This window comes from Myotis yumanensis, unplaced genomic scaffold, assembly GCF_028538775.1.
Source record: "Myotis yumanensis isolate MYYU_CA2020_CCGP unplaced genomic scaffold, mMyoYum1.0.hap1 SCAF_2, whole genome shotgun sequence".
In the NCBI taxonomy this organism is placed as follows: domain Eukaryota; kingdom Metazoa; phylum Chordata; class Mammalia; order Chiroptera; family Vespertilionidae; genus Myotis; species Myotis yumanensis.
The window spans coordinates 8,874,694-9,015,018 of NW_027223753.1; the positions used below are offsets into that span (position 1 = coordinate 8,874,694).

At 47.9% G+C, this 140,325-nt stretch overlaps 7 protein-coding genes and 1 non-coding gene across 14 annotated transcripts in view; 6 read left to right on the forward strand and 2 right to left on the reverse strand.

Moving 5' to 3' along the window:
- Positions 1-1,048, forward strand: part of EFHD2 (EF-hand domain family member D2) — a 16,175-nt gene extending 15,127 nt beyond the window's left edge. The window contains exon 4 of the mRNA XM_070404145.1: positions 1-1,048. This exon is cut by the window's left edge and continues 517 nt beyond it. The gene's annotated coding sequence lies outside the window, so the exon portion shown is untranslated.
- A 3,091-nt stretch (positions 1,049-4,139) lies between these two features.
- On the forward strand, positions 4,140-10,761 carry CTRC (chymotrypsin C). The gene is made up of 8 exons (XM_070404146.1): positions 4,140-4,204; positions 5,923-6,014; positions 6,115-6,212; positions 7,397-7,522; positions 8,315-8,451; positions 9,175-9,320; positions 9,927-10,079; positions 10,675-10,761. The coding sequence occupies exons 1-8, from the start codon at positions 4,165-4,167 to the stop codon at positions 10,687-10,689; spliced, it is 807 nt and encodes a 268-aa protein (XP_070260247.1). The 5' UTR covers positions 4,140-4,164; the 3' UTR covers positions 10,690-10,761.
- Positions 10,762-17,399: 6,638 nt separating this feature from the next.
- Positions 17,400-28,640, forward strand: LOC139002901 (chymotrypsin-like elastase family member 2A). The gene is made up of 8 exons (XM_070404149.1): positions 17,400-17,448; positions 17,714-17,802; positions 18,806-18,903; positions 20,046-20,174; positions 22,079-22,215; positions 24,166-24,311; positions 25,299-25,451; positions 28,548-28,640. The coding sequence occupies exons 1-8, from the start codon at positions 17,409-17,411 to the stop codon at positions 28,563-28,565; spliced, it is 810 nt and encodes a 269-aa protein (XP_070260250.1). The 5' UTR covers positions 17,400-17,408; the 3' UTR covers positions 28,566-28,640.
- On the reverse strand, positions 27,747-40,251 carry CASP9 (caspase 9). Of its 2 annotated transcripts, none has more exons than XM_070404147.1 (9): positions 40,084-40,251; positions 37,804-38,170; positions 37,406-37,440; positions 36,359-36,535; positions 35,863-35,952; positions 35,633-35,780; positions 31,433-31,612; positions 30,717-30,826; positions 27,747-29,600 (listed from the first exon to the last, which is right to left on the reverse strand). In XM_070404147.1, the coding sequence occupies exons 1-9, from the start codon at positions 40,213-40,215 to the stop codon at positions 29,460-29,462; spliced, it is 1,380 nt and encodes a 459-aa protein (XP_070260248.1). In that variant the 5' UTR covers positions 40,216-40,251; the 3' UTR covers positions 27,747-29,459. The 2 variants fall into 2 exon arrangements, with proteins under 2 accessions (XP_070260248.1, XP_070260249.1); XM_070404148.1 differs by having other exon boundaries at positions 29,515-29,839.
- A 2,044-nt stretch (positions 40,252-42,295) lies between these two features.
- On the forward strand, positions 42,296-71,807 carry DNAJC16 (DnaJ heat shock protein family (Hsp40) member C16). Of its 3 annotated transcripts, none has more exons than XM_070404151.1 (15): positions 42,296-42,382; positions 44,251-44,435; positions 48,523-48,589; positions 49,814-50,144; positions 51,975-52,159; positions 54,666-54,770; positions 55,476-55,634; positions 62,705-62,835; positions 63,660-63,843; positions 64,590-64,772; positions 64,924-65,000; positions 65,789-65,869; positions 65,973-66,071; positions 67,868-68,038; positions 68,496-71,807. In XM_070404151.1, the coding sequence occupies exons 2-15, from the start codon at positions 44,269-44,271 to the stop codon at positions 68,887-68,889; spliced, it is 2,334 nt and encodes a 777-aa protein (XP_070260252.1). In that variant the 5' UTR covers positions 42,296-42,382; positions 44,251-44,268; the 3' UTR covers positions 68,890-71,807. The 3 variants fall into 3 exon arrangements, with proteins under 3 accessions (XP_070260252.1, XP_070260253.1, XP_070260254.1); XM_070404152.1 differs by having other exon boundaries at positions 42,307-42,365; XM_070404153.1 differs by lacking the exon at positions 42,296-42,382 and adding an exon at positions 42,836-42,854.
- AGMAT (agmatinase (putative)) lies at positions 71,147-80,611 on the reverse strand. Its single transcript, XM_070404154.1, has 7 exons — positions 80,306-80,611; positions 78,923-79,125; positions 77,252-77,300; positions 76,035-76,230; positions 75,146-75,325; positions 73,396-73,480; positions 71,147-72,725 (listed from the first exon to the last, which is right to left on the reverse strand). Exons 1-7 carry the CDS (start codon positions 80,575-80,577, stop codon positions 72,652-72,654), a joined length of 1,059 nt encoding a protein of 352 aa, XP_070260255.1. The 5' UTR covers positions 80,578-80,611; the 3' UTR covers positions 71,147-72,651.
- Positions 80,612-107,160: 26,549 nt separating this feature from the next.
- The window catches only part of DDI2 (DNA damage inducible 1 homolog 2), a 44,470-nt gene continuing 11,305 nt past the window's right edge, over positions 107,161-140,325 (forward strand). Inside the window, exons 1-8 of one of the 4 annotated variants that reach the window (XM_070404158.1) lie at positions 107,161-107,460; positions 118,842-118,968; positions 121,754-121,990; positions 123,684-123,810; positions 126,524-126,651; positions 130,357-130,485; positions 137,238-137,341; positions 139,121-139,313. In XM_070404158.1, coding sequence (XP_070260259.1) covers positions 107,323-107,460; positions 118,842-118,968; positions 121,754-121,990; positions 123,684-123,810; positions 126,524-126,651; positions 130,357-130,485; positions 137,238-137,341; positions 139,121-139,313 — 1,183 coding nt within the window. In that variant the 5' untranslated portion in view covers positions 107,161-107,322. Of the gene's footprint in view, positions 107,461-118,841; positions 118,969-121,753; positions 121,991-123,683; positions 123,811-126,523; positions 126,652-130,356; positions 130,486-137,237; positions 137,342-139,120; positions 139,314-140,325 lie in introns of those variants that run through there. The other 3 variants (XM_070404155.1, XM_070404159.1, XM_070404157.1) reach the window with 3 other exon arrangements.
- LOC139004475 (U4 spliceosomal RNA) lies at positions 132,919-133,063 on the forward strand. Its single transcript, XR_011470362.1, has one exon. It is a non-coding gene; the product is annotated as a U4 spliceosomal RNA (small nuclear RNA).

Here is a 140,325-nt window from a genome sequence, read left to right on the forward strand (position 1 = left end):
CTCCTAGACTGGGGGAGCGACAGATGGCAAGAATTTTGGCTGGCTCGTAGAGGGGGACCTCCCTGCACCTGTTCCTCCAGCCCCGCCTCCTCCCTGCTGGCATAGCCATGGGGGGGGCGGGGGGGCGGGGGGAGGCAGGGGAAAGGCTTCTATTTTTGTGATGGGACCCAGGCCCTGGCACCCCACGCAACCCCAGTGCTCGGGCCCAGCCAGGCAGGGTGAGGGCACAGCTGTGTCAATCTACCTCACTCTCACAGCCATGGCAGGGAAGGCCCTGGGGGCAGAACACCACCCTAGTCCCCCGGGGTCCACCGGAGGGTCCCAGGGGGCTCTGGAGAGAGCAGGGGGGCCCCTCATAGGAAGGAAAAACAGTGACGTCTCCACTCTCCAGGAGGCGCCCAAGAAGTGCTTTAAGAGGTTTGCCCGGACCAGGCAGTGGGGAGCAGGGGACCTCCCTGGGCCTTTCACACCCTCCTTCCCCAGAGTGACGTTCACAGCCTTGTCACCAGCGACGGGACTATCCTGTCACCCCCACCCCGAGGAAGCATGGGGACCCCAGCCTCCCTGTGCCCCCGGCCCGGTCCCACGCAGCCCCCATGTGCTTGCTCACGTGTGTGCGTGTCTGTGTGTGTCTCTTGCTGTGTCGTGAAGCTGTGCCCGTCACCCAGTCCCAACCAGTGAATGGCCACCAAGGCCACAGTTTATGCAACTTTCGGTGTGTGTCCCTGCTGTTCGGGCTCGATAACTTTATTTTAGTAAAAATGCCCCCCAAGAGTCTAAGAAGCTCCTGTCGGACATGCAGAGGTTTTATTTTTTTGGCCTTAGAATCTACAGACACTAGGGGGCGCTGGCCCCTGCGGCAGCCCTGGCCCCGGATTGCGTTTGCCTTAGTGGATCTGTTTACACAGATGAATATAAGAAGTTCTTTTTCTTTGGCTTATTGCTTTTTTTTGTCTCCCTTCTCACTTCTCCCCACCCCCCCAAAGAGCTACTTCTTCATTCGGTGGTACAATTATTTTTTTTTAACTAAAATAAGATAAAAATTCTATATTCTTATGTGCTTGTGGTTCTTGTCGGTTGGTGGGGAGGGAGCGGGTGGGAAGGGGGAGCGGCTGAGGTCACCTGGGTGCCAGGGGGCTCCTGTGTCACGTCAGAAGCCAGGGATAAGGGGCCCTGCCTAGTGGGAGGGGTGGAGTTTGATGGCCACCTGCTGTCACATGAGTTGATGTAGATTAACTCGTGTAATCCTCACAGCCAGCCCATGGCGGGAATGCTGTTTCTTTCCCAGACAAGAACAGGGAGACCCAGAAGGTGTCCCAGAGGCACACAGGCAAGAAGAGTGCAGGCCAGGGCAACGGAGCCCCCAGCCGGTGCCCCCAGCCAGTTCGGGGGGGCATACATGTCCATGGGGCCGTGGTGCACATCACTGTGGCTGGAAGTAGCATCAAAGCCATCGAGATTATAAATTGATGTACTCTCAAGCCCCCTTCCCCCCCCCCCCACACACACAGATACCCCAAACCTCCCCAACCTCGCACACAGGCGGGGGTAGACTGGGCAGATCACCGACACACTGGGTCTCAGCCTCCCCATCTGTGCGATGCAAGGGTGGGCTAGGGTCCCAAGGCCTTCCCAGCCCTCTGGTTTCCAGGTAGAGCACCCCCCTCCCAGGCCCAACCTAGGGTCCCTGGGCTTTGGGTTTAGGCTGGGCATTACTGCCCCCGGGTGGACATGGGTGGTACTACAGAAGCCAGGATGCCCTGAGCCTGGGCGGTCCCATGCCAGGGCCCTCCCCCAATAGGTCTCATTGGGAGGTGGCCCTGCACAAGACCCCCCTGACTCCCAGCCTGGGCAGAGGGCACAGGCTGAGGAGTGAAGAGGCCCGAAGTGATTTGGGGATCAAGGGTGAGAAGGGAGCCCTAGCCGGTTGTGCTCAGTGGATAGAGCATCGGCCTGGGGACTGAAGGTTCCCAGGTTCGATTCCGATCAAGGGCACATGCCTGGGTTCCCGGCTCGATCCCTAGTAGGAAGTAGCCAATCGATGATTCTCTCTCATCATTGATGTTTCTATCTCTCCTCCCTCTCCGAAATCAATAAAAATATGTATATTTTTAAAAGAGTGAGAAAGGAGACAGCTCCTTAAAACCCTCCCCCGGTCCCATTTCTCAGTAAGCCTTCTCCTCCCCGCCCCCCCCCCCCCCGAGTCCTGGCCACAAACCCCTCAGCCCCCAAACCATCTCTGAACTCCCAATATTCCATCCTGGGTTTGTCGGGAGGGGGAGTTGTTGGTTTTTTTAAATCCTTACCCGAGGATACTTTTCCATTGATTCTTAGGGAGAGTGGAAGAGAAAGGGAAAGACAGAGAGAAATATCGATGTGAGAGAAACACATGGATTGGTTGCCTCCTGCATGAGCCCTGACCAGGGCCCAGGCCGGGGAGAACCCTGCAACCAAGGTACATGCCCTTGACTAGAATCGAACCCGGGACCCTTCAGTCTGCAGGCCGACACTCTATCCACTGAGCCCAACCGGCTGGGGCCATCCTGTTTTAAGGAGAAACCCTGCCAGCCCCAAGGCCCGCCCCTTAGGGACCTCACCTGGGATGTAACAGCTGTCACGGGCATGCCCTGTCCCAGCAGCAAGGAGATAAGGGCCCCAATCAGTGGCACCTGCTGTTTTTCAGACTCACCGCTGCCTCCCTGACCTTGGCCTGCTTCTCCTCAGGTCCCCTCTTCGGAGCCCAGCCTCCCCCGAGTCATGCTGGGTATTTTTCCATCGCAGCCTGACCCTGAGTGGCTGCGGGTCATTGAGGCCCCAGATCCTCCGAGGCCCCGCTCCACCCTGGAAAACAAGGCTCAGCGGGATGGGGCCTGGCACGGGGCAGCAGCCTCCCACTCTCAAGTCCTCAAGGGCGTTTTGGAATCTGTAGAGAAGGAGTCCTTTCCAACCCGCACCCCATCAAGCTCCCACCCAGAACTAACTTCTGGTTCAGGGACACCCCAAGGAACACTTACCACCCTGCCCAGCAGGGGGCTCCAGTGATGCTGAACTGGTCTTAGTATCCCTGAGGTCCCAGCCCTAGCACAGGGCCTCCACATAGGAGGTGCTCTGCGAATGGGGGATGAATGAATGAATGAATGAATGGCCCCTATGTGCATGGTATATCAGTGCCTCACCGTGTGGGCATACAAGAGCAGAAGCTAAGCCCCCAGGCTGAGGCCGTGCCTTAGGAAAAATGGATTAAACCAGATGCTCTAAGGGACAGACTAACCCCAAACTGCTGGGGCTCCGGATGGAACCGCTGGGCACACCATAGTGATACCCACACCAAGGGCCATAGACCCAGATCTGCCACTCAACCTTGACGTTCCAGTCATGGAAGCTTAGGACTGATAGGAACCTAAGAGTGTGTCTGGTTCTAGTTGCCCATTTTAGAGATGGGGAGACTGAGGGCCTTGCAGGGAGACAACCGAGCTGGCTCCGGGTCCGAATTTGGCCAGGGGACGCCCACGCCTCAGCCTCTGTTCGCAGCCCGGGAGGAGGGCTGGAGAGCAGGGATGCCCTAAGCCCAGACAATACTAGTTGAATGAGGGGGGGGGGAAGAAAAAGAGAAAACAACAGGAAGAGAAGAAAGAAAACGAGAGGAAGCTGTGAAGACAGAAGGGATGGGGTGTCAGCAGTGTGAAGCCAGGGACCGGTTCTGTTGTTGCCCAGCTGTGAGGCCCTGGATGGCCCCAGGCCCTCAAGTCTCAGCTGCCTCAACTTTAATGAGCGGGTTAGAGTGTCTATGTGGTGTTGTCGGGAGAATTCAGTGCGTGCGAGAAGCATTGAGCACGATGCCTGGCACCTAGTAGGTGCTCAGTAAATAACAGCTAAAAGAGTGAGTTAGGGAGAGAGAACACACTCCCAGCAGAGTGGTTGGGGCCCCCCAAACCTGCCCACCTCAGGATTTGCTCTTTCCCGTTACTTGGGGAAATCATGCCTCGAGCCAGCCCTATCTCCTGCCCAAATTAAACAGTAACCAGCCAAGGTCAGGGAAAGGGCCTTGTAGGAGCAGGTTTCCTTCCAAGAGGTGGCTCAGCCTGGACGGGTGGGCTCACCCACTGCTGCTTATAAATGTGCCCTTCCCGCCTGGACCGGCCACTCACTCCTGAGCACGCAAACATGCTGGGCTTCACCGTCCTCGCCGCGCTCCTGGCCTACGGTAAGCTGTGGGTCGGGACCAGCTGCAGCCCACGGGCTGTGAGCTCGGGCAGGCCTCCCAGGAACAAGGACGGGAACAGGAGGCCCTCTGCTCTCAGGTGGGGGGTCGGGGTCCAGGAAGGGAGCTTTGGGGTCCTATGAGAGTTCAGATACTGCTGGCTGCTGTGTGTCAGATGAGCCACTGCCCGCTTGGCAACTTGGCTTCCATATCTGCAAAACAGAGCTGATGATCTGACCTCCCAGGGCGAGGATAGAGCTGAGATGTGGAGAGCCCCAGGCCCGCGCTCGCCCTGGTCTCTCCAGCGACCACCGGGGCTTGCCTTTGCCAGCGGGGGCATCTCTCCCTTGGGGATTCTTTCCTTCCCCGTGTTGGTGGCCTTCTGCCCAATTAGTAATCAGCAAACGTGGCTTGTATGTCCCTCACTCTCAGCAGGACCTAGACAAGCCACTCACCTCTTTAAATCTCACGGGCTCTTTTGGCAAATGACAGCACTTGATGAAGAGTCCTGCCCTGGCTGGTGTGGCTCCCCTGCACCTAAAAGCTGCTGGTTCTCTTCCCGGTCAGAGCACATGCCGGGGCTGCGGGCTCAATCCCCGGTGAGGGTCATGCAGGACAAAGCTGATCAATGTTTTGCTCTCTGCTCTCACATCAATGTTTCTCTCTCTCTCTCTCTCTCAAAATCAATTTTTAAAAAATCTTTAAAAAATTATTTGTAAAAGAGTCCTTCCAGCTAACAACCACGGCAGTAATAATAACAGCAGCTCCCGATTACTGCGTGTTTACTGCATGTTCACAGGCCTACGCTGAGCCCTTCACGTGCGGGAGCTAACTTGACCCTGGGAGGCAGGGTCTGTTCGTACGTCCACTTTGCAGATGAGACTGAGGCTCAGTGAGGCTCCACATCTCGCCCCAGATCACGTGGCTGCTCGGTGGTAGAGCAGGATTTGAGTCTGGGTCTGTCTCCCTGTGGAGCGCAGGCTCTTGGCCACTCCACACAGCTCCCAGCTACGACAGTCTGGGCCTGTATGGACTCAATGCTCTCACACACGCACACACACACACGCACACCCTGTATGGACTCAATGCTCTCACACACACACACACACACACACACACACACACGCACACCCTGTATGGACTCAATGCTCACACACACGCACCCTGTAGCCCCCGTGGTCGGCAAAATGCGGCTCACGAGCCACATGCGGCTCTTTGGACCCTTGAGTGTGGCTCTTCCTAAGCCTTAGGAGTACCCTAATCAAGTTAATAACAATGTACCTACCTATATAGTTTAAGTTTAAAAAATTTGGCTCTCAAAAGAAATTTCAATCATTGTACTGTTGATATTTGGCTCTGTTGACTAATGAGTTTGCCGACCACTGCTGTAGCCTAAAACCAACAGCAGGGTAAGGATGAAGGACCCTGGTGGTCCCGGGCACTCGCACGCATGCCAGCCCCCTTTTAGTCCCTCTGTGCAGGCCTTTCACTGAACCCTTTGCAGGCATTGTCTAATTTGTTCCCAGGACAAGCACACCAGGTGGTGCTATTCTTCCCATTTCACAGAAAGGGAAGCTGAGGCCCCGAGAACTACATGGCTCCCCCAGAGTCATCCAGTAAAATCTGAATCCCTGTCTGCCCAGCCCCAAAGTTCCACCTGCCCCTTCCCCAGCGGGAATGCTAGCCCCTCACCTGTGTCCTTCCTCTCCTGTCTCCCCCAGCCTCCAGCTGCGGGGTCCCCACCTTCCAGCCCAACCTAGCAACCCGGGTGGTGGGAGGAGACAATGCCGTGCCCCACAGCTGGCCCTGGCAGGTAAGTACTGTTGCAGGGGTGGGAGGTGAGAGGTGGGAGGTGGGAGGAGATGGGCATGGGATGGGGGTCCCTGGGAACTGACACGTGGCCCCTCCTCCAGATCTCCCTCCAGTACCTGAAGGACAACACATGGAGGCACACGTGCGGTGGCACCTTGATCGCCAGCAACTTCGTCCTCACGGCTGCCCACTGCATCAGGTGAGCGGGGATGACGCCCAGAGCCAGGGGTGGGGGCCTGAGGAGCTGCATTTATTGAGCACCTATTACTCACTCAGGCACTGCGCTAAATAAGCTGCTTATCTCCAGTAACCGCCTTTTCATTTCTCCATCCAGCAGTATTTATTGCGCACCTACTATGTGCCAGGGCACACAGCAGTCAGGATGAAGTCTGTGCTCCCACCGAGCTTATAGTCCAGCAGAAGACAGAGCAACAGACCATTAAACAATCGAATATGTAACATATCCAATGTCAGTGAAGAGAAAAGGCTGGAAGAGAATAAAAGTATAAGGGGTTCTATTTTAAAGGAGGCGGCCAGGAAGCTCTTTCTGCAAAGGGGACATGCGGGCAAAGACCTGAAGGAAGTGAGGCGAGGACTCATGGTCTGGGAGGAGGAGGAGGAAGAGGAGGAGGAGGGAAGGGTGATACAGGTGGAGGGAACAGCCAGTGCAAAGGCCTGGAGGAGGGAACTTAGTATGTTTGAGGAATGATGAGGAAGCTGGGGTTGCAGAAGCAGTAGCCGGGGGGCAGGGAGGGGTTGGGAAGGAGGGGAGTCAGAGAGAAACGCAGGTGAGATGATGCAGGCAAGAAGCAACCGATCCTCACAGCAGACCTGCAAGGGAGTTCCACTGTTATCTCCACTTTACAGATGAGAAAACTGAGGCCCAGGGCTACGCACCTAGGAGCCAGAGTGGACTTGACCGGGGCCCTTCTCTGCCCCCGGGGAAGGGTCAACGGGGATGGACACTCCCTCCCCCCAAATGATTGCCATGTGGCCACAGAGCTGAGTCACCGAAGCTCCGAGTTCCCTCTCCTTTTTTTATTTGTTTTAGTTTTATTTTGTTTTTATTTACGTTTTTTTGTTACTCCCCACCTGAGTGTATTTTTCCACTGATTTTAGAGTGCGTAAGGGAGGGGAGAGACAGAGAGAAACGTCGATGTGAGAGAGACACCTTTATTGGTTGCCTCCCACACAAGCCCGACCAGGGCTGGGGATCAAGCCTGCAACCGAGGCGCATGCCCTTTTGATCAAACCCAGGACCCTTCAGTCTGAGGGCCGACGCTCTATCCACTGAGCCAAACCGGCTGGAGGGAGTTCCCTCTCTACCCCACCAGCTAGCGGGGACGGGAGGCCACCCTGACCCAGTCCCCTTCCTCTGTTTAGCAAATCCAAGACCTACCGTGTGGGCCTGGGGAAGAACAACCTGGCGGTGGACGACGAGCCGGGCTCCCTGTTCGTGGATGTGGACACCATCTTCGTCCATGAGAAGTGGAACTCCTTCCTGGTGCGGTGAGTGCCCCCCTGACACCTCACGCCCCCGGGGGGGCAGCGCAGAAGGAGGAGGGGATCCCAAGACAGAGCTGCAGAGCCTGCCCCCACCCTGTCCCTGGGCCCCATCCTTACCCTGCGCGGCCAGCAGATGACTCCTTTAAGCAAAATACTAAGTGGAGACGGACACCCTTCCCGTCTCCGTCACGGGCCAGGGTGCCCCAGAGGTACGCAGGGAATCACCCCAAGCCCCCCATAGGTCTTGCCTGAAGCCCCTCAGCCAGGGCTGAGCTAGCACTCGCCTTAACTGAGTGCCGACGCCTTGCAATAAGCACTTTATGTGCCATCTCTTACTTAATCCTCACAACAGCCCTGCACAAGGAGCTCAGAGAGGTTAAGGAGTATGTCCCAGATCACACAGCCCGTACCTGTCAGAACTAGACATCAACCCAGGTCTGCTAAGGTTGCCAGCTCTCATCCTGGTGACATGAACACGTTTAAAAAATTGCATCCACAAGGGTCCCTCTTCTATCATTGTAATTCCCTACTTCCCTTTGCTTAATTGCTGGTGGGCACTTAACCTGCTGGTCCCAAAGGCGTCATCTCCATCTACAGGGGCGGGCAATGGCCGTGTTAGAAGGCAGATCATCTGTCCTCTGACATCTCTGTCAGCCAGTAAGCAGCTGGCAGTCAGGATGTTCCGGGAGGACCCCAGTCACGCTGGGCCTGACTCTCAGCTCACAGCTGGGCCTCTTAGCCTGGGCGGGGGAGCCAAAACCTCCTGCTCAGTCAGTCCTCCGCTCTGCATTCCAGCAATGACATCGCCCTCATCAAGCTGGCGGAACCCGTGGAGCTGAGTGACACCATCCAGGTGGCGTGCCTGCCAACTGAGGGCGCCATGCTGTCTCGGGACTATCCCTGCTACGTCACCGGCTGGGGCCGCCTCTGGAGTGAGTCCCGCCCCTGGCAAACCACAGGAGCCTCCCTGGAGGAAGTGGCTCTCCCAACAAGCACAGCACCCACTTGGCCCATCACTTCTCCTCTTCAGAGTCTCTTAACGTTGTAATAACAACAGCTACTATTCATTAAGCACCTACCATGTAGCAGACACTCTACTGCGTAAGAAGGGGCCCCACAAGGATTGAATGGTTAGAATTGGTCAAGTGCTTGTACCAGGCTTGGCACATACTAAATGCCATATAAGTGACTATTCAATGAGCTCAACAACCTTTTGGGGGGGGTAGGAGGGTTAGATCTTATGGTACCATATGCCCTATAAGTTCCAGCCAAATTAAAAGGATAAATGCAAAGAGATGAAACTATGGAAGACTTAGAGAAAAATGCAGATTAATACTTGGAAAATCTCGGGGTGAGAAAGACCGTTTATTGTGCGACATTACGGCAGAATCTTACAAGGAAGCGAGTGACAGTGAAACCCCAGAGTCACCTCCAGGGGCTTTCTGTGGTTAGTCCTGCCTCCAGCCCACTCTCCCTTCCCCCTCCTCAGAGGGGCCTCCCACCACACAGCCTGAGACCTTGCCTCAGAGCCTCTCCTCTCCGCTAAGGACCTATGTGTGGGTCCCACACCCGCCCTGGGTCCTGTCCCAGCCGCACTCACCCTGAAGGCCTGGGCTGCCTGGACAGGTGCACGCTCACCACTGTTCTCTCCGCAGCCAATGGCCCCATCGCCGAGGAGCTGCAGCAGGGTCTGCAGCCCGTGGTGGATCACGCCACCTGCACCCAGAGCGACTGGTGGGGCGCCATGGTGAAGGACACCATGGTGTGCGCCGGCGGTGACGGCGTCACCTCAGCCTGCAACGTGAGTGTCCGGGCCCCGCACCCTGTCCCTAGCCAGGTGGCCAAGTGAGAATATGGACATAGAGTAAGGGCTTCACGGGGTTGCCGTGACGACCAACTGAGTCTAACAAGTGGAGAGGAACTTCATGGAAGTCTCTATACATGTTCCGTCGTGCCATCAGCTCCATCGTCCAGGGAGACAGGGGACTCGGGGGGCCTGACACAGACCCAGGCAGCACCTAGGACAATCAGGGACTGACCCCTCTCCCCACTCCCACCTGCCTCACGTTCCCAGCTCTCCACCATAGCTCCCAGCATCCTCATCCCTCCGGGCATCTCTCTGGACATGGTGACCTGAACAGCTAGGGAAACTGAGGCACAGAGAGGGTTACCATCATCCCAACATCACACAGCACATCAAGAGTTCATTTGACACCCCAGGGCCTCCTAGAATGAGGCCAAGATAGCCCCAAGCCACCTCTTCTCTGCCCCCTTCACCATGGACACGCTGAGGCCAAAAGAGGGGGTACCAAGGCTGCCAGGAGCCCACACCCCCCACCCCAACTCGCCCTGGCTTCCCAAGCCTGCCTGGGGGAGGCCTGGGGCTGATGCCGCCTGTCTGGTGCAGGGGGACTCCGGCGGCCCGCTGAACTGCCAGGCCGAGAACGGCGCCTGGGAGGTGCGGGGCATCGTGAGCTTCGGCTCCGGCCTGAGCTGCAACACCTACAAGAAGCCCGCCGTCTACACCCGCGTGTCCGCCTACATCGACTGGATCAACCAGGTGCGTGCCTGCCTCCCAGCCTCCTTCCCGCAGACGCCAGCCCCTCGCCCGCACGCGCCCTCACGCCCCCATTCGTTACCAACTCAGTCATTCATTCACTCCTTCCTTGGCTGAGTCCACCATTCATTCATTCGAGTGCTTGTTCCCATATGCACCCATTCATGCACTCACTCACTCAATCAAGAAGTACTGAGTGCGTGCTGTGCACAACCTCAAGTCAGGTGCGGTGGAGGACACGGTCATTGCCATTCTCCCTTTGCTTCAGCAAATACTCAGGTCCTGATCCCAGGCACCACCCCAGTCCCCCCAAAGAGAAACGTGGCCCCAGGAGAGCGGGCTCAGCAGAGGGGAGGGGCAGCATGGCCGGCCATATAGACCTTGAGGACAGGGAAGCAGAGGGTCACTCGGACTGCAGCTTTCATGTGGGGGGGCGGGCGGGGCAGATGTGTTCTGAGGCCCATTTGCACTGCGGCCTGAAGCGAGGCGAGGGCAGAGGCGAGGCTGGCTTGTGAAGTCCCGGGGCTCCCTACTCCCCCCGCAGCAGGGGACGAGGGCGCAGGAGCACACACACTCACCCTCTTCTCTGCTCTTGCAGAAAATGCAGCAGTGAGTCATCCTCGGGAGCCACGGCCGCAAATCCCCACAAATCCCCCCAACCACAATAAACCTCGTTTGCCCTTGAGCCAGCGCCTGCACTCTTGATTTGCGTCTCCGTCTCCACAGCAGTTCCCGGGCCCTGTAGGGGTGGCCCCTTTCCACACTGGGAATGCAAAGAGAGCCGCCCCCGCCCCCCAGCCAGGCTGGTCAGGCCTTGGAGATTGCTCCTGGTCCTGGAGGTGCTAGTGGAGGGGACCCCAGGAAGCCACCTGGTGCCTGAGGGGATATGAGTTAGGGACACACCAGACACTTGCCCCCAACTTCTCACAGCTGTGGCCCTGATCAAATCGCCATCTTCCTGATCCTGCCCCCACCCCCCAGAGGAGCCTGGTGGGTCAGCTGTAGGTGGAGGATGGGGTCTCCGCGGCTGGCATAGGGAGGGTGCAGGCGGAGGGGGGAGCACAGCCCAGCCCTCAGGGGTACAGGTTTGACGAAAGCAATGGTTGCCACACATGGTCACAGCAGTCAGAGCTGGAAAACTTTCACTGTATAAGACAGGCCGGGAAACTGAGGCCCCGAGAGAGGAAGGAGCTGGGCCAGGTCACAGGAACAGAGAGCCAGTAATGCACCTGCCACAGGGGCCCAGGGAAGGGAGAGCCCTCTTGAGGCCCACTGGGGGGCAAGTGTGGCCAAGAAAGAGAGGGACCCAGTGTCCAGTGAGGGAAAGACCAAGTGGGGACCCTGACCCCTGACCACAGCACTCCTGAGAATGTGCTGATCCAGAAAGGGAGGTGCCTGCCCCCTCCCCGCTCTGAACTCCCAGCTCCTCCTGGCGAGCCCTCGCTGCGCTGCCCTGTGGCTGGTCCGTGGGCTGTCCTGCTTTCCCACGGATGTTGGCCCCGGGAGGTGGGACGTGGCGGACCTCTCCTGCCTCAATATCCAGGCCATTCTCAGGAAAGACGGCTCATTCAGCAAGAGAGACAGCTCCAGGCAGCTGGTGCTGCCAGAGCCCGAGGCACAGGGCAGGAGGGGTGACCGGCAGTCCCGGTGCTGAGTCCTTTCCTAGGACATGAGGCTTTCCGCGCTAAAACCAGGGCCGTCCCAGGCACACTGGGGTGGTTGGTCACCCTAGCAGGGAGGGGTAGGAGATGTGACGGGAGCATGAGCAAAGAGAGAGCCATGGAGGGGGTGTTGGGACTGTATTTGCAGGGTAATAGGGAGCCGTAGAGGGTTTTAGATAGAGAGATGACCGCTGTGGTCCAATGCACACACTGGAGTGTTCATCTGACAGCTGGATGGAGGGTGACTTGGAGACAGGAAGGCCAGCTGCAAGTAGGCTAACATCACTGTGGCCCTGACCAAGGTGATGATAGAAAGAAGAGAGGGGGCTCAGGAATTCAGTAATAACGCCAGACTTATTTAAGAGGCACCTGTGCAGTGTTAAACAGCAGCCCCCAGTCCCAAATCTATATAACAGGGGTCCTCAAACTTTTTAAACAGGGGGCCAGTTCACTGTCCCTCAGGCCGTTGGAGGGCCGGACTATAGTTTAAAAAAAACTATGGACAAATTCCTATGCACACTGCACATGTCTTATTTTGAAGTAAATAAACAAAACGGGAACAAATACAATATTTGTATTTGCATGTGGCCCGCGGGCCGTAGTTTGAGGACCCCTGCTATATAACTTTTGGGAATGTGGTTGGATTAGCGCACCTGCTCGTATTAGCTAATAAATGTTGAAACATAAGCCACAGTTCTGTTTCCTCGACGAGAACAAAAATCTGAGATTCAGGGACAGGTCCCGCTGTTGTGTCCAAGAGTCAGTGTCTATGTGAGGTGGACAGACCAACAGCCTCCGAAGACGTCCACGTCCCAGTCCCAGAACCTGTGAGGGTTACCTGAGATGGCGAAAGGGTTTCGCAGGTGTGACTAATTTAAGGATCGTGGGATGGGGAGTGGCCTCAACTATCCAGGTGGGCCCGATGCAATCACAAGGCCCTTATAAGAGGGAGGCAGGCGGGTTAGAGTCAGCAGAGCTAAGAACGGAAGCAGGGGGTCTGAGTCCAGGTCCGGGAGATGCGAAGATGTTTCCCTAATGGCTTCGTGGATGTGGGAGGGGTCACAAGCCGAGCAAAGCAGGCGGCCTGTAGCTAGAAGCTGGGAAAGGCGGGGACAGGGGTTCCCCGCTAGGCCTCCGGAAGGATCCAGCCTGGTGTCGCCCAATGACACTGGTTGTGGCCCTCTGGCCTCCAGAACTGTGAGAGGACACAGGTCTGTGTTTTGAGCCACTGCAGTCATGGTAAGTTGTTGAAGCAGCAACGGGAAATAAATACACCGTCTCTCCTCTCTTCTGGCAAAATCTAGAGTCCGCGGTGGGGGTCAAGCCTGGAGGAAGGGCAGGGCAGGAAGGACTCCCTGGGATCTGGCTGCAGTGATGGCAAGGATTTGTGTCAAACCGGTGGTCGGAAGGGAGGGGAAGGGGGCACTGAGGCACTGACCCATGCCGGCAACCCACTAGAATGCCATCGTGTGTATGGCTGATGCAGTCGCCGTGGCTGGCGCATAGTGAGCCCCAGGGGATCTGTGTGCCAGGCACCATCCCATACACTGTCTCACCTAATAATCATGGCAGCCCTGATTATTATCCCTTTTACAGAGGAGGAAACTGAGGCTCAGAGAGGTTTAGAAACTTGCCCAAGATCACACCGCTAGTGATGGGTGCCAGGTCTTGAACCCAGGTTGTCTGACTGCAGAGCCTGTGTGGCGAGCAACCATATTATTCTGCCATTAATCCCCAAATCTTAAGGCGCCCCTTACACTGAAGCCCTCCGCTGGCCCTGTCGGAGGGGAGGGGGGTAGGCTGTGGGTGTGCTGACACGCCTGAGCAAAGCTGGCACCAAGCCCAGACAGACAGAAACCTGAGAGGAGAATTATTGCTCACAGATGTTCACGAAGGGCTCGCACCCACTGAACCAGCTACTGCTGGCACCATGAATAATGCTGGGTAACAGCCAACCTCAAAGCCTCCGTGGCATCCCATGGCAGGAGTTACTGCTCACGCGTGTGGGGGCAGCTGGGGGCCAGCTACGTGGCCCTGCTGATTGTGTCAAAGGGCCTGGGGGTTGGCTGGTCAAGTCTGGGCACTCACGGGGTTGGAGCGCTGAAATCTGCCACTGACAGGCAGCGACAGTGACCGAGTCACTTAACCTCTCAGAACCTCAGTTTCCTCATCTGTAAAATGGGCACCTGCCTTCCTCTCCGTTTCCCAATGAAGTCACAGCAGCTTGTGATTGGAGTAATTACGTTTACTGGCCCCGCACCTGGACTCCTATTAGCACATCTTCCCTCTCCCTTTGTTCTTAGGAGAGAGAACCTCATTCCCAGCAGGCCTTGGGGGCCGGTTCCCCCACACTCCCTCTTGTGTCTGCAAAACTTCTCGTGGTGGTGGGCCAGGGGGGGCATGTAAAGACAGAGAATAAACACGAGCATCTACCTGAAGCATCGATCTTCCGTGAAGATTGGGTTGGAAAAAAGAGAGTTGACATTGAACCAGCGATGCTAGGAAGTCAGCTACAAAATTCAGCCGAGGTTTTCCAGATGAAGACTGAGACTTCGGAGACTTCTTGCTGCTGTGGAGACTGCTTCGTGCTAGACCTGAGATCCGGAGCCCGCGAACCAAATCTGTTTTGTAAATAAAGTTTTATTGGAACCCGGCTATGCCCAGATGGCTGCTTTTGCAAGGTTGACTGTTTGCAACGGAGACCATATGGCCCACAAGCTAAAATATTTACTCTCTGGGCCTTTACAGGAAAAGTCTGCCAAGCCCCGATCTCCTAGGATTCTTTGATGGAAACGTTTGAAGCGTTCTGTGCTATTCATATCTGAGGCCCACCGTCTCAGGACTTAAGCGTGAACATTGTATTGCACATTTACTACTGTTTTAAGTGTATACGCTGTTGTTTAATTTTACCCACAAACCTAAGAGATGGGTGGGATGCTTGTTGTTCCTATTTGATAGGTAGGGAAAGTGAGGAAATAGATGCAACTTGCCCTAGCCCAGTTCTCCCCAACTCGCCACGGGCAGAAGAACCGCCTGGGTAGCTCGCTAACCTGCAGATGCGGAGCTGGCAGCCTGGGGTGGAGAGTCTGCACCTCTCACCAGCTCCTCAGCTGTGCGGATGCTGCAGGTCCACACCACTCTGCGTAGCAAGGACCCAAACCACAGAGTCAGCACACGCAAGCACCGGGTGTGAACCCAGCCCCTAACCACTGAGCCGCATGGCTTCCCAGAAGAATATTTTTGCACGAATGAGTCATAAACCCCATGAGAAGTTCACATCTACGTCTCCCTGCCCCCACTGAGACCTCCAGGACCGAGCCCAGTTCAGAACTTGACAAACTCGCTTGTTGTTCAACAACAGACAAATGGGGAACCGAGCACCGAGGGGGAAGTGGGCTGCGTGGCTGTTTTCTCTCTTCCTCCCTGGCCCCCATTCCCTCTCTAGAACCCTGGATTTTTGTGTCTGTGCCGCCCTTTCCCCACTCCTCCTACACATGGTCTGGGTGGAGCACCATGACTAGATTTGGGGGTAGGACTTATGAGGCCTGGCCAATCATTGTGTTGCATCTCCACCACCACAACAACAATTGGCTCAGGGATGGGCATGTGACCTAAGGCAGGTCCAATCAGAGAGAGTTGTGGGACTTCTGAACCCTAGAAGAAGGCTCTCAGTCCCTGCTGCAGGATGAGGAGGTGTGAGGGTACAACAGCAAGAGGGAGAGAAAGGGAAGAAGGGGTGATGTTGCTTCCCTGGGGAACAATTTGGCACTGTATGGAGACATTTCTGGTTGTCATGAGTTGGGGCTGGAGAGGAGGGTGGGAGCCAGGGAAGCTGCCAAGCCTCCTACAATGCAGAGGAGAGCACACATAACAACGGATCATCACCCCAGATGTCAGTAGGGCTGCAGTTGGGAAACCCTGGGTCAAAGATCCTATAGCCGTCCTGTCCCCATGAACGGGAGAACCTGCTGCTCCAGGCCACTCCGTGGAGCCGAGAAGGGGCCCTCAGAGCAGCTGAGCCCTGGGGACACCCTGGGAGCCCTGGACCCGCGTGGGCCTCGAGCCAGCCCTGCTCCGTGCTTTTCTATTTTGTGGCCCCATCAGTGGCCCGATGGCTTACGCCTGTTTGATGAAGTTTTCTGTCACTTTCAACTCCTCAAAGCAGCATGGTGGGCACATGTTCTTCTCTCTGCTTTATAGATGGGCAGTCCCAGCCCAGAGAGCCCATCTGACTGGCCCAAGGTCACACAGCAAGCTCGTGGCATGTGCCAACTGGTATTTGCTCAGTGACCTCATACAGGACAAACTGTGTTTTTATATTAAAACAAACACAGCTTCACGAAGCCGAGTGCCAAATTCACACTAACTTTCAAGATAGAAGAGGAGGCTTCAGAAATAGTTTGTTGTTGCAGTGACTGCTACAGACCACAAACAAGAGTCCAAACGCTCGCGGGGCGTCGGGGGATCTGTCTGGTGCTCCCCCTCTGTAGGCATGTCCCCCGTGCTTTTCCAATCCTCTCCACAATGTTGCGAAACAGCGGGCACATCTTTCTCTGCCTGTGTCACAGATGGGCCGGCCCCAGGCCCGGAGGTGTGCATGACTCATCTAAGGCCACACAGCAGCCACGGCCTAGAAGAGCATTCCTCAACCTTGGCACCATCGACATTGGCAAGGAGATCACGCCTGTGTGTGGTAGGATGTTTGGCAGCATCTAGTCCAGTGATGGCGAACCTTTTGAGCTCGGCGTGTCAGCATTTTGAAAAACCCTAACTTAACTCCGGTGCCGTGTCACATATAGAAATTTTTTGATATTTGCAACCATAGTAAAACAAAGACTTATATTTTTGATATTTATTTTATATATTTAAATGCCATTTAACAAAGAAAAATCAACCAAAAAAAATGAGTTCGCATTCACCTCTGACACGCATGTCATAGGTTTGCCATCACTGATCTAGTCTCTACCCACCGGATGCCCATAGTACCCCTCCCGAGCCACGACAATCAAAAATGTTTCCAGACATTGCCAAATGCCCCCTGGGGGGTGGGGGGCAGTACCAGCCCCATGGAGGACCACTGCCCAGAATGCTTTTCGTTCAGCATGCCAGCTTTGTCTTTGAAAACTCAACTCCGCCGAAACCGGTTTGGCTCAGTGGATAGAGCGTCGGCCTGCGGACTGAAAGGTCCCAGGTTCAATTCCGGTCAAGGGCATGTACCTGGGTTGCGGGCACATCCCCGGTGGGGGATGTGCAGAAGGCAGCTGAGCGATGTTTCTCTCTCATCGATGTTTCTAACTCTCTATCCCTCTCCCTTCCTCTCTGTAAAAAAATCAATAAAATATATTTTTAAAAAAAGATTCATTTCTAAAAAAAAAAGAAAACTCAACTCCAAGGACCAACAACCCATCTTTTTCTTCTTCCCCAGCCCATAACACAATCTCTTGGAAGCAGATTGAACCCGTATTTCAATATCCACCTTTGGCATCCTTTTCCAAGGTATTTCCAGGGTGGCAGATGGGAGAAAATGGAAAAACAATATTTGAACACAGGCCCTGTTTTCCACTGGGCTCTGAGAAAATCCCCACCTGTGCACGCTTAGTCTATCTCTGGCCGATAAGGCCGCTCATAAAGCCAGGGCCCCAGCCAGGTCCAGGATTCCTACGGACACACCATGATCAGGGCGCTGCTGCTGTCTGCACTGGTGGCTGGAGGTAAGCCCTGCCACCCAGAGGCACTGTCCCCGTCCCCTGGTGGGATTGGGGACGGGACTCCCCTGCCCACACTGGGCTCGGTCCTCCGGTTATAAGAAAGCTGGAGTGACATTCCAAGGACAGGCAGCAAAGGGCAGGACTCTATGGCCTCTCGGGACCCCTCTAGAACAGGATTTTCTCTTTGGAGTTGGGGGGAAGCAGCAAGTGTAGGTGAGATTACTTGGGTCACTGCTTCCTGGACTCACAACCCTTTCTCTTTGCACAGCTCTCAGCTGTGGGCTCCCCACTTACCTGCCCCATCTGCCCAGGGTGGTTGGCGGTGAAGATGTGAGGCCCAACAGCTGGCCCTGGCAGGTGAGTCGCCCGCACTCCACTTCTTCCCTCCCTGCTCCCACCACCTCGCACCACCCCTGTGCCTTCCACCATGGGGTCTATGGCACTGGCAATGATGAGAAAATTCACCAATAAAATACGTTTCTGTGGCCTTGGTCAACCTTGGAGGGTAGAGGAAGGGGCACCTTCTCCAGCTGCAATAAGGAGCCCCCCATCCAACTTCCCGTACATATGTGTGTCCGTATGCGCATGTAGTGTGGGGACATGAGTGTGCACATATGCGTGTGCAGGTGGTCATAGAGGTTTCCTGGAGAGGATAACTTTTTTAAAAATATATTTTTATTGATTTCAGAAAGGAGGGGAGAGGGAGAGAGAGAGATAGAAACATCAATGATGAGAGAGAATCACTGATCAGCTGCCTTCTGCACGCCCCACACTGGGGATCAAGCCCACAACCTGAACATGTGCCCTTGACTGGAATTGAACCCAGGACCCTCCAGTTTGCCGGTCGATGCTCTATCCATGGATCTAAACCAGCTAGGACTGGAGAGGATAACCTTGACCACAACCTGTAGGAAGTGAAGAAGAAAACTATGCTAATACCTGGGAGAAGAATATTCCAGACAGGAGGAATAGCAAGTGCAAAGGCCCTGGGGTAGAGTGGGCTCGGTGTACTTTTCCATGCCCTGGAGGTCGGTGTGGCTGGAGCAGAGGGGAGTGGGAGCCCATGAGGTGAGGGCGGTCATGTAGAGCTTTGTAGGCCTTTGTACAGATCTGGGTTTTATACTGGAGGGTCTGGGCAAGGAAGAAACATGGATATTTTGTGTTAATTTTTATTTTTTAATGTTGCATTAAAATCTTATTGATCCTGATTCCTGAGTTTCTTGGTGTCCCTTACATTTCACACCTGAGATGAGTGCCTGGCTCACCTAGCCCTGGCCCTGCTCTCAGGGGTGGGGGATGGGATGCTGATGAGCAGGAGGCCCAGCTCTTTTGGCTACCAGAGCACCATGCTTCTCCCCAGGTCTCCCTGCAGTTCAGCTACAATGGCCAGTGGCGCCACACCTGCGGAGGGACCCTGGTGGCCCAAAACTGGGTCCTGACCGCTGCCCACTGCATCAGGTAAGTGCTGTTCCCAGACACCCAGCAGCTCACCCCGCCAGCCAGCATTCATCTCCAGTGTCAGCCCCGGTGCCCTGAGCCACCCTGTATAAAGGAGCCTTGCAAATATCCACTTGCCTGGCCAAGAAACAAGCTTTCGTCGACCTTTAGTTTCGTCTGCTGGGCAACTGATGGATCAATAGGTGACATAGACTGAGTGCCCTATGCAGGACACTGAGCAGGAATGTTTGGGGGGGAAGGGGGGACTCATTTCCTGCCCTCCTGGGGTACTGGGTGTGGCCTCTGGATCTGGACTTGGGTTCCCTTGAGCAATTTGAATGACTTTTCCAAGCCTCAAAACCATCACCTACAAAAAAATGCAGATAACAGAATTTCATGTGGATTAAATGAAACGATGTGTTAAAGGCCTGGCACTTAGTAAGTGCTCAATGAACGCCAACTGTTTCCATTACAAAGGCCCACAGGAAAGACAGGTTCCCTGACATTCACTGTCCACCTGTCTTTTCCCCTCCTTAAGACCTCTGCTTATTGCGCCCCAGCAGGTGCCCAGTGGCATTGGCCTTGGGTTGGTATGACTCTCTCCTTGCCGGGAGGGGTCCCTTCTCCTCACCTAAATTATAAGCTTTAGGAGGTGGTAGGGGAAATAACAGAGGCCTGAGAGTCAGGAGTCCTGGCTTCAAGTCTGGACTCTCACTAATTAGCTGTCAAACTCTGGACCAGGCACTCCTCTCTGAGCCTCGGTTTCCCCATCTGAAAATGAGAGGTTTGGGAGATTAAACTGAAAAATGCCCTTGAGGGCAAATGACTCTGTGTTCTCTGTGCCCATCTCATTTCCTCCATAGTAACATAGAGTTTACATCACTATAACTTTTATTTTACATTGCAGTTTATCATTAGTATCATTTAGTTATAATGTTTATATAATTATAGTCATTACGTTACACGATAACTAATCAATTGCCTCAGGGAAGAATAATTCCCAAGTGCCAACTAGTGGCATACTTGGGCCCATCCCAGCGTTATCCGAAGCCAGGCTTCTGGAGACCGTGCATTGGGGTGTCCCTGCCCATGGGGGAGGGGGGCGCAGAGAGAGGACCAGACAGCCAGGAGCTGACCCTCTCCGCTCGCCTCCCTTCTCCCAGCTCCTCCAGGACCTACCGCGTGGTGGTGGGCCGCCACAGCCTCTCCGTGGACGAGCGTGGCTCTCTGGCCGTCAAGGTCTCCAAGATCGTGGTGCACAAGGACTGGAACTCCAGCCAGCTCTCCAAAGGGTACCTCCTGTCTGGGCGCACTTGGGGGCGGGGGCAGCAGGGGCACAGACAGGAGGGAGTCTCCCAGAAGGCACCCCTCCTTTGCTCCTTCTGTAGGGAGAGGGAAGGAGCTCTGACCTTTATATGACCTTTAGAAGTAGAGCCAGCCCCAAAGATGCCTGGGATGAGGGTGTGAGGGAGAGGCAAAGACTGTCAGGGCCCCCTGGGTCTCCTGCCAGTGAAGCTGCAGATGCCCTGTCCACCCCGGGCACTCACTGACCAGGTATCGATTCCAGGCCAATCCCTGGGGACACAGGAATGGGTCTGCAGGCTTCATGACTATTCAGTGAAGTAGGACACGGTGTCTCCTGCCTTCCCCCACCCTGTACCCCTCCCTCCAAGGCCTTTTACATTTTCAAAGAGACCCTGAGAGCCTGCGGGGACAGCTTGGGGATGATGGACACAGGCAGATGACCAGGGTCTCTGAGCTCTCCAAGGCCCACAGTCACTATCCCCCCTTTACTCTCAGATGGTCAGATGCTATCCTATGCCCACCCCAAGCCTTTACTGACCCCACATGTACCATGCCATGCTGGACACTGGACTCTGGGTGCGGCACACACAGAGGGGCACAGGTCACCGTGCCAGGCCGCAGGGAGCTCAGGGCATGCGGGTGGCAGTGGGGCAGTGCGGGGTGGTGGTTAGGAATTGAGCTTCTGGAGCCTGGTGGCTCTGGTATGAAAGATGACTGCTGACCCCGCCTGGGTTCCTCAGCTTTTCTGTGCCTCGGTTTCCTCTTCGTTAAAAGGCCTGCCTCTAGGGTTGTTGTGAGGATTAGATGAGATACTATATGTTAAGCACTTAGACAGCGGCCTGGGAGGAGGGTGGCCCAGACTTCCTGGGGAAGATGAGGAGGAGGAGGAAGCGAGGAAGGAAAAGGTCCCCTGCAGAATCCACCACTCGCTCCTGCCCGTACCTGCTCTCAAGGGGCAGGCCAGCAGAGACGCATAGTTCGCTGCTTTGGGATTAGCTGCATCATATGCAGAGCTTCCTCCCTCGCCCTTGGGGGTCGATGCCCCTGTTAGCTGGGACTGTCGTCCAGATCCTCCACACGTGGCCTCCCCGTATGGCCTCGCTTCTTCGTGGCGGAGGCTGGGTTCCAAGCACAGGGGCCCCGAGGACCAGGCGGAAGCTGCATCTCTTCTCACGTCTTAGTCTCAAAGGTCACCTGGTGTCACTTCCTCCACATTACAGGCCCCGGGCCCCCTCTCATTCCAGGGGGAAGAAACCCAGACCCCACCTCCTGATGGCCAGAGCGTCTACATCACCTCATAGCAAGTGCCTATGGGCTGGGAGATCCCACTGCAGCCACCATGGAAAAGGCACCTGCTCATCCCTAACCATCTCCTAGACAAGAGCGTGAGAGTAGGGAGGAACCCGGGAAGACTCAAGGTGGGAGGAGAGCAGGGAGTAAGGGCAGAAGGCCTTTGCATCTGAGCATCTCCTGCCGTTTTCTCACTGAACACAGGAAGTAGATGGTCAGGACAGACATCACCAGTCAGGACAAGTGTCCCTGCTGGTGCTGGACAGAAGCTCGGGATCCTTGTCAACACAGCCCAGCAGGCAGCCATGACTAAGCCATCAGAGTGGACATTGCAAGACAAAACCTCCCTGCCCTCCCTGTTCTAAATAATCCCCCGAAAGGCTCTCAGGGGTTTAGGGCTCCAAGCTCCACCAGAGACAAAATGCAACCTGGGGTTTAGAAGCAGCTGCTCCCCAGTCCCTCGGAGCCCTGGCAGAAGGAAGCCTCGCAGTCAGGCTGGCCAGGGAGGGGCTCCGAGGTTCCAGCGGGGGCCAGACCAGGAATGAAATTAGGACAGGCACAGTCAGCCCTCTCTTTACGCTCTCCCACTTCTCCGACCCAGGAACGACATTGCCATGCTCAAACTGGCCAGCCCTGTGCCCCTGAGTGACAAGATCCAGCTGGGCTGCCTCCCTCCTGCCGGCAAAATCCTTCCCAACAACTACACCTGCTATGTCACAGGCTGGGGAAGGCTACAGAGTAAGTGGGGGCCGGGAGCCCCAAGGGTTGGGAGGGAGGGAGGCAGTATCACCCTTGTCCAACCAGGGGCTCTCTCCACACTCTCATCCCAGGGTGTCTGGGAGAAATGCTGGCTGCCTCAGAGGGGCAGGATAGCATAGACTGATAAGCAGTCAGGCTGCCTGGGTTCAAACCCCAGCTCCTCCACTTGCTAGCTCTGTGACGTTGGGTACATGACTTAGCCTCTCCATACCACGGTTTCCTCATCTGTAAAATGGGAATAATAACAACACCTACACCACAGGGACCTGGGAAGTGGACTGAAGGAGGTATCCATGGGAAGCACTTAGGACAGTACATGGCACATAGTAGGTGCAGTGATAGTTGTCATGTCACTGTGACAGAATGAGGGTAATAGTGACCACATGACATCTGGCTAAGAAGTTTCTCTGTGTGGCCCAAGGCCGGAGTCCGGAACAGCATCCACTCTGTGACCTTAGGCCTCACAAATGTCCCTCCTCTCCACACATCAACCTTACCTGTCCCACGTGCCACCGGTTTTACTGCTCAGACCTGGCTTTGTGTGAGCCTCCTTTTGACATAAACTCCAAGGTCAGAAAGCCAGTGATGGTAGGCCCCAAGACACAGAGGACCTGCCTTCCCTTGTCATACCACCAGAGGTCTGGAAGGCTTGTGCAGGTGATTGTCCCTTTCACAATGACATAAACCCATTAGGATAAGTGAGGTATTTTCCCAGAGGTACGTCAACACACATGCACTCAAATAAGTTACTACCGCCCTCTGGACGGGCGTATGTGCAAAAACAAGGACACGCGGAAACTCAGCAGAAGTGAGAAGCAGGGGAGGCGTCACAAGCACAGCCTCTTGCTCATTTACCCAGAAAGCACCGGGGCAGAATGCATTTCGCTGGAGGCAGCGAGAGCCAGGGAAAGGTCCACATGCTTGGCTCTCGGTCCCAGCTCTGTGGATGAGCTCTGTAACCCTGGGCAAGCCACTTTGCAGCCTCAGTTTCCTCATCTGGCAAAACGGAAATACAGATGGCAAGATTAAAAGAGATGACAAAAGAGATATGACAATGCTTTATACATTGTAAAACATTATACGTGTTAATTATTTATTCAAGTGGTCTTGGGCAAGCTGCTTAACTTCTCTCAGCTTCAAGATCCCGTCTATCATACAGGAAAATACATTTACTGTGAGGTTTAGCATGTTTTGAAAAGCCTAATAAAGCACAGGTGTAGGCTTATAATACTATTAATCCTTGCCATAAGTAGCAGTGATAATAGTAACGGAGGTGATGGTGACAGTATCATTAGGGGCCATTAGGAAAGCCCTACCTTAACCACATTAGAATATTATTCCCAACTGGGACTGGAAATGCCAGGAGGTTCACTGTTATATTTAAGGTAAGTGATAGAAGCCCATGAAAATAGCCAGTCTCAACCAACGGCAGAAACACAGCCAGGCTTCAGGAACAGGAGAGAATCAGGGACTGGAAGACTAAAAAACTCCAGAAACCCTCTCTCAAAATATCCTTCTTGGTAGATCTACTTCATTCTTCTCTCCCTAGAGGAAAATGGCAGCCACTGCCAACCGCTCCCAGGTTTACAGCCTCTCTGCCTGGGATTTCTGAATTCTAATCCCAAATTCCCAGGGAAGGAGTTCATTGGCTGAGGTTGAGTCAGCTGTTCACCCCTGAACCAATCATCAGTGGCCAGAACACTAAGCAATCAACTGTGAGGACACAGGATAAACAAACATGGCTGCTCCCCTTGCAACCATGGATGGATGGGAAGTCAGAGTGACCAGAAAATAGGGCTGGGCAGGAAACCCAGCAGGCATCTACTACTTCCTTAATTCTCAGCAGTCCCTTTGTCCCTGTAATGCTCGCTCTCTCTCTCTCTCTCTCTCTCTCTCTCTCTCGCCTTCTCTCTTCTCTTGTCTCATCAGCCAACGGGGCCGCTCCTGACATCCTGCAGCAGGGAAAGCTGCTGGTTGTGGACTATGCCACGTGCTCCCGCTCTGACTGGTGGGGCAGCTCCGTGAAGACCAACATGATCTGTGCTGGGGGCGATGGCATCATCTCCAGCTGCAACGTGAGTGCAGAAAGTTGGGTGCGGCCCCTCCACAATGAAACGGGGCTGGGGGTGGGGAGAGGTTCTCAGGGGTCCTCAAATCTGCCCCCTGCCTGCCAGCAGAAGCACCGGAAACAGCTCCAGACGTTCCCGTCCCTGACCTGTGTCCTTGTCGTCTCCAGAAAAGATGTTTTGAGATGTTCCTTGTAGTATCCGCCCCCTCACTGCTGGGAAGTCCTTCCTTGGGTCTCACTGGGGTCTCTCATCACCGTCACCTCTCATATTCTCCCCTCTGTGTCGGAAGGGAGCCAAGGGGTGCATGCTCTGGGTTAGGGCCTTTCTAAGTGACTTCGGGCTTATCTGTTGAATTAATTGCACTTATGGCCCAGTGTGTCCCCTCATGGTAGCTGCCACAGAGCCTCCCTGGAGACCGTGTCCTAACCAGAAGGAACTGCGAGGGGGTGGACCTTGTATCAGAGTGAGGGCAGAGCAAGGAGCCTCACATGTCCTGCCAATCACACTGTGCCCTACACGCTGCCCCCATCAGACCAGCCCCCGGCAAGGTCCCTCATCATGAGTGGAAATGGCCGGTGGTGGTGGAGCGCCCGCCATTCTAACTGTGGGTCGCAGTCTCTGCTCCTTCACTTATTGCCTGTACAACCTCAGGCAAGTCACCACCTCTGGGGGCCTCAGTATTTCCTGTCAGTGAAATGGGAATACTAACACTTACCACATAGGTTTTGGTGAGGATCCGTGAGGTGAGGAGTAGGAAGTGCTTGGCTCAGGTCCAGGCACCCAGAAAGAATAAAGGTTCGTTCTTGTTGGTATTATGGTGCCACCTTGAGCTGTGAGGTGCCACAGGGGCTGGTCGGAGACCATGGCGACTTGTGGCGGAACAATATAAACATACTGCAAACATGGGAACCCGGGTCTCTAGGGGCAGCCCCTTCCCCTCCCAGCACCCACCCAAGCGGCCAGGCCCTCCTGACAGAGCCCCGCCTTCCCCAGGGGGACTCCGGAGGACCCCTGAACTGCCAGAAGGCCGACGGCCAGTGGGAGGTGCACGGCGTGGTCAGCTTCGGGTCCTCCCTCGGCTGCAACTACTACCACAAGCCCTCTGTCTTCACCCGCGTCTCCAACTACATCGACTGGATCCATTCGGTAAGAACCGGCTGCACCTCGGGCCCCAGGGGCCTGCCCTTCCTGACCTGGCTCCATCTCGGGTTTGAGAACCCCCTCCTTCCTCCTGAGAGCCAGGCCGGAGCCCCTAGAGGAGGCCGCAGACCTGGGCAACCCCTGCGCGGCCCCCTACGGGCCCCACAATTTCTGTGTGGATGGAGTGAAAATGCACGTAGAGATTGACAACAGAGAACAGTCCTCAGGCACTAAGAGTGGGTTCCTTAGGATTAGTGGGGTGTTCTGTGTTTGCTTATCTGCGTGTCAGCCCAGACCCCACCTTCCAATGCTATCAGAGTGTTTATCTGCAAAGGCCAAAGCCTGGTAGGCTGAGACCCGCCACAGTCTTAATCATGGGAAACCACCCCCCACCCCCACCCCCACCCCGGTGCAGACGGTAGGTGACAACCATCTCGCTCTGCACGGGACTGAGGTTTCCTGGAAGGAGGAACTTTCCATTTTAGATGGGAACAGGCCAGACGAATGGGACTCAGCTGGTCTCACTGTTATAGTGAATGTGTCCCCGAGAGCTGTCTCCTGGCAGCTCAAAACCAAGACCTCATAAGCTTCCACGCCAGCCCAATTCCTATTTTAACGAAGAGCACGCATTTATAATAATGACCATGAAAATTGTTCTTTAAAAGACTGGCACCAATCTTGGAAGAAGCGGGGTTACAATCAGCAGCAGGTCTGAGCAGCCCCAAAGGGAAGAGTCATCACAAGAAAGGCAGGCCTGGCCCTGGCCGGTTGCTCAGTGGTTAGAGCTTAGGCCCTCGGACTGAAGGGTCTTGGGTTGGATTCTGGTTAAGGGCACATGCCTCCGTTGCAGATTCAATCCCCGGCCCTGGTTGGTGTGAGTGCAGGAAGCAACCAATAGATGTGTCTCTCTCGCATCCATGTTTCTCTTTCTCTCTCTCTCCCCCTCCCTTCAACTCTCTCTAAAATCAATGGGAAAAATATCCTCAGGTGAGGATTACAAAACAAAAAAAGAAAAGAAAGCTGGGCCTGGGGAACATGGGGACATGGGAGGAGAAGGCATTGTGCCTAGTGATGGCTGCTGGGAGGGAGGACACTCCATGTTGATTAGGGGCACTTTTCCCCACCTCCTGGCATCACCCCCACCTCAGTTTGCTCTTCTGTGAAATGGGACTTGAACGTGACCAGGACTCCTCCGTGGGTAAAGGAGCAAGAGCAAGTGGGAGCTGGTGTTTGTGGCCAAGCCCCACAGAAGGGAAAGCTGGCATCCGATTTCATTATTTTAATTTTCCAAAACTATTCAACTGACTCAAAGTGACACTGTTATAAAACCAAATATGAAACCACAGCCATGAGCATGTGGTCACAGGGGGAAACACGCCATCAGACGGGCCCCGTCAAAATAAGCAGGTGGCTGCCTCCGAGATTCCCATTCCCGCTCGCCAGCTCCTTGCTCATCCGTCTGCCACTGGCACCGCTTTCCAACAAGTGTCACAGACACCAGAGATTCCAGGCAAGTTTGTTGGAGAGAAAAGAGTAAAATCAGGCACAGAGTGGCTATTCACTGGTAGGCTTTTGTCTTTGTGTTGTGTTGTGTTGTGTTGGGTAAATTGGAGGAAAGCCACGATTCCGTTTTGGCAGAGGAAAATTGGAGTCTGGCTTTTAAAGTGTCACCAGCATTTCAAAGGAGCCTGGCCCAAGACGGGCTGGACGGAAGGATGCTTAGAGGATTTTTCCCAGATACGTCCCAGGATCCTTTCCCAGCCCCGCTGCCATGTGAGTCACCGGGCAGCTGGTCCTGGCAGCACCTTCAGGGCCCAGAGCAGAGGCCAAAGGCAACTGTCCTGAGTTTTTGTCCCAGCATCAGCTGTTCCCAGGGACAGACACAAGCACCACAGAGGAGGCCGCAGCCGAAAGCATGGCCAGATGTCAGGGGGGATCAACGGGAAAGTAAGCCTTTGCAGGCAGCGAGGCAGAGGTCCTGGGTTCACGGGACAGCAGCCAGGCAGGCACCTGTGCCTGTGACGGGTCCCAGGAGTGGCAGAACCAAGCAACCAGCTGTCCCCTGGTGGAGGCTGCCCGGCAGCTGCAGAGGCTGGTGAAACCTTGCAGCGGTCACAGCCCAGCGGCACGCCCGGTGTCACCCACAGGCGCTTGGGAGCACCAGCCCAGACAAACGCAGACGGGTGTCAAGGTCAGGAGGTTGCCATGGAAAGGCAGGAGCAGGAAAGTGACAGGAGACAGGTGGCCGAGGGCAGTCAACTTTTCAACAAATGTTCACTGAACGACAGCAACACATGAGTCTTCAGCGTTCACCACTTTATTTTTATTTTTACTTTAGAAGGTAATACATACTCTTTACAAAAACATTAAAAGAATATAGGAGTATATCAAGTAAAAAAAATATGCCAGAAAAAGGAAGAAAAAAAATAGTACTAGTCCCCTTTGTCTCGCATCTCCAATTCCAGCCCCGCCCCAGAGATAATCATTGCTAACAGAGCCGTTTTCTGGATTTGTTTATGTCACCCATACACACTGTCTTCTAACCAAAAATAGGATTTTACTCTTTATACTGTTCTGCAACTTAGTTTTTTCACTTAACACCAAACCACATCTACACGTGAGCACATATATTTATGGCATCCTTTTGAACAGCTAAATAATATCCCCTGCTTCCTGGTTCCCACCCCCACACGGCCGCAGGGACATCCGGGACATGCATTCTTGCACACGGGTTGAGCATCTGCTACAGCCATCCAGCAGCATCTCCGGGTCATGGATGGCGTGTGAACATGTTTCAGAGAAAGCGGCTAAACCGCCTCGGAAAACAGGCTACAGCAGCGCTATGCAAACCGCGGTGCCTGTTAACAGGTTCAGGGCTCTCGAACCCTTTGCCAAACCCATGGAATCAAAAAGCTATCAGTTGTAGGAGTTCTCGAGCAGGTCGGTGGAAAGCTGTGATAACTAGAACTCCTCGGGCGAGCGCTGCTCCACCCCGGCCGCCTCTGGTTGACCAAGCAGCGCAGAGCCTGGAGGAGAAAGCCGGCCACTCGCAGCTCTCTGCTCTGCTGGGTTAACCTGCTTGTTTTCTGACGTGTCCTGCAGGTGATGGACAATAACTAACCACCAGAAGTTCCCAGCACTATTTCAAACTTGGACAGGCCCCAGAGGAAAATAATAAAGTGACAACAACATGAATCACACCTGGGTGAGAGTCTTATTAGCAAACCATCCTCACATCCAAGGCTCCAAAAGCAAGAAAGAGGCCAGATCAGGATCATTCAAAAGACCTCAGGGTTGGGGCCTTCTCTGGGGTGGCCAGCCGATCATGTCCCTGTCCCCAGTGCAGGCTCCTCCGGCCAGGAAGGCCCCTGGAGGCACAGGCTGGACTCAGAAGGCCCGGGTGCGGCCAGGTCTCTCCACGGGTTAACGGGGTTCCCCTGGACAAGCCACCTGAGCTCCCTGAGTCACCTCCTGGGATGGGGTAGGGGTGGGGATCAAATGAAATGTTCTGAAAAAAGCAAGTCTCCTTTATAAGGAAGAACAAACGGTTGAAGCAGAATGAGGGGGCAAATAGGCACAAGAGAGTCCATATTCACCTGAGGTTTATTTTGTTAAGGATATTGCAAAGCAGGAAAAATTAATAATTTTTAAGACTTCATTTAAGATTCACAGATGGCAGCTGTTCAGATCCCAGTAGTCCCAAACTCGCTGCTCTAAGAGATGCTGGTTTGTGTGTAGCTAAAACATCCCCACAGTTCAGTGGTTCTCAAGTGGGGGCCCACCAGGGGACATGTGGCGATGTCTGGAGGCATTTTTGGTTGTCACTGTCCAGAGGGAGATGCGACTGGCAGTCGGGGCAAATGTCACCGCAGGCACCTCCTGGGTAGACGCCAGGGATGCTGCTAAACATCCTACCACGCACAGGACAGCACCCACCCTCAGCAGAGGAGTGTCAGGCCCCAAATGGCAGAGGTGCTGAGGCTGAGACGCCCTGCTCTAGAGGAAATACAAGCATCAGACCCGGTCGCTAGCCAGGCAGCCAGCCACGGGGCGGGAGGAGCCACACGCCGTCCACGGCATTCTTCTGCTCTTCTCCCTCCATCGTCGGTTGCTTGTCTCCAACTTGGAAGCTGCTAAGAGCCTGTCTGCCACCAGCTGAGAAAGAGCAGACCCCCAATGGCTACAAAATCTTTCCAGAGGGGACAGCCGGAGTTGAAGGAAAGCCCAGGCCTCAGCAGACACCAGGCGAGGAGCAGGAAGGTTAGGGGGTAAAGGGTCAGGCAGGGTCGGGGGCCCTGGCGTCATGACGTTTTAAAGAAGAGTTTTTTCCGGAGGAAATTAAAACACCCAGGAATCTGTTTGTAAATGCCTTTCTCGGAAACAGCATCAGCGACCTGTGAAAACACGGCCACGGGGAGCTCTGTGAGTTCCCTCCATCCAACCACGAATTCCTTCCGTTTCTGGAATCCCAGAGGGGTGGGGCGTGTCTCCTAAGGAAGCACCTTTAAACGGCTCAACTGCAGCCTCCTTGGGCGGCTGGGGGTGGTTAAAGAACAAGCATCTCAACCAAAAATTCAAAAAAACCTTAGAATTCAAAATTTCCAAATTCAAACCTCACCAAGTTCACCTGCCCACGGCACGTGGGGCCCTGCGCCTGGCTTTTCTTCTCCTCTCTGCTCAGCAAAGCAGAGCCAGAGGCGACACAGAAGACAGGAGGTCCCTGCCCAGTCCCCCCTCTCGCGGCACAGACCCCTGAGCAGAGCGGGCCACGCGCGCTGGGACCCTGGGAGGGAGCCAGTGCTCTGAGTGGGACCTCACTCAGCGAGGCTGGGCCTATCAGGACATCCTCGCTGCTCTCTCGCTGGGGCCTCACCCTAAAGAGGAGCCATGATTCTGGAGGGTCAGGAGTATAGGACCATGCAGTGGGGCGAAGGGTGCAGGGACAGCCCGAGACCTGCCCTCGGGTGCCATGCTCTGTCCACTGAGCCAGCCCACCCCGGGGCTGAGGACGGGCTCGTCGGGGGAGAGGGGAGCAAAAGGTGTCAGCCTGGGGACCTCGGAGAAGCCGAGGAGGATGTGGCCCTGGCATAAGGGGCCAATGTCACCACAGGTAGTGACCTCTCGCGTTAGAGAAGTGAAAGCCCTGACGCGTGGCAAGCCAAGGTGTGGCCGCAGACGGGGTTTCGCATCTTTTACCTTATGTCTGCGTGCTCCCCCCACCACCCCGTCCTCCCAGCAGCCTCCCCTCTCCTTCCCAGGGGCGGGGCTCACCCGGAGCAGGAGGCTCTGCAGGTCTTCCGAGTGAGCCCACTGCTCCAAAACGCCAACCAGGGTCTCGATGTACCAGGAGCCGTTATTGGGATCCCTCCAGGAGACAAAACCTTGGGAAGGAGAAAGGCCGGCGTTGTTGGAGCTGCCCCGCCCCATGCATGCAGGCGCCCCCCACCCCCCACCCCCAACTCTGACCCATTCACACATCAGCAGGAGTGGCCCACCGCTCTGCATCCTGTCCCACTCCCCTGTCCCACGTGCCATCTTATTTCATCCTCACCACCACCTCGTGGCGTTGGCTAGGATTCCAGCTTTCCAACGAGGACACCAAGGCTCAGAGAAGTCAAGTGACTCCTCCGAGGGACCAGAAAGGAAGGACACTAACTCCTGCCCCACCTGCCACGTGCCGGGCACTGCGCTCAGCAACGTGCCAGTCACCTCGAGAAGCCCCGTGACAAGTAGGATCATTATTCCCACTTTAAAGATGAGAAAACTGAGGCGAGGCCAGGATGTGGAGGCACACAAGCCCCAGGGCGCATTCCTCCATAAATTTTGTATCCCCGGCGCCCCGCCTGCCTGGATCCGAGGCTCAGAGAGGTGAAGTAACTTGCTCAGGGCCACACAGGTGGCAGGAGGGGAACGGAGACTCGGGCCCAGGTGTTTGCTCTCACAGCTGCTGCTGGGACGGATGGGAGGCCCCTGGCGGATGCACTCACCTGGGAAGGTGGAGTAAGACACGAAGATGTCACTCGGTGTGGGCAAACTAGACACGGCGTCCGGCTGGTCGTAGCGGCCGGGGTGGTCCTGGAACGGGAAGGCGTCTGGCTCGGGGTTACCGTCAAGGGCCCTGTCCTCAGGGGAAGCGGAGACCACCTCAAACCCATGGTCTTTCTGCCCTGCAGGGAGCGAAACCAGACAGCACTCGTCACTGAAACACACAGACCACAGCTCGGGCCCCATGTCGCCTGTCCCAGCCCAAGACCGCCCGCTCCCTCTGAGCGGGGTTCCCGTGCTGGGCAAACACGTGTCGGAAACCGAAACAGAAGCTTTACTTTTGTCTACGACAAGCGTTTTACACATTCATTAAGTAAAATGTGGGGGCAGAGGGTGGAAAGATGCAGCTATAATGTAAGAACAGCTATAAAAAGTTACAAGGTGTGCAGCCAAAAGAATTCAAAGCAGGAGTCCAACAGAAAACGTGTACCCAAAGGGTCACTATTCCCAACAGGCACAGATGGGAACAGCGCAAGTGCCCATCCACAGTGACTGGATGAGACGTGGCAGAGACGTCGGACAGAACAGTGATCAGGCTCAGAAAGGAATGGAGCCTCCGCTGGTCCCCAGCACAAGTGGGTGAACCGTGGGAGCACGCGGAGTGAGAGAACCAGACACTAGAGGCCTCGGAATACGCCTCCACGTGCAGAGCAGGCAAATCCCCGGAGAGGACAGCAGGCTCGCTGTCACCAGTGCTGGGAGGAGGCGGGGACGGGTACGGAGCTTCCTTTTGGGGTGATGAGAAAGTTCTGGAATCAGATGGTGGTGATGCGAATGTACTCCATGCCACTGGGTTGTATACTTAATGGTTAAAATAGCAAGTTTTATGTCAGTAAGAAAACAAGTCACAGTATTTCAGCCTTACAAATGGGAAGGAGCCCTGACCGGTTTGGCTGAGTGGACAGAGCGTTGGCCTGCGGACTGAAGGGTCCCAGGTTCGATTCCGGTCAAGGGCATGGACCTTGGTTGCGGGCACATCCCCAGTAGGGAGTGTGCAGGAGGCAGCTGATCGATGTTTCTCTCTCATCAATGTTTCTAACTCTCTATCCCTCTCCCTTCCTCTCTATAAAAAAGCAATAAAAATATATATTTTTTTAAAATGGAAGGAAACTCTGATGCATGTTACAGCTTGGACGGGCCTTAAGGACATTCTGCAAAGTAAAGCATGCCGGTCACAGAAAGAAGGCAGCTGAAAGGGCTTCAGGAAAGAGAGGTGGAGGCGGAGTAGCCCAGAGGGTCCCTGAGGGCAGGGTGTCTGGAGCAGGGGCCTGGGACCCAGCCTCCAATGTGAGACGGGAGGACAGTCCTGGTGGGAAAAATGGCCGGCAGTTTGGGTGGCTCGACCTATGGTGGGAAATAGCAAGGAGGGAGGGAGGTCACAGCTCACCCAGGAAGCTGGGGTCCCGTCTGTAGAAACAAAGATGAGACAGCGATGGTTCTGGCAACCCCATAACGGCAACTCCAACATCTGCTGACCCCTCACCCCACACGGCTGAAGCTCAGAAACTTGATAGTTTGCGTTCTCACAGCTCATGGGCAGGGGCCAGGATTCTGCCTTATATCTTCCTGCCTCTCAGCCCCGCTGCTGTGCCCCAGGGAGGCCCCCACGCCTGCAAAGGGGGCTTGAGGGTGTGGAAGCTGGACTGCAGCTTACTCAGGTCGCTGCGTCTGGTTATTTACTTGGTTGAGATTCTAGAATCTGGGACTGACCTGAGTGGACCAGGGGAGGGGACCTGAGATGTGAACTCGGGACTGCGGCTGGGACCGCCTGGGGAGCCGGGTGTGGGGGTCGGGGGGCACTTCAGTGGACAGTGGGGGATGACTAAGAATGGCCTGAGGAGACAGAGGTGGGCAGAGGGACTGCCCGTGAAAAGCGGAGCAGAGACAATAGGGTCCGAAAGGGGACTCTGGGGAGAAGCGAGTGGGTCGGACAGGGGACGCCAGCAGTGCATATTCACGACTCATCCTCATTCTACAAATCTGATGCGAAAGCCTAGCTCCCGGGTTACGCACTGTATGCACAGCTTTGTTCTTAAGGAGGCTCGATCAGATTTCGCTCACAGATATTTTCATACGGTCCGATCTCAAATTCAGAACTCCCCGGGAGGTGGGACTAACTCCTTCCCCGTAAGCAAGAACATTCAGTGGGGAGAGGACCTGTTGGCTGAGCACCTGCAATCCACAAGCACTGCAGCATCCTGCGCCTCCGCCTGCCTTCTCGGCAGGAGCTCTAACAGGAGCTCTAACAGTACAGGCCGCTCAGCGTCCGCCACATGCATCACCATGCGGTGTCACCGTGCACCATGCTGCTTACTAACCCTCCACACCAAAGTCCCCCACTTGGACACGGGTTTCCGCCCTGGTGCCCGCACTGCCTCTCCGTGAAGAGCGTTAGAGGATTTTTAAATGGTTTTACAGTGTAACAACAGTGAACTCTAAACAGCAACCAGAATCCAGGACAGACTTTCTGCTGCATGTCAACAGGACACCCCGCCAGACACACTGAGAGATGGGGACATGTCTATTTCTGTTCTCAGCTGACAGGCCGCCCCCATGTGGCCACAGCGGTCATCACAAGCTCCTGTGGGGGCTCTGCAGGGACCAGAACACCAAAGGCAGCTGCCTTCCAGCTCGGGAACCTTGGTCTTCCCAGCGAGTTGTTTGGGTTTGTTTTTTCATGGCGGGAGTCTACATTATTTCAGATTTCACTCGCAGATATTTTTATATGCTTCTATTTCAAATTCAAATAATTAGAATCTACATAAGATGCAACCAAACTGAGCTTTGTGCCAGGCGAGGACCCGGCTGTAGGGCAGACAGCCTGCCCCTGCCCTGGGAGAGCTGACCAGGGCATGAGGCTGTCTCAACACAAGAAAGTGCTGTGAGCCCTAATCGGTTTGGATCAGTGGATAGAGCGTCGGCCTGCAGACCGAAGGGTCCCAGGTTCGATTCTGGTCAAGGGCATGTACCTTGGTTGCGGGCACATCCCCGGTGGGGGGTGTGCAGGAAGCAGCTAATCGATGTTTCTCTCTCATCGATGTTTCTAACTCTCTGTCCCTCTCCCTTCCTCTCTGTGAGAAATCAATAAAATATATTAAAAAAAAAAAAAAAAAAAAGAAGAAGGTGCTGTGACAGGGAAGGACAGGAGTGGCCCGAGCACAAGAGCCAGCTAACCCTGAGGTTGGAGGAAGCAGGTGTTTAGGGAAGACTTCCTGGAGGTGGTGACAGTTAAGTTTTAACCAGAAGGATGGATGGTCAAGAGTTGGCCAGGAGACAAGGCAGAGGATGGCACAAGGAAAGGCAGAGGCGCAGGCCAGAGCCTATGGCAGCCCGGGAAGGTTGAGCAGCGCTGGGCAGGCACAGCATGCCGGGCTTGGGGAGGCACTGTGGCCGGGGCCAGATCACCAAGGGCCTTGTGGGCCCCACTAAGGAGTCCGAAGACATGGCAAAGATTCTCCGTGATACTGAGAATGGGTATTGGGGCGGGCACGGAGCTGGAAGACTGGCTAACTAACTTTCCCAGAAAGCTGGCCTCCCTTTCTTGGGGGTAGTGGGAAGGAGATCTGGTTGAGGGAGCTCAGGAGAATGACAACAAGGAAAATGAAGGAGTTTTTTCTTTTTCTTTTGTTTTTAATCCTCCCTCGAGGACATGTTCAGAGAAAGGAGAAGGGAGAGATAGACAGAGAGAGAAACATCAATGTGAGAGAGAAACATCGATCAGTTGCCTCCCTTGCATGCCCCGACCAGGGATTGAATCCGAAACCTAGGTACATGCCCTGACAGGGAATCAAACCCGCAACCTTCCAGCGTACAGGATGACACTCCAACCCACTGAGCCACACCGGCCAGGGCTGAAGGGGTTGTTCTTTCTCCTCCACTTTGTTTATTTTTGTCAAGTCTCTAGCGTTGAAGGTGCCAGCGCTGCAGGAACCTCTGCGTTGAGACCTCGAAAGGCTGGACAGAGCTGACACCTACTCTAGCCAGATGTAGGTGCTGCCGCTCAAACAACAGCGACCATGTCTGGGCCCTCTGCCTGCCTGGAGAGACCCCTTGGATATCGTGGGGGGCTGGATGGAGCAGGAGGCAGGCAGCGGCTCCTTCCCCACCCGCTTCTCCCGCAGGGCGGCTGAGGACCTGCTTACCTCCCCCGCAGGCCTGGATGAAAAACAGCTTGGGCTTCCCTCCCAGGCTGGGGCAGCTGGTCCCGTTGAAGATGTTCACGATTCTCTCCACAGGCACAGAACACCCATCTGCGCCATAAACAGCCCCCGGGAACTGGAGGTGGCTGGCCTAGAAGACCAAGAACCCTGGTTACAAAACCAGGAAGCCGGGGAGGACTCCAACAGCCTGCCCGGGAAGCTGAGGCCCCTACCTGGCAGCCGTGAGAGAGGATGACCACCACGCAGCAGTCCAGGGCCCCGTGGTCCCGCCGCGCCAGCTCCATCAGAGCCTGGACCATTTGCTGCAGAGAGAAGGGTGCAGGTGAGCCTGGCGGATCGGGTCCCCATCCTGGGCACCTGGACAGAGCGCCCTCCCTGCTCCCAGGGCCAACCTGGGAGTAATGACACTCGTAGCAGTCACAGCAGCCACCATTCTTTTAATCCTCACAGCGACCCTAGGAGGCGAATCCTGTTCTCTCTGTGTAGACAATGAAACTGAGGCTTGGGAGTCACCTGCAAGGACCAGGAGGGCAAGTCCTCCACCCAGGGCTCTCTGAGTCTGAAGCTTAAACTGGAAACCACTGGGCAACACTGCTTCTCATGGTCCTACAGACCTAAGGGCTAGTCCTGGGGAGTCCCCTGCATGCAAGGTCCCTCGCAGGGAGTCCGCCCCGCCTCGCCCGCCTCTCTGCAAGGACAAGGCCTCACCTTGGCAGTCAGGTCGCTCTCCACCTCCACCGCGAAGTGCAGCAAGCGGAAGCATCTCTGCAGCTTCTCACAGTCCACGTGGGAGCCCTTGCGGGTGCTGAGCCCCGACTTAAGGCAGAAGTTCATGTTGTTGATAATGAGGCAGTGGCCACAGGGGTCCGCGTTCAGGGTGTACGCCTGCCAAGCACAGGGACCGACGTAAACCGGGGTCTCACTGCTCTCACCAGGTGGGAAGGTGGGAAGGTGGGAAGGCGGGAAGGCGGCCCCTGGGTTTCACTCGGGTGGTGGGCAACCAGGAGCGGTGAGACAGGAAAGGGGTCTGCCCTGCCTCTGAAGGAACAGCGGGGTCTACGCCCAGCATCGCAGAGCTCGGCAAACAGACTGCAAAGCAGACCGAGGGGAGCACTAGGTGTGATGTTCAAATTGCTCCAAGTGGGGAGATCAGTTCCCACGACCGTGCTCAGGGGTGGGAGCTGCTAGCTTAGAAATCCAACACCACAGACACGCACCCCCAAAGGACCTTACAGACCGCCCAGTCCAGGGGAGCACTGAGAATCATGTGGGTGACTCTGTGGGCAGACTCGTGCCCAGGCCCACCTCGGAGCATTGACACCACTTCCTCCCCAGGCTCAGCATTTCCCTTGTAATCCTCTCTCCCATCAGCCTGTTCATTTTGTCTGTGGTATGTAGCACTCTTTATACTCATATATTTCTTCCTAGAAACATATAAAGTATCCCAGCACAGAGGCCAGAGCAGTCACACAATAAACGCTATGAGTGAGCGAGTGAGTGGCTCGGCCTGGGTGGGTGCCACAGCCAATTCTGACCCCCTGACGCCACAGATGAGGAAAGGGCAGGGTGGGCCCACCTGCTCCAGAAAGAGCTGAGCCGGAGTCAGGAAGCTGTAGGGTCCTGGGACCGGGACCCTCTCCCCAGCTGGGCTGGGTTCCCTGAGCTCCCGACACAGCTGCAGGGAAGGGCCTGGGGAGTAAGGAGCAAGAGGGCCCAAAGCCAACGCAACTGGCCCCAAATCATATGAATGCTCACCAAATCAGCGCTTCCCCTCCGTCGCCCGTGAGCACCTGGAGAGAGAGACAAAGAGGGAAAACATGAATGTCAGGGTCCAACAGGGAGGGGCAAGGGACTCTGGAGCTGAAGAACACAATGAATAAAATAAAAAAATGCAACAGAGAACATCAATCTCAGACTTGGTCAAATAGAAGAAAGAATCTGTGACGCAGAAGACGAGTCATTTGAAAGTACCCGTTCAGAAAAGAATACATGCTTTTCAGAGGAGGGGCTCACAAAATTAAATCTTCTGTAGACTTGCCAGAATATTCCACCTATCTCATATGAGTATTCAGAAAGGCTAAACCAAAATTAAATTCGGAATTTCAGCCTGCCCGGCTGGACCAATGGCCACGCCCACCTCTCTCAGTACTCACGGATATCACTGAATCCTCCAGCACCAATGTCCACTGGCCGGGGCACCCCTGGTCTGGGAACCTGTGGATCGAGCTCCTCTGGCCCCAACACCACTGGAGTGAGTCTGCCTGGGGTCGCCTTCGACGGATCCTGCTTCACTACTCTTAGCTCCTCTGGTCTGACCACCACAGGCCTGAGGTCCAGGGGTCTGATGGCTTCCGGATTCCGCCTTGCTGCTTGGCTACTCGCTCTCAGCAGTGAAGCCAGGCTCTGCTGGCCTGTGTCCTCCAAGCAGGAGATGAACAGAGGAAGGGCCTGACTCCCTCGAGTCTCCAGATCTATGACCAGCTGCCTGGCCTGATCGCGCCGAGACCCAGAGCCGGCCCTCTGTTTGGAAAGAAACACATGGCACTATTTATTATTCACACACTTTCCTGTGACTCTCACCCTGTCCCCCTATTGCCCAGATAGCATAAATCTATAAACAATCAGCCATATGGGCAAAAACTGAGCCTGCCTTTGCTTATCTATTCATTCAGTATTTTGGAGGCATCTACTGTGTGCCCAGGGCTGTGCCAAGTACTGAAAATACAGCAGGGAACAATCTCAGTCCTCAAGGAGCAAACATCGTGCGGGGACCGCACACAGATAAATCAATAATGACACAGCGAAGAGAGAGGTGCCCCCGGGGAAGCACAAGGGACTGGGAGAGTACAGGGGCATCCAACTCAGTCCTCAATGGTCAGAAAGACTTCCAGCAGGGGACCTTAGCTGAGGCCCTAGAGCAGCGGTCGCCAACCTTTCGGACCACCCGGACCACTGGTTGGCGGCCGCTGCCCTAGAGAATATTAGGATGTGAATAGCAAGATGTAATGATGGAAGCAGAGGCTGGAGTGATGGAGCCACAAGCCAAGGAATGCTGGCAGCCTCTCGAAGAAATGGATTCTCCCCTAAGCCTCCAGAAGGAAGCAGCCCTGCTGACACCTTTATTTTAACCACTTAGGACTCACTTTGGATCCTTGACCGCCAGAAAGGCAAGAAAATAAGTATGTGTTGCCTTAACAAAAAGAAAAAAAAGGAAGTGTGAAATAGGAAATGTAAGTTGGGATGGGGAACAGTAGTGAGGGATGAGGCATTTGTGTGGTCATGTCAAGGAAGCTGTGAGAAGCCACGCAAGAGTTTTAAGAAGGGAGTGACAGAATCAGATCTGCCTTTTAGAAAATTCATCCTGGAGGCAGGGAGGACAAAGAAGGGAGTGAGCCACAGCCAGGTCGGGTGCTGGCAAAGATGGAAGAGAGAAGTGAGAGGGCAGACCACAGAAATAAGGAAGGAGAATGGACAGGATCTGGCCATTGATTGGGTGGACGGTGAAGATGGAGAAATGGTTAAGGTTGACAGGTGTGGGGATGGAGAGGCCGGTCACTGAGACAGAGAGTGGGGTGGGAGCAAGAAGATACTGGTTATCTGCTGGTTGTCCTCTGAGACCCAGCCCTGGGCAAGTTCCTCTGGATCCACAGGAATAAGACACGGCCCTATCCTCAAGTTCCTTCAGCAGCACTGCCCACGGGAACATTTTGAGACGATGGAAATGTTCTTTGTCTGAGCTGTCTAATACAGCAGCTAAACAAGTGCTTTTAAAGAGAACCTCCAATGTTCAACTTTATTATTCCCTCCACTACCTGCATAAGGCCGTTCATCTCCAAAACCTCTTACAAAACATAAACTTAACATATGAGGGGCTGGCCAAGGAGGACAGGGCACAGGCTACAACACATGAGCCCCTAGTCTGTGGCTGACACTCTGCTGTCTCACACCCATTATCTCATTTAGCCCGCAGGGCAGTACTAATGTTGTCCCCATTTCATAGCCCAGGAAACTGGCTCAAAGAGGGTGACCTGCCCAGGGACAGGGTGCCAGGCAATCTGTCCCCCAAGTGGATGCTGTGGACCTCCATGCTAGAGGAGGGGAAACAAACATGCCTCCTGGTGGCCAAAGCACAGCGCTGCAGCAGCAACAGTGCCCGCTGATGTGCAGGCGCGGGATGGCTTGACCAGCCCTCAGAGAAGCGTATGGCAATGGATGTAGTGGGCTCGCTGCCGGGAAGAAAAACGAGGTTCCCCACAACGGTTTCCTAAAGGGGGTGGGGTACTGGTTGGCACGGAGGGGGGATCTCGGCCATTAAGTTACGTTGTAGCTCCAGCAACCCTCTCCGCGTGACTGAAGTCTGCGCCCGGCAAGGGAACGGGGGTGGGGGGGGGGGGGCGGGGGGGGGGCGCTGGCTGGGAGGGGGCGGGGCGCACCTGGATGTCCTCGATCATGTCGGGCTTGAAGAGCTCGCAGGTCAGCAGAGCGTCCCAAAGATTGGCCACCTGCAGCTCGCGGACCAGCTGCACCCGGCACCGCCGCAGAACCTGCCGGTCAGCTTCGTCCATGGCGAGCAGACCGCTGGGACCCCAGCCGCCTCTATCAGCTTCCGGGCCCCGGCCACCGCGCCCCGCCCCCTCCCCGGGACCCGCCCCCGATTCTCCCTCAACCCCGGGGTCCCGCCCCCAGGCCCGGCCACCTCCAGGCTCCGCCTCCGAGCCCTGCCCCGCCCCCCGCGCCAAACCACGCCCCAAACACACCCGCGACGCGGCGGCTGGCTCCCGAGACCTCTCGCTTTTACAGAGCCCCGTGTGGGTCACACTGCTGTGCCTGGAGCCACGGTCTGTCCCTACAGGCCCCTCCTCTGCCCCCCGTAAAACCATAAACCTGCCACCCCGCTGCCCGTTTCTCATCGTTCACTGTTCCAACTCGCGTCTCATCCAACCAAGCCCACCTTACACGGTCTCCTCTTCCCTTCCCTGCCCTTCCCATCTTTCCTCCCGCCCACAACGGAAAAACACGGATGGAAATCTACTCTTTGGAACTCCCGGTTTGCACCGCTCATTTCCACATTTGAAAAGCAATTGCTCCGGTTTATGGAGTCCCAGCCACTTTACATCACATTACCTCATCTGTCCCTGACTGCAGTACTACCAGGGAAGTACTTTCCCCCCGTTACATATGTGGACGGTGGGGCTTGAGCAAGTGAAGTCACCGGTCACAATCACAGAGGTAGTGAGTGGCAGAGGCGGGAAAGATTTACACTGGAACCTGACTCCAAGTCCACACTCTTAGAATGTATTCTCTTAAGCAGCAAAACCTCAGCCCCTTTCATTCATTTATTCCACAAATATTTATTGCAATCCTGTCTGTGCCAAGGTCTGTGCAAGCTCTGAGAAAAAAAACACACGCACACAAACAAAAGCCCTGACATTAGGAGCTTATATTCCAGTGGGAGAAGAGAAATTTTATATAATAAAAGGCTAATATGCAAATAGACCAAACTGCGGAACAACCGGTCGCTATGATGTGCGCTGACCACCAGGGGGCACACACAGAACATGGCAAGCATCGGCCATCGGGGGATGGTGGAGCAAATGAGCAGGTGTGCCAGACCAAGGCAGGGCACCTGTTGCTGTCATTGGGGTGAGCCTCTAGTGGTTACTGAAAATTCTTTGCTCCTGCGCTCCATGGTCCTGCCCAGCACTCGCACCTGCTGCTCGCAGTCCCAATCACTCCACACTGCCGTCAGCAGGTGCAAATCAAGGCTGCAGCGGCAGGAGGGGCCAGGCTGGGGTGCGGCCAAGACCTGCCCCTGTGCCCCCTGCAGCCTTGCGGCCCACAGTTCTTTTCAAGGTGCACGAATTCGTGCACTGGGCCCCTAGTGATAAAATAAAAGCTGTAGTATGTTAGATGGTGATAAATGCAAAGGACATAAAAATAAATAAAAACAGTGCAGGGAGGATATGAAATCTCTTTATATCTCTAAAGAACCTATCTCATTGGCTCAATGAAAGTTTACCTCCTTCACCTGTGCCTCTCCCTTTCCCCAACACCACCACACATCCCTTTCCCGTGCTAAGGGCAGGAGCTGGCACTAAGGTGGAGCCGGCTTTTGGGTAAATGGGTTTAAGAGTCCTGGGTTCCAGGCCTTGGGAAGGTCCCTGCCTCTCTCTGGACCTCAGTCTTCCCATCAGCATATGGAGGAGTTGGACTAGAGAGAATCCCTAAGGTCCTTTCAACTCTGACGCTCTAGGATTCTATGAATAGGCTTAAAGAGAAGCGGGACCAGCGATTACTTCCCCACCCTAGCAACTGTTGCTAGAGCAGGCCATCTCCTGGTAGCACTGGAAACTCCTCCCTGGATCGGGGAGGTCTCCTTGGCATCCCATCTTGCACCGCGACTTAGCCTAGCTAGCAGGCACGTTTTGACCTCTTTGGTTACGATCATCCCTTTTGATCCAGGCAAAGAGCGCTCCTCGTCCCCATGGTAACCGCGTTAGGTCCAAGCGCAGACGGTGTGTGGCCAGGGTCAAAATACACTTGCGAACAAGCAGTCAGTCCTTGCCTTCGATGCGCTGGGCCTTTAAGTACCACGTGACTCCCTTCAGGCTGGTCCCTCTCCCTCCTCCCCTCCCCAGGCCTGGGCGAGCGCTGCTGTGGACCAGAGCCTCCTGGCCAGCGGACTCACTGGACCTTGGACTCTGCAGCCCTTGAGGCCAGTGCCCTTTCCCGGTAACTCCTTCCCGGCGTGACGCGCGGAGCGGCGGACGCGGCGGGGCCGGGCAGGCTCGGGAATTTCCCTTCAGTCTCCCTCTTCGTTGCGGGTCCCTGCTGGGCCTGGGGGGGCACCGGGAGCCGACCGGGCCCAGCCCAGGGCTCTCGGCGGGCAGCGGAGGAGGCGACCGTCTCCTGGAGGGTGGCGACCTCCGGCGGGAGCCCGAGGCGTTGCTCAGACTCCGAGCGCGTCTGCGGAGCGGATGCCTGGCTTAGGGGCTATGGCCCAAGGGCGGTAGCCTGCCTACCTGTTGGGCAGGTGGTTTCCTGCCCGGAGGCCGGCACCGGCCCGTTGTCTGCAAAAGAACCCCACGGGCCCCGCCACTTGGGCCTTCTGTCTGGAGGCGACCGACACAGTTGAATAAGGCCTGATTGCACAGCACGATAGCAAAAGAATGATAACGAGTACCGCTGATGGACCCTGAGCCCCGTAAATACGTCACATTCGTTTAACTCCCAGGTTGATCCTTTCAAGACTGTCTTCTTCGCCCCCATGTTTTGGATAAGGACACTGAGGCTTCACCAGTTTAAGGGACTTCCCCAAGGTCATAACGTGGTGGAGGTTGGGTCCCGGTCTGAGGCTGATCCCAGAGCCCATGCGCTTCCCCAGTAGCTACATCCCCATCCGGACTCTTGGCGGGCTGTGCGTGTCTTGAAGGACAGAATAGGTTACAGGTTGCCTGATCGAGGAAGACATTGTTTTCCTATTTTATTCAGCATGCATGCAGTCCTCAACGTCGGCCATCGGGTTAGTCAGTGTTGTGCGGGCTCTCAGGCAGCATTTAGACTTCTAGCTGTCAGAATCCACCGCTGTTAGAGCTTTCGCTCACCCTCTCAAGAAAGGTGCCACCATAGACACTTGAACCTTACAACTTAGTTTATGAGAAGTCGGGATAAATAAGGCCCCTGGGAAGCCTTTGTATGATATCACCAAGATCACAATCCTGGAGTGCAAGTGTCTGTGCAATACTGCACTACCGTGTTCATTAACCAGCCAGGATTATTCCAGAAACCCTCAATGAATTCAGTCACTACACTCACCAGAGATGGAGCTTTAATATTTGAGAACCATGTCTGGTCTACAGTCTTTGTTATTAATTTCCCTTCACGTGGAAAACGAATTTTTTTCTCCAATGGAAGTGAAAACGTTGAGCATTTCCTGAGGTTTCCATTTATTGCTAACGATCAAATTAAAGAGCAGCTTCGTTTTTTTGTTCTAATGGGCTTGGTGAGAAAGAATAGAATTGGGGCATATTTAAATCATAATTGCACCATTTTTTAAAGAGTATTTCACTTTTGTATTTGTACTTACTTAACTCCCAAGGATGCCACAACTATCTCATTTTGTGATTTTGCACATGGTATGTCTGATGATTTCATGAATTTATTTAGCATATACTAAGTGGGGTATTCTTAAGCCTTGTATTTTAAGCTTACACTGTTATCGTCAGAATAAGTGAAACAGTGTATTTGAGATGTAGTCACCTTGATTTTCATATACGTCTTCCCACATTTGCTTATCATTTCTTCATCTTACTCATTTTTAGTCATTTCTAAAGCTTTTTTAATCCAAGGATTCTGGAGAGTTGTTACTCTTATTGCTCATCTTTTCATCTATAAATGTTCTATAATAATTCTTATTTGTGATGTAAATAGTAGTGAGGTTGTTGACTTTTTTTAAATGTAAGTCAAACAGTGTGACACTTTTCCTGCAAAATATCTTTTCTTTGTTTTGTTTTTCATCTGTATGTCTTATACCTTGACCTGAAAAGGAAGACTGTCCAGGTTTCTACCACTGAAACTTGTTGCCTCTTCCATTATTTCAGCTCTGGAAAGGAAGAGAAATGGAAGTGAAAAAGTTGAGCATTTCCTGGCAGTTGTTGATAGTTCTGGTTCTGATCCTGCAAATTCTGTCTGCGTTGGCTTTTGACCCGTACAGAGTCCTAGGGGTCACTCGAAGAGCCAGTCAGGCTGATATTAAAAAGGCTTATAAGAAGCTCGTCCGGAAATGGTAGGTGAAACAAAGAAATAGTTTAATATAAGCTTAGCAGTTTTAGCAGGAAAATGAAGCCTAATTAGCTTTTATTTGTCTCTATGTTCAATAAATATATAACATATATCTGTCTAAAATATTTTATTTGGGAGGTCTAATGTTCATGTTTTTCTATAATTTTAGTGATGTGACCCAAAGCCTGTGTTACTGTGAAACCCCCTTAATTGCCCTAGATACCATTAGCATATTTAATATTAAAGTAAGAGGGAACTTTAATGTTTAAAATATATTTGTACTCAACAATGGATAAGCTACCCTTCCCGTGATGTTATTCATAAAGTAACTCCTCATGCGTGTCATTGTTAAAGGCAACACCATTCAATCCTATTTTCTAGACTATTTTTAAGCTTTCAAACTATTTTAGAATAAGAGCTTTCTGCCCTCAATTTTTTAAACGAATATTCGGGGATTGAGTTTGTTATTTTATAGAAAAATCAGAATTTTACCTGTAGATATTATATATGCTAGAGAATATACACATGTTTATGAATTAGCAGGATAGCAAGAAATTTAAAACTTATTTTGGACAGACAGCATCAGTTTCTTCCACTAATACTAATACTATGGACTTGCCTAAGTAGAAATGCTGGATTATATAGCTGGAAGGGAACAGCAGGAGGGAAAGAACATGGGAGACTACAGCTGGGTGAACCAGGCATAAGAACAGGAAGAAGGTTTGGGATGGGAACCATCACTGAGCACCTATATGCTAGTCTCCATGTTCTATGTTTATCTCATTTAAACCTTATAATTACACTCTGAGGGAGGGTTTTGCTGTCCCAGTTTTATGGGTTAATTCTGTATTACCTCTGGCTTCCATAGTTTGACCTTCTGCACCAACAGGTAGTTTATTGCTTTTTTTTTTTTTTTAATCACTTACCGATCTGGGCAGAAGTAAGAGTGAGTAAGTCAGTGTTTGGGTGGGAAGGAAGTCAGGCAGGAGCAAAATTGCAACATGCAGATGGCATTGCAGGCTGTGTGTGACTGCTGACACCATTATTCTTCAATGAAACATGTATCTTAGCTTTAAACTGGTTGCAATACAGGTAAAAGATAGTTTTAAAATAGAATGTTTTGAATGGATATTTTAGACCTTATCCATATCATGAAGAATCCAGAATTGGTTACTAAAAAAACACAATTTCTAATTATGCATGGGCTCTTTTCAGGGACTCTTCACAGTAAAATCGGTTTTGACATCACTTCAAACTCTTGCCTTTTTATGTTTAAAGCAAAATGTATAAATCTGCAATGAACTCATAAGGTACTCACATTCTTTTGTACAGGGCATGGCCTTTGGCAGCATTTTAGAAGCAGAAATGATCGCTTGAGTATGTAAGACCTATTAAAACATACAGTTTTGACTTTGCTGTCTTCAAAGCTGAAAAGAGTATTATATTAATTAAATGAGTTATATGATTCTCTTCCTTAATTAGATTCTCTTTAGGAGTAATTCATCACCATAGAAATATATAGAGTATCATCCAGTGAAAGACTAAAATTTTACTTTACCTTGGATTTTCGCTGTACTATTTTCTGCTAAATTTTGGCTGTGGCAGTGTTTTATCGCTGAAATAGTCTGTCTCCTTTTGTAACGGTTTCATATGCACTGAAAAATAGTAGTGTTTTCTCAAAATGAACTATAGCAGGGGGACGTGGCTAATTGCCAAATTGGATTTGTAGCCTTCCTCTCCTATGTTTTATAATAGTGTTGCTTAGACTTCTCAAGAGTGTGCCCCTTGCTTTGTGAAACCATTTAAAATTACTTTTTTTCTCAGGAAAACTGTTTGTCTTCCAATAAAGAAGTTTTATCATAGGTACTTTTCTTTTGTCATCTACATTGGCAAAATAAACAATTCCTCCCACTCCAAAGAAAAGAGTTACAGAGAACAGGTTACAGAAGGTGAGAGTAGAGGAACGCAAAATTTTATTTGAAGCAAAGGGGTATAACATGGCCAGTCACCTGAACAGTAGATTTCTCTAATACTTTATTACTTTTAATGTTTATTTTCACTATTTTTTGTATTTTTTAATTACAGTTGTCATTCAAACTATATTACTCTTTTTGCCTTTGTTTTTATTCCCTTAGAGGTAGCTAGACCACCTGTAGATGCCAAGTACAGTATATTCTTCCCTTTGAAATGTAAAGGATATGTATATATTGCAGTTTGTGAAATGCTTCATGCACTGAAAATAGCATTGAACAGTACTTTCCTAGAGCTGAAGTTATCTTTTTCTAACTGTTTTCAACATTGTGCTGTCTCCCTGTGATTAGAAAAATATTCCTTATAAGCTGAAGCTGTCCTGCAGTTCCTCTGTTGCAGGATCTGTGGTTTTAACCCAGCTGCCCTCACAGCTCTCTTTGGTTCAGTCTCTTTAAAAGTCCCTTCCCACCCTTCCCCCAACAGAGTTCTGTCTGTTAAATCTTTATTTGTATGATCGAATAACTTTTATCTTGTCAGCCTCTAGCCTGAGTTTGAATATTTAAAGCACTTTTTTTGTCATCCAGAAACATGCTGCAAAACCATCACCTTGTTTCGTTAAGTCATACTATCTTTTCTTTTTCTTTTCTAATCCTTTATTGTTTAAAGTATTACATATGTCTCCTTTTTCATACTATTTTCATTATACCAGCTAAGATTTTCCCCATTAATATTCATAATAAGTGCCGAAACCGGTTTGGCTCAGTGGATAGAGCGTCGACCTGCGGACTGAAAGGTCCCAGGTTCGATTCCAGTCAAGGGCATGTACCTGGGTTGCGGGCACATCCCCAGTAGGAGATGTGCAGGAGGCAGCTGATCGATGTTTCTCTCTTATCGATGTTTCTAACTCTCTATCTCTCTCCCTTCCTCTCTGTAAAAAATCAATAAAATATATTTTTTAAAAAATATATTCATAATAAGTATTAGTTAGGGAGTGATGTCCAAATTCAACAACCAACCTTTTGTAGTTTCTTTTTTTTAGTGAAATCAGAATATGTGGTATAATTCATTAAAAAATATGTTCCTGCTAGAATAAGTTGGTCGAGTTGCCAATTGTTTTTATTCTGATATACTTGGTGCTGTTTTTAGTAGTCATTTGCTTCCCAGTGGATGTTCTCTTTCCAGAACCTTGACTAGAGGAAATTTACTAGAAGTTAGCAGAAGTGATTACATAAAGAATAAAGTCTGTAATAGAGTTTCAATAAAATGAACACTGAAAAATTAAACACTGATTTAGATCTTAGGGGGTTCTGAGGACATTAAACCCAGCCCCTACTTTCCAGGACTTTAAACTCCCCAAAGCTGAAATTGGTATAAACACAAGCAGATTACATACTAAGATATGACCACAAGATGGATTATTGCTGGCTGTGTATAATAGCAAACAAATCGTTGTTCCAATATTAGTTGAAATTATTTTGCTTCTTAAACTGTAGACTTTGCTCACATCTTAAAACATGTGGCCTTGAAAACGTTCTCTATTTGCAGGTAAAAGGCCTGCATAGGTAGAATGTGATAACCAGAGTAATAGTGAAAACTAAAATGAGCTAATTTGAACATAGCAGCAAGATGCTATTTGAAACATGGTTGCTATTAAACAAATTCATGTTGCATCCTTAAAGCTATTTCCTCTGTCTAACTGAGAAGAAATTGATATCATTGATACCGTTCTAGCATTGGGATGAAATGCCGCCGTCGGAAGAGAAGTTGGTTCTTACAGAGAAATGACTTTAGCGTGAGCCAGCGTTAGCCGTGTTGGGGAGCATGTAAAGGCACACACGTTTCCCACCTTTCCTAGAAAATGCTGCAGGACAGTCTCCTGTTGCACTTGGAAACCGTGCCCGGCTGAAATACTTTGGGAAGAAATTGCCTGTTTTAAAGTTGCATTTTTTTAATAGTTATGTGAGGCAACTGATTGCTTCTGCTGTTCATTTTTAAGAAAATGTCCTAACAAAATAGCCTTCCACTTGCCTCTGAGGTAGGGAACCTTGTGGACAAGGATGTTAATTGACCGTATGTGAAACATTAAGCCCATTCTCACTGCCTGCCCTTTTGTGTTTCAGGCATCCTGACAAAAACAAACATCCTCAAGCAGAAGACAAGTTCATTGAAATTAGCAAGGCTTACGAGGTATTGTGTCAAACTTTGGGATGCATCCATTAGCTCTTATAAAGCATGTCTAACTGTGTAATAAAGTCTTCTCAGACAGGGCATATTCCCTATGCCCTTGACCCAGTTTCTAGATGATGGTAGAGAGACCATATTTGGCCACATCCAGTGTCAGAACTAGTACCTGAGCACTTAAGCTCTTTTTTAAAAAATGGCCTAACCTGGCCGGTGTGACTCAGTGGTTAAGCATCAACCTATAAATCAGGAAGGAGGTCATAGTTTGATTCCTGGTCAGGGCACATGCCTAGGTTGCAGGCTCGATCCCCAGTGTGGGGTGTGCAGGAGGCAGCCAATCAGTGATTCTCTCTCATCATTGATTTTCTATCTCCCAATCCCTTCCTCTCTGAAATCAGTAAAAATACTTTAAAAATAAAAATTAATAGTAAATGGCCTATTTTAAAGGCTTTACTTAGAATTGTAGGATTACCGTGAAGGTATATCTCTGTTTCCTCTTTAGAAACTTACATGATGTACTCCGTTGGCAGCACATATTCTAGAAACTTAAAGAACTACAGACCAATTTGCCTGTAGTTATTAATGTGACACAAGGTTGCAAATACATTTAAACACAAGATTTTCAACAGTTTTCTAACATGTCAGCTTAAGTAGTGTGTCCAGAAGACACAAAGGATAAGCTTCCTGCTTTGGGCAGGGTAACGCTCTTCACCACACAGCCCCGCTCCTAGGATGACTTATTCCTAAAGCAGGGTCTCAAATTTCAGACGTCAAAGTTATTTCTAAGTAAAACAAAGTCGGCCAACACACAAGACACTGAACTCAGTCTGGGGTTACTTTTTGGTGTCCAGCTTTTCATATTTTGGTTTGAATCATTCCAACTTCAATGGCATGACCTAGTCAATCTTCCTGTGGTTGAGCCCTGGTGGTTAACATTATGTTAAGTTTTATTTGTTTTACTGATGTGCTTAGTATTATGATAGTTCAAAAGTCTTTAAATCCAAGACGAACATGAGTAAGTGACTGGAGTAATTTGGTCTTGAAATACTTAATGTTTCTATTGAGAGAATGTTCTGGATGTAGAGTGACTGATTTAGAATATCTAATCATGTCATATCTACATTTATTTTCTTCTCATATCTTCCAAGCTGCTTACAGGAACATTCTTTGGGTAAACTTTTTTTCGTTCCTTAGATTTCTTTTTTTTTTTTTTTCTTTCTGTCTTTATAGATTCTTTCCCATGAAGAAAAGAGATCTGAGTATGATATCTACGGGCAGGGTAGAGAGAACCAGGACCACCAGAAGCAGCAAGAGCATCGCTTCCGCCAGTTCCCAGGAAGTTTTTATTTTGAGGAATCGTTCATGCACTTCCCCTTTGGTTCTGAGCATCAGGAGCCCATTGATGAGAGACATTTATTGCACTTTTCATATTATGTGAATAAAGTGGTTCCCGATAGCTTCAAGAGACCCTACCTCATTAAGATCACCTCAGATTGGTGCTTTACCTGTGTCCACATAGAGCCTGTTTGGAAAGAAGTAGTCGAAGAACTGGAAGGATTGGGTAAGATAATTTTATTCACTGGAAGATGTTTATATGGGAGAATGTAACTTTCTAAATCTTGAGTCTTATGGGATGTTGAGGAGAATGAACGGTATGATTTTTCTTCACAAGTTCATGGCGACTAGTATTTTCCAAGGACACATTTTCAGGGGGAAATGAATCAGCCAATTTCACTTTGCATTATTAATTTGAAGCTTTACCTATATAATCTTCTAACATCTAGCTGGGGGCCCAATGCATAGGAGAAGCTTAAAAATGATTGGTGAACAAAACAGCCCTCAAGCATCACTGTTAAGGCTGGTAGGATTTTCAGATTATTTGTATGGTATTTGTGATTTCATTCTGTATATTAATTCTCGAGGGCTGCCATCACAAAATACCACATAAACAACGGAAATTTATTTTCTCGCAGTTCTCGAGATTAGAAAGTCCAGGATCAAGGTGTTGGCAGGGTTGGTTTTTTCTGCAGTCTCTCTCCTTGGCTTGCAGATGGTGGCCTTCTCCTTGTGTGTTCACATGGCCGTCTCTCTATGTGCGCATGGTCTGGTGTGTCTTTTTCTGTGTACTAAACTTTTTATAAGGACACTTGTCATATTGGATTAGGGCCCACCCTTATAAGGCCCCATTTTAACTTCAGTATGTCTTTAAAGGCCCACTCTCCAAATACATTCACATTCGGAAGTCCTGGGTGTTAGGGTCTTGCAAGGGGTGGGGTGAGGGACACAATTCAGCCCATAACATCAGTGGTCATGCGTTACCATTCTCGATTGCAGGTTAGTCTTTCCTTTGTTTATCGTTACCACTTAGTGCCGGGAAAACCTTAGTGATCCAGGGAGGGTATTTATTTTAATAACTCTGTAAAGTTAGAATTACTGAACTAAATGTGTGTGTGTGTGAGAGAGAGAGAGAAAGAGAGAGAGAACAAACCTATTTTGAGTACTAAAAAGGGACAGACCCAGCCTGAGGGGTATGTTTCTCTGGAGAGGGCACGCACTGTAAAACCATTGGTTCATTTCTTCTAAAACAGACGTTTCAACCTGTCGTTCAGAAGCACTCAGATACTCAGATTTGCCAAAATGCTTTCCTGAGATTGAATATTAAATGACAGTTTTTTGTTAAGTGCCTGATATATAGGAAGCACTTAATAAATTAACCTTAGAAAATCTCTGATTAACTAGGTTTTCTAGTTTACCAAAGTTAAATTTTTGAAAGTGCCCATTTTATAAGCTTCTTTTAAAAATCTTCCTGAAATGTATTAGTCTACTTTCTTCAACTCAATGACTGTCAAGCACCAACTTTTTACTTATTCTTTTGAAAGGTGATTAGGAGTTGGTTGGGCAGGAAGCGGGGGAGTAACATTAGGGCAGAAGGAACAGTGCCAGCAGAGCAACATTGTCAGAAGAGCCAGCAGCAGCAGGGTGTGGCTGGGTGTAGGTAAGGGGGGCGGCCAGGAAGAGCTGGGAGCAGGTAGTAAGGAGCCTTACATTCCTGGCTAAGGAAGCTGGACTTCATTTTTTAATGTGTAATAAAGCCAAGGAAAGCTTTTATATAGAGGAGTGACCGAATCAGACCTGCTCTATAGAAAGCTAACTGTTAAAGCTCCGTGAAGGACAGGTTACAGAACGTAAGAGTAGAGGAAAGGAGGTTACCAGCCCTGACGAGGCAGCAACCACTGGCCTGAACTAAGGCAGAAGGCAGAAGGAACATAGAGAGGAGGACAAGTGTCAGATACCCCCTCTGCTAGGTCATAATTTCACACCAAAAAATGAATTAGCATTTCTTCAACTGCCAGGGACAAAAGGCTTCATGTAGGTCTCCCATACTTTTCAGGTATAGGGATCGGCGTGGTCCACGCTGGGTACGAGAGGCGCCTGGCCCGTCACCTGGGAGCACACAGCACACCTTCTATCGTCGGAGTCATAAACGGGAAAGTCTCCTTCTTCCATAGCGCGGTTGTCTCAGAGAACCTGCGACAGTTTGTAGAAAATCTTCTTCCAGGGAACTTGGTGGAGAAAGTAAGTACCTGGCTGAGCAGTAGTTGGCGAGGTGCCTGGGACTGACTGCTGGCTGCCCGGGCTCTACCTGTGGTCACTTGAGCAGGGCAAGCGACGTGTTAATTAATGTATCATTCACACCAAGTATTTTCCATGGAGTCTGTCAGAGACTGAAATTGAACAGATGAAGTAGAGAGACACAGAGTTCCTCCCTGTTAATAACAACTGTGCAGTTTTACGGTCCTAGGACTCTGAACCTAAAATGACAGTGATTCTTATTCCCTAAGCCAGTGGTCTGCCAACGGCGGCTCGTGAGCCATGTGCGGCTCTTTGTCCCCTTGAGTGTGGCTCTTCCTCAAAATACCACATGCGGGCGCACACGTACAGTGCGATTGAAACTTCGTGGCCCATGCGCAGAAGTCAGTATTTTGTGGAAGAGCCACACTCAAGGGGCCAAAGAGCCGCATGTGGCTTGCGAGCCGCAGTTTGCCGACCACTGCTCTACACAAAAGGTTGGACCACAACATATAAGATAAAGGATTTCTTTCCGACTCATCGCCTTGTTCCTCTGAAGATACTTTTCTTATGAGACTATTCAAATTAAGCTCTGTCTAATTGTAGATTTAATGACCATATCTATAGAAAATACCAGATTCCATGAACACAAGTATTATTTTTGGAACTTCCAGAACATATAGTGATGCAACAGTATGATGAAATTTCACATACAGGGGGTTGAGCTAAAGAAGCCAGGCACAAAGAGTTCATACTAGTTTATCGTTTTTATATTTAAGAAGCATTTTCCCCCCAGTCTCTTAAGTTAGGGATCAGAGGAACTCGAACAGGATTCTTGTTTTACTTGAAATGATTTGTTCCTTTAACAATACCAGGGAAAGTGAACATGCAGACATTTCCATCAAATTTCTTCCTGCACGGTTCATTGTCTGTCCTGCAGGATCATTACCTGCAGGAGGAATACTTGGTGGAATTATCTGGAAAGGAAGTTGTCAGAGAGCACGGTAGGCTCCTGAAACCACGATGCGTTGTCCTGCTAGTTCCTCAAGCCTTTACATAACATCCGTTCTATGCCTGGCACTGGGACAAGTGTTGAGGATAATTTTCAAGGAGTTCACAGTCTAGTGGGTGCTCTTTTTCCTCCGGTGTATTAGAGCCGGGAAAGCCTTCCTGGCAGAAATGACCCTGTTCTGTATTTACCAGGTGAGGAGAGGGAAGTAGGGAATGAGTTCCAGGCAGGCAGCGGTCCAGGACAGGAACAGCCTGCTTTGTATGAAGTAAGCATCAGTGAGTGGGAGAGAACTCCATTAGAGCATGAAGAGGAATCTTTACGGAACCTGGGCCTTGGCCTGCAGGTGATGGAGCCATTGAGCAATGGGGAGAAATGATCAGATTGGGGTTTTATAGAGATCATTCTAGAAGCAGAGTGAAAAGATATTTTTTTGAATTATTAACATATTTCTAGATAGAAATTTAATTATGCTTTTAATTTGTTCTCTCAGTAGGATTATTTTAAAGCATAAACCAGGGAAACACAAAAGTAGCAATTCAGATGGCAATAAATGAAATTATGTAATGTATAGATGAGGTGGGCCCACTTATTTTTATCATGTTATGTTTTTGGATTCGTTTCAGCTGATAGGCCTCGCCCCCTTCCTTTACATGCCTTCTACTTTTTGTTTTGTTTCAAATATTTTTTTTTTACTTGAGAGAGAGGAAGAAAAAAAGGAGAAATACCGATCGGTGCCTCCTGCACACCTACTGGGAGATCAAGCCTGCAACCCAGGCATGTGCCCTGTCCGGTAATCAAACCAGCGACCTTTTGGTGAATGGGACAATGCTCATCCAACTGAGCAACACTGGCCAGGGTTTCTACTTTTGGGTACTAGATAGTGTACATTTTACCTGTTGGGTACTGATATTGGGACGTCTTTATTTTCCAATAAATATCCCTGAGCTTTGTTCTGGGATGTGGTTAAGTTCCTTGGGAACAGTGGTCTTTTCAGGACTTGTTTTAAATTTCTCTAATTGAGGACAGAGCAACATTTAGTCCAGGGCCAATTTTGTGTCACCAAAATGGCAAAATCCCATGCTCTCTGAGCGATGAGAGTTTTGACTCTGGTTCAGGCCCACTTATTTTTATTTAAACTATTTTAAAAGACTAATTGGTGAATTATCTTCTGCATTAGATTAAGGTTAATAGATTAAGGTTAGTTAAAAATTAGTCTGTAATTAAGCAAGAACCAACTTTGAAAGCTCATTTTTTAAATATTTTGGTCAGTAATTATTTTAGAAAAGATTATGCTTTCAGAGTTGAAACACATGAAAATATGAAATCAACATCTCTTTCTTTTTAATAGTTTTAGTCAAATGAAGACAAAAGCTTAGTTGCCTGCATTTCTTATTTTTTATAAAATATTTTACACATTTGATTTTATGTAATTATCTGTTGAATGATAGTACCGTGGTTGAAAATTCAATATTGAAATTAACATCCTCTTTTCAATTGAAGGTTACAAATAAAAATTATGTCCAATTCCTCTCTGGCTGGCAGCAAGAGAACAAACCACATGTCCTTCTGTTCGACAAAATGCCGGTTATACCACTGCCGTTCAAGGTACTCTGTGTGCTGGGGTAATGTTTTCTCTTATTTCCTTGGGAAGAACTTGTAGCCTGAGTGTCCTTTTTGTAGGTAAAAGCTTATCCCATGAGAAATGTTCGAAGACTAGAAATTTGCCTTAAACACTGTGCACTGAGCAGCTCCTGATGCTATTGCAAGGCTGTGCTTTCCGCACACATGATACATTGAATCTTCAAAAGAACCCAATGACCTAGACATTATCCCTGCTTTACAGACCAAGATCCTGAAACTGCGAGTGGTTTGTAACAACCCCAGGTCTCCCGGCAGTATGGGGAGTATTGAGTCCCTTGAAGCCTGTCTGACTCCACACCTGCCCTCTCAGTGAGACCCTAGTCTACACTTCCAGCACACCTCTGGTTGTCACTGTGACACGAGATGGTCACTGCCGTCTCACATAGTTGGGGTACAGGTAATTCCTCACACACTCCCTGCCCCTCACCCAGTGTGCATCTCAATAAGATGATTTTTCTCTTTATGAAAGAGAAGAATTGTGTTGAGCTTTGTTGGTGCAGTTTTCATGCATGAACACCATAGAATTTCTACAAGTGTACAAGGGTGTAACAGCCCAAGTGGGGCCATACAATAAGCTAGTGTTCATCTGATGTAAGAAGTCACACTTGATCCATAATTTACATGCTGTGCTATTGACCTCATTTCTTCCTCTCTGTTCTGCCCTAACAGCTGACTGCTTTTGCACACAGAGAGTGTTTCTTATTTGGATATGTGTATGTCGGTTCGAGAGGGGCGGAAGAGATGACGGGGCAGTACAACGTCAACGTCTATGTTCCCACCATCTTGATCTTTAAAGAGTACATACACAAGCCTACAGACGTTATCGAGGTATGTGAGAGCCAGCTGGTTTCAAGATTGCCCTCGCATTTTATCTCGGGCCTTCATGTAAACACTAAACAGCAAAACTGAGCAAAGCAGGTGAGGAGAAGAAACTAGCTTTTCACTTCTTCCTTCAGAGACACAGAATTTAAAAACAAGTTTGTTTTCCATCTGATTGGTACTCTTTTGCTCTAAAAATCATCTTTTTAAAAAAAAGATGATTTTAAAAAAAAGATGATTTTATTGATTTTTAGAGAGAGGAAGGGAAAGGGGTAGAGAGATAGAAACTTCAATGAGAGAAACATCATCAATCAGCTGCCTCCTGCGCACCCCCTACTGGGGATCAAGCCTGCAAACCAATCTGTGCCCTGACCCAACAGCAACTTCTTGGTTTGTGGGATGAAGTTCAACCATTGAGCCACACCGGCTAGGCATCAAAAAATAATCTTTTGACAGAAAGTAGAATGGCAGTTGCCAGAAGCTGGGGGAGTAAGAAAAGGGGAGTTAGTGTGTGATGGGGACAGTTTCCATGTGGGAAGATGAAAAGGTTTGGGAGGCGGATGGTGGTGATGGTTGCAGAACAATGTGCAGATACGTAATGCCACAGAATTACACACTTGAAAATGGTTAAAATGGTAGGTTTTATGTTGTGTATATTTTACCACAAAAATCAAATAATAAACCTTTTCCCCAAAAATGGGCTAAGAATATGAACAAAATTCTGAGAAGAGATTCAAGTGACTAATAAATTCTTTTAAAAATTAAATCTCTAAAAAATAAAATAAAAATAAAAATTAAAGCTCATTGCCCTGCCAATGTTGCTCAGTGGTTTAGCATCGACCTATGAACCAGGAGATCATGGTTTGATTCCCATTCAGGGTACATGCCTGGGTTGCAGGCTTGATCCCCAATGTGGGACATGCAAGAGGCAGCCGATCAGTGATTCTCTCTCATCATTGATGTTTCCTTCTCTCTCTCTCCCTTCCTTTCTGAAATCAATAAAAATCTATTTTCTTAATTAAATCTCACTATTAATCAGAGAAAGGCAAATTTAACATTTTCTTCTCCCATCAAATTGTTAAAGATTTTCAAAATAAAAATACTCAGAAGTGTTGAGGGTAGAAAGAAACAGACACTCTTTAAAATTTTCAGAAAAGCAATTGGGTGGTAATGAATCAACTACCTAGATTCACTCATCAAGAGTACTCCTGATTCATGTCCCTGTTTGGGCGCCTGAGTCCCTGTCATATGCCAAACATTGCACTGCATACGGGTATCCAGCCCCAAATAAAACCAACAGAATTCCTCGTCCTGTATTCTAGTGGGGACCACAGACAGCATAACGTACTCTATTATGGTATGTTAGTGGTAAGTGCTGAGGAGAAAAATAATGCAGGAAAGAGGAATATGGAGTGTTGGGGAAGAAAGTTTTCATTTTAAGGTAAGGTCATGCTTGAGTAAAGACCTAAGGGAAATGGGATTACCTTTTAGGAACCTCTCCCAGGGGAATAGGAACTCAGAGAATTACATACAGAGATGTTAAGTATCATTCATAGCAAAAATGAGGGGGAGATATAAATAACCAACAGCAGGATAATTATTAGTACATTTCAAGCAGGGACCTTATGTAGCCATTTAAAATGGCAATTCAAGAGTACTTAATAGCCCTAGCTGGTTTGGCTCAGTGGATAGAGCGTTGGCCTGTGGACCAAAGAGCCCCGGGTTTGATTCTAGTCAAGGGCACATGCCTGGGTTGCCGGCTCTATCCCCAGTAGGGAGGCAGCCGATCAATGATTCTTTCATCATTGATGTTTCTGTCTCTCCCTCCCCCTTCCTCTCTGAAATCAATAAAAACATTTTTTTAAAAAAAAGAATACTTGCCGAAACCGGTTTGGCTCAGTGGATAGAGCGTCGGCCTGCGGACTGAAAGGTCCCAGGTTCGATTCCGGTCAAGGGCATGTACCTGGGTTTCGGGCACATCCCCAGTGGGAGATGTGCAGGAGGCAGCTGGTCGATGTTTCTCTCTCATCAATGTTTCTAACTCTCTATCTCTCTCCCTTCCTCTCTGTAAAAAAAAATCAATAAAATATATTTAAAATAAAAAATAAAAAAATAAAAAAAAGAATACTTAATTATGGGGATTATCTTCATAATAGAACATTAAAGAGCAAGCAGGATGCAAAATTGTATATTCAGTTTAAACACTGATCTCAAGTTTATAACGTGAATGTGTGTGTGTGTGTATGTGTGCATACACACAAGAAAAACTGGAAATAGGTGAAAACATTAGTAGTAGTTATCTCTTGATGGAAAAATTATGTTAATATTTGGATTTTCAAAAATCCCTATAATGCCCTAGCCAGTTTGGCACAGTGGATAGAGTGTTGGCCTGTAGACTGAAGGGTCCCAGGTTCAATTCTGGTCAAGGGCACATGCCCAGGTTGTGGGCTCTATCCCCAGTGTGGGGTGTGCAGGAGGCAGCCGATCAGTGATTCTCATCATTGATGTTTCTATCTCTCTCCCTCTCCCTCTCTGAAATCAATTTTTAAAAAGTATATTAAAAATATGTATATAAATCAGTGATGGCGAACCTATGACACGCGTGTCAGAGGTGACACGCGAACTCATCTTTTGGATGATTTTTCTTTGTTAAATGGCATTTAAATATATAAAATAAATATCAAAAATATAAATCTTTGTTTTACTATGGTTGCAAATATCAAAAAATTTCTATATGTGACACAGCACCAGAGTTAAGTTAGGGTTTTTCAAAATGCTGACACGCCGAGCTCAAAAGGTTCACCATCACTGATATAGATCCTCGGGTGATGATTTTTTTAAAATTGTTTTTTTAAAAAAGAAATCCCTATAATGAACATGTATTCTTTTACACTTTTTAATGTTATTTTTAAAAAATCAACAAGGACCCTTTGACTGGCCTTCTTTTAAGGAAAAGAATGAGAAATTCTATTTACTGATTTGAGAGAGAGAGAGAAACATTGATTTGTTGTCCCACTTATTTATACACTCATTGGTTGCGTCTTAAATGTGTCCTGACCAGAGATTGAACCTGCAGCCTTGGCTTATTGGGACGATGCTCTAACCACTGAGATACTCAGCGAGGGCCAAGAAATTCTATGAAATTTTTATTTCATTCATTCAGTAATGAATGTAGTACTGCTATGTAATAAATACAGAGCCAGCTCTGACATCCAGAGTTAGTCTTTGTCCCCAACTCACAGTTGGGGAGGAGAGAGACCTAATGGCAATTCCTATCCACTGTAGTAGACGTCTCACTTAGATGGGTGCCATGTGAACATGGAAGACAAGCGCCTGAGACCAGGGGGAAAGGGGAAGGACAATACGTAGGAGGTGGATCGGAAGGAAGGAAGAACAGGTGTAGGAGGAAGGTAATGAATTCAGCTATGGACATAGTGAATTGGAACTGCCTATGGGAAGTCTAAGGAGAGATGGCCATCGGGCAATTGAATACAGGGATCTAGATCTTAGGATGAGCTGGGGATAGAGTTGTGTAGGTCATCAGTGAATGGTTAGAAGCTGGAGTCCTGAGTATGGGGAGATCTCCCAGACATCGTATGTGAAGTAAGAGAAGGGGCCAAGGACAAAATCTGGACAACCACTAGCAAATGAAAACAGGTGCCTGACGGTGACTGAGAAGCTGAGAGAGAGTAGCAAGAAAACAAATGCCATTGAAGGAAGAGGACAGAGGTCCCGTCAGTCGAGGTTAATCTGTGAAGATTGCCTAAATTGCTTTTTAATAATAGCTTCTACTCTGGAGACTTGTTATTACTTCTTCCCCAGGGAAACTTGTAAACCAAATGCAGTTGCAAAATTACTGATACGGTGGATGCTTCACCAATTTGCTCTTTAAGGAGGTAAAAATGCGTGCTTAACATAAACCAAGTTCTCCCAATGATTGGTGGCTTAGTGTGATGCTAGAAGCACCAGTTACTTCGCGGGGCTCTAGTTAATGTGTGTTCATTGGGTGTGCAGTATTTACAGCCATGTTGTCGTTTACTCATGCTTCTGTTGATGGACATTCCCATGCTGTAGGAGCAGCGATGCCATGACCAGGACATGTGTCCCGTGTCCTGAGCACAAGTTTCTCTACCACTACAGTTTTCAAAATGTGGTTCACAGACGCCAGGGTGGTGAGTCCCAAAGGCCCTTGAAGAAGCCTGTAAGATCAAAACTGTCTTCATAACCTTAGACATAATTTCTCCTCCTTTGGGTTGATGCTTGCACTGATGGTGCAAAAGCAATGGTGGGTGAAACGACCAGCAGGTAATCAAGTGCGTAAACCCCACCACCAGTGACCATGTTTTTCTTCCTAAGCCCTTTCCATAAAAACAAGCAAACAACACTCATTTTACTTCATAGCCTTGATGAAGCAGTAAGAAGTATTAACTTTATTAATAAACTAGAGGCCCAGTGCACGAAATTCATGCACGGGTAGGGACCCTAGGCTTGGCCGGTAATCAGGGCTAATCTGTGGGGAAATCTGCAGGGCAATAGAGGGGGGCTCCCACTGGCATCAGCCATGGCTGGCCTGGGGCCTGCGGGCTGGGGGCAGCTCCTGCATTGAGCATCTGCCCCCTGGTGGTCAGTGCGCCTCATAGCAACCAGTTGTTCCACCAGTCGTTCTGCTATTCAGTAGATTTGCATATTACGCTTTTATTATATAGGATAAATTGGCCCTTGAGTACACGTCTTTTGGTGTTTTTAATATTCTGTGTGATAAAATGGGAAGTTTGCATAAAACAGTCTGCTTGATGCCAAAGTGCAAAGGTTGTCTTGAGGACAAGTGTCTGTGTGATTGTGAGATTTGAACTAGAAGGAATTTTTCTACTTCATCCAAATTTTTCAATTTAATGAACTTATTTTTTTAACTTTGTGACATAGGTAGCGATTCCTCCTTGACACACTGATAATGGTTATTTGAGTCTTCTCTTGTTTCCATGATTGGTTTTACCAGAGATTTGTCCATTTTATTAGCTCTCCCAAAGAACCAATTTTGGGTTTGTTAATTCTTCTGTTTCTTCTTTTTCTATAATTTTTGTTTCATTAATTTCCATTTTTACCTTTATTATACCCTTCTTTCTGTGTTTATCTTTTTGCTGTTCTTTTAAACTTCTTGAAACAGATATCTAATTCATTAATTTCTATTATATTCATTTTAATATAACCCTCTAAGTACTACTTTTATCTGCATCTCAAAGTTTTGGTAAATAGTACTTTCATTAATCATTCAAGTTCAAAATATTTTTTAATATCTGATATATTTTCTTAGATCAATAGGTTATTCAGTGTGTGCTTCTTAACATACAGGGATGTTCTGGTTCACATTTTATATTTTCTAGATTGTGGTCTGAGAACCTGCAATATATGGGGTGGGCAAAAGTAGGTTTACAGTAGTTTGTATGGAAAAAATATACAAGAGTAAATAATATACGAATAAACTCTGTTTCATGTACATGCAACTGTAAAACTAATTTTGCGCGCCCCCCCCCCCCCCCCCCCCCCCCCCCCCCGTATAATTTCAGTCCTTCAAAATGTATGAAAGCTACTAATAACAAAGTGGTCATACAGTTTTGTAGTCTGCCTTATATACTTAACTAGAGGCCCGATGTACGAAATTTCGTGCACTGGGGGGGGGGGGGGGGGGGGGGGTGTCCCTCAGCCCGGCCTGCACCCTCTTGCAGTCTGGGACCTCTTGGAGGATGTCCGCCTGCCGGCTTAGGCCCGCTCCCAGTGTGGGAGCTCCCAGGGAGCGGGCCTAAGCCAGCAGACTGACATCGCTCTCTCAGTCTGGGACCCCTCGCTCCTTACCGCCTGCCTGTAGTGGAGATGGGAGAGGCTCCCACCACCACTGCTGCGCTTGCCAGCGTCTGCCCCCTGGTGGCCAGTGTGTGTCATAGCAACCGGTCGTTCAGCCATTTGGTCAATTTGCAATTTAGGGTTTTATTATCTACATAATAAAAGCCTAAGCAACCAATACAGCAGAACGACTGGTCCCTATGATGCGCACTGACTATCAGGGGGCAGACGCTCAATGCGGGAGCTTCCTCCTAGTGGTCAGTGCACTCCCACAGGAGGAGCGCCGCTCAGCCAGAAGCCAGGCTCACGGCTGGCGAGCACAGCAGTGGTGGTGGGAGCCTCTCCCACCTCCACAGCAGCTCTAAGGAGCAGCGAGCCAAGTGGTAAGGAGCAGCAAACAGGTGGGCAGTGAGGAGCAAGGGGTCCCGGACTGCGAGAGGGCACAGGCCAGACTGAGGGGACGCCTCCCTCCCATCCCGCCCTCTCAGTGCACAAATTTTGTGCACCGGGCCTCTAGTATAGGATAAATTTGTTACTTTGGAGTTTATTTAATTGTTCAGTTTGCTACAAATCTTAAATGAAAGTAAATTTGCCTAAAATGATTGGGTTTTTTAATCTGCCAACATAAAACAATATATATAGTTCGCCAGTGGAAGGAGCACATGGCTATCGTTTGATCTGAAATAACCACAGCATTGCCCCATCCCTGCATTGTTGAAGGTCACATGTTTAGTTGCTCAAACAGATCTTTCTTATTTGTTTATGTTACAACTAGAGACCCAGTGCGTGAAAATCATGCACTTTGGGGGTCCCTCAGCCCAGCCTGTGTCTGAAAGGCCTGTCTGCACCCTCTCATAGTCCTGGACCCCTCGAGGGATGTCCAACTGCCAGCTTAGTCCAGGCCTAAGCCGGCAGTCAGACATCCTTTGCACTGTAGCAGAGGCGGGAGAGGCTCCTGCCACCACCGCTGTACTCACCAGCCCGGAGCCCAGCTTCTGGCTGAGCTACGCTTCCCCTATGGGAGCCACTGACCACTAGGGAGCAACTCCTGCGCTGAGCATCTGCCCCTGGTGGTCAGTGCACATCACAGCGTCTGGTCATCCTCCATTCGGTCACTTTGCATATTAGCCTTTAGTTATATAGGATAGCCAGGGTGAGCCACGTTTTTATTGAGTTGTACATAAAGCTCATTTGCAGTGAGAAAACTGAATAAAATCAACTATTTCTTGGTTTTCCTCTAGGCCCCACATACAAAGAAGGAGGCCATTGATGACTTCATCAGCCAAAACAAGTATCTATTAGCAACCAGGCTCACCAACCAGAAGTTGTTCCAGGAACTGTGCCCCGTGAAGCGGTCTCACCGACAGAGGAAGTAAGGCCAGGCTTTGCTCTGCTTGTCATGGCAGTGGAGGGGCCACGGCGCACTTTCCTACAGGCCATTCACACCTCTCCTGTGGCAGTCGGAGTTTATTCTTTATGTAGCAAATATTGACTGACAACTGTTAGAGCAGTGGGGTGTATTAATTCAGGGTCCCTTAGGACTAAGTTTTGGATGTGCCAGCCTGCCCTCGGGGTCAGAGAAGATTTTCCTGCCGTGTAACACTTCATCCGAAACCTGAAGGATGAGTAGACTTCAGCCAGGTGTCAGGGAGAGATGTTTCCTTAAAGAAGCATGGAGTACGAGAGAGTCACTGTTCCCACAATAGTGGGGTGAGTCTTTGGGGGTCTCAAATAGAGGCTCCACAAGGGCACGATCATAGGAAGTGCTCAGGAGATGTTGGGAGAGTGGATGAGTGAATAAGTTCAACTTCCCAGTGGAACCATCGCAAAGGAAGCCCTTCAGAATGAGGCTCGGCGGCCTGTGAGCTGAGAGGTGAGCGGCCGGCCTGCAGTGGAAGAACCAGACCAGATGGCTTCTGAAGGCCCGTCTGCATCCAGGACTCGGTGGCCATTGCCTCAGAGGACAGCCCTGAGAGTGGTAGAGGGTGGTCTGGGAAAGAAGCGTGTCGGGAACGACTTGGAAATATTTTCCCGTTAGACTTTGACCGTGGAGTTTCTTTAGTAAATGCATTCGCGTCTTTAGTGAATGCAAACAAAGGGTTCCTTCGTGAGCACGTCCTCTCCTTCACGCTCACTTGCCATCACAGGTTCTAGTCGTGCCTCGGGAGTGCTTACTATGTCTTCTGTTGTGCGCAGGTACTGTGTGATTTTACTGATTCCCGAGGCCACCAAGTCGAGTGAAGCCTTTGAGGCCTTCCTGTCCTTCGCGCAGGCAAACTCACAAGACACATTGCGATTCATGCACGTCTACAGCAACCGGCAGCCAGAGTTTGCCAACGCCTTCCTGCCAGACAGCGAGACGTTCCGAGGGAAGTCGGCGGTGAGTCGTGGTCCCCGTCCTGGTCCTGATCCCAGCTCTTGACGAGCACTGGCACTCGATTCTGTGTCCTATTTCCTCGGGAGTTTTGAATACAAATCCCAGGAAACCCAGAAATCTCTGAGCCTGTTTTGAAAGCCTATTCTTAAAAGTCTTTCACCCTAGTGACCACCTCCTAGATTTTCGGCCTTTTACCTTCACAGAAAGCCCCTTTCCTATGAGTAGAGATTGGAGAGCATTAATCCTTTTCACTAGTTTTTCCTATGGCAGGTCTAGTTTTGCCTCTCTAGTTTGCAAAATTTTCCTTAAGCTACCAATAATGTGCTGTCGAAATATCCCCGCCTGCACTCACAGCATCCTAATTGATCTCTCCTTCCTTTCTCCTCCTTTGTCATCAGTCTCTACAGATGCATGAAATTCTCTTCATCATTCTGGTAATCATGGAGAACCTCTCTAAAAACAAAGGGTTCCTTTATTATAAAAATTAGAAAGAGATTATCGAACAAAGCTTATTAAGAGAAAGAGCTTTAACTTTAACAGAAGCTTCAGTAAGTCACCATAAAAAGTCACCATAATTTCTTTTGTCAGAAAAATAGAAATCTCTTGTAAATGTTTTATACTCATCCATATCTGTTTGAGTTTATTGCTGACTTCCCTAGACCCTTTTTCTCATCCTCTCTGAAGAGAAAACAAACAACAGTGACGTACCATTCTTTGAGAATTATGATGGTTTTTCTCTTTTCTCCCAGGTGTCTATCTTAGAAAGGCGCAACATGGGAGGCAGGGTGGTCTATAAGACCCTGGAGGACCCCTGGACAGGGAGTGAGAATGATAAATTCATCCTTCTGAGTTATCTCGAGCAGCTGCGGAAAGACTCCACTCTCCTGTCCTCAGAAGCTGTGCTCCCCGACTTGATCGATGAACTTGCCCCTGTAAGCGTGTGGCCCAGGGGAGTGGGTGCTGGGCAGGGCTGGTGGCTCCCAGGGCTGCACAGAAGCTCAGCAGCAGCGCTGTGCTGGGGTGAGGATTTCTCCCACTGGGGCTCAGGGGCTCGGTCCTGACCGTCATTCATTCTCTCAATAGATTTTCCTCATTCGGTGGTTTGTCACTGCTTTTTCCTACATCTCAGACTGGTTGGAAGACCTGTATTACAACAACTGGTAGGAATGTTGTGAGATTGCGTGTCTTTTGCTCTGTTAATGGCAGGGTTGCTGCTTTTCTTTTGAAAAGGGTCTATTCTTTGACGTGAGTGTATATTCAGCATAGGCAGGTGGAAGAACGTTTACACGTTTTCAACACCGTTCCCCTTTTTCTTTCTTTCCATCACTTCACTTTTTTATATTTGCTGATTGACTCATTCCCACTGGCTGCCCTTCCAGACAACAGAGCCTGACACACATGTAGTCCAATGTGCAGGTGTACAAGCCAGTCAGGAATTAATCGTTCCTGGCCTGGTACATCTTAACGTCCCTTTTCCTTTTCACTGAATTGATTGGAGTGACGCTGGTTAATAAAATTATACAGGTTTCAGGGGCACAGTTCTTCAACACAGCATCTGTACACTGCATTGTGTTCACCACCCCAAGTCAGGTCTCCGTCCGTCACCATTTACCCCCCTGTTCATGCTCAATCCTTTATTGCCTCCTTACTGTTGCCTCCTGCAGGATATATTAGGCACAGCCTGTAATACTGAGGCACAAAATTAAACTGAAAATAAGCAATCTCTGAATCCTAACAGTCGGAGGGCACTCTCTGCTTTCCCCACCCCCAAGAACCTCTCTCTGTATGGAATTAGAAAGTGTTTATTGATATGAAAGCTTTTTGGTTTGGGGTTGTTTGGGGGTTTGTTCTTTTGAGCCAGAGAGAGGAAGCCTAAAAGCATTCACTGATATGTCACAGCAGCCCATGTAGAGTGGAGCCGGTTGTAAGCTTGTTGTCTTCGTTTTAGGCGGGAAATGATACCCCTCCTGTCTCTGGCCTTCTCCGCCTTGTTCGTCCTCTTCGGCACCTTCGTCATCCAGGCATTCTGGTGAGTCCTCCGCGGCTTCTCAGCGTGGCTTTCTGTGGGGAGGGCCCAAACCTCATGGTGGTTTGTCCTCTTTTTTTGTAAAACTCCTTTTTTCTCACTTTAGTGACTCAAACTATGATCGAGAGTCAAAAAATCCAGACAAAAAGAAAGCCCAGGAGAAGGCCGAGAAGACCGTGTCCAGCTTCACCAAAGAGAACACCAGGTTTGTCTGACACAGGGGTGGGGAACCTTTCTCCCGCCAAGGGCTGTTTGGCTATTTATAAGATCATTCGAGGGCCCTACAAAATGATCAACTTAAAAATGAGCCTGCTATATTTGGTCAAACATTTAATTAACTCGCCCCTAATGCCTTGGCAGGGCCAGGTCAAATGATTCCGAGGGCTTTATATAGCCCTCGGACCAGACGTTCCCTACCCTGGTCTAACAAAATACCACGCCCACCTCCCCCTGACTGCTGACCCGCAGCCCGTGTGGTCTCATAAAGCAGAGTTTGACTACATGTGTATATAGAACTCTGGTTCCCGTCCAGCTGTAGGAGGTGGGAACAGGGAAGGTCGCCGCTGATTCCTGTTCACTGAGACCCTCTCCACATGCAGACACTGGACCTCCTTCTGCTCAGTATCATTGGTTTCTCAATCTCAAGTTTAACAGTGACGGCAGGAAACAAAGAAGCACATCAGAGAGATGCTAGATGAGCTGGAAGCAGAGAATGGTGCGTCCTATCCTAAAGTTGCTCTGCTCCGACTGAGAACCTCTTTGTAGGCCCAGGACTGCCAAGCAGGGGCCACCCAATCCTCCTAGTGCATTGGGCTCTCGAATCTATATATATAAAAGCATAATATGCAAATTGACCGGACAGCAGAATGACCGGTCAGCTATGACGCACAGTGACCAGTGGGGTAGATGTTCAATGCAGGAGCTGCTCCCAATCCACAAGCCCCCATCGATGGCCCGATCAAGGCCCGCTGGCCAACCTCTCGGCCCCTCCCCGCAGCTGGCCAGCAGGCTCCAATCGCCTGTGGTGGGTGGTGGCGCCTGGGCCCTGATTGCCCCGCCGGTTGCCCCACCCCGAGAGGGCCAGGCCTCTGGTATTAAATAACATATCTAGTCTGGTTAGAACAGTGGTTCTCAACCTTCCTGATGCCGCGACCCTTTAATACAGTTCCTCATGTTGTGGTGACCCCCAATTTCATTGTTACAAATTGAACATAATTAAAGCATAGTGAATAATCACAAAAACAATATGTAATTATATATGTGTTTTCCAATGGTCTTAGGTGACCCCTATGAAAGGGTTGTTCAACCCCCAAAGGGGTCGAGACCCACAGGTTGAGAAACGCTGGGTTATAACATAGTGGGTTTTTTATTTTTTTAATGTATTTTTTAATGCAGAGAGGAAGTGAGAGGGAGAGAGAGAGAAAAACATCAATGATGAGAAAGAATCACTTATCAGCTGCCTCCTGCAAACCCCACACTGGGGATCGAGCCTGCAACCCGGTCATGTGCCCTGAACAGGAATTGAACCATGACCTCCTGGTTCATAGGTCGACCCTCAACCACTGAGCCATGCCGGCTGGGCTCTTTTTTTTTTTTTTTTTTTTTTTTTTTTTTTTTTTTGTAGAGAATTTTTATGGGTTTATCTGAGCCAAACTGATGATGTATCCTGGGGAGAAAGATCTCAAATGTTCCGAACATAGCGTTTTCTTCTGCTTGGTTCTTTTAAATGTAATGGCATTTTACTACCCTGATATCTTTTTTTATATATTTTTTTTTATTGATTTTAGAATGGGAGGGGGAGAGAGAGAGAGAAACATTGATGAAAGAGAATCATTGATTGGCTGCCTCCTGCATGCCCCTTACTGGGGATTGAGCCTGCAACCCAGGCATGTGCCTGACTGGGAATCAAACTGTGACCTGGTTCATAGGTCAACACTCAACCACTGAGCCACGCTGGCCGGGCCCCTGATAACATCTTAACTCCTCCATATTCTTTCACAGCAAGACCCCTAGAAAAGGCTTTGTGGAGGTGACGGAACTCACGGATGTAACGTACACCAGTAACTTGGTGCGCCTGAGGCCAGGCCACATGAACGTGGTCCTCATCCTGTCCAACTCCACCAAGACCAGCCTCCTGCAGAAATTCGCTCTGGAGGTCTACACGTTCACTGGGTAAGCGCGTGTGAGAGAGGGAGGGACGGGGAGACAGCAGGCACATCTGGGAAGGAGGGGGCCGGCGGGAGTTACATCCTTTCCTCTTGGGCCAGGAGGAGCTTTATCCGTGCAGCGCCGTGTTGGCTGTGACCTTTCTAAGCCAGAAGTGGGAGCCATCCTGAGGGCGCCTTCTTTGCCCCTTGAGTTCTTCCCGGGTTCCTTTCAGGAAACTGACTATTCTCCAGCTCTTGAGTCTTTTCCTGGAGCTGGACACTGAGAGTGACGTGACACCCAGCAAGAGGCCGGAGGTGAGGGAGGTTGTGGGGGGGGTATTGCTGTTGGGGCGCCCTCAGCTCCCACAGGATCCTGCGTGGTGTCTGGACCTGGCCCCGCCCGGCATGAAGTCTGACAGGTATTTGTGTTCCCTGCAGCTGAGTGTCAGGAAGCCTTCAGTCCTCACTCTCTTCCTCCACAGGAGCAGCTGCCTGCACTTCTCCTTCCTGAGTCTCGATAAACACAGAGAGTGGCTGGAATACCTGTTAGAATTTGCTCAGGACGCAGCCCCGATCCCAAACCAGTATGACAAGCACTTCCTGGAACGTGACTACACGGGTTATGTGCTGGCTCTGAATGGCCACAAGAAATACTTCTGCCTCTTCAAGCCCCAAAGAGCAGTGGAAGAGGAGGAAGCCTTGGGGGCAAGTGATGTTGACCCCTCCTTGCCCCCGGGGGAATCGCGAGGGCAGGCCAGCAGCCTTGGGCCCAAGCCCATCAAAGGGAAACTAAGCAAGCTGTCCCTGTGGATGGAGCGCCTGTTGGAAGGCTCCTTGCAGAGGTTTTACATCCCGTCCTGGCCTGAGCTAGACTGAGGGGCAGCAGCGAGAGACTTGAACTCCTCAGACCCATTGCAGGCCCCTGCGCACAGGTATTTATTTGCAGGACTCAAACTATCACCACGGACAGAGTCTAGGTTTTAGATGATTCTTCTAGAGCAGTGGCCAGAAGAACCTTTCCTTTGTCCTGCTTTGTCCTGTTCTAACCTAGGAGTGAAAATATTTTCCTTTGGGGTTTTCTTTCCTGTCTGAATGCCGCACTATTTAAAATAGACCGCTTGTCCCTCTTCCCTACGGTCCTCCCACGCTCACACCCCCTCTCCTGTCCAGTGTCTGTGCCCAGTGTCTGTGCCCGGGAGCACAGACATTTGCCCTGCAGCGGTACCAGGAGCCTGGTGTGCTGGTCGCTGGCTGGGGTGTTCACCCGCCTCCCCCCCGCCCCCATCCCAGCCGCTGTGCTTCTGCTGCAGTGCATGCTGTAACAGTGGGACAGCCCACAGCAGCTTCTGGGCCCCACGGCCTGAAAGAGGCCGGGTCCCAGCAATCTTACGTTTAGCGGTCTTTGTGGTAGTAAGTGGCTAACGGATATTTTGGGGGTATCCCCCTACTGCAGTTTGTCAGCCATGGTTTTAAAAGCATAGGGATGAGTGGGGGTTCTGCATGTGAGTTTGGGTTTCTTCCCAAGGCAAGAGGAGGACTGGGCAGTGACTGAAGTGACCCCTTCCTGAGCGTCCCATCAGCCGCCTCCCCAACACGAGAAGTAGCCGAGAGGGATCCGCACGGCAGAAAGTACTGTAACGACTTGAGCCATTTATGCGTATGTTTTTAGATGCCTTTCTGCCTCTGTCAGTCTTAGGGTATGGATATTAGGAGCCATAACTTTAACCTTGTTCTCTGAACGTAGAGATAAGCTGCTATAAGCCAGTAGATGTTAAACTGAAGACAAATTATTCCCACCTGCCACGAGTGGTGTCTCTTTAGTAAAATACCAGTCACGTCTGTGTATCAAGGAACCTAACATTTCTCAGCAATCGTATTTTGAGCAGTTACCCCAAAAGTGCTGTATCTTCAAGTCCTCATTTGTGACAAGTGAACCAAGACTTGTTCTAGACTCCTGTTTTGCAAAAGGCTTATTACGTACTTTGAGCTCCTGCCTGTATTTGGATGTCTCGTCTTCATCATCGCACTCTTCACTTACAGCTGCTCCACCAGTAGCAGGTCAGTCCTGGCACCAGCTTGCTGAGCTCAGGGTGAGATGGACGCCAGGCTGGATCACTCCAGCAGCTGGAGAGCTTACCTTTTCTCTTTTAGGCAAAACCACCAGTGGGGTGTGGACAGCCTCAAAGAGTGGTCTATTCCATTGTCAAAGCAGATGGCCCCTTAAGGGCAATTTGTAAAGTGAAAGGTCAAAATCAGTGATGGGACAAAATAAGTTAGTATTTTCTTTAATCATAACTCCTTTAAACTAAGCCATTTGGATCCCGAATGACTTAAATACTGAGCTACAGTGACAAGTAGTCAATTATTTGAGCCCAGGAATTGCTGTAGTTTTCATGGACTCTACAGCTTTATGGAAAAGGCGAAGAATCACCGCCAGGCTTCCTTCCCCACGTGGTCCTCCAAAGTGGAAGCTGACTCCGAGGGCCGCCTCGCATGGCACCTGACCAGGTAGACGTGATCACGGGATTCATTTGGCTCCTTGATGCGTCACTCCTCAAACTTATTTTCTGGGTCTTTTATGGCCAAGTTTACTTAAATGAGTTTGTTTTGCTTTTATGGTAGATTTTCATTTCTGGTACTAATGGGATTCCTGGCCATAATTTCTGAAAACCAAAACCTCCCCAGATTTCATTTTTTAAAATTTCATCATTAAAAAGCACCTGTCATTTGCACTAAGAAAAGAAAGATAATAGGATTGGAAACATTCCTGGCAAATACTTCAGCCCACCAATTCTACAGATCGCTCTGGGCAGGCATGTCTGCCAGAGGACGCTGGGAGCTCTTATTTTAAAATGAACTTTACCCTTGGCCACCAAGCCTTTCCTCCTGAATGTTGTTTCCATTAATTTATTTACTTTTGTGTCAAATATATGAGCCATTGTCTGCTCAGCCAATGCCACCGTTTCTCTTCCTAATGTATGTAACCACACAGACCCAGTTTTGGTTTCAACTTCCTAGTTTTCAAATATGTATCTTCAAAAGACAACATTGATGATTTTAGAGGTAGCTTTTTCTGGTTGATAGCATCTACGCATCATGTTTAGCAGATGGGGATGAAAACTGGTCTTAAAAGTCTTTGTAGAATACACACCCATTTACCAAATATTTTTTTATTGCCAAGGTGTCAGTGGCACGACTTGTCTAACACAGAGGTGGGCAGCCCCAGCTAAGCTGGTTCAGTGAGCAAGGCAGCCCTAATTTCCACTGGGCACCGTGGTCTCGCTGCCATCACTCACTGACCATGAAACTTGGTTGTGGTTTTCAAGTAATAGGTTGATTTTCTCCTCGTTCAGTACATAAATGTTTTCCTGATATAAAGAGAAGAGGATCTGAATGTGGCTGAATGATTTGCCTTGTTTGGGAAATGGGATTAGAAGCAAACACTCCAAGAAAATTGTTAAGGAAAACTCTTTAAAAGCTGATGCAAAACATTTTTACCGAATGAAATGTTGCTCGAATCCTAATACCTGCCATTGTCCCTTGAAAACAAACGAAGTGTGGCAACTGCTGACTCTCTGTTCAGTTTGTGATTATACTTTCGAGACAGACCTGAAAAGAAAGTGGATATTTTGCACTTTTGATACTCTTAGGAACAAATAACTTATTTGGCAAGTGGTGTCCTTTTTATGTTGTTTTTGTTTTGTATTGTGAACAGGCACTAAAGCTGATGTTATTTTCGTTTTAAGAATATTACCGACTGGAAACAAATAAACTATTTTAATGTGTGATGATTACGGGTAGCTCCTGCATCGAGATGATTTATCGTGGACACATTACCAGCAAAATTGAATTTGCATGTAACTCGGCAGGTGCTTACAGTCAGCACTTGGCGACTGCAGATTTCAGGAACGACCGTCCTGGAGGGTGTGGCAGCTGGAAGAGCAGCTAATGCAGAACAGATTGAGGGAGGGTCTCAGGGGGCTCTTGGGAGGCCATTTCGTGTACCCTCCTGGGCTTTTGAGTGGGAAGTTTATTAGAATCTGCGTGTGACTTTCTTTCAAAGCAGGGGCGGGGAACGCCCGGCCCCAGGGCTGTATAAGGACCTAGAAATAATCTGGTCTGACCCTGCCCAGGCAACCGCAGGCGGGACTCGAAATTCAATAAATCTCAGCGCTTTGTTCATAGCAACATAAATTTATATTGAGTGAATTATATTAAGCGAATGATGTTATAAATATCCAGATGGCCTTTGGCAGAAAACCCCACCCCTGCTTTAAAGGAAAATACTATAGAAATATGGAAGGTTTATACAGTATTATTTCATAGTCTTTTTATTTCATTCCTCCAATTTTTAGATAACTTTGAACTGACTTCTCCATCCCTCACCCCTTTATCCTCCATCATCTTTCATTAAAGGTAGAAATCAGCACAGCACAAGGGCTACTGTTTTTTTAAATTAATTCAAACTCCTTGGAAATATTAGCGGTCTGGATTCGAGTTCTGCTTTGTGCCCTGATTTTACAGCCCCCACTGACACTTGGAGCAGAAAGTTTATTGGCACAAACTCTGTAGCACTGACAGATGCTCAAGAATTGGTCCTTGATGCGATCTGTTACTCTGTGTTGACGAGCACAAGGTTCAAACGACTCTCACTTTGGGGAGAACACACAGCATCTCAAACAGCAGGTTGGCTGCCAGGAGGGCCGTGTTTCCTGCGGAGAAGTAAAACCCAGCGTGAAGACCACCCCCAGGCCGCGCCTCCCAGGACTGCTCAGCCCTCCGCCCTTGGTCTTCCTTTTCGGGGTCCCGCTTTCCCTGGCATTCTGCTCCATCAGTCATTTGGAAATAGTACTTTAAAGTACAGAAGGTTCTTTGTTTACTCTCAGAACAGATTTTCCCCAAAAGGAAACCTATAACAATGGTGTGTGTTGTATTTATTGTCATCCTCTGAGGCTAGTAGGCCAACCGTAAGGTTTTCTAAATTAAAATTATGAGGCTGGCTCTGCTTTGAGCATCTCCTAAGCCAGCTAATTCCCCACTTTATTGATATTAGTAACTATTATTTATCCTTTGGGAATTCACTTTTCCTGAAATATCAGTAGGATGGCCGTGTGCCACCCTGTCACTAAACTGCAGGCTTGTTTCTGCATTTTGCTGACTGGTGGGCAAGCTAATAATACTCAGCAACCTCCAGGCTTTTGTCAGGGCTCATTAGCTGTGTCTGTAAGGTGCGCAATAACAGGTTTATTTTCTTCACTGTGGGGCATACTCAGCAGGTTCCCGAGTTACACAGAAGGACCCGTCCATCTGCTACCTATTAACTAGGTTAATAAAATTTGAACTAGCAGCTGCCTAGGGATCACAGGTTTCTTGTTTACTCACCAAAAGGGTCGTATGGCGGTGAGACTTCTACCAGGTCACAGCCCACCACGTTCAGGCCTTGACAGCCCCGGATGATCTCCAGAGCCTGTCCACAATCAAGCCACGTGGAAATCATTGACCACGAAAACAAACCGTGGACGCCTCAGTGGATTTCTCCCAACACATGCCCGCCTTCCGACTCAAAACTACTGCTTTCCCTCAGTAAGCATTTACCAACTGCCCGGCACCCTGGTGGCCATCACAGCTGACCGATGCCCAGTCCCTGCTCCAGAGGGCTCCACAGTGTGGTGATGGGGACAAGCAAGCCAATCATTTCAATGTCATGCACTAAGGCAGTGGTCGGCAAACTGCGGCTCACGAGCCACATGCGGCTCTTTGGCCCCTTGAGTGTGGCCATGAAATTTTAATCGCACTGTACGTGCGCGCCCGCACATGGTATTTTGTGGAAGGGCCACACTCAAGGGGCCGCAGTTTGCCAACCACTGCACTAAGGACTTCAGGAAAAACAAGTGGAGCATAGGGTAGGAACACGTAACAGCCCACAGAGGTGGGGAAGGCCTCCCCAAGGTGGAAACACTTAGCGCAATAAATTGACCAAGCAGCTGAGCAGGGGAAGGGCAGCCCAGGCCGAGGGAAAAGGCACCAAGACGAAGTACCCCGAGTCAGACACGGCCGGGAGACAGTGTCAGGAGGGGATGGTAGGAAGGATCGCTTTGTCTCAAGGAGTTTCCATTGTGCGGGTGCAAAGCCCAGAAGGACGAGGCGCTGAGGAATGAGGTGTGTGTTTTAGAAATCTCTCCGGTGGGAACGGAAAAGGGCTTTGAAGAGGCAGTTGTCACTGTCCTTTCTTAGAGGGTCTGAGACAATGATTAGGTTTAAGCAACCTTCATTTCCTCACAGGAGAAATTCGAGTACCTACCATTGATATATCAGGCACTACTCTAGGCACCAGGGACAGGGTAGCGAACCAAAGGCCTGACCTCCTGGAGCTTACCTTCTCACTATAACCACGCGCCAGTCCTGCCTGCCTGCCTATGTGCTCAGCACATCCTATGGGAAACTATTTGGGTAGTTCTAAAACGCTTGAACTACCTTGGTAGCTGGTTAATCCCACTGTGCATACTTTTTTAAAATCTAACCCCAAGCTGAAACCGGTTTGGCTCAGTGGATAGAGCGTCGGCCTGCGGACTGGGGGTCCCAGGTTCGATTCCGGTCAGGGGCATGTACCTGGGTTGTGGGCACATCCCCAGTAGGAGATGTGCAGGAGGCGGCTGATCGATGTTTCTCTCTCGTTGATGTTTCTAACTCTCTATCTCTCTCCCTTCCTCTCTGTAAAAAATCAATAAAATATATATTTTTTTAAAAATCTAACCCCAAAATGTCCTTGAGAGGGGTACTACCATATGGACCAACTACTGCAGAACCAGCAGCAGGGAAATCAAATGAAGAACTGTAATATCCCGATAAAAAATGAGGGCCTTGGCTAAAACCCAGTCCTCAGCGAGTCAATATTCATACCTACGGTGGCCCCGAGGACAGTAAAGACCTACGTGCCCTGTTTTTAAAACCTATCCTGGGAGGGAAAAGGGGATACATGTAATACTTTCAACAATTTTTTTTAATCACTACTGTAAGAAAAGAAAAACAAAAAAACATATCCTGATTCCCGAAGACTCCCCACAAGGCCCAGAAAAGTGGGGCGTTAAAAATCCTCACCCCCCACGAATGGTCAAGGGTAGATCCTAGGTACCTGACTAGGTGTGAGCCCAGCAATTTCCGGTGTCCCTGTCCCTGGGGCATAGGCAGGATCCAAGCCGTCAATATCAAAGCTGATATACATGGGTTTGCCTCCCATCTGCTGCCTCACTTCTGCCATCAGAGGGACCAGCGACTTCAGCCAGCAGTCTTCAGCCAGCACCACCCGGAAGCCCTGGGGATGGAGGCACGGAAGAGTGGGAGGTCAAGGCTTCTGCAGGGCACACTGCCTGGGCATTTCCTCCGGGCCAACCCCATGCTAAGCGCTACGTACCCATCACACTCGACCCTGAACCTTCTTGAGGAGGGAACTACCACCCCCATGTTACAGGTGAGGAATGAAGGGACGGTGACGGGCAAGGCAGGGAGAAAGTCAAAGCTGACCTATGGAGACGGGATCAGAGAGAAGCTTGGCAAAAGCAAGAGTGAGACGCTCAGGCCAGCTCCCTCGAGCACTTCCTGCACAGCTCTGTCCAGAAGACCGGCCTTTGCATGGGGCCTTGGGCTTTTCCTGTTGGCTCTTGTCGTATGTGTTCGCCTGGGAGCCACTCTGCCCAGCGGGTATGAAGAGGAGAACTACGGGGTCCCCTCACCTCGGGTTGGGACCTCCCCAGCTCTTTTCCAAGACCGCAACATCCCAGGAGTTGGTTCATCTCTGCTAGTCCCCCCCACCCCAGCCACAGGAGGCCTCCTCTGCCTCGTGAACCAACATCCTCGCTCCTCTCTGCTGCACATGACTCTCTGGGGGTAAACTCAGCTTTCCTCCCCTTTTCTGAACTTGCTTATTAAAGCCCCTCTGGAGTCCATGGCTGCCACAGAGTGAGCAGCGGAGAGGAAGGCACTGTGCAGGCGGGGGACAGAGGGAAGGGCCTGCAGTCTGTCACCTGGTTCCGGCTGTATCTGTAGGGTTCCACAGTCGTAGAAGAGCCCCTGATGCCAATCTGTACGACGCGCTTACAGTCCAGAAGTTTCTCCTCCACGCACCGGCGGAAGGGGGTCCCGTGATAGATCTTCTCTCCCAGGGCCTTGTCAGCCGTGTCCATGTGAGCATCCACGTGCAGCAGCCCCACAGGGCCATGCCTGGTGACGGCAGGGCAGCTCAGGGGCCAGGCCTCCTCACAGGGACTGAGCACAGCCACCCTCCAGGCCACCAAAACTTGATGAGGGTGCGTAGCCAAGGAGGGGAGACCTGGCAACAGTTACAGGCCTTGCAACTGGTTCCTGTCTTCAAATGGCTTCGCATCTCAGAGCAATAAACTCAGACAAGTCAGGCCGAAAATAGACATGTGCTTCAGCTGCCACCTACTACCTATCACCCAGAATTGCCTCACTTACAGATGGAGAGAGCTGGGCGGGTGACAACGAAGGGTGAGCTCAGCTGCCATCCTCCAGCTGGAGCCCCGAGAAGCAGCCTGGACCCAGCTCTCTCGCCATCATCTTCATCAACCCTGCTAGCCACCCAGAAGAAATACATAATCCAAAGCAATGCTAGGCAAACGCAGCCTCGAGAAAGAACTGTACCCACCCACCCCCAAATCAGAATTCTACCCACACGTCTTTCCCCTCTATGAATTCTGGAGCTGCCACCAACGTGGCCCATCTGTCCCTTTCTCAAACTAATGCACAGTTAGTCAATCCCTGGTAGACTTCTGCTACTGGGAAAGCCAGCTTCTCCCAGCTTTTCTGGGGAAGGGTCCCATGCAGGGCAAAACCCAGGGCCCCTCCTCTGCAAGCAACACCACTGAGCCTGTCAGTGATTAGGGTTGGCCTTTGAGCAAAACAGAAACAAGTTAACTGGGGTTTGGGGCTCATCTTCCCCAAACAGAGGCAAACGCTGAGCATGCATCCCAGAGCAGACCCAGGCCAAGGGCAGGCGGCCAGAAGTGTTAATAATAGTCTTGACTTCTAGCTGGTGACTGACAGGGACGCCTGGAGCCCGACCTTCGCTTTGATCCACAGCAGCGACTCAGTCCGGGAAGTTCCAATCACCCCCAATAACCTGAGCCAGCAGAGGTCACCTGATGCCATCTAGCAGCAAACAACTCATTTCCCAGCTCCTGAATTTTGAAACCTTGCTTGGGCCCAGATAGTTGGGACTTACTTTTTTGCCATGGCTTGCAATATAGGATATGTGATTGTGTGATCTCCACCTGCAATGAGAAAAAAGAAAACATCTGGAATGTGGATAAGAGTAGAGGACTGTGTGTTATACAGAACAATCCTCAACTTGCCCACTTCTGCCACCCTTTCTCTGAGACTGAAGAGCTACCACCCCAGCTAAAATAAGATATTGTTCCGTGAGGAAAGGGACCCTGGGTGTTTGAAATTACATTGTTTAAAAGAAGAAATTAAATTAAGGCTTACAAGTAGAATGCCCACAACTGCTCTGTCCAATAGAACTTTCTGCAATGAATGGACATGTTCTGTAAATGCAGTGGTCAATATGGCGGCCACCAATCACATGTGGCTATTAAAATGGGGCTCATGCAACTGAGGAACTGAATTTTTATTTTAATTAAAGCGATAATTAATAATGTATTAATTATTTAAATAATAGTTTAAGTTACTTATCATTTAAATAGCCACATGCAGCTAGTGGCTACGGTATTGGATAGCACAGGCCTAGAAAAGTATTCCTATGCATACCTATAATCATAATAGGCAACATTTATTGAAGCTCTACCTATGCCAAGCACAACGCTGAGCTATTTGTATGAATTTTCATTATATGTCTCTCGTATAACAGAAAGTGGTAGATGTTGTTATTATTGTTCCCATTTTGCAGATGAGGAAATGAGGCCTAAATAGCTAGGGGGTGGTGGAGCTGAGATTTCAAACCAGGCCATCCAGAAACCACTATGCTCCTCAGGCTCTCTTTGGCAAGCATTAATTACTATCCCAAAAAAGGTCTGTGTCATTTTAACTGTTTGTGAACCAGAGAGAAGTAAATGCTACAATGAGAGTGGGCGAGGTAGGGGAGGGGAAGGCAAAGCTTCCGGATACATTGATGGAGACCCTGCCAAGGAGGAACTCACCCTGTTCTCTCAAAGTCATTAACACAATGTCCTTGAAATCGTTCAAAAGTCACACCGAGCCCCTGTTGGCAGCCTTCCCCAGGCCTGGGATCCAGGGCTGGGACAAAGGTGAAGTGGGTGAGGTAGGTGATGCAAAATTTAAGGGATGCCGAGAAACTCAGTAATCAAGATAAATACTCTTTTAAGGTAACATTAAACAAAACAAAATTTCATGAAAGAAAAAAAAAAAAAAAAAAAACCCTGATCCTGTCTCCCAGGCCCCTTTTCTCTGACTTTCCAGTGAGCCCAAGCAGCCCCACCTGGACTCACCTGTTGCTTTGTCTATTGTAAGCCCCTCCTTGCTTCACTGTCCCCAGCTTTAACAAACACACTTTAAAAAAAAAGAATCCATGACAAATTTTAAAGAAAGATGGGACCAGTAACTGTTCTGTTCTAAGCCATAGAGGCGCCAGAGGCAAAAAAGGAAAACCAGTAATACTGTTGCCTTTTGGGGCACCCTTTAAATTTTGCACAGAGGCAAGTGCCTCACGCTAACCTAATCCTGTCTGTCATACCAGTCCAACATTTAAATACCCTCTCCCCAGGGACTGAGATACAGGAATTAATAATGGGCTCCATGCTACTGTCCCCACATTCCCCGGGGCTTGCCCTGGAGAAGCAGCTGTGTTGGACCACAGGGTGAGCTATCCCTGAGCACAGCGCACTGTCCTTGCCCTTGCTCTTGCAGATGCCATTACCCAAAGTCAGAGGCACACAGCCGGCAGCCACGATTTTCTGATAGGCCTCTTGAATCAGGCGGCAGCTGTCCTGAAGGTTGTAAAGATTGACATTCACATCGCCTAGGTCTGCAACCATGAGGGACTGGAAGGGGAGGGCCCCCGTGCTGGGGTTGATTGTCCGAAGCATCACTGATTCCTCCCGGATCCGCCGGGGTCCAAATCTGGAAGAAGATGGAGCGTCCTGTGAGCATCCCTAAAGGCTTAGCGGCCCCATCTAGGTAGGGGCTTCTCAGCCTCGGGACTGGTGGCATCTGGGGCCGGGTGTTACGGGGGCCCATCTTGTGCGTTGTAGGAGGTTTAGCAGCATTCCCGGTCTGTTCCCACTAGATGCCAGTAGCACCCCTTCCCGCAAGTTCTGACACCCAGAAATGCCTCCAGACTCTGCCAAAAAAAAAGCCCTGGGGGCAAAACAACCCTGATCAAGAATCACTGTTCCCGGATGCATAGTGAAGAGATTAAAGGTGGGGGACATGTAATATTCTCAACAATAAAGATAGATTTTTTTAAAGAGGGAGAGAGAGAGAGAGAGAGAGAGAGAGAATAAAGGCACAGATTTAGGAGCCCACCCATCACCCACTTCCTAAGTGGTAGTGGATAATTTCCTAACCTGTAGAACAATGACAATATTTACCTTCCCTCATTGTTGTGAGTTAAATGAAATTACCTATGCCAAGCGCCGTGCACTTGGTAGACTTTTAATAAAGTGGCATTTATCGTATAGCCCGGCAGTCAGGTGTATTGCTGCTGAGCTGAGCCAGAAATAGCTGAAGCTCAATAATTAGGACAATGAATTTTACTGCCTCTGACTTGAATTTAGAAAAATTGCTTTAATTTGTGCAATTTTTTTTTAATTGATTGATGAGAGAGAGAGAGGAGAGAGGCATCAGTTTATTGTTCCACTTATTTATGCATTCACTGGTTGACTCTTGCATGTGCCCTGACCAGGGGATGGAACCTGTAAGCTTTATCAGGCCTCTCGCTTTAACCAACTGAGCTACCGGCCAGGGCCTTGATCTGAGCAATTCTTGCCGCAGGTGACCTCTAGGGTTTGAGGCAGGGTCAGCCAGTTCTGCCTGCGCAGATGGACGCTGCCCCTGTGCGCTGGCGTCATCCCCAGCCTCCATCCCCGCCAGGCGGGGGGTCATGGCATGGGGAGGCTCGGGCCGGAGAACCCCTTTTCTTTACCAGTGGATGCCAGTCATGCTTGATACAGAAAAAGGGAAATCCACCCTCAAGCGATGAGGGGCCCTTTGGAGCCAGGCGCCAGCTCCAACCTGACCCGGGTGAGCAGAGGCCCCCGTGCGTTCTCCAGCCACGTGTCCCTCAGTCCTGGGGCCTTACCTCGCCCCGGGCCGGTTGGAAGTCCCCGTGTCCAGGGGCACCCCGACGAAGGCGGCGTCCAGCCCCTCCGGGGAGGCCTGCACCGGCAGCCGCATCATGGAGCAGACGCCCACCGGCCGCGCCACGACCTCGGAGCTGGGGGGCAGGTTCCGGGGGGCGTCGGAGGCCTGGCGCCCGGGAGCGCGGCAGCGGTCGCGGAGCCCCGCGGCGGGACGAGCGACCCCGCGGGCCCCGGGGCCCCGGGCGCAGCGGGACGCCAGCAGCCGCAGCATCCCCCGCCCGCCGGGCCCTGCCTGTCCCCGCGGCGACCAGGGCGCCAGTGCCAGCGCCGGGCCGGGGCCGGGCTCAAAGGGCAGGGGCGCGGGTGCATCGGCGGGGGAGGGGCCCCGGGGCCGGTCTCTCCCGCCCCCCCTTCCTGGACTTTGGCCCCTGGCTCCTTTGATGAATGAAGCCAGGCCGGGGCTCCCTACCCGCGCCCACGGCCCAGCCCAGGCGTGTCTGCGCCCCCCAAGGACCTCGGCAGCTTCTTCTACTCATAAGAGTTTTTGTTTTTGTGTGTTTTTTTTTAATATATTTTATTGATTTTTTTACAGAGAGGAAGGGAGAGGGACGGAGAGCCAGAAACATCGATCAGCTGCCTCCTGCACATTCCCCACTGGGGATGTGCCCCCAACCAAGGTACATGCCCTTGACCAGAATCGAACCTGGGACCCTTGAGTCCGCAGGCGGACGCTCTATCCACTGAGCCAAACCGGTCAGGGCTCATAAGAGTTTTTAAAACACGAGAGGTTTGATGCCGCAACCGGTTTGGCTCAGTGGATAGAGCATCGGCCTGTGGACTGAAGGGTCCCAGGTTCGATTCCGGTCAAGGGTATGTACCTGGGTTGCGGGCACATCCAGGAGGCAGCTGGTCGATGTTTCTAACTCTCTATCTCTCTCCCTTCCTCTCTGTAAAAAATCAATAAAATATATTTTATAAAAAAAATAAAATAAAACCCGAGAGGTTTGAAGGGAAACTACTTTTCTCCAAGCGAGAGAAAATTAAAATGCCTTTTTTAAAATAATGTCTGGGTGGGATTCTCAGGAAGCAGCGAGTCTTTCTAAGCAAACTTTTTAACAAGGTCTCACGGGCCAAGCCCACTGGTCTGCAGTCCTCTTCATGGGGGGGGAGGGGGGGCGGGCAGGGGGGTCCTGGGAGGGGGGAAAGGAAGTGATTTGTAATGAGTGACGTCAGCCACTTGGTGGTATGATATATTTCTTAACTTCCAGAGGTTGAGATGGAATGGGAAAGGCCCCAGTTCGCATTAAATCATGACCTTTGGGGGGACGGGGGTTGCACATTAAGTCCCACCCACTCGGCCTCCTAAGGGTCAGTGAGGGATGTTCAGGTTGGAAGAGGCTGCTGGGAAGTAGGTCCCCACATTTCCTGGAACAAAAACAACCATCTCGTGGTTCTGCCCGGATTCCACCACTATTTCATGTCGGGTGTCCTGCGTTTTCTTACTCCTGGCTTTTCCTTTATTCTTCTCACAATATTTGAGTGCCTGCTATGTGTCAGCACTAAGGGACCTCGCTATGGTTCGCTCCTGCTGAACACCCCCTTTCGTCCGATCTCCCTCAGGTGGCCTCTTTGGCCAGGTGAGCCCCTGCTCTCCGTATACCTTTCTGACCTCCAGTGACAGTTTTCACCTGGAGGCAGTCATTCAGTCACCCATTTGCTAACTTGCTAACTCCCCACCTGGGTGCTTTCTCAGAGGAAGAGCGAAGGAGAGAGCGATGGAAACATCAATGATGAGAGAGAATCATCAATCCACCTGGGTGCTTTTTGGTTTTGTTTTTTATATTTTTATTGGTTTTAGAGAGGGAGAGAGAGAGAGAAATGTCAATGATGAGAGAGAATCATTGATTGGCTGTTTGCAACCGGGGCATGTGCCCTTGACCTGGAATTGAACCGTGACCTCCTGGATTATAGGTCAACGCTCAACCCCTGAGCCACCAGCTGGGTGTTTTGACAGCACCTTAGGCGGGCTGCAAGGTCTTTCCACCTCCCCACCCTGGACCCTGCTCCCTGCCCCGTCCTCTGGTAAGTCCTGACGGTTTCCTGCTCACAAGCCCTCCACTCCTTCCCTCTGCAGCTACTCTGGTTCAGGCCTTCCCACCTCTAGCTTCTAACCCGGTCTCACCGCTATTGTTACCACACAGACTTCTCTGCCAGATCACACTGCCTGAAGCCTGAAGCCAGCCCACCTTTCTCCTCGTGTTTCCCATGACGCACCTTCATGTACTTGTCCCTCCCGCCATTGTTCACCTTCCACAGCCCCACTCTCTTGCCCCCTAACTTTGCTCATGCCTCATCCTCAGCTTGCAGTGCTCCCTCCCCAGCTCCCAGCTCCTCATTCCCAATGTTCAGCTGAAACCCACGCTTACACCACTCTGAAATGCTCTTAAAACCTTAACAATTTTCTAGCCTGAGGTAAGTATGAGATCTGGAATCAGAAAAAAAAGTTAAATCAGTGTATCTCAGTCATTGATGGCAGAAGAGAGAAGTCTTCCCCGTTCCAGCAGGTGTGGTGGTGGGAGGGGTGTGTGTGTGTGCATAGCTCCAAGTTGCCCGCATTAAGCACAATGTTTCTCTGGCATTTAATGTTTGATCTTTTATATTATTTACTAGTTAAATTGTCCCTCAAAACTTTCAAGTGAAGCTGTCACTCTAATTAATAACTTGTTGTTTTCCTCAGCCCGCCAATGTGTGCGTCCCTGAGGCACCAGTCAGGGAAGTATGGACTTAGCATGTCAACCTGAGCAACTTGCCCTTTTGAACCTATTTCCCATTCTGTAAAATGGGATGGTAGTCCTTACTGGTTGTTCTTATGAGGATTAAGTGAGGGTCAATTATAAGCCACACAGCCTATATAATAAAAGCCTAATATGCAAATTGACCGACTGGCAGAACAACCGGTTGCTATGACGTGCACTGACCACCAGGGGGCAGACACTCAACGCAGGGGCTGCCCCCTGGTGGTCAGTGTGCTCCCACAGGGGGAGCATTGCTCAGCCAAAAGCTGGGCTCATGGCTGGTAAGTGCAGCCGCGGTTGCAGGAGCCTCTCCTGCCTCCATGGCAGTGCTAAGGAGCAGCTAGCCAAGCGGTAAGGAGCAACAAGCAGGCAGGTGGTAAGGAGCGAGGGGTCCCGAACTGCGAGAGGGCTCAGGCCAGGCTGAGGGACCCCCCCCCCCCCCGAATGCACAGATTTTGTGCACTGGGCCTCTAGTTGATAAATAATAGGAGTGTGGTCATTGTATGTTTTATCTCCTCTACCGCAGAGTGTCCTGGCCAGCGGTCATTGCACACTGGTGTATTGCAATTGGGTTACAGGTGGAACACAACATAAAGATCCCATAGCCTTTGGGGCACCAGCTAGGCCAGTCACTTCTGGGCAGTCCAAGAAGAGGCTGGTCCAATCAGAGTCTGACATCCTGCCCTGTCCCCACCTGGACACTCACCTCAGAGGCCAGCTGCAGAGTGCACTGCAGCGCATCACGGACAAGGGCCCAGGGCCCAGGGACCCAAAGAGGAAGAGCAACAACTCAAGGTGCAGGAGTGAAGGGGCTGGGAGACTGGTTGGGGGTCTGGCCAGAGCAGCCCCGGATGGCTGACCCAGATCTGTCTTTACATTGTATCAGACACTGCCATCCATTTTCGGCTGGTGTCCAAGCTAACTTCAGGGAGGCTGCTCCAATAATGCTTCTGGGCAGGATGAGACTAAAACTAGTTAACATCTGAGATGGCGCAGACATTGACCAATCAGAACAGAGTCCAGCCAGCCATAAACAGGGAATAGCAGCACATACCAAGGGGATATCAACTGTGAAGGAACATGCTTTAAATCAGAGCTCTTCATTAAAGTGCTTGACATGAGTTTGAATTTAAAATCCATTCATGTTATCAAAAACAATTTCCATTGCATAGTTGTTAATGAAAGACAAATAAGGCATTTTAAAAAATATTTTAGCTTTTGTAAATGTTTTCATTAAATACATTTTTATTGATTTCAGAGAGGAAGAGAGAGGGAGAGGGAGATAGAAACATTGATGATGAGAGAGAATCATTGATCAGCTGCCTCCTGCATGCGCCCTGGGGATCAAGCCCACAACCTGGGCATATGCCCTGACCTGCGATTGAACCATGACCTCCTAGTTCATAGGACAATGCTCAACCACTGAGCCACACAGGCTGGGCTAAGCTCAATATTTAATGCTGTCTCTAATGCTTTCATTTTATGTTTCGAATCATAATTAAACAATATGTAGAAAGTGTAATTAATTTTTTTTTACCAAAACAAATTCAGATGCCCCCAAACCTACTCCCCACTCTTTGTCCCCAGTTTACCTCAGTGGAACATACAAATTGTATCATTTTCTCTGTGTACCAAGACAGAATAACGGTTCTAGAGCACCATTCTAGTAAACTGTAAGTTCCAGTACCTGCTTCATCCTTTAAGCCAGCCTCTTAGGCACGATGTCTTGTAAAAACACAAGTAATAACCCTTGGCTCAGCGGATAGAGCATCGACCTGTGGACTGAAGGGTCCCAGTTTCAATTCCGGTCAAGGTCACATGCCCAGGTTGCAGGCTCGATACCCAGTTGGGGGCATGCAGGAGGCAGCCGATCAATGATTCTCTCTCTCTCATTGATGTTTCTATCTTTCTCTCCCTCTCCCTTCCTCTCTGAAAACAATAAAAATATTTTTTTAAAAAATAAATAAATAAAATAAATGTTTGATGAGCAAGTGAATGATTGAACAGATCTGCTGGAGGCTGTGGAGAACAGCTCTGGGGAGATCACTATTTCAGCCAAAACACTGTGACCGCCAAAGTATGAGGCAATCACCATGTACATCTGAGCTGTCTGCCTGGATTCCCTCTGGCCTAGTGCATGATGCAAGGGCTGCGCAGGAGTCAGCACTTGGAGCGTGTCTGTGCTTGCACAAGCTCAGGAATGATCTTGTTCTACTCTAACCGCCCCGAGACACCTGACAGTTACCTTTACCTTCCTTGTTCCCTGGCCCCAAAGAAAAAGATATTTTTAGTGTATTCAAATATTTTTATCAAAGTTTGCTGAAACCTCCACTGTTCTACTTCTTTTCCCTGTAACTTCCACCCTCAGCAATGCCTCAGGGGGTACATCACACACTCACACGGAGTTATCCCCAATAATAGCATCATTTTTGAATACAGAAAAGAACATTTACTGTTTGGACATGAGATCGGTTGTTTAGACTCTCTGTTCGCCTGTTGAATAGACTTCCGGAGCCTGATGAATCTGACCACTTTTATCCAGACACCAAGTACTTGGCCCTCTTGGTCTCTCTCTAGTCCAAAATGAGAAAAGGAGGTCAGAGCATGAATTTATCTAAGGAAAGACCCGCCCAGTGAAGTCTGAAGAATATCACATTGTGCAGTTTCAAAGTTAAGCCAGGAGAGGGCACAGGAAACTTCAGCTAATGAAGAAAAGAATTCAGGAACTGGGACGAGCACTCCTTCCAGCTCCATCAGGTGCCACACAGTTTAGGTTGTTTAGTCAGACTGCTTTCATCCTGAGACCTCAACAATCCTATCCTATATAATAAAAGGGTCATATGCTAAGTGTCCCGTTGGCCGTTCAACCAATCAAAGCGTAATTGCTAATGATATGCTGAAGCAGCTCAACCACTTGCTATGACATGCACTGACCACCAGGGGGAAGACGCTCCAACCAGTAGGTTAGCTTGCTGCTGGGGTCTGGCCAATTGGGACTGAGCGAGAAGGGCCAGACATGCCCTAGAGCCCTCCCGCGGTCCCTCCCTGGCTGGCCGACCTCCCGCATCTCTCCCCAGCCCTGATCGTGCACCAGTGGGGTCCCTCGGCCTGGACTGCACCCTCTCCCAATCTGGGACCCCTTGGGGGATGACAGAGACCCGATTTCGGCTGATCCCACAGCCAGGCCAAGGGAACCCACTGGTGCACGAATCTGTGCACTGGACCTCTAGTTTTATTATAAAGCAGGCTATCCTCATGAAATCTCTGCACCGTTTAATTTTTTTCTTCAAGAAAATGTTGGTTTTTGCAGGCTCCAGCCAGTTTCCTAAGCATTTCTGTTAGTTGGTATCCTCTTGCCTCGCTAGGGAAGTCAGCTGCCTGTGAGTAGCTCCTCTTCATCTGCAAAGTGGAGACTGTAAGAACCAACCTTCCCTGACTTCCTGGTGATGATCTGCTGCTGAAAGTACACTATCAACCTGTCCTTAGAGAGAGAGGCATTAGACAAATGCAAGGGCTGATTATTCATGATACACTGTATGCTCTGAGTAAATAGATCTGACTCGAGTCATTAGTAGAACTGAATATTCAATAATTAATGACTAAAGGGACTGTAGCTTAAAACTGAGGTTCTAAAGTGACAGCAAGCCATGGGACGCTTGGGGAAATGATGTTTAGACAAATACATCTCTGAGCCAACTCATGTTAGGCAGTTCAGCATCATTATACGTGTTTGAAAGTTAAGAATGAATGCTTGAAATAGAAGCCTCATGTAAATAAAGCCTATATGATACAATGTATAAATAAAATCAGCGGTATGATAAAGTATTTGTTGTTTTAATATGACTTGCTTTTATATCATAACTTTTTTCTGAGTTCAACACAATATATATTACATCTCACTTGTCCTTCCAATCATCCTAGAAAATAAATAATGCATATTATTTATATCTGAAAAGGAAATTGAAGTGCCAAGCCAGTGATGTCACTGTATATTGCACAGCAACTTCCTGTCCAGGATCTAGAATTAGAGATGGTTTTACCTGTCGAAGGTTTTGGTCAGACTGGTCGGGAGGTAGGGGATGTCATCAGTTATTGGGTAACTAAAAGGTTAAGATTCCCCTGTATTGACACCATTCCCAGAGCTGCTATCAAAACTGCTTCAGAGCTTCACTTAAGTTTCAGATCCAGGCCCCAAATGTTCACTTCATTGCTTAAAACTAGTTTCTGGAACCAGGGCCAGCAGCTAAATAATTTCTCTCAGCTCAGAGTTCAAACAACAGAATTGGAATTCCTGCTTTCTGACTTCTAATCGAACATCTTGTCCACTACCTGTGGGTGGAGCAAACAGGCACTTTTTTCCTCTTGGTATTGCTTTATTTTCTCTCTCGTTCAATTTAAAATGTTTCATCTTCCTTTTAAGATCTTATTTTTTTCAGGTTACAAAAGCAAGACATGTGTGTTGGACAAAGTGAAAGCCCACCATGGTCTACAAAATCAAGGCTATATTTCAATGCACGTAAGGCTTTTGAAAAAAATCAAAGTTGGGTTTAGCCTAAATAAAGTGGTTGGCAACTTCCTTTTACACCTTCAAATGTCTTGGGAATCTTTAAGATAAGCTTAAATATTTACCTATTTTTAAGCGAACAGTTCAATGACCATCACCACAGCCCAGTTTTAGGACATTTTCACCCTCCCCCAAAGTTCCCTCCTGCCTGTGAATGAGTTTTTTTTAAAGGGTGCATTTTTGTGGGTAATTATAATCATGAATAACAAGTCCCAGAAATGTCCATTTTGCCCAGCTTTCATTTCCTGCTGACAGACAAGAAGAAAATTGCAACAGCCCATCGACAAATGTTGGAAGAAAACACCATATGCTGATAGACAGCTGTTTGCTCAAAATAGTTTCTTTACCCCCTCCAGCTTCCCTGGGTGTCAGCCAAGTGCCAGGCTATTGGTTCAGTCTGCAGTGCTATGAAGACAAGATAATAGCTGTCTTCTCCTGGAATAAAGTGGATTTCAAATGCTGAGTTTGATAGTGTGCAACCTAACTTAAGAGTTCAATAGTCAATGGTTCAGAGGGGTAAGTGGTCCAGATGGGAATGGTATTTGGGCGTCCACTTCTAGAAGTCAGGAGAGAGATCCAGGGACCAGATTATTTTCCCACCTAAAACAGCCAAAAGAGGAACAAAAAAATATATGAAACAATGAGGTTTCAATACAATGGACATCAAGCCACCAATGGCAGTAATCCTCGAGAAAAGGAACACAAATGAGGTGAGCCCTGGCACTGCCCAATTTCACTGCCTCGAGTTTCCAGGCTACAGGGCAGGGAAGAAAAACGGAGGCAGACCTCAGTGGAGTCCCTGATCTGAGGAGACAGCGCTGAGAGTCCAAGGAGACCAAGGCAGGTAGAGTACCAGAGAGGAGAGAATTTTACAGGGAGAGAGAGAGCCCCAGAGACCTGTAGAGGGTCCTCTTCTAGTACTCAGAAAAGTACTGCTTAGCGCACGTGAAAAAAACTACCTAAGGCTGCAGAAAGATCCACTCAAAAGGATAAGAGAGAAGGGTGCTAGGGTTAGTGCCTATTTCCACTGCCCGAGTAGAAAAACTCATCATTTATGGAGCCCTGGGAAGAGTACTCATGAAGATCTTGCCTCAGGGACAATAATTGGCCCTAGAGTTGGCACTGATCGGTCCTAACAAATTTCAAAATCAAGACCCAAAGGAATCAAAGCAACTGCACCCCCGAGCAAGGCTCATGACTTACAGGAATACAAAATATCCAACACTGAACAAGTTCAAGTTCACAATATCTGGCATCCAATCAAAAACTACCAGGTATGCAGAGAGACAGGAAAATGTGGCCTATCATGAGCAGCGACATCAAACAGTAAAAGCTGACCCAGATGTGATGCAAATGTTAGAATTAGCAGCAAAGATATTAAAACTGTTATTTTAACTATATTCCATATGTTCCAAATGATAAGTAGAGTCATGTGGATATTAAAAAAAGATTATAATTGAACTTTGAGAGATAAAAACAATAATTTCCATCCTATGACTTTCCCTTCACATGTAAGTAAAAGTTTACAGATGTTAAGAAATTGCTGTTTGCACATAAAGTCAGATACCGAAAGGAGGCAGTTGTGCCATTAACGAGGAATAACAATTACATGGGGCTGTTACTATTCAGTGTATGCATGAGGCCAACAGCATCATCTGCACCTGGGAGCTTGTTAGACATGCAGAAACCCTCAGGCCCTCAGACCTAAAGATTCATAACACACATTTTAACAAGATCCCCAAGTGGTTGCTATACACATTCGAGATTGAGAAGCACTGATGTCTGGGAAATAATTTCTCTGATCGTGTTTCCTTATGCATGACAAATAGGGTAGTGAAACCTGTCCACCTTATTTCACAAGTTCATGATCAGAATGAAATGTGAAATCCAATCCAAATATAAGGTAGGTAGGTACACATGAAATATCAAACTGTTGGTTTTTTTAAAAAATTGATTTCAGAGAGAGGAAGGGAGAGCGAGAGTGATAGAAACATGAATGATGAGATAGAATCATTGGATCAGCTGCCTTTTGCATACTCTCTACTGGGGATTGAGCCTGCAGGCTGGTCATGTGCCCTGACCAGGAATCCAACCGTGACCTTCTGGGTTCATGGGTCGATGCTCAACCACTGAGCCACACCAGCCTGGCTTAAATAGCAAACTTTCTAATAAACTGTGAGTTACATACAAGTCCCAAGCACAAGTATTTCTGAATTGAAAATACTGAACAGCAAAAAAAAGACTGCCACCGTTACTAGAAATTCCAAAAACAAGATCATTTTTATTTAAAAAATGTCAAATACATAAAAATTTGACTCTTCATTTCTGGGAATAGCATTTTTTTAAAATAGAAATCTGTTATCCTTCAGTCTACAACTATTCAAGACAATCGTTTCAGGAAAGTAGACAGGGTCCCTATTGACCATTTATTTCCCTTCTCTGGCCAAAGCCTAAACCTTGACGCAAGCCGCAGGAAGCTGCAGGCAGCCAGGTCTGGGACTTCTACCAGGCACTAGTTTCTTGGCCCAGCACTGCCTCGATCACACCTCGGGCCCACTGTACAGTCTGAGCCGGTTCTCCAGCTACCAGACCAAGGCAGGGAGCCCGTGAGTGGACCGGACCTAACCAAGGGGCCCTGCGGCATCCTAGCCGCCAAGTTGGTTCCGGAGCATCAAGAGCCCGCGGATGCCGGGACGCCCGGGTTCAAGCCTGGGAGGCGCCGAGGGGTGGGGGCCGCCACCAGGGCTTCCGCCAGAGAGAAAACCGCAGCGGATAAAAGCCCTCGAAGGCGCTGGCGTGACAGGGGATGCGAGCCGAACCGGGTGTGAATAAACGCAAGCCGCAGAACCCCAGCGGCAGCCGAGGTCGCCTAGCAACCAGGAGCACAGCGCGGACGCCAGGCATTGGCCAGCCAGCGTCACGTGAGCAGGCGCCACTGCCCTCTGGGAGATTGTGCTGCGGCACGTGAGGCTGCGCAGGCGCGTTTCCACAAGGTTCTGGGCGGCGGAGGGGAAGGTCTGTGGAGCGCTTTCCCGATGCCGCGGCGTCGCTCGAAGTCCCGAGCTGGGTGGCTGGCCAGAGAGAGACGACACGGTCTGTAGTGAAGCGGCACAACGCTGGTATATGGCGCTCGTGCGGCCAGTCTGGTCGTGCAGGGGCGTTTCCTGGGAGAAACCTGCCCCCCGCTTCAACACCAGCCCACGTTAGGGCGGCAGGAGGAGTCCTGACAAATACGGGTGGAAACGGGGGTGTTCAGGGTATTGAGTCAGGCAGTGTATCCAGCGCTGGCTCGCAGAGAGACTGCTTCTAGGGCAAGAGCAGTTTTGCGGGGGGAGGCAGGGGGCTGCCCTGCTGAAGTACTTGAGTCCAACTTCCATTGTGAATATAGCATTCTAGAGGCCAGGTGCACGAAATTCATGCACTTAAGGGGGTCCCTCAGCCAGGCCTGCGCCCTCTCGCAGCCTGGGACCCCTCAGGGGATGTCCACCAGCTGTGAGCCCAGCTTCTGGCTGAGCAGCGCTCTCCCTATGGGAGAGCACTGACCACCAGGGGGCAGCTCCTGCATTAAGTGTCTGCCCCCTGGTGGTCAGTGTGCATCATAGCGACTGGTTGTTCTGCCGTTCGGTTGATTTGCATATTAGCCTTTTATTATCTAGGATAGAGGACTAATTCAGCTTCTCAAGAGTGAGGGGCAGAGCCTAGTCATCCACATACCAGTTCATGAAATCTAGGCCCCAGCGTTACCCCACCACAGGCCTGCGAGGCCTGGCCAAGAAAACGTCCAGTATGAATGGGATTTTTTTTAAGAGTATTCTTTTTTTATATATATTTTATTTCAGAGAGGAAGGGAGAGGGAAAGAGAGATGGAAACATCAATGATGAGAGAGAATCACTGATTGGCTGCCTCCTGCACGCTCCACACTAGGAATCAAGCCCTAACCCCAGCATGTGTCTCGACCGGGAATCGAACTGTGCCCTCCTGGTTCATAGGTTCACCCTTAACCACCCCGCTTTCTTTTTTCATACTTCCCAAGGGGTGGTTGGCGATACCATCCTTTCATTCTAATCAGTTTCCTTCCAGCAAGCAGAGGAGTTTAAGTATCATGTCTGCTCTGGAATACTGTCCCATACCCTGGTAGCCATCCTTGATTTCTTTCTTTCACGCCCCACAGTCAATGCATCAGCAAGTCCTCTTGGCTCTGCCTTCAAAATGAGTTCAGAATCTGATCCCTTCTCGCTACTGCACAACTGCCACCCTGGTCACAACCCCCATGATCTTCCACCTGGGTTATTGCAATCACCTCCTAACTAGTCCATTCTTGCCTTCCTCAAGTCAGCCAAAGTGACCTTTTAACACGCATGTCACATCATGTTCCTTCTCTGCTCAACACCCTCCTGTGACTTCCTTTTTTAGTTAGTAAAAGCCAATGTCCTTACGCATAATCTAGTCCCATGAGCTCCTATCCACTCTCCTCATTCACCGATCCCCAGAAGTGCTATTCTTCATGCTGTTTCTTGAGCAGGGTACGTATGCTTCGTATTTAGGTCTTTTTTTAATATATATATATTTTTTTATTGATTTTTTACAGAAAGGAAGGGAGAGGGATAAAGAGTTAGAAACATAGATGAGAAACATCAATCAGCTGCCTCGTGCACACCCCTCACTGGGGATGTGCCCCTAACCAAGGTACACGCCCTTGACCAGAATCGAACCTGGGACCCCTCAGTCCCCAGGCCAAACCAGCCAGGGCCGTATTTAGGTCTTTGCATGCACTTGCTGGTCCCTGTGCCAAATGTTCTTTCCTTATGTCCACGTGACTTACACCTTCACATCATTAAATCTGCTTAGATGTCACCTTATAAAGCAGAGTTTCCCTGACCACCTGTGTAAAGTAGCAACCACTGCATGCAGCAATTCCCCACCCCCCTCCCCAGCACTCCCTAGTGATGATACTTGCTTCCCCACCCTCTCTTAACACTTATCAACACCTGACACATTTTATATGTTCGTTGTCTACCACTCTGACTAGAATGTAATAAGCTCCATGTGGATAGGCACTTTGTCTTGTTCCCTGACGCACCACTAGTACCTGGAACAATCTCTGGTATGCAGTAGGTGTTAATTGTTGAAGAAATGAATAAATGGTGTATGCCCATTATGGTTCTATTCTTCATTATGGTGAGTACCAAAGTTTTCCCAAGTGGCTAATATTGAACACTAGAGGCCCGGTGCACGAAATTCATGCCCTGGGGGAAAAGGGGGTCCCTCAGCCCAGCCTGCGCCCTCTCGCAGTCCAGGACCCCTCGCTACTTACCACCCGCCTGCTCGGTGCTCCTTACCGCTCGGCTTGCTGCTCCTTAGCACTGCTGCGGAGTTGGGAGAGGCTCCTGCCACTGCCACTGCGCTTACCATCCATGAGCCCAGCTTCTGGCTGAGCAGTGCTCCCCCTGTGGGAGCACACTGACCACCAGGGGCAGCTCCTGCATTGAGCATCTGCCCCCTGGTGGTCAGTGTGCATCATAGCGACCAATCATTCTCCCATTCGGTCAATTTGCATATTAGGGTTTTATTATATAGGACACTGTATCCACAATATTGTCATGATGTTGACATTGGCAGTGCCCACTCTCCGAATACTTTGTATCCACTTTGTATCTTAAAAGTTGACGCTATACTTTTAACCATGACTGAGATTCCTCCATGTTGTGATGTGGTATTCCATGAAGAAAGACATTCCAGTTTTTTAATGAAAAACCAGGAGTTTCTTGAAGAGAAAGAATAGAAAATAAAAATTTAACTACTAAGGTGGGTATTGAACTAGGTATTTATCTAGGATAGATCCATAAAGCCCTGCTCAGGTGTCAACAGAGTAGGTGAAATAGGCTTGTGTCAATCCAGAAGGTTCTCGGAAAATTTACCTTCCCCACCAAGTTCCCTTAAACTTGGAAATCTACAGCTGATGATTAATCCTTTATCCCTTATTAAAATATGCCCTAACCGGTTTGGCTCAGTGGATAGAGCGTCGGCCTGCGGACTGAAGGGTCCCAGGTTCGATTCCGGTCAAGGGCATGTACCTTGGTTGCGGGCACATCCCCAGTAGGGAGTGTGCAGGAGGCAGCTGATTGATGTTTCTCTCTCATCGATGTTTCTAACTCTCTATCCCTCTCCCTTCCTCTCTGTAAAAAAAATCAATAAAATACAAATACCCTAAGAGAGGTAATACTGAGTTTCGGCTCCAGATCTTTTCTTGAGAGTAGGTGTTGGGGTTCAGCCCCAGCAGGTCCAGGGGTTCCCAAAGGTGTGGACGGAGTCAGCGAAGAGGGAAGGACACGGAGGCAGCGTTTAGTTGATCAGCATAGCGAGGTTCTTGTTATGCCCAGATTTCAGGATCCCCAAGAAACCACATCAGGGAGCCAGCCATGTCCGATGCAAAAGCATAAGAGTCTTTATTCGAGCTAGCTCGGCTCCCCCATCTTGCCGACGCAGCGGCAGGAAGCAGAGAGAGATAACTCTGTGTGGAGACGGGTTATATAGGGGGAGTTGGAGTAAGGGGAGGAGAAAGGACTGTGCTCTGCCGATTGGCCAGGCACAAGTCGGTGTCTTGTTCCTGGTGTGGCTAGCAGAGGCTTAGACTTCCGGGAAGAAGCTCCTTGCCAAGCACGTGGCCAAGGTAAGATGGAGCACTTACCCTGGGGCAATGTGGAGGGCCTAGCCCTCGCCCTTTCAGTTCTCTTTTTTTTCTCCTATATCATCTATATTTATACCATTTGACCCTATAAGCATGCTTCTATAATCACATCATAGTATGTTTTGGGTAATGTTCTACAGTTCCTTGTTTCTTATCTGACCTTTGCCAAAAATCCTGTCTCTATCTAGTTCTGTTTATTTTAATCTTGTCTAGGTTAATCTCTGTGTTTCCATTACAAGTGTTATTCCAAGGTCACTGCTCTACTGATAAGCTACAAGGAAGTGACTGAAGGAGATTATCCTACCCAGTAAAGGTTATGTCCTCCCAGCCTCGCTGCTTGCCTTCCCTGGGACTGCCCTGTGTTGGTGAGTCTCCAGGGGTATAGGCTTTGGTGCTTTCCCTGGCAGGCAGACCCCTGGGGATGTGGGTCCCAAATTTATTGCCAACAGTCTTAGTCCAAGTTCTTCATAAGTAGTACATGGTATTTCTGTAACACTAGGGGGATTTACTGATTTATTCTCTTCCTTAGTCCTGTTAATCCCTAACCTGGGGAAACAACCTTTCTCGGGGAGGTGGTCCTGTTTAAAACACATAGCGCTAAGAGGGGGAGCAAACATATGCCATATACGCCAGGTCCCTTGAAACATAAGCTGTGCAGATGTTTCTTCCCTGCAGTGACTGTGTCAAGCAGCAAGGGTGGACCGGCTTCCGGCAAGTAGGTTTTGAAAAGGCAAAGGAAGAAAGTAGGAGCACATGAGAACTAAGCAGAGAGAAAGTTCTGGAGCCAAGGAATGAGCATAAATTTGAGCTTGCCAAGGACAGACTTTGGCCTATTTTGTAGCTTTGCCCAGGGCTGTCTCTGCTAATCAAAGTACAGCAGGTCCTCAATGTTTTGCTATGATGCTGATAAAAAAAAAAAAAAAGTTGAACCACAGTTGGGGCCACTGTGTAGAGTTTGCATGTTCTCCCCATGGCTGCATGGGTTTTCTCTGGATACTCTGGTTTCCTCCCATATCCCAAATATGTGCACATGAGGTGCACTGATGTGTCTAAATTATTCCCATCTGTGTGAGGGTGGGTGTGTGTGTGAGTGTGCTCTGCAGTGGAAAGGCAACCTTGTCCAGCCAGTGTAGCTCAGTGGCTGACCACTGACTTATGAACCAGGAGGGCACAGTTCCATTCCCAGTCAGGGCACATGCCTGGGTTTTGGCTCAATTCCCAGTAGTGGGGTGTGCAGAAGGCAGCTGATCAATGATTCTCTCCCATCACTGGTGTTTCTATCTCTCTCTCTCCTTTCCTCTCTGAAATCAATAAAAATATATTTAATGAAAGGGGACCTTTCCAGGTAGGATCCAGCCATCCACAACCCTGAACTAAAATAAGTGGATTGGAAAATAATTACCTTGTTTTTGTTCATCTTTCTTAAACATGTGTATAGCTCACATTTATTTTGATGTTTAATATTAGAAGGGTTTGGGGTCTTTATGATTTTTGGTGATGTTGTTGTGACCAGAACCTAACTCTTGTTTATATCAGTAAGTCTATGGTTGTTAAACTGTTGTCATTATACCTTGTTTCACTGACTTCACAGTTTCCAAGAACCTATTGACAATGGTAAATGATAACTTACTGTACATACGATCTCTTGCTCCAAATTTCTCAGTATGGCCTTAAAATTATAGCTGTAATTACCTGAAATGTTTTGATAACCTAGTAGGTACAAGGTACATTGGAAATGAAGAGGAAGGGTTGACCTAGAATACAGTGGGGCTGAAAGGCTATCAGATGTTTGGAAAGGGAGGAGGCATTGCATTATACATATGCACATGATCTTGGCCTAAGAAATAGGAAACCGAATGAAAAGAGTTTTTGTGTTAAGGTGAAATGAGTAAAATGGAGCACTATCTGCTCTCAGTTGACATGCGAGAAACAATAAGGTGAGATAGGCTTCTTTGAGCAACCCACAATGGATCATGAGGGAAAATATTAAAGACCAAATATAGACATGCTTTTCAAAAACTAACAGGTCACAAATATCAAACAAGTACCTCAGTGTTTGTGGAATTTGGTTCTCATTGTAGGAGTTTTTGTAATCAACGAGGGTTTACTGATTTTTTCTTTATGGTAGAAAAGAATTAGGCAAGAACCTAGAGGTAGGCAAAAACTTTGCTGGTAGTGACCATACAGTGATGAAAGATGTTCCCACAAAAATGTGCAAGCAGGGCATTTCTGCTCTAGTGAAGGGTTGGAAATAGATGTTTTCACTTAAAGTTTCTTCCAGTTTGGAGAATCTGCCACTGACTAAATGTATGAAGTTGGGCAAGTGTAAACCCCCCACATGTCAGTTTCCTTATCCATGAAATGGGAATAAATACTAACAGTTCCTAGCCTGGCCAGCATGGCTCAGTGGTTGAACATCGACCTATGAACCAGGAGGTCACAGTTCGATTTCCAGTCAGGGCACATGCCTGGGTTGTAGCTTGGTCCCTAGTAGGGGGCGTGCAGGAGTCAGCCAATCAATGATTCTCTCTCATCATTGATGTTTCTCTCTTTCTCCTTCTCCCTCCCTCTCTGAAATAAATATATAAAAAAAGTTCTCTCTTTTTTAAAGTTTATTGGCTGTGCCTTTATTCAGTGTACCAGTTATCGTTGCTTTGTAAAAAGCCACCCCAGATACTCATTCTTTTGTGCTCACAGATCCTGTGGGTCAGGAATTCAAAAAGAGTAGAGTGGAGACGGTTCCATGATGTTTTGGGCATCAGCTTGGAAGACTCAAAGGTTAGAGATGGCTCAACAGCTGGTGTTGAAATCAACTGGAAGTATCTTCATTTATGTGCTTCATGGGTTTTCCTGATAATTGGCTTTGATCTCAGGTGGTTTGTTGCCTGGAACATCTACACATGTTCTCTCCATGTTGTCTCACTACCTGGGGTAGTTTGGGCTTCCTCACAGTATGGCTGCTGGGTTCCAAGAGCAAGTGTTCCAAATGAATCAGGCAGCCAGGCTGGTGTGCCTCAGTGGTTGAGCATTGACCTATGAACCAGGAGGTCACGGTTTGATTCCTGTTCAGGTCACATTCCCAGGCTGTGGGTTTAATCCCCAGTAGGGTGCTTGCAAGAGGCAGCCAAACAATGATTCTCTCTCATCAGTGTTTCTATCTTTCCCTCCCTCTCTGAAGTCAATTATATATATACACACACACATACACACTAGAGGCCTAGTGCATGAAAATTCGTGCACTCAGGGTGGTCCCTCAGCCAAGCTTGTGCCCTCTCGCAGTCCGGGACCCCTCAGGGGATGTCCACCTGCCAGTCAGACATCCCTCTGGCAGCCCAGGAGCCCTCGGGGGATGTCCGATTGCGGCTTAGGGATGCTGGCCTAAGCCGCAGTCGGACATCTTTAGCACTGCTGAAGAGGCGGGAGAGGCTTCCGTTACCGCCACTGCGCTAGCAGCCATCAGCTCAGCTTGTGGCTGAGTGGAGATCCCCCTGTGGGAGTGCACTGACCACCAGGAGGCAGCTCCTGCATTGAGTGTCTACCCCTTGGTGGCCAGTGAACGTCATAGCGACCGGTCGTTCCACCATTAGGGTCAATTTGCATATTACCCTTTTATTATATAGGATTATTATATAGGATATCTACACTAATAAAAGAGAAACATGGTAATTAGCGTACGACCGCTACCCTTCCCATTGGCTAATCAGCATATCCTTATGCAAATTAACTGTCAGCCAAGATGGCGGCCGGCAGCCAGGCAGCTGGAAGCGAACATGAGGCTTGCTTGCTTCAGTGACTGCAGACTCCAACGTTCCCCGCCTAACTTGCCGGCCTCTGAGCTGCAACTCTAAGAAACTATGTACTATGTTGCAAATAAGAAGCTAAACAAAACCCAGAAACTGGCTTTCATTCAGCCGGGCTTCAGCCAGCTGGACCTCGCAACATTGTATCGATGTTTTCAGCAGTGAGGCCACAGAGCTAAAGCTGGCCCAGAATAAAAAAAAGAAAAAAAGAAAAAAAGGAGCGGTTGGGAGCTTCAGTCACCCGCTTCCGGAAAACAGCCCTCAGCCCCTCACCCAGACTGGCCAGGCACCCCAGTGGGGACCCCCACCCTGATCCAGGACACCCTTCAGGGCAAACCCGCCAGCCCCAACCCATGCATCAGGCCTCTATCTTATATAGTAAAAGGGTAATATGCCTCCCGGCACCGGGATCAGCGGAGCAGCGAGGCTCCCGGCACCGGGATCAGCGTGACAGGGGGCAGCGCCCAAACCCCCTGATCAGCCCTGCTCTGTGCCTGATAGGGGGGAGCTCCCCAATCCCCTGATTGCCCTGCAGCTCTGTGTGTGACAGGGGCGGGGCCACAACCTCCCTATCCGCCCTGCTCTGTTCGTGACAGGGGAAGGCGCCCCAACCCCCTGATCAGCCCTGCTCTGTGCCTGTTAGGGGGGAGTTCCCCAATCCCTTGATTGCCCTGCGGCTCTGTGTTTGACAGGGTGCGGCGCACCAACCCCCTGATCGGCCCTGCTCTGTGGGTGATAGAGGGTGGCGTCCCAACCCCCCTCCACGGGCCTTGCTCTGTGTGTGACAGGGTAGAGCCATAACCTCCCCATTGGCCCTGCCCTGAGTGTGACAGGGTGCAGCGCCCCAACCCCCTGATCTGCCCTGCTCTGTGTGTGACAGGGGGCAGTGCCCCAACCCCCTGATTGGCCCTGCTCTGTGCATGACGGGGCGGCGCCCCAACTCCCCAATCGGCCCTGCTCTGAGCCTGACCAGGGGCTGCACCTAGGGATTGGGTCTGCCCTCTGCCACCCAGGAGCAGGCCTACGCCAGCAGGTCGTTATCTCCCGAGGAGTCCCAGACTGGAGAGGGCACAGGCCGGGCTGGGGGACCCCCCCTCACCCTCCGAGTGCACAAATTTTTGTGCACCGGGCCTCTAGTATATATATATATATACACACACACACACACATATATGTATATATATAAAAGCCAATATAGCTTATGCCTGGTTCTTTATAAAGAACCAGGCATAAGCTATATTGGCTTTTATGACCTAGCCTCAGAAGTCACACAATGATACTTATGCCAGAATCCATCTGCCATGATTCAAATGGAAGGATATACACCCCATCTCTTAATGGGAGGAATATCACAATATTGTTGTGGAAAGATCATGTAAGATGAGAGATACTGTCATGACCATCTTTGGAAAATAAAACCTGTCACACCTGGACACCTAAGCACTTCTAGAAAAAAAAAAATGGAACAGAAAAAGTAATCAATCCATAATTCGAACTCCAACTGAATCCCTGACACTACCTGGCAATCCTACATCATTTCTCTGCTGAACTTGCTTCAACTTGGCAATGGTTATTTCAAACCTCTGCTGTAATAGGCACTATGTGTGTCTCACCTAATACTCATTTCTCACCCCTTTTTCTCTGTCCACATCCTTTGAGGAGGTGAGAAAAGCTGAACACTCACTTTCCTAGCCTTTCTTGCATCTTTGTGACATAGTTCTGGTTAGTGAGATGTAAACAGAAGCCAACTGGGGCACTTCTCGGAAAGCTCTTGCCTTGAAAAAGAACTAATGCATGGAGTGGAGGCAGCCAGCCATACTGTGACCCTCAGGGAAAGCCCCTCACCCCCCATCCCCTACCTCCACTTTATTTTCCACAGATGACCTTCTCTCCTCCTTTACAGAAAAAAAAAGTCTTCAGCTGGTCATTTTCTTGTGTTAACATAAGAAATATTCAAACCTGTAAAGAATTTTTGTGCCCTGACTGGTTTGGCTCAGTGGATAGAGTGTGGGCCTGCGGACTCAGGGGCCCCAGGTTCGATTCCGATCGGGGGCATGTGCCTTGGTTGCGGGCACGTGCCCAGTGGGGAGTGTGCAGGAGGCGGCTGAACGATGTTTCTCTCTCATTGATGTTTCTGGCTCTCTATCCCTCTCCTTTCCTCTCTGTAAAAAATCAATAAAATATATATATATATTTTTTAAAGAATTTTTGTGAGTGTATTTGATCCAAACTGTCCATAATTGCCTGGAAGCATGATCTCAACTTAAGTAGGTTACATGAACTCCATTGGTGATAGATTAGGGAGGTGGTGTTGTGCCCAGATTACAAGATTCCCAAGAAACCACATCAGGGAGCCAATTCGATGTAAAAGCATAAGAATCTGTATTTCAAGCTAGCTTGAGCTCTCCATCCACCAGACCCACCGACACATCGGCTAGCCAAGTGGCCAAGAGAGAGACCGAACCCCTCCCAGAGACCGGTTATATAGGGGGGGGTTGGAGTAAGGGAGGAGAAAGGACTGTGCTTTGATTGGCCAGGCACAAGTCGATGTCCCGTTCCTGGGTGTGGCTAGCAGAGTCTTAGACTTCCGTGAAGAAGCTCCTTGCCCAACACGTGGCCAAGGTAAGATGGAGGACGCAGCCCTTAACCTGGGGGAAGGTGGAGGGCGTAGCCTTCGCCCTTTCATTCCCCCCTTTGTCTTGGAACTTCCGGCTCAATCATGAGACGGACTGCACTTCCATTCCACCGTTGCTAGAGGCCCGTACTGGGCATATTTTAACTGGTGGAAGGGGAAGAAATCATTTTAGCTTTAACAACTTTTATTGAAATAGGATTTTTCTTCTAAAAATTCCTCCATGGCTATTAAAAAGCTAAATCAAGATTAATTTATCTACTGTCCTGATGTTTGCATAAACACAACAAGAATGGTGATTGACTACCTTTGCTGGAATCTCATGGTTGAATCTTAATGTGCCCTGTAGGGCCAGGAAGCCACGCCATCCAGCTGCCATCAGGCCCGCCTGCAGTATCTGCTGAGTTAGGTGAATCCCTCACCTGCAGCAACTCCACCTGAGCCCATGCTCCAGGCTTTAAGGCCCATTTCAGTAGCCCTCCTACCCGTTGCAGTCCAGAGTGTGTGGGGGTTCCGCAGGAATGTAGAGGCATCCCTATTGCTCCCCTTCTACTCTTACCAACTGCCAGTGATGGTAGGGCATGGGCCTGACGCTCCAGCGCCAGCCATCTTCAGGGCTTCCAAGCAGGATACCAGGCTTTCTTCGTGGCATTTTTACTGGCTTCAAGTCTTTAGAGCTTAGATAGGGCTCTTTAAAATATGATACTCCAGTCAAAGTTTTCCGTTAATAAAACCACTATTAGGAACCGGTCTTATTGAATCTATGCAAAGAAACGTATTGCCATGTTAGCATTGCCAAATTTCGGAGGAATTACATAAGAAGAAAGACATACTGATCTACTCTAAGATTTTCTGACTTTTCTTGCCAATTCCTTTTAATTGTTGGCATTAAACTTTCTTTCTATGCATAACCATGCCTCAGACCTTCTATTCTAAACAGGCTTTTATTCAGACTACCCCTGACATGGGCATGGTCACAAAGGCCTGCAAGCAGTACACAGGCTGCCAACTGTTATCTGTCTCTCAACAGAGACCAAAACCTGATGGGCACTGTTCCCTGCCCAGGTGGGCACCTGCCCTCTTGGTAGCTAGGCACCCTTTACTTTTTGGGGTTCACCCCACATAGTACCCTTCCAGGATAGCCAACATACATTCAAACCTGCAAGAGAATTAAAGGTCAATATAACATATTAATACAATGAAACATAATATAGGCATCATGGCCGCTTTAGGCAGCCACATCTTCTGCTACTAAACATGTGATACTAAAGTCTATTCTTGACCTTCCTATGAATTGTCCTTGTCTTTTTGGAGCCATATCCATGAAGATGCAGGCATTATCTAAGTCTATTCAATGTTACCGTCAGGCAGGTCGAGCACGCCGTAGCTTGAGCAGGTTGCATTGTTCTCGATCGATGACGAAGTTTTTCCAGATCTCGGATGGGTCTGCTGACCAGACGTGGATGTGATGGACCCAGGTTGCGACGCTGTCTATCTTGAGAGCGGTGGGGGTCGCCAGCACCACGGAGTTGGGTGTAGGGACCTTTCCATTGAGGCTCCAGGTGGTGCCTTTTGATGTAGACCCAATCTCCTGGTCTGTGCTGATGAGGAGTTGGGGTTGGGCCAGTCTTCTGGGTGGCGCCAAGGCGCAGCCAAATGTCCTCGTGCGCCCTCTGGAGCCCTCTCAAGAAAAGAGACAATTCTTGCAGCAAGAAAGTCAGGAATGATAGGGGGTGGGGCCTGCCAAACATGATAGGAGAGCCACCCATTCCCCCGCCTGTCTTTACAGATTCCAAGGTCCATTGTCTTTACCTTGAGGAACTGTGAGCTCTATCCTCAAATGTACAAATACCTTTTAAGTTTACTTCAGAATTCCAAAATTCCAACCCAGCACAGAATATCACATAGCAAATCCCAGCAAACAAACAGATAGAGATGTTTACTAGTTAGGCGGGCCGATTCCACCTCTGGCAGAGAGCAAGCGCCCTTGGAGAAAGATCCCAGCGGCCGCTCAGGGTGCTTTGCTATCGGTCAGAGCACTCAGCCTTAAGAAGTCAAGCGTGTGCCTTTCTTTTTTTTTTTTTTTTTTTTCAGATTTTCATATGTATATGAACAAACAATTATATTCAAGTAGATATACAAATATTAAATAAATATTTATATTTACATTCTTTCAGTGAACAAGTCCTTGACTTATGTTTTATCCAGATAGAAACGGCATTCATCAAAAATAAATAAACAAACAAATTCAAAACCAAAACCCAAGAAAACCAGGGCCAGAAGTACCCTCTGACGTTTCAGGGGTACCAAGGGAGGAGAAGTTAGGCCACGTCCAGTCCTTCTCACAATCCACCAGTGACCAGTCCCAGCTTATTGGTCTATTATTTATTCATACCAAAGTCATGCCTTCCAGTTAGAACTCTTGGCCTTAATTTCTAGGTGTCATGTAAATAATGAACATTTCTCAGATTAGTAATATATTCAAAATTTTTAAGAGACATAGAAATTTCATTAGTTATATATATTTAAGCAATAAGGACAGATCAATTTACAGAAACCAGTTTTTACCTGAAATAATTGTACTTTAGAAATTGGATTACTGCTATCAGTTTCTTCTAAAGACTTGGCTATAACCTTTAATTGTCTTTAGTTTAAGGAAAGCAGGGTTTTCTAGATTTAAGAGATTAGTTTAAAAATAAATCCGTGAAGCAAGCACGCTTGCAGCCCCATAAAACTCGGCCAACGTGGCGGCTGCTAAGTCACGCAGCTCAGCATTGTGGCTGTCTAAACTGTTCTCTGATAGAAAAGGTGATTTAAATCCCTAAAAGATATCAATGAGTACAAAAACAAGTTATACTAGTAGAAAGCTGATTTCAAAGGAGCCACCCCTTGGCCGCTTGACCTTTTCTGGGAAGGTTGGTCAGCAAAAGGTGTAGCCATTGAAATGCAAATTAACATTTCTAAAGATGACTGCTGGTGGAACTGGACCACCTGCATGCTAGGGGAGGGGCGTGTCTACCCTGCCCTCTACCAAAAAAAGGGTGTAGCTTCAGACTTCCCAACGGTGAGAGAAAAAAAAGACCTTAAACTTTTAGCTGGCAAGTTAAACATTCAGTCTCATGAGGCAAATTAGAGTAAACTGCTTGCTTCTTTTTTTTTTTACTTCCAATGGGCTCTGGAAAACCACATTTGAGCCCTGCAAGCAATAAGGACAGATCAATTTACAGAAACCAGTAAAAGGCCTTCCTGGTCTTTTCAGATGTAAATTGACCACATTCTTTAGGACCATCTTTTTAAGGTCAAAACAGTCTCGGGTTTTTATTCTGTACACAGCAAAAAGGTTCAGCTCAAAACTATGCCCACTCGTTTTTAAACTGGCCCTTCCCCTTTACACGTGCACAGAAATCCCGGATGCATTTTAAAACTTTTATATTTCTAGCTGGGGCGATCTCCATGGGAAGAGGCCAGCTCGCATCCAGAGCTGCCGCCGCCCCCGGCCTCCCGGGTGTCCGGCCCTCAGGCTCCGCGGGGGACCTTCCCCCAACCCAATGCCGACTGGGGCCTCGCTGCTCCCGCCTCCCGTGAGCGACGCGCCGGCCCAAGCTGCGGGGCTCGGGCTGCCTGGGCTGCCGCCGCCTCTCCCGTCTCATCCCCGGGGCGCGACCCCGCGCACGACTCGGCCTCGGCGCGAGCCACAACCCCGGCAGGACCGGGGCAGGGAAGGGGACCCCATCGCTGCGACGGGCCCCGCGACCCCAACCCTTTCGACCGTTGGCCGCGTGCAGCGCGAGGAAGCTCCCGAATGGGAAAAACCGTGGCCTCGGGGTCTCTCCCAGCACCCGCCACCGACCGGGCCGGAGGCCGAGCCCCCAGGGCCGCTGCCGCAGCCGGGCGGCCGGGCTCCGGGGCAGCCGCGCGCCGGCTTCAGCCTCCGCATCCAGGCGCATCTTTCCTTTCTTGCGGCCCGAGGCACAGTGATCCCCTGCCTTTAAATTCACATACTTTCACCAGACATTCATTCAGAGTTTAAACAATCCATCCAATTCCTAACAACTTTCCAATTTCTGAGGGAGCTCTAAAGCCTCCCGCAATCTCCTTGAACTGATCAATCACAATATCCAAAGGAGCAGTCTGAGTCCGTCCCGTCCCATAACATCCGTCCACTAAGTCCATAGAAAACAAAAACACAGACAGACAAACAGGGCCCCAAAGAACAGCCTTCCACTTCCATGGAAGAGACAGATGATGGTTTACGCCAAACTGGCGGGAACTGCCCACCTCGTCTCAGATTGGGGTTTCTACAGACCTCCCGACTTTTCGGAAGCAAAATTACACCCCTACAGATACAGATGGAGGATCGAGGCGTCCCTCGACTCCTCCCGCCCTTTGACCCCCATGTGCGTCCACGGTCAATGTGGGCGAATACAGATTTCAGAAGTGAGCTCACACAGAACAGATAAAGCACACAGAACAGACAAACATAATACACAGACACTTACCGCGGCCATGCAGATTCTACGAATTGGGGGAGTCCCTACATGGTCTTGGGAACCCCGGGCGAGCCCCCAAATGTTGTGCCCAGATTACAAGATTCCCAAGAAACCACATCAGGGAGCCAATTCGATGTAAAAGCATAAGAATCTGTATTTCAAGCTAGCTTGAGCTCTCCATCCACCAGACCCACCGACACATCGGCTAGCCAAGTGGCCAAGAGAGAGACCGAACCCCTCCCAGAGACCGGTTATATAGGGGGGGGTTGGAGTAAGGGAGGAGAAAGGACTGTGCTTTGATTGGCCAGGCACAAGTCGATGTCCCGTTCCTGGGTGTGGCTAGCAGAGTCTTAGACTTCCGTGAAGAAGCTCCTTGCCCAACACGTGGCCAAGGTAAGATGGAGGATGTAGCCCTTAACCTGGGGGAAGGTGGAGGGCGTAGCCTTCGCCCTTTCAGGTGGGAGGAAGTAAAGTGGACAAACCTCTGGGATTGGGTAAAAAGTAAAAGGATAGGCACTTCTTTTACACAGGTGGGTACAGGATAAATAATAGTCAACAATTAACAAGACAACAATAACACTGAGGGAGTTTTTGTGCTCTGCCCCCTGCCCCCTGGCGCATAGCTTGCGCCCTGAGGGGCCTGGAAAAAAGGGACACTACAAGTTACCCTGACATTCCACAGGTATGTTATCTTAGATGCCAAAAGACCTAATAGGCTCAGTAAAGATCAAAGATACTGGCCTAAGACTTTACTACTCATTATAAACTGATTTTTAATTAAAAGGTTTTAATTTCAGACCATCCTTTGTGGTTACTTTAGGTCTTAGTTTGCAAGGCCACTACACAGGCCTTCCCTGAGTTAGTCAGGTTGTTAACATGTGGCTCCTTTTCATCCACACTTGTCACCAAACCTACCTACCACCTGCTTGCATGCCATCCTGTTTCCTCTTAACCTTCCATTATAATAGAAGAGGGGTCCCTACTCCATGGATGGGTGAGTAGGGGGACAATAGGGAGATGCCAATCTTGCATCCATTTTCTCTTTCTCTTTCTCTTTTGGTTTTCTGACTCACGTTCTGGGCCTCTGTCACTCATCAGCTATGTGGCTTAAACAGGCCATTGAAATAGCAAATACTTTATCCAGTGGATTCTAAGCCCAATAAAGGTCCCGCTCTAGTTGCTGGGGCCTGCCAGGGCCAGGAAAGAGACCGCCCAAGGAGAGAAAACTATTTACAAGGCGGGGGAATGCAGCCTTCCTTGGAGGAAGTGCATCCCCATGTGGCTGGGAGAGCAGAGAGCAGGAAGGGCTGGAGGGGAAGGCGGGCCTGAGGTCGCAAAGGTCTATGGACCAGGCAGGGCGATGGTTTTCGTTTTAACCCTAAATCATTGGGACAGGAAGTGAATTAATCCCTCTGAGCCTCAATCTTGACTTCGGAAAACATGTTTTAGAACCGTGCTCAGTTCTCAGTCTCCTATACTTGCTTCCGAGTTCCTTAAGGACAAAGACCTGTATTTCTTACGCATCTTTGCAACCACATGATAAGCGCTTAAATGCATGCCTGTCGGATGAATAAATGATACTGCGGAGTCCTCCGCAGACTTAGTTATTAAACCAACCCGTGAATACTCTCTCTTTCCTCTTCTCTCTCCCTCTCCCCTCCCAAGCCCCGCCCGGTATTTTTCTGGCTTCCCGCCACCCTTCCCCGCCCCGCCCCTACGCTGCGTCGCGAAGGCGGAGCGGGCGGGCGGGCTTTACGGCAGCCGCGTTGCGACGGGGCGGGGCGGGGCTGGCGCGCTTGGCGGCAGCGGTGGGAGGCAGCCCGGCTGGCGGCAGACGGAGGCGCAGGCGGTGGCGGCGGCCGTGCTCGCTCGTCAGGGCGGGCGGGAGGGAGTCGCTGAGCGTGTGTGAGGGAGGGAAGGAGCTCGCGGTGGAGCTCGCAGCCCGCGCTGTCTTCCCGCAGCCCCAGCCAGGCCCCGCCGCCGCCCGCACCCCTGCGCCGAGTCCGGGCCGAGCCGAACAGAACCGAGCTGGGTCAGGCCGGGGCCATGCTGCTCACCGTGTACTGCGTGCGGAGGGACCTCTCCGAGGTGACCTTTTCCCTCCAGGTCGACGCCGACTTCGAGCTGCACAACTTCCGCGCGCTGTGCGAGCTCGAGTCGGGCATCCCCGCCGCCGAGAGCCAGGTACGCCGGGCAGCGAGCGGGGCCTCCCCCGGAGCTGGCCCTCCCTCCCGGGGGCCTCACGCCTTCCTCTGCTGCTGGGGAAGGCATGGCGGTCGGGGAGCAGGATGGGCATTTCTCAGCTCGCCCCCGCATCCGGAGGGAGCTGGAGCCGGTGGCTGCCCCCACACACTCCTGGGGTGCGGTGGGGTGGGTGGGGTGCGGTGCTGGGGGAGGAAGTGGAGGACCTGACCGCCGGCGCACCCACTGCAGCCGGAGGGGCGCGTGGCCGGCCGTGCGGGCCGCCCTGCCTCCTGGCTCTTCGGCCCGTTCTCCTTGAAGAGCCCCGGGTTGGGGTGTCGTCGTGCATCTAGGAAGAAGCCCTCTGTCTGCACGAGTTCGTACATCCTGCTTCCCAACCAGAAATACCAGTTTGGATCCCCGGTAGCTGTCCATCTGCATTTTGGCAAGGGTTCCTGCTTAAGGAAACGCAATTTACCTTTAAATATACGAATTCGCACTCCTCCGTGAAGGAAAAAGTTTGAAACTGGCACTGCCTTGTTTTGAGGCCTTTAGAAATGCGTTCTCCCCCCCCCCCCACCCCCCCACCACCACATTGGTTTCTGGTTAAATTTCTTTAAAGACAAAAAAACAGTCATTAGTGCAATTCAAACTGTTTGCGTGTCTGGTTTGTTCCCTGGTAGGCCCAAATCCCTCTTTCAGTTCATAATTGAGAGTTTGGGCCCGTCCAAAGCTCGGTGCTTTATGAGGATCTTTGCTTTAAAAATGGCCTGTGTGCTCTGTGATTGGCATGTCTCGATTCCCTACCCTGCTGGGTAGGAGTTCAGCTGCTCTTAGATTTTTCAAATAAGCTAAGCAATTTATTCTCAGAATGCGTTGGGACTGCCACCAAACAGAATTGGAGACAGTAACACTGTGGCTTTCACACTACCAGTTAAATCCTGACTTGATGAGTCTAAAACATTAAGAAAATTGAAGAAGTTCTCCAAGGTCCCAGAAGGTAAAATCATGATTTCCTACTGCAGTTATGAAATAGTTCCAAAAAACTATTGCCCAACTGCAGCTTGCTCTGCTCTGTGATATCATAAACACATGGGTTAATATTTTCTTCAGAAGTGAGTCTGGTTCCTTTACACTGTGGATTTCAGAACTTCGGCATAAAGCTGAATATCAAAAAGAATTTATCTCAAGGCGCACAGTGTGACTCAAATACGCATTCTGGCAAAAGCTACAAAGAAATTGGTAAGAAGGGTTTTTTGTAACTTCTATGAGATCCCAGTTCCTGTCAATCAATCCCTCAGGTGGAGAATGGGAAAGGACAGTTTAAATAGGGAGGGAAATTTAACTCATATTTTTGAAGGTGGTTTTAAACCCCCACTGTTCTCCCTGGGGCTGTTGTATTACCCTGGTGATAATCACCAGCTGGTAGGGGAAATAAAATTAAAAGTGTAAATTGATTTTGTTGTTATTAGGGCTTGGGAGAAGGCAGATGTAACAAGATCTAAATAAAGAGGGTGTCAGGCTGAAAAACAATTGTATGGTTAAAACAGGCATTGTTCTCTGCCAGCTTAGAATGTTAGGAATACCTTGCCAGTTGAACAACAAGTCTAACTCCAAATTCTTTCTTATTCACTAGGTCAACATTTGGCATTTACTTCCCTCCTAAGCCATATTAGCATATGGAAGCCTGGGCTCCAGCTAGTGTTAAGCCTGTATTACATAGCTGTAAACAAGTCCTGTTTTTCAAGTCTGTTCTGTCGGCCTTATTGTAACCTAACACAGTATCTATTTTAAGATGTCTGGTGGTCGGTTGTCTTTCAGTTGCTTGCCCATCAGGCAGGAACGGAATCCACCCTAGATACTTGAGTCATTTCCTTTTACCAAATCATAATAGTAAACATCATTATGGTTTTTGCCCATAAATAGATCATCCTTGCTCACTTGAGGTACCTCCATCTGTACCTCCCAGGATTCTCCCATGTTACTCATCTTCCCTTCCTCCCTCTCATTGTTCTGGTCTCTACCTCGTTCTTCTTATTTACCTTCTCCTTTCTCACCCTTCACTTACATTTCTAAAAGGAATATATAGATATTTATGTTCCTGGCTATTCTGTCCTGTCACTGTGTGTCCAGACCACTGATCTCCATACTTTTTCAGTCATGTATCCCTCTAGGTAAAATGTTCTGAAACATCTTTGTGATGTATGTAAGATATAAAATAAGTTATATACCCAAACTAATGTTATGTGCATGTATATTGCATATTTGATAACTGTAAACATCAATTTCATATACATGAAGTAATATCTTCTGTGCCTGTTTATAATGTACAGAATAGAATTTAAAGAAGGATAAAAATGAAATGGAAATTCTAATATTTTTTCTGTTTTCTTTCTACATCCTTAAAATATTACCTTGCATTGAGGATTACTGGTTTAGAATTCAGTCTTTCACAACAACATCAACTGTGCATAAGCAAACACTTGGAAAAGGTGTTAATTTTTAACATCTCTGGTCTGATTATAGTAGTTATAACGTGATGATAACAAATTTAGAATAGAAGCCATCTCTACTGTACATGTGACTGAAGCTGGGTGTGTTCCATCTCTTAATACAAGTGTGGGCTTAGAAGCCAGACATGGCTCTGTTTGATGCTTTGATGCAGACCTGGCTGGGCAAACTTCAAACAGTTATCGAACTTAGCTTCACTTTAATGTCTGTATTTTTGAAACACTGTTATAATTTACCCCTGTAGGTGGCATGTGGTAAAGAGGGTGCGAAATGTGTAAGGACTCTCAAATGAAAGACATTTAAATGCCAAATAATAGCAATAACTGTATGATCCTGGAAACGCAGCTCTGCACACAGCATGAGTTGTGGTTTGTAAAATACTATTTTAAACCAGTGGAAACTGAAATTTTCTATTGTAGCTGGTTTGGGTATGTTTAGTTTTGCAGGTAATGTTCATGTATTTTTTTCCCCTTGATAAATACTATGTAGTCATTATAGAAAATTTGTAACATTAAGAACCCAATTACTTATTACCTCTTAACTTTTAGATAACTGCAGTTTACTTTTTAATGTATTTTTTATAGTCTTTTCTTCCCGTTATATAGTTAAAATGTGTTTTTTAAACATGGCCTGAACTGTATAAACAATAGCTTCAGTCAACACTACACTGTCACCATTTTCCTATATATTATAAATTCTTCAAATTCATTACTGTAATGGCTAAATGATATGCCATCATATAGATGTACTACAATTTACTTAACAATTTCTCTATGTCTGGGTAATGGAATTGGGGGAAATTAGAAGCAGTTATGGGTAACATATATGGATATCTATATATTTAAGGCTTTCGCTTCATTTCTGAATATTTTCTCAGGATAAATTCTTATGGAATTGTCAGGTCTTTTGAAAGGCTTTTGGTAACTGTTGCCAAGTTATCTTTCAATCAAGCCATTACTTGGAATAGTGTTATAGATCACTTGGCATATAGTGGGTTTCAATTCATGGTAGATACTATCATGAAGCCATTCCGATTGATTCCAAGGGTTTTGTGGCCAGTTTGTGGTCCTTAATGCTAGAAAGAGTGTTATGATTTCTGTTCAGAGATCAGAAAACATTTTGTATCATCCTTAAAGGTCTTGGAGTTGTGTGAATTAGCTTATTGTTAAATATTGGTTAAGATTAGAATCTAATCTCAGGTGCCTCCTGGAGTGAGCACCAGCAGCATGCCCCTTCTGCAGATTAAAACCTGTAGCTGTAGGAATTGTATGCCCTTATAACTGTCAAAACTTCCATTTTGAGCTTTGTACGTTTTTTAAAAAAATTTTTTTATTGATTTCAGAGAGGAAGGGAGAAGGAGAGAGGTAGAAACATCAATGATGAGAATCATCGATCAGCTGCCCCCTGCATGCCCCCTACTGGGGATCAAGCCCGCAACCTGGGCATGTGCCCTTGGCCAGAATCGAACCTGGGACCCTCCAGTCTTCAGGCCAACGCTCTACCCACTGAGCCAAACCGGCTAGGGCTGAGCTTTGTACGTTTGAGTTGGGTGTTACGAATGGTGGGAAGCCTCGCCAGTGCCATTACTAAAACTCGTTTTGCTTTGGTGGATATTTGAAACCAGGGTCTGATGGACACTTCTTTTAAGTTAGGAAATCATTCAGATTTATTTTGGGACCTAAGCTGCAAAATAATTATCTTTCTTAGACTCTAACACCTATTTTAACAACAAAAGATTAGTTCTTTTCGGCAATGATAATTTCATCTAGCTTTTGTTTATTTAATTTGTGTCCTTGGATTAAAATGGAACATACCTGGTGCTTTGTCACGGGGAAGAATGTTTGCCCCTCACTCACATTCTCCAGTCTGGTATTTTTATTTTTATTTTAAAATATGTTTTTATTGATTTCAGAGAGGAAAGGAGAAGGAGAGAAAGATAGAAATATCAATGATGAGAGAGAATCATTGATTGGCTGCCTCCTGTGTGTGCGTGCGCATGCACGCACACACACACACACACACACACACCCTACTGGGGACCGAGCCCACAACCAGGGCATGTGGCCTTGACCGGAATCTAACCCGGAACCCTTCAGTCCGCAGGCTGACGCTCTACCTATTGAGCCAAACCAGCTAGGGCCAGTCTAGTATTTTTAGGAAGTTGGGGCCAATAGCAATATTCCATTAGTGATTATCTGGGTCTTACCTGGTACATTTTTATTGTTAGATCAGGCTTCCCTCCTTTAAAAAGAAATTATATGTCTTTTGAGGAAAGGCTGTGCTAACTGAATGGTGGAGTGGTGTACAGCATCTGTAAAATTGGTTCCCACAGAGTGAGAACTTGGTAGTGTTCCTTGCCTGGGCTCAGGGCAGGGGATGCATTGAACAGTGGACACTGGTTTGATCCTCCTGGTGAGTATAGGCCCTTAATGGTAGATGGCTTAGTAGCTCCTGTTAAGGTCACCCAGAACACTTTGGACTTATGTGTAGGAAAGGTGTGTGTGGTACCTGTGATTCCCGTGTGTGGGCTTTAGAGTCAGGCTGATGTGGTTCCACTCCCAGTTATCATTGATAGCTATGTAGCTTCAGGTCACTCATCTATTTTCCTGTCCATAAAATGGGACATATAGGCAGTGCCCTCGTGGTCCTGGATCTGCCTCTTGCTTCAACAGTGTTTGGACGGAACACCCCTTCCAGCCTCCGGCCACTCCTGCATCTCATCCAGTCACCACCTTCAGAACCTCCTCTGGGACCAGCAACACACCGGGTTTTTTCTACCTTAACTCCTTATTGCTGAACAACCATGAGCTCCAAATTTGTCAGAATTATTCCACCGAGGTGGAGGCTGCAGTCAACCGCCTGGCCAACCTGCATCTGCGGGCCTCCTACACCTACCTCTCCCTGTGCTACTATTTTGACTTTGATGATGTGGCTCTTGAGGGTGTGGGCCACTTCTTCCTCGAGTTGGCGGAGAACAAGTTCGAGGGCGCTGAACATCTCTTAAAGTTGCAAAACAAGTGTGGCGGCCGCATTCTCTTCCAGGACGTGCTGAAGCCTCCCAAGATGAGTGGGCAAAACTCAGGATACCATGGAAGCTGCCCTGGCCTTGGAGAAGAACCTGAACCAGGCCCTTTTGGAGCTGCATGCCTTGGGTTCTACCCGTGCAGACCCTCATCTCTGTGACTTCCTGGAGAACCACTTCCTGGATGAGAAGGTGAAACTCATCAAGAAGATGGGCGACACCTGACTCACCTCTGCAGGCTGCTGCCCCCCAGGCTGGGCTGGGCGAATGTCTCTTCGAAAGGCTCACCCTCAAGCACGACCAGGAGCCTTTGGAGCCCAGAGGCCTTTCAGAGGCCCCTCTGCATCCCCCTGGTGTCTCTGGCTTTTACCTGAGCCTCTTCCTGAAACTACTAGTCATTCTTTTAACCACCCTGGAGCCCTCTCCCATGCATTGGACCAAATGAAACAATAAAGCTATTTGCAGGGGAAAAAATAAAGGGACAAATAATGCCTGCTTCTTAAGGTGATTATGAGACTTAAATGAGAGGATATGAGGATTAAGTGGGAGACTAAGAACCTGGTGTGATGCTGGCTCTTCGTGGAAGTTCTCAGTGGTAGCTGTCTGTCTACGGTTTTAATAGGCTTTTCATGTGTCATTTCCAGCCTGAAGAGAACTCGTGATCCTGTGGATGGGAGCATTCTGACTCTCCTGGTTTTGATTTCTTGTAGATAATTAAATGCTCTCTTACAAGTAAGTTAGAATATGTCGACTGATTGTTTATCTCTAAATATACTGATTGTTGAACTTGTGAACCTGGAAAATTAAGAAGTAAGCCTTGGACCCACTGGTACCTTCATTGTGGTGGCTTCATAATGTTGACACCTCGTGAGCTTCTGCATGGCATTACTCTTGGCACACCCCTTCTTTCTTGCTGTACACTTCAACCTGGGACACTGGTCATTTCAGACTTATGGTGGTTTTTTCAAGCAATCCTACAAGTTATAGAGTGACTCTTGGGTTGTATTGCAAACAATCTGTTGATTCTGGTGTGCTTTTTATTGTGAGATATACACTTAAATAAGGGAGTGTGAATAGGTTGATGGTGACAGTTGCAATCTGTAGTAACATGTTTTAAGTTTGCAAGTGAGGGAACTAACAATACTTTCTAGTCATGTATAAAACGTATAAAGTACTAGAGGCTGGGTGCACAAAATTCATGCAAAGGGCGGGGTGGTGTTCCCTCAGCCCAGCCTGCACCCTCTCCAATCTGGGACCGTTGGCTCCTAACTGCTCACCTGCCTGTCTGATCGCCCCTTACTGCCTCCCCCCCACCCCCCACCCCACACAGCCTGCTGTTCAGTCGTTTGGTCATCCCTCACTAACCCCCCTGCCAGCCTGGTCGCCCCATGAAGCCTTCTATTCGGTTGTTACTGTGACGGCATCCTGGACAATTTGCATATTCCTCTATTATTAGTATAGGTAATTGGGCCTATAAACTCTGCAAATCAATGTTTTGCTCATCCCCAGAACATTTTTACATTGGAGGGAACTACATTCAGTTTCCTCTTAGTTCTGTTCCTCATTTCAGTGTAAATTCTGAGAGCAGATATGACAGATCATATTTCTCCTGTTTAAATCCTGGGTGTTTCAGGTTCTGTGTCAGGCAGTCTTAGCTATACGAGTTATGAGGACACGTGAGGAAACACTGTAAAATGGGAGTGTAGCAGAGAGGCCTGGAAGAGACAGCTGTAATGATGATCTAGCCCCACTGCTTGCCTAACAAATGAGAAGTGGGATGCCTGGACCAGCTGAGTGACAGGCCCCTGTCAGAGCCAGGACAGGACTGAAGCCTCACTTTGCATGTGGCCTGTGAAAAGCGAATTGTTAGGAAGAAACCCTTTCAAAGTTTGACTGTCCCTCTGGAGTATAATGATGCAGGGAGGTTTTATGTTACTTCATGGTAAAATTATAGCTTGCCCTCTGTGTGTTCCTGTTCCTTCTGGAGCATATTGTTTCACCTATTTTTATGCTCCCAACCTTTCTTCAGTGTTTGATTGCACATCATCAAAATATATCTTTTTCATTTTATTTATTGATTTTTAGAGGGAGGGAGGGAGGAAGATAGGACGATTGGTTTGTTGTTCTGCTTATTCATTGGTTGATTCTTGTGTGTGCCCTGACTGGGGATTGAACCCGAAACCTTGATATATCTGGACAATGCTTTAACCAACAGAGCTACCCAGCCAAGGCCCATAAAAATAGTTTTATTAGTAGTACATCCCTGTTCCTTTTTTCCACCTGTGTTTAATCATTCTTTTTGGAATGTCTTCCACTTTTATCTTCCACTCATAAACATGAGTGATAAAACCTTGGGGATATTAAAAAGTTGGGGGGGGAGAAAGAATGCAGGAAGGTTGGTGTTTGGGAACCTTTTAGACTTGCTAGTGTGCAAGATCATTTTAAAAATGGACATTGGGTCCTGGCCATGTGGCTCAGTTGGTTGGAGCATCCTGTAAACCTGAAGGTTGCGGGTTCAATTCCCAATCAGGGCACGTACCTACCTAGGTTGCGGGTTTGATTCCCAGTCGGAGCGTGTACGAGAGGCAACCAATTAATGTTTCTCTCTTTCCTTCCCTTCCTCTCTCTAAAATCAATGAACATATCCTTGGGTAAGGATTAAAAAATAAATAAATAATGGACACATTGGGATGTAATGTTCAGTGTGTTAACTAAAGGTAATACTATGTGATATATTTGAAAGTTACTAAGATAGTAAATTTTAAAATTTATCATGGGAAAAAAATTGTAACTATGTGAGGTGATGGATGGTTACTTTATTGTGATCATTTCGCAAAATACACATATCAAACCATGGTGTATATCTAAAAATACTGGTTTTTATGTCAGTTCTATCTCACTAAAACTGGGGGATGGAGGATATGCACGCATTATTTAATAGTATTGTAGTTTGCATACCAAGAGTAAATCATTCCCATTTCCCTCTCTGCTCAAAGTGAAATCTGAAGTTTTATCCACTACTTCCATAGACTCATTCGTACTTTAATTCAACAAATAGTTGGGTATTATTTATCTGATAGGACCTCTTCTGGGCATTTGGGATATGGCAAGCAAAGCAAGGTCCTTGTCCTCAAGTTTACATTTTAGTGGGGGCAGGAGGACAAAAAATAAATAAATATGTGTTAGGTGAAGGTGATGAGAAAAGGTCTCTGTAAAGGTAATGTTTGAGAAACCAAGATGGCGGCATAGGTAAACACTGGAAATTGCTACCTCCCACAAGAACTTCAAAAATACAACGAAAAGACAAAACGGACATCATCCAGAACTACAGGAAGGCTGGCTGAGTGGAAATTCTATAATTAGAAGGAAAGAGAAAAGCACACTGAGACTTAGAGGAGCTGCGAAAGTAAAGTGCAGAGGTACGGAGGCTCGAGCGCGCGCGGAAAGGGGCGGGCACCTAAGGACTCGGCTTTTTTAATCGGGAGGGAGTCACAAGCTCCCGACTGCTCTGAACTCCAGTTCCGGGAAGTCTCTGGGGACCCAGAGCTCATACGGGGAGAAACTGACTGTCTGGCAGCAGGCAGAACTCGGAACTTGAGGGCGGCTTTCCCTCAGAGGTGCTTACAGCAATTACCGGGACACTGAGACGCAGGGCCCCTTAGGGCAAGGCTGAGGATCGGCCATAGCTGCTTGCTCTGCCCTTTGATTCCCTGAGAACCCGCCCCACCCAGGCTGCGGCAGGAGCTTTTGAATATGAATGCCCTGGCCCTTTGCAATCTGAAAAGTACCTAACAAACTGCAGCTGTGCCAGACAGACCCAGAACTTCCAAAAGAAGACCCAAGGCCCCACAGCAGCTGCATTGCTTCACAGCTGGGCCTCATCTGGGCACCTCCAAACCCCCCAAAAAAGGAAGGGGAATCTGCAGATCTCTTCGTAGCTCCTGCTGGGTAGCCTTAGGCAGAGGCTAAATTAGCACCTCCTTAGAACCAAGAGCCAGTGTACCCAGTGGTCAGAGTGGGACCATCCAGATTACAACTCCTTAGATCCATAAGGAACACACTCAGGGGGCAGACTCAGTGAGCACCAAAGCCCTACTGAAGCAAGTCTTGCCCCAGAAGGGTGTCTTCAGCACAGAAGTTCTCCCACTGCAGACACAGCTGATTCTCACAGCCAGTGGGCCTGGAGGTCAATTCCTCCCATTGATACCAACAACAATCAAGGCTTAACTACAACAAGACTGTGCACAAAGCCCACAAGGGGGTGCACCAAGAGTGTCTACCTCAGGTAATTGGGGAGGCTGAGCCACTGGGCCCTATAGGACACCTAGCACACAAAGCCACTCTACCAACAAAGGGAAGCATAAAAAATGCCGAGACAAAGAAACAGGTCACAAATGATAGAAATGGAGGAAAGCAAACGACTGGATATAGAGTTCAAAACCACACTTTTAAGGTTTTTCAAGAATTTTATGGAAACCGCCGATAAATTTAGTGAGACCCTGGAGGATATGAAAAAAGACCAACTAGAAATTAAGCATACACTGACTGAAATAATAATATACAGAGATCCAACAGCAGACAAGAGGATCCCAAGAATCAAGTCAAAGATTTGAAATACGAAGAAGTAAAAAATACCCAACCGGAAAAGCAAAAAGAAAACAGAATCCAAAAATACGAAGACAGTGTAAGGAACCTCTGGGACAACTTCAAGCATACCAACATCCGAATTATAGGGGTGCCAGAAGAAGAGAGAGGGCAAGATATTGAAAACCTATTTGAAGAAATAATGACAGAAAACTTCCCCTACCTGGTGGAAAAAATAGACTTACAAGTCCAGGAAGCGCAGAGAACCCCAAACAAAAGGAATCCAAAGAGGACCACACCAAGACACATCATAATTAAAATGCCAAGAGCAAAAGACAAAGAGAGAATCTTAAAAGCAGCAAGAGAAAAAAAGTTAGTTACCTACAAGGGAGTACCCATCGACTGTCAGCTGATTTCTCAACAGAAACTATGCAGGCCAGAAGGGAATGGCAAGAAATATTCAGTGATGAATAGCAAGAACCTACAACCAAGATTACTTTATCCAGCAAAGCTATCATTCAGAATAGAAGGTCAGATAAAGAGCTTCACAGATAAGAAAAAGCTAAAGGAGTTCATCACCACCAAACCAGTATTATATGAAATGTTGAAAGGTATTCTTTAAGAAGAGGAAGAAGAAAAAGGTAAAGATAAAAATTATGAACAGCAAATACATATCTATCAACAAGTGAACCTAAAAATCAAGTGAATAAAAAATCTGATGAACAAAGTAAACTGGTGAATATACTAGAACCAGGGGCATGGAAAGGGAGTGGACTGACAATTCTTGGGGCGAAAGGGGTGTGGGGGTGAAGGAAGAGACTGGACAAAAATCGGTACACCTATGGATGAGGACAGTGGGAGGGGTAAGGGCAGAGGGTGGGGTGGGAACTGGGTGGAGGAGAGCTATGGGGGGGGAGGAACACCTGTAATAATCTGAACAATAAAGATTTAATTTTTTTAAAAAAAGAAAAGGTAATGTTTGATCAGAGACCTAAAAATGACGGGAAAAAACATTCCTCAGGTAGCGAGAAAGCAAGTGGAACGGCCTTGAGAGGAAGTCGTTACTTGAGAAACAGCAATCGTGGTGTGAGATCAGGTCAGAGGGAGCCTAGAGGTGGTGAGAAGGGCTGGCTTTATTCTAGGTGTGATGGGAAACCATTGGAGGGTTGTGCAGGAAGTGACACTATCTGATGAAGAGGAAACCTGGTCTCCCTTGCTCCGTGGTACTTCTCCGTGCTTTGTACTGTGACATCTTTTCTGGTTGTAGATTGTCCATGCTGAAAGACCTCTCACAGACAACCACAGGTCTCTGGCTTCTTACGGCTTGAAAGATGGAGATGTCGTGATTTTACGACAGAAGGAGAATGTGGACCCTCGACCTTCACAGTTTCCAAGTAAGACATCTCCTCGGAATGGGTTAGCATCCCCGACACAAGCATGAGTAGGTAGCATAGAGTAGTGGACAGAATTTTGGATTCGCTTTTGATTCAGACTACTAGGGTGCAGATCCTGACTCTGCCCCTTGAACTCAACTCCCAGAGTTGCTGTGAGAATAATGATTGTAGAACCTTCAGCACATAGCAAGCCCTCAATATTAGCTTCTGTTGTTATCAATGATAATTTTGTCCTTGGGAAGGACTTGGTGAGGCTCCACATGCCTGATTGCTGACTGACATGCTGCGTTGTGTCTGGGGTTCAGTAGCAGGTCTTTGCAGTCAGCCAGGTACTCACGTGATCTAACTCGGATGTAAGGGAAGAGATTCCTCTTTACAATTTATTATCATTAACAGATGAAACTCTGATTTTTTTTATTTATTTATTTACTTATTTATTTATTTAGAGGAAGGGAGAGAGAAAGGGGGAGAAACATCAATCGGTTGTCTCCCAGATATGCCCTGACCAGGGATCAAACCCGCAACCTGGGTATGTGTCCTGACTGGGAATCAAACCCACCACCTTTTGGTGCATGGGAAGATGTTCCAACCAACTGAGCCACACTAGCAGAGCTGAAACTCTGATTTTCAATTATGTCTTCCAAGTTACATAGCTAATAAGGGAAGGCATAGGAATTAAGACTCGGTGCTTTTCTATTATACTGAACTTTATGAATAGTAAGCAGCTAAACCACTAACTTCTGGTTCTTTCTCACCGCCTCCGTTAATCATGTAAAAAGAAGAAAGGATTCTTTATCTTAGGTGTTCCACCCAGGGTAGGTGTTTATAATTTTGAATCTGTGCATTGAATTTAAGAGGTTTCTGTGTCCCTGAAATAAGAAGCAGAATTGTGAGGGTGTGGGCATTTCATGGGGACAGGGCTCATAACTTGCTTAAGGTACTCAAAGGGGTTTTTGATCTACCAAAGTTTATTATAATGTTCTGATGTGGAACTACTTGATGAGATGTATGAGTTTTTCTCCACTCCCTATCATATCCTGATAGGCTTCTTTAAACAGTGTTTATTCTCCAGGTCACTTGGTTTTAAAATTGATGGTAACAACTGATAGGTGTCCAGGTGATGCCAGTCTCTAGCTTAGAGCACAGTGCTTCCATTCAGCCTGGAACTGGGCTAGAAGAGATCGCTGGCAGGGTTCCTCCCGGATTTGGATCACATTACTCCCTGGGGCTGCTGCTAAACTTCAGAAAGAGTAGTGGCTCCAATATGCCAGTCATTGAAAACCAAATCTTCCTTTGAATAAGTTGGTGAGATGGTTAGTTCTGGAAACGTAGCTGGTTTTTTCTGTACTGCCCTATATGGACAAGAGAGCCACTAGGTGAGGGAGAGAATGGGATCTGGTCTACAAGGTAAACAAGTTTTTCAAAATTTTTCTAAAGTGAACAGATTATCCAGATAAGTGTAACAGGGTTGGAGGTAAAATTTCTCAACCCACAAAGAAGGCCCGCCCATATGTGTTCTGCTAATTGGTATAGTTTCCCTCACAAAGATCATGCCATTCACTTCACCTTTTCATTGGTTGGAAGTTTGTACTCATACACTACTAACTGCCAGCTGAGGTCTAGTTGAAGAAAGTGACTGGTTGGACCCATGCTAAGAGACACAAACCTTATGCCCAAGTTTAAGCATTTCCTCCTATTAGAGGTCCAAAAGGCTTCAGGATAGCCCCAGGCTTGGGACAAGTGTGACCATCATCTGCATGTTGTGATTGGAGAAATGTGGATTTATTCAGTCCTTGCCCCTCATTCTGGCTCTACTTCTCTTTTCTTCTTCCTTTTAAAAAATAAAAGTTTTTAAGTAATAGTTTTATTGAGATCATTCACATACCACACAATTCTCTCATTTGGAGGATACAATGCGATGATTTTTAATATATTGAGAGTTGTGCAACCATCACTACAATCAGTTATAGCACATTCATCACTTTAAAAAGGAACCCTGTAATTCTTCATCTTCCCTCAAGCCTCCCACCCCTGGCAACCATTGGTCCACTGTCTCTGTGTATTTTTCTATTCTGGATATTCCATATAAATAGAATCATACAACATTTGGGTCCTTTGTGTAAGGCTCCCTTTCTTTTTACTTTTAGTTTAATAAGTCAGCTCAGCCTGGAGTGTAGGGCCTGTTATGTCTGTTAGTGTACTCAGCACTGGAACCTGTGCACGTTATTTTTCTTCTGTTTCTCTCTCTTGTGAAATGATTACACCTGCGAGTTCCCCGGGGCTATCGGTAGAGTTTGCGGTGAGGCACAGATGGACAAAGACCTACTATGTACAACACAGGCTTGTAGGACTTAACATCGGTCATTTGTGCTGTGCGCTTGATATGTATAGTATTCTTTACCAGGGTGTCAGGATCCTCAGAGCATATTTCAAAGCAGACCATGGTTCTCCTTAAGAACGACATCAATTTTTGTAGTTACATTTAAGACTAGGTTTACTTTTTTAAAAAACAAAAACATCTATTGTATGATATTTTATAAGCCCAAAATTTGGGGTTACTACCATAGTCTCCCCCCTCTCCTTGTATTTTTCCTACCTGTTCACTCTCAGACTGCAGTCTTTATATTCAAAGTCAACATGAGAAAATGGAGCAAGGGAGGGGCCATTAGTATATCTGCGATCACCGCTTACTATGTTATATACCGTGTATAAGCACATGTTCTGTTTCCGTCAGATGCTTATTTTCACGGATCATCTAAAGTAAACAATCACTTTTCCTCAACAGACTTACCCCGAATAGACTTTCGCAGTATATCTGTGCCTGGCACCTCGAGCTCCCGGCAGCGGCAGCCACCCGGAGCACAGCAGTCCCACTCATCTCCCGGAGAACTAGCTTTATCTCCGCAGGGCTTGGACAATCCAGCCTTGCTCCGAGACATGTTGCTGGCCAACCCCCATGAGCTGTCCTTGCTGAAGGAACGCAACCCGCCCCTGGCAGATGCTCTGCTCAGTGGAGATCTCGGTAAGTTAATCTAAAAGGCTGTCAAGTTGACCTGAGGTGAAGTAGTGTATCATAGCAGGTGGGGAGAATGGGATGCAACTACTGTGTTCAGCCCACTATGGCACATGAGTTATTGAACATATCAGTTGGTCTATGAGAAGTAAGTTAGTGCTAATGTTGAAGGCTGAGTTAATGACAGCAGTGACAAAATTTTAGGGCTGCATAGAGTCCTAAAGTCCAGCTAAACCAGCCCCTTCCATTTACTCTTTTTTTTCCTAATTATTTCAGCAGCACATAATCCAGGGACTGAAATTTTAACCTGTTTAGTTAGACCTTCAATTAAAGAGAGCGCCAATAAGCCTTTTGATGCTTGTTAGTTACAGGAAACAGGTCTGAGGCCTGAGGCCTGTGTGGCAGATTGAACCCCCTTACTCTCATCCACACCAAGTTTAATGAAGGGGTTGTTATCTGCAGCAGTCTATTTGGAGCTGTACTTGAGCCATTCTTTCATTTCACAGAACATTTATTTTTAGTCCTCTTTATGAGTCAAGTTTTCTCTGTAAATTTCTCCCATTTTACGAAACTGTTCTGATTAAATTTTAAAACATAACAGATACTTAACAACTCATTTCTTAACCATTTTGTAAATTGAAGTAATATTTACCTACAGAGAAATTCACAGATTTTATGTGTACAGTTCGAGTTTTGGCTGACTCATATATCCACCACCCCAATCAAGAACTAGAACATTTCTTTCCAGAAAATTCCATTATGTTCTCTTTCATTCAGTTTCCTCCCCTTATAGGCTACCAATATTCTGATAATCATTATAAATTAGTTTTGCCTATATTTGATCCTCATGTAAATGGAATCATACAGTATGTCCTTTCATGTCAGGCTTCTTTCACTTAATAATTCTAGATTCATCTATATCGTGAGTATTAGTTCATATGGCCAGTATCTTGGTTCCTTTAATTTCTTATGCAGCATATTTGTCAAAGACCATGATGATGGCACAGTTAAGTTTACACATTTAAATGCACCCCCATTCAAGAAATAGCAAAATAAAGGTGATTTTTGTAATGTATCTTATACTAAGCAATCTTTCCTCTTTACTAATATTCCTGTCTGTTACCCATCAGGTAATGTAGATAAGCTAACAGTAGTTTGCATTTAATTTGTCTGCTTTAAGGCAGATTGTTATAAAGGAAATGAAACCAGAAGAGGAAAGGGGGTTTGTAGCGCTCTATTTTATTTCTAGCCAAAAGAATAATAAGGGCAGTGGGGAGGGGACAGGTGGGGTCCTTTATAGCATTTTCCAGATTTAAATTGAGAAGCTGTTCTCTCTGAGTAGAGATGATGTGATGGATAACTTCTTACAAGACTAAATGATTTTTCCAAATATTTTATTTCTTTACACTGAATTTAGGTGAAGAAATAGTCTTGCCTCAGAGAATAGAAAGTAAATGTAATTGCTCATTTATTTTTAGGCATCTTGTAGAATTCTGCACCTGAAACATGTACAATTTTGTTAACCAGTATCATCCCAATACATTCATTAAAAAGGGCGGGGGGAAAGGAGTCAAACAAAAATGATTTTTTAGGCATCTTTTCTGCATCTCTTACAGTCATATTTTGAGTAATTGTCTGATGTGGGAAAGTACTAGTAAGGAATGAAAATCTAGTGGTACTTAAGATTTTCCTCCTTTTGTAGAGAAATTTACTAGGGTCCTGGTGGAGCAGCAGCAGGACCGAGCCCGGAGAGAGCAAGAAAGGATTCGTCTCTTTTCTGCTGACCCTTTTGATCTTGAAGCTCAGGCAAAAATAGAAGAAGATATAAGGTAATGATGCCTTCACCTAAACAGCAAGAGTTAGAGAATGGAGACTTCCCAAACTACAGGCTGTCTTGTATTGGTTGGGCATCTGCTTTGAGGTAGATTCCTTATTTTGCACCCAAGATAGTAACTTCAGTCCTTTCCTTCATTCTAACTCCCATTTTCCTCACATTTTGATTCAACATTACAAAGGTACCCATACAAATGACTTTTCTCCTCTAAAATGTTAGTAAAGACTCCCTGACTAGCCCAGTGTGTCATCAAAGCAACTGCAGGTAGATGACCCCAGGATTCCATGATGTAGTTCCCACCTGAGGCTGCATTAAAATCTTGTTGGAATCTTTTAAAAATGTACATGCTTGGGCTCCACTCCTAAAACAGGTACAATAATGCTAATGCCAACCTTGATCACATGACCAGCCACAAGCCAGATGATGTTCAGTCACTCCCTTTGAAGTCAAAATAACAGCTGCTACCCCCTCAACACCACCACCCACATCTCAGTTTTTGTGCCTCATTGTAATGATTTTAGTATAAATACGAAGACCATAACTGCACCAGTACTACTTTTAGGGGCTTTGTCATCATCTTTGGTCATTTACATGATGCCTAAGTTGGTCATTATATTATACTGTCAGCTTGGATGTTAAATAATGGTTTTCTTTCTTATTTCTCTGATTGCATTTGAAATCAAAGAAATGTACATTGTACACAAGAATCACATGACAGCCCTAAGCCATTTGTGTCCTTATTAAGTGTTCCTATTAATTATATCAGAATTCATGAATATCTTTGAGAAACATCTCACTCGTTAAATCTACTCAGAGAAATAGGAAGATGTTTGTGTTCTCGGAACTAGACTGCATCACAACTATAAGGGAACCTTATATAATTCTCAAGAATATGTTCAACCCAGGAAGCAGGAGTTGTGGGAGGGAGTGTGGTGAGGCATCATAGCTAAACCATGGCACTGAGCTATTGGAAGAGCAGAAGTGAAATGAGGCATATCCATGTGGCTTGTGTTTCCTCCCAGGCGGGGTAAAGGAAATGGGGAATGCATACATTCTTTCCAAGGAGAAAACCTAGTACCTGTAACGAACCTACATACAAAGCCCAGAATAGCCAAAGGAACTGGCATTGTCTCAGAGGGTTTTTGGAGTCACTACAGTGGCAGGAGTGCATAGTGCACAACTAATTTTAGGCTATTTCTAAATTTAATAATACGGCATACGAGAAAGCTGTAATTATTGAATGCCTATTAATGTTTTATGCTTCACCAGTGATTGTACAGGAAATGTCTACACTAAGGTATAATAGCTTGCATGTTTGCCTAACTCAGTGGTTCTCAACCTTGGCCGCACATTAGAATCACCTGGGAATCTTTTTAAAATCCTGATTTCTGGGCCTCATCCTCCGGAAATTTCTTTGTTATGGGGTGAGGCCACAGCATTAGTAACAAAGAAACAGAATTTCCGGAGGATGAGGCCCAGAAATCAGGATTTTAAAAAGATTTCCAGGTGATTCTAATGTGCGGCCAAGGCTCAGAACCACTGGCCTAAGTTAAAGGAGTGTGCCTTCGGTTTTCTGAGAAGTTTAATATTCCAATAGAGAATGGCTGATAAAACCATCAGTTCAGTTGAGCTAAAGTGTTACTACAGAAAGGACAGTTTAGAGCAGGGGTCAGTACACTTTACCCATTAAGGGCCAAATAGTAAATAGTTGAGGCATTGCAGGCCACACTATCTGTATGGCGGGTGCTCAGTTCTGCCAGGGCGGTAAGGTACAGCCAGAGATAATGCCGGGATGTAAATGAACCCGGCTGTAGTTTTCTAATGCCTGGTTTACAGTGTGACTTGTCCAAACCTTGGACCTGTTTTGTTACTGTCTTCAAGTAAGTGGCCTAGCCCCTGCCCTAGTTTCCATTAATGTTGGTCCTATTTGGTTATTTTTTTTTAAAGGAGGTTGGGAATGGAGGAGACATGAGATGCTAGCTAGAGTAAGCTGGAACTCCCTTTTATGTGCTTTTCTCATGTAAGAATTAGAATGTTCAATTTTAGAAGAAATTATTTGATGACCAGGTGAACAGTGATTTATATGTGTGTATAGTTTTCTAAGTGATAGGTGGGTAGAAGGTTATTTTTTGAGTTTTTTTTAACATCCACTCTTATGTTGGCATCATATAATGATGCTTTCCACCTCTCAGCAATCCTGTAATAGGAATGAATTATCCTCATTTTGCAGATTAGAAAACCCAGTCTTAGAGATTAAGCAGCAGGTGCAACAACAAGCAGTTAAGACATCGGTATTGTATTTGCAAACAATTTTTTAATGCCCTGGACATAGGAAATGTACCCAGATACCCAGTAAGTCCTCAGTTAAAATTGGAGCACTCGTGAAATTTTAACATTCTGTAGGATAAAAAGGGTTGTGACCCTTATTCTCCAGAAGTTTCTTTTCCTGTTTCTGAGCTTGTAAAGGGAACAAACATAGTCATTTTACATGAGGGTAATTTCTTTGCCTTTAATTTTCTGCTGTGTATCTCACTGCCTCCTACTAAATCACAGACTGCAGGGTAGAGTACCAATTTCCATTTTAATGACTCAGCTGCTATAGCTGGGACAAAAGATACGCACAGATCTGTTTTAATATCGTGACTTTGAGACAGATCTCTCTTCATGGAAGTAATGCTCTTAGTGTCCCTGGTTTTGGTTTGTTACAGGCAACAGAACATTGAGGAAAACATGACCATAGCTATGGAGGAGGCTCCGGAAAGTTTTGGCCAAGTAGTGATGCTTTATATTAACTGCAAAGTGAATGGACATCCTGTGAAAGCCTTTGTTGACTCAGGTGACGTCTCCGTCCTTTGTATCTTTGTCTCTCCAGCGAACATTCTGACCTGACACAGGAAGAAGGAGAGACCCTGGTGTCCTTAAAGATGGCATTTGTCCTATGGACTGCTCGCCAGCAAACCTGGGGGTTGTTTCACTTCCCATCTTTTCTTGTTTGTGATAGGCTTGTTTTTTTAATCATTTCTTCACCAGTTTTGTCTTTTTGGTGTCTCCTTTATCTTCCTGTGTCCCTTATTTGGCATCCTGAATTCTAGGGTACCTCTAAGGAATTGGGGAATCATTTGGTTTAGGATAAGAATCTAATAAAGAAGGAGCTGTGTAGCCCTGGCCAATTTGGCTCAGTGGATAGAGCGTCGGCCTGCGGACTGACGGGTCCCGGCTTTGATTCTGGCCAAGGGCACATGCCCAGGTTGTAGGCTCGATGCCCAGTAGGGGGCGTGCAAGAGGCAGCTGATGAATGATTCTCATCATTGATGTTTCTATCTCTTCCTCTCCCTCCCTCTCTGAAATCAATAAAGAAATTTTTTTTTTTTAAAGGAGCTATGTAGTGTAGGTCAAACCAGTATTTCTGCCTCATCTGTGTGCCAGGAACAATGAGGAGTGTAGGATACAGGGCATGGTTCTTGCCCTGAAAGAAGAAAGAACGGCCAGGAAAGGAGGCAGGGAGTTTTGCACTTGAAGATTCAGATAATCCCTGTACTAACTGTCACCTTATCTCTTAGTAACAGCTCTTTGCTTTTTTAGTGAGACCACATGTGGGTGTGACAACGGTCTTTCCCGGTATGACTTCCTAGAGTACTAAAAGCTCCTGCTCAAGTTAACTTTTCCTCCATTTGTTTTGTTGAGAGAGAACCACCAATCGGCTGCCTTCTACACACCCCACACTGGGGATTGAGCCCGTAACCTGGGCATGTGCCCTGACCGGGAATTGAACCGTGACCCCCGGGTTCACAGGTCGACGCTCCAACACTGAGCCACGCCGGCCAGGCATTTTTCCTCCATTTGTTCATCCACAAGTACTTGAGAACATGCTAGGTTTCAACTATTGTAAAGAGCTTATACTGCGATGCATACATTCCTGGGAGAAGTAAACTGCTAATTATTCAAGTTTTAAAATGTCTGTTGAATGCTATGTACAGGGCCTTGTGCTGAGTGCTCGGGGGGCAAGACTTACTGACTGGTGCTTCACAGTAACAAATACCTATAGGAAACCCTAATCTGACACTAGTATTTATTGAGCCCTTTCTGTATGGTAAGCACCGTGCTCATTCATGCTAAATTACCTAAGGTGCTTAATTTATATTAGTTTATTCACTTTTACTTAATCCTCAGCATGTCCCCCAAGAACTGCGTTCTGTTACCCCTATTTTCTAGGAGAGGAAACTTAGACATAGAGAGGGGAAGTCATTCTTCCAGGTGTCCAGAGTTCACGAGCAGTAGATCTTAGATCCAGCCCCTGGTCTGTTTGGTGCCAGGACTCAAGCACTGTGCAAAAATCAGGTGCATGTTGGATGAATATAGAAACCACATTCTCACTGACGGATGCTTCACCTCAGGTGTGGCTTCAAAAGAGAGGCCATTTGAACTGAGCTATCTCCATGGGCAGGGGAGTGGGGCTTGGAGCTGAGACGTGAAAAGAGGCAGGAGCGCGGTAAAAGGGACCCTTCCCATCCTGGGATTGCTTCCTGTACATCAGTAACTAGCTTTTGTGGAGTAAAATGGGGAGGAAGGAGGAAGGTAAATGAAAATCGCCTTCCCAAACTCCTTTTTCATTATTTCTGGGCCTTCTTAAATCTAACCTTCTTCAGATGCCAAGACCTTCCAGTGCCCATGTAGTATAAGAAGCCTTAATGAGCAACATGAACAGAAAATGTTGGGATTGAGTTTGAGGAGACATTGTGAGGGAAAGGACCGTCAGTGGGGAGGAGGTGGGCCGTGAACTGGGCTTAAAGCATAAGCACAATGAGAAAGTGGAAGCAGGGAAGGGGCACTCTCTGGGCGGGTCAAAGTGAGTAACAGGCAAAGGGAACACATTCCCCCTGGTCAAGTACAAGGTGTAGGGCATTTGGAATATAAGTCTGTCGCCTGAGTCTGCTTGGGCTGCCATAACCGAATACCATAAACTGGGTGGCTTACAAACAACACAGTTTTATTTCTCATCGTTCTGGAGGCTGGGAAGCCCAAGATCAAGGCGCTGGAGAGTTGGTGTCTGGTTCCTAGTCCATAGATGGTAGTCTTCTCCCTGGGTCCCCACGTGGTGGAAGTGGTGAGGGTCACGAATCCTATTCAAGAGGCCTCCATTCTAATGATCTAATCACCCCCTAAGGCCCTGCCTCTTTCTATCATTGCATAGGGGATTAGGTTTCAACATGAAACGTTCAACCTACAGCAGCTGGAAAAGGTTTGGCCCAGATGGGGGGTGGGGGTGGGTTCTGAGGCTGGGTGTGGTTTGAAGTTGGTCTTAGAAGGAATAGTAGCCATTGAGGATCTTTGAGCAGATACATTGTGAGCGGAAGAAGGTGATAGATAGGAAGGCAGGCAGTGTGACAGATCTGCAGAATTCTGTGTCACTCAGGGTCAACTAGCTCCTTGCTTTAAGTTATACATCCACAGTGGTTTGGAAAGCAGAGATTTCATCCACTAGCAAAGGGGATATAGTGTGAGCTACACTCACACTGCTGTGGTTGGAAGAAGGAGCGTCAGAAATAGCAGAAATTGCACAGAACTTATTAACAGGATTGGACCAGAGTTTGAAAGTGGGGAAAGGCTAAAAGGAGTCAAAAGTGAACAATGCCTAAGTTTTATTATTGCAAGAAAACAATTCAGTTGGCAGGAAGAGAAATCCAAAGTGAGAATTATTTATACCTGTTGGCTTTGAAATAGAAGTGTCTGACACAGGAGTGGGAGAAGTTAGCACTGTAGATAAAGATTAGGAGAGTGTCTTCCCCCAGGCCAACTCCAGCTGTGGCTGAGTACAGGTCACTGCAGGAGAAAAGTCCCTGGCTGCCCGCTTCCTGAGAGGGAAGAGGGTCTGACTGTTGGAGCAGACAATAGGGAGTTCACGTCCAGTTTTTTGAGAGGCTATGATGTATTTTTTTACTGGTAAATTAGAGTGCCCCAAAATGTGGAGTGACAATAACTTGGCTCGATGTTTAGAGGTGCTTTGTGCAATGAATCTGAATGTAAAGTAGTACTTGGTGGGCATTTCTGTGTGTAGTCCTTTTGACTTTTTGGAAGTCCTTTCAGGTTGTTTTGCTTCCTGTTGGTAAAGTTTTTAAGTATCATTTAATAATTACATTTAAACAAAATATTCTTTCTCTCAATGTCAAGTTTCTACACTGTTTCAGATTCCACTGTGGCACTGAAAGTTGAACTAAGCCTGGCAGGAAACCGCTCGGTAGGAACAATGTTGCACAGATAAAAGCCTTGGGTAGCCCTGAAGGGGCTGATTCAGTTGCCCATCAGGCACATGTCCCTATGGCAGGCTTGATCCCCAGAATGGGGTGTGCACAAGGCAGACGATTGATGGTTCTCTCTCATTGATGTTTCTCTCTTCCTCGCTCTAAAATCAACTAAAGAAATAGTTAAAAAAGAGAAAAGGCCTGGGGTATACTTGCTTTGCCCTGTTCTTGGTGCTGCATTTTTAATCTTAACACAAATGTGGGTTTTGTCTTTATTATCTGAGATTTCCCTCCACCTCCAGGTGCCCAGATGACTATTATGAGTCAAGCTTGTGCGGAAAGGTGTAACATAATGAGGCTGGTGGATCGTCGGTGGGCAGGGATCGCCAAAGGAGTGGGCACCCAGAAGATTATTGGAAGGGTGCACCTAGGTGAGTGGAGGCACTGGGAGGCTTGGTAGAGTAGTGGGTTTAAAAACTTTTCTCTTGGACAGGTACATCTGATCCAGCAAGCCTTAGAGAAGTTTAAACTCTCTATCAGTCATATATATGTGCATATTAGCTGGTGGCAAAAAGAATATCAGTCCCCTGTGTAGTTCTGTTTTCTACTCCTGACAGATAATTCCTTTCAACTATTTTAGCAGACTTCTATTGGTGCTTGCCTCCACATTTCTAAATAACATGTTTATAGTGCTTATTACTCATATGATTATATAAATACTATTGAGAGCATAGCCATCTAATTGAATATAATTGCTTTTCCTTTTTTTAGATTAATAATTCATTCTCTCCTGCCCCCTCACCCCCTCCCCCCCTCTGTCATTGAGTTTTTGGTGTGTCACTCATCCCAAACACTGCCCTGCTTGTGTAAATGTCCTTGCTTCCGTCCATCCCATTTGAAGATGCTTCTACAGAACCTGGGCTGCTTCATGCTGCTGTTCTGGAATCGCCCTTGACTGAGTCCCCAGGGTTCCTTTTTCCTTGGTCTAACGTTGGGCTACATGAATCCCATGTCTTCCTTTTTCTATTTTGCTCCCCAGTTTATTAGAGCACATCTTCCAGTCACTTCCTGACAAAAAGTACATGGTAGTAAATGGAGTTCTTGAAAATCAGGACATGTCTTTCCCCCTACATTTCACCATTCCGGCTAAGTTGGAAATCATTTTCTTTCACAGTTTTTGACAGTATTGCTGTGGAAAAGCTGGATGCTGTTCTGATCCTTGATCCTTTATGTGAAAGATTTCCTTTTCTGAAGGTTGTAGAATCTTTTTTTTGACCTCAGTGTTTTGAAATTTCACGATGATGTACTTGGGTCTAACTCTCTTCATCTAGTGTGCTGAGTGCCTTTCAGTCTGAGAACGACTTCCCCCCCTAGGGTGTCTGTTATTCAGGGAGGATGGTCTCCTGTCCTGGACTTGTTCTGTAGTTTTCCGTTTTCATTCATTGTGCCCTGGGAGGGCTTGGGTGAGATTTCCTCAACTTTGCCTTCCAACCTTTCTGTTTTGTTTTGTCTCTCGTGTTAGATGGTTTTCTCAGATGTCTGGTGATCCTTGGCATCTGCTCACATTGAAGAGTGGAACACCAAAAGGCTATTCGGAAGATTACTTGGGTGGGCAGCTGTGCCGGGCCAGCTCAGTCAAGGGTTCGGTGAGCCTGAGGCGGGGCGGTGAAGGATGTAGAAAAGACAGATGGAGAGAATAAGCTGGGTCTAGGTGGATCTTTCTATGCCTGGCTGAGGCCACAGAGAGAGATCCAGACAGCAAGCTGAGCCTTTATTTTATAGCCAGAGGTAAACAAGGTAGCGGTCACCATAGTTACAGTGTTCTTGTGAGTTTCACTGTTTTGGCAGCACTTGCTGCATCTCCCTCAGCCCATTAGCTACCCAGATAAGGTCTTGGGAGGTCATAAGGTCAAGCCTAATTATGCTAAGAGGGCTATGCCCTCTGCAGCCATGGCAGTTGTGGGTGATCTAGAAGTTGAGTCTCAGTAAGCTTTCACTTAATCCCCTTGGTTTTCATTAGGTGCTTGTGTTGTGTCCCTGTCTTCCTCCATGCCCATCTATTATGAGAGCCTCTGTTTCATCCTTGTGAGAAAAAAACCCCTCCAGCCTGCTGTTGAGGTAGAGGGAGGAACTTAGCCTCCTGGCTGAGCAGAGTGCAGGAGAGGAACCCCAAGATCTAACTGTGCCTGCATAGACCTTCAGCGAGTCTCTGCTTTGGACCTGCCTTTACCCGTTTTCAGAGGTACCTGTTTCCAGCAGTTCATCAGCCTCTGGGGAGGTCTGGGGTGTTAATTGGGTTGCTTCTCAGTTTTCCTTTCTGTCATCTGCTTTCTAGTTCCGAAATTGTGTTTCACTTGTCTCTTTCATTATTTTTGACCTTAGTGATTTTATGCTGGTAGAGAAGTTCAGAAGTATAGAAATGAGCAAAGAAGTCACAATACCTTAAATCCTTTTAAAGTGAGAATCAGCCATTAATAGCACTTGGACATGCCTCTTTTTGATCTGTTTCCATTTGTTTGTTTGTTTTTCTTGTAAAGGGTAGTCATACGGCAGATAGAATTTTATTCTCTGCTTTAAGAAAAATTAACAGTCGTAGCATTTTTCAAATGTTACTAAAAATTTCATAAGCATCATTAAGTAAATGAGTAATGGTCTGTTGTGGTTTAGTGGTCAACTTTTGGGATATATTTTTATCCAATATTTTGTCATAACATGGCATTGGATTTTTGTGTAGTTTTGTGTACACTGATGTTTTTCCTTAGTCAAGATTCCTGTAAGTACTGAATCAAAGGTTATGGATACTTTAAGACTCTTGTTAATTGGTACCAGTCTGGTTTCCCCAGCCCTGAATGAATATTCATCTCAACTTTGCACAGTGGCAGTATCATAGCCAATGAGGTTTACCCGAGGCGTGGTTATTGCTAATTGAATGAATAAATGAATATTCATCCTAGTGCCCTTGTACAATCAAGTATTATTAGTTTTAACACCTTTAATTTGCAGATAAAGTGGTTTCTTACTATAAGTTACTTTTCTTTCGTTGCAAGTAAAGTTTCTTCCTATTTTCTTCATATTTATTTATATTTATTTATTTAATATATTTTATTGATTTTTTTTACAGAGAGGAAGGGAGAGGGATAGAGAGTTAGAAACATCAATGAGAGAGAAACATCGATCAGCTGCCTCCCGCACACCCCCTACTGGGGATGTGCCCGCAACCAAGATACATGCCCTCGACCAGAATCGAACCTGGGACCCTTGAGTCCGCAGGCCGACACTCAATCCACTGAGCCAAACCGGTTAGGGCCATATTTCTTTTTAAATATATGTCTATTTATTAGAGTCTTATTTTCTTTTATTGATTTGCGTAGCATTGGATTATCTAAATACCTTACTCTCATATACTTTCCTACACAGAGTAGAACTTAAATTGAGTAGGAATACCACAAATTGGTTGCTTCAGAGTCTGAGATCTCAGATTTCTCATGGTTTTAAGTGAGAAGATAAAGTAATATCAGCCCCTTGTGTCCTTCTTTGTGGGTGGACAAGTTGTACTGTTTTGCAACTTTGAGTCTGATTGGCATGAAGCAAACCTTTTAACAATAAGGAGAGATTTACCAACAGCATCTGTTAGTCTATCCAAATCCCAAGAGGGTGTGTGTGTGTGAGAGAGAGAGAGAGACAGAGACAGATATGATGTGCTAGTTTAGATTTTATATGGGCTCTTTGCATCACACACAAAAGTCACTTCAAGGTTAATTAAATACTTCGATGCGCCGACCAGAGTGGCTCAGCTGGTTTCATTCCTGGTTAGGGCACATGCCTGGGTTTCAGGTTAGGTCCCCGGTCAGGGCACACACAGAAGGCAACCAATTGATGTTTCTCTTTCCATTCTCTCTAAGCATATCCTCTAGTGAGGATTAAAAACGAAAAGACCTACACTGTTTCAGATTCCACTGTGGAATGGAAAGTTGAACTGAAAGTTGAACTAAGCATGGGAGGAAACTGCTAGATAGGAACAATGTTGCACAGATAAAAGCCTTGGGTAGCCCTGGCCCCTGTAAGTCAAAGCCAAAGCTTTTAGAAGACCCTGTGTGGGAATGGGGGGCGGGAGGCAAAGGACACATATGTAAAACTTTAGGCAATAAAAAAATTTTTCAAGAAAAAGCTTTTAAAAGAAAATGTAGGTGGATATCTTGCATAGGTAACAGGTTCTTTCAAAGATAGGAAGGAAATTATTTGATAAATTCAGCCACATTAAGATTAAGAACCTTTCATCAAAAGACAAAAAAAGTGAACAAACACAAACTAGGAAAAGATTTTAGTAATGCATGTAACTAATAAAGAATTCGTATTCAGAATATACATATTCTGTGTGTTTGTATATCTTCCAACTCCATAAGAAAGACAATATTAAAAATTACATATGTACTTTCAGAGGAAACCGATATGGTTAATAAGTACTATATATGAAAAGTTGCTTAACCTCATTTTTAACCAGGGAAATTCAAAATTACTGCCACATTTGCAAAATTTTAAATCTAATCATATTGAGTGTTGGTGAGAACGTGGAGCAGTGAGAACTTTCATGCACTGCTGGAAACATTTTTGAAACAATTCAGCATCACCAAGCAAAGTTGTGCCTAGTAGAACCCTGTAATTCCACTTCTTAGACTGTACCTTAGAAGAACTCGTGGCACAGCAGTAGATAAGTATGGAAGTGTTGAAGTGAGCAGAACCGAAGCACCCCAGAAAGGCCCACAGGAGTGGAGTGGGTACCTCAGTTCTGGTGTGTTAGACAAGTGCACCTACAGAGACCAAGTATCTCAAAATATTTTTTGAGTAAAAGAGCAGGTCATAGTTTAAAAACATAAAACTAAACAATATGTTGCTTAGAAATCATACAAAGCTGGTAAGAACTATAAGAAATGCAGGGAGTGATTAACACAAAACCTGGGATAGTTGGGAGGGTGGGAGGAAGCAAAGAAGAAGCTGTGTCAGCAGGACATATGGAGACTTCGTAGTTTTCTATTTCTTAACTTGGGGAAGAGATTTGTGGGTATTAGTTTTATCAGACTTTATGCTGTGCATATGTTTCATACACTCCTATTTATAAGATACACTTAAGAATAGCAAAGTTGCGCTAGCCAGTTTGGCTCAGTGAATAGAGCGTTGGCCTGCGGACTCATGGTCCCAGGTTTGATTCCAGTCAAGGGCATGTACCTTGGTTGCGGGCACATCCCCAGTGGGGGGTGTGCAGGAGGCAGCTAGCTGATCAATATTTCTCTCTCATCGATTTTTTTAATAATATATTTTATTGATTTTTTACAGAGGAAGGGAGAGGGATAGAGAGTTAGAAACATCGATGAAAGAGAAACATTGATCAGCTGCCTCCTGCACACTCCCCACTGGGGATGTGCCCGCAACCAAGGTACATGCCCTTGACTGGAATCGAACCAGGGACCCTTTAGTCCGCAGGCTGACGCTCTATCCCAGTGATGGCGAACCTATGACATACGTGTCAGAGGTGACACACAAACTCATTTTTTCGGCTGATTTTTCTTTGTTAAATGGCATTTAAATATATAAAGTAAATATCAAAAATATAAGTCTTTGTTTTACTATGGTTGCAAATATCAAGAAATTTCTATATGTGACACGGCACCAGAGTTAAGTTAGGGTTTTTCAAAATGCTGACACGCCGAGCTCAAAAGGTTCGCCATCACTGCTCTATCCACCGAGCCAAACCAGCCAGGGCTCATCGATGTTTCTAACTCTATGCCTATTCCTTCCTCTGTAAAAAACCAGTAAAATATATTTTTTAAAAAATAGCAAAGTACATTTTTTAATCTTACATATTAACCCTTTGCACTCCGCTGTCCCCTCTCCGGGGACATCGGAATTCTAGCATATCACTCGGATGTCCCCTCTCAGGGGACATTGCAGTTTATTAGTGATTACGGGGAATTGAGTTATTTCAACGCAACTTTTTGAGACATGCATGTTTCCCTGAAGTTTTATCTTGAAATGGCACAAGAAATTAAATCAAAATATTGTAAAATTACTAAGATATATACAAGAAATGTCAGCAGGTTTTGTGTTGGATTAAACAATCAACTACATATTCCCGATGTGGGACAAAGAAAACGGGACTGCATTGTGTGTTCAAACAGGAAAACACCTGGTGGCAGGCGTCAAACCACTTATTACTGTCAAACATGCACTAATCAGCCTGCAATGCATATTGGGGAGTGTTACAAAACTTATCATACTGTACAAAATTATAAACAATAAAATATTGTTTTTTTGGCAAATATACATTCCTCGATGTCACCCAATTCATATAAGTCCAATATCATTATAATACGTTACTTGGTTCCAAAATTATACTAAATAATACGAGGGTCTGTAAATGCACGTTTCCACCGCAAAGTAGCGTCGAGTAGCTGGTAGCCAATGTCCCGAATGGTTCGGAGTGCAAAGGGTTAAGTAAGGGGAGAGATTGATGAGAGAGTCAAGGCAAACAGGCCTTGGTATTGTCTCTGGTTTGGCAAATAGAAACTTGATTATCACAGGCAGTAATAACCAGTTTACTCTTCGGAGGCTAATTTAAAGTGTGCACATTTTATTTCCCTTCAGAAAACCTTTCGTAAGTGTATAGGTCACAGTGATGGCGAACCTATGACACGCGTGTCAGAGGTGACACGCAAACTCATTTTTTTGGTTGATTTTTCTTTGTTAAATGGCATTTAAATATATAAAATAAATATCAAAAATATACATCTTTGTTTTATTATGGTTGCAGATATCAAAAAATTTCTATATGTGACACGGCCAAAAAATTTCTATATGTGACACGGCACCAGAGTTAAGTTAGGGTTTTTCAAAATGCTGACACGCCGAGCTCAAAAGGTTCGCCATCACTGGTCTAGGAAGTGGGTGGTTTATTGGAGGGATTGGTCCTTTCTTTTTTTTTAATCCACTTTACCATCTGGAGCCTTCATTGGCTTTTAAACCGATTATTAGTCTTACAGGATTTTCTTTTTATACTCCCCCTCTTTGCATGCTTTGCTTTGGTTTTGACTGGGAGAAGCAAGGCACAGAATGAAAGATACATTTCCAAAGTTGGTGTCGGGCTTCTGAGTAAAAATCGGTACCATGTTCTTTCCTTCCTGTGCTTTAGCTCAGGTGCAGATCGAGGGAGATTTCCTGGCGTGCTCCTTCTCGATACTTGAGGAGCAGCCCATGGACATGCTTCTGGGCCTGGACATGCTGAAACGACATCAGGTACTCAGAGCTTCACTTGCCTTTGCATTGGCCTTCTGTGTGTTATGTGGTTAATCCTGCATCATTCCTCTTGGCCGTGTGCACTGGAAAACTAAGAAGCACGGCTCTTCGAACCTGGAAAGGTCTTTAATTGATGACGATGTCATACAGGTTTGAAATGATGTGTAAGTAGAAATAGCATCTTTTGTGAAATCTCTCTGAATTTTAAACACATTTTGGACCAGTAGTTTTATCGCTAGCTTTACCCAGTGGCCAGATAAGTTTCTATTGAACAAGCACAAAAAACGTTTTATATAAATGTTAAAGGCACACTTTAAAATTAAATATCCATTGCATTTTTGAAGTTATTTATTACATGTTCTTACAAGCTAATACCTTTTTAAAGTGTCATACTTTGTAAAACACTGTGTAATATGAAGCGAGAATTCTCGTGATCCGTCCACAATGTGTTAAATCCATCTGTTCTGAGATTAAATGGGCATTGGTTCTCTTGTGTAATGTTTAGTTTCTGATTAGAACTCAAGTAATTTTTTGATTGGTTTGTAGGGAAGTGTGAGTAACGCACAGTGATGGTTTTATGCAAATGCGAGTTTAGCAAGTTCCTTAGTATCTGGTCAAACTATACTTGGGAAGAAGAGCTTCAGGATTAAGGGAGAAGCCCATAGCTGTTGGGAATAGAAATGTTTATTTAGTACAGAGAGAATGATTTATCACTATATTCATTCGCGGTGATATTTATATTTCTACTCCAAAGCCTAATAATTTGTTTAAAGATAAACAATTCTCAGTGAAGAAGCAATTAGTGTCCACTGGGTAGTAAAATTGTTCACAACAAGGTTTTATATCTAGCCAATATTTTTATGTCACTAATACTCTTTAAAATTCTTTTAATACTGAATTTCAGTGTGCAGACTTTTAAGTAGAGGGAATGAGTGAATGCATGTATAAATAAAACGTATTTTATTGTCGCTGCCTTTCCTTATTTTTTAGTTATGGTATAGACCCGTGGTCGGCAAACCTCGGCTCGTGAGCCACATGCGGCTCTTTGGCCCCTTCAGTGTGGCTCTTCCACAAAATACCACGTGCGGGTGCGCACGTACAGTGCGATTGAAACTTCGTGACCCATGCGCAGAAGTCGGTATTTTGTGGAAGAGCCACATGTGGCTCGCGAGCCGCAGTTTGCCGACCACTGGTATAGACCATGGTATCTCCAATTATAAATATAAAGCATATATGTATGCAATTGTCCTATATTAATTAATTGTAAAAATACACAAAGAATGAAATAAAGTATAGTTTTATATAGATTGCCTTGCCTTTATACCACTTTTGAGACCATTAGTACAGAGTTTAAATATAAGCTGTATGTATACAAAAAACAAAGTGTAAAAATGTATAAATGATATGTCTGTTTTATTTTTAAAAGTCACATGTTTGTAAAAGGTGGGGCCATTGATTATGCCTGGCAATTTCCCAAATTTTGCACAATGAACATGTATTATATTTAAACTTAGACATGAATACTAGTATACATTGTGTTCAACAAATAAGTGTGAACTGTATTCTGTAGAGATTATTCTGCTATAAACTTCATTAAACAAATTCTAAATGAACAGTGTCACCTAGGTTAAAGTTTAAATGCTTTTAGGCAAAGTTGTTTGGAACCATCTCTGTCTCTGTCCATGTCGCTCTTTGTGAATGAGTTTTAAATTCGGGATCATAATTTTCCTGCATGGTGTTTCATCTGCCATCATCAGTCTTTGCTTTCTTCCTTCTAAGTGTTCCATTGACCTCAAGAAAAATGTACTCGTGATCGGCACCACAGGCTCACAGACCACCTTCCTCCCCGAGGCAGAGCTACCAGAGTGTGCCCGGTTGGCATATGGGGCCGGGCGGGAGGAGGTGCTCCGGCCGGAGGAGATTGCAGACCGAGAATTAGCAGAAGCCCTTCAGAAATCTGTACAGGATGCAGGTATTTGCAGTGCTGGGCTCTTGAATACCTAACTTTTTATTGGTGGGTGAGCAAGGAAGTTGAGCTTTAGAGGGTAGGAGCCTTTCCAGGTCGTGATCGGTCTCATCGTCCTGTCAGATGTGTTTCTGTCCTCTTTCCACCTTCTTCTGTCTCTCAGCACAACAGAGAAAACTTGGTGTTTCCAGGGTCAAGAAACAGCAGTCCACTGCTGTGTGCAAGACAGAGTGGGAGCTGTTTGCTTAGGCACATTTTGGTAGGCTTCCTGAAAAGTCTTGTCTTTTTTCCTAAAGAAAATTGTATCAGTAAGCAGACACTTCCTTTCGAGTCCAACAGTATTTCCCTGAAAATTTCTTTTCCTTTTCGTAGGCCCATTTATTTTGAACAGTGACTAAGCAGCCCAAACCTTTTTTTATCGACAAAGTGCTGCCACCAAAGGAACCAACAATAAGAAGCATCATTGAACGTTAGTCAACATACAGGATTATGCTGTTAATGAGGTCACAGTAGTGAGCCAGTTAGAACAGGATGTGAGCTATTGAAATTAAGCCACCTTATGTGTGTTTTCTCGTAAGTCTGAATTTTTGTAGCCCATTTCAATCTGAAGTCCAAGCCAAGTTTCTGGGTAAAATGGAGGGGCATGGTTTTGCTGAATCCCATGGGTAATTGTTCCCTATCTGTTACAGAACAGTGACTCGGGTGCATTTTCTAGAAGCTGAAGAGAATTAACTTTTAACTTTGGGTTATTTTAAAGTCTTGAGTTGTCATTATTCATCAGTGACTAGTATCACATGTTGCATTTTTCGATATTGGATCTACAAGTTCAGGGACTAGCTTTCTTCTAAAGACAAAAAAGATAAGAGCTTTAAAAGTAAGCAGCCAGATTTTGCCAGTGTCTGTTACTGGAGAACACCCAGTGCGTCAGCTTTGAACCCCCCTCGAATGGACATGGGTAGCAGATGGAGACTTCTGAGGTGGTCTGTTCGCAGTCTACTCCACTACCTTATAGTTCGGA

What these genes read in the sequence shown, in the direction of transcription:
- CTRC (XM_070404146.1), top strand. Translation starts at nt 4,165, where the DNA reads ATGCTGGGCTTCACCGTCCTCGCCGCGCTCCTGGCCTACG. An exon ending in CCCACAGCTGGCCCTGGCAG is followed by an intron (nt 6,015 to 6,114) that starts GTAAGTACTGTT and finishes CCCCTCCTCCAG; the next exon opens with ATCTCCCTCCAGTACCTGAA. An exon ending in TGGAACTCCTTCCTGGTGCG is followed by an intron (nt 7,523 to 8,314) that starts GTGAGTGCCCCC and finishes TCTGCATTCCAG; the next exon opens with CAATGACATCGCCCTCATCA.
- LOC139002901 (XM_070404149.1), top strand. Translation starts at nt 17,409, where the DNA reads ATGATCAGGGCGCTGCTGCTGTCTGCACTGGTGGCTGGAG. An exon ending in TCCAGCCAGCTCTCCAAAGG is followed by an intron (nt 20,175 to 22,078) that starts GTACCTCCTGTC and finishes TCTCCGACCCAG; the next exon opens with GAACGACATTGCCATGCTCA. An exon ending in AGGCTGGGGAAGGCTACAGA is followed by an intron (nt 22,216 to 24,165) that starts GTAAGTGGGGGC and finishes TTGTCTCATCAG; the next exon opens with CCAACGGGGCCGCTCCTGAC.
- CASP9 (XM_070404147.1), bottom strand. Translation starts at nt 40,215, where the DNA reads ATGGACGAAGCTGACCGGCAGGTTCTGCGGCGGTGCCGGGTGCAGCTG. An exon ending in TGGAGGATTCAGTGATATCC is followed by an intron (nt 37,441 to 37,803) that starts GTGAGTACTGAG and finishes CTCTCTCTCCAG; the next exon opens with GTGCTCACGGGCGACGGAGG. An exon ending in TGCAGAGCCTCCTGCTCCGG is followed by an intron (nt 29,601 to 30,716) that starts GTGAGCCCCGCC and finishes GCTCTTTCTCAG; the next exon opens with CTGGTGGCAGACAGGCTCTT.
- DNAJC16 (XM_070404151.1), top strand. Translation starts at nt 44,269, where the DNA reads ATGGAAGTGAAAAAGTTGAGCATTTCCTGGCAGTTGTTGATAGTTCTG. An exon ending in CAGGGAACTTGGTGGAGAAA is followed by an intron (nt 52,160 to 54,665) that starts GTAAGTACCTGG and finishes TTTCAATTGAAG; the next exon opens with GTTACAAATAAAAATTATGT. An exon ending in CGGTCTCACCGACAGAGGAA is followed by an intron (nt 62,836 to 63,659) that starts GTAAGGCCAGGC and finishes TGTTGTGCGCAG; the next exon opens with GTACTGTGTGATTTTACTGA.
- AGMAT (XM_070404154.1), bottom strand. Translation starts at nt 80,577, where the DNA reads ATGCTGCGGCTGCTGGCGTCCCGCTGCGCCCGGGGCCCCGGGGCCCGC. An exon ending in TCCAACCGGCCCGGGGCGAG is followed by an intron (nt 79,126 to 80,305) that starts GTAAGGCCCCAG and finishes ATCTTCTTCCAG; the next exon opens with ATTTGGACCCCGGCGGATCC. An exon ending in TTGCAAGCCATGGCAAAAAA is followed by an intron (nt 76,231 to 77,251) that starts GTAAGTCCCAAC and finishes TGCCGTCACCAG; the next exon opens with GCATGGCCCTGTGGGGCTGC.